The following is a 113515-nucleotide window of genomic DNA, read 5'->3' on the forward strand; positions in this document are numbered from 1 at the left end:
GAATTAACTAAAACCCCCAAACAGAGGACACGTTTGAAGTGGGAAGACCTACTTTTTTTTTGTAATATTTATTTATTTATTGTATATGAGTACACTGTAGCTGTCTTTAGACACACCGGAGGAGGGCATCAGATCTCATTACAGATGGTTGTGAGCCACCATGTGGTTGCTGGGATTTGAACTCAGGACCTCTGGAAGAGCAGTCAGTGCTCTTAGCCCTGAGCCATCTCTGCAGCCTGGGAAGACCTACTTCTAATCTCCATCTTTCAGGCGGGATCTTCCAGATCCTTTGAGCTGGAAGACCCCCCACCCCCCACTGATGTGGGATGCACCTTCTGCTGGAAGCCTCTGGAAAGTCAGGGAATAAGCAAGCTTTTGCTCTGGGCCTGCTTGCCCTCACTTTGCTAGCAAGTCCATTCTTTCATTGGCATTAGAGCCTACTTCTTCAGGATTCCCACACCTACTGAAGACCAGCTGAAACATCCACCTCGTGGATTTCCATTCACAGCCAGCCACTGTTGGATTAGCTGGACCGCAGCCTGTAAGTCCTGCAATAAGTCCTTTTTCTAGACACAGCCTCGTTCTGTAAGTTCTATTACTCTGGAGAACACTAATACAGGGGTTTGTTTTATTTACTCATTTTGTCTTATTATCTAGTCCTTGCTGCTTTGGAACTCACGATGCAGAACAGGCCATCTTTGTTCCTCTTGGTTTCTATTGCTATGATAAAACACCATAACCAAAGGCAACATGGGGAGGAAAGGGTTAGTTTCAATTACAACTCTTTTTTTTTTTTTTAAAGATTCATTTATTCATATATATGAGTACACTGTAGCTGTCCTCAGACACACCAGAAGAGGGCATCAGATATCATCTTACAGGTGGTTGTGAGCCACCACGTGGCCGCTGGGAATCGAACCCAGGACCTCTGGAAGAGCAGTCGGCGCTCCCAACCACTGAGCCATCTCTCCAGCCCTCAATTACAACTCTTAGTTCATACTCCATCATTGAAGGGGGTCAGTGCAGGAACCTGCAAACGAGTTGAAGCAGAGGCCATGGAGGTGTGCTTACTGACTTGTCCCCATGGCTTACTTGACCTGCTTTCTTGTACTGTCTAGGACCATCTGTCCAGGGGTACAACTACCTGAAATGGGCAAGGCTCTCCTACATCAATCATTAATAAAGAAAACTGCTCCAAGACATGCCTATGAGCCATCTTATATGCTTTCTCAAGATTCCCTCTTCCAAGACATGTTTAAATTTGTTGTCAAAAACAAACCAGCCCAAAGATCCACCTGTCTGTGCTGTACACCACCACGCCCTCTGCCTTTTTAAAGACACTTCAAACCTTCACAAGCCTACCAGACTTCTATCTAGGACAGGTCATATATGGTTTGGTCCACAAAGAAAGTACTTATCACTGTCTGGTTCCTAACCCTCCAATCCTAACAAACACCTACACTCAACAGGCAAGTAAACTGTTTCATATAATTTCTCATGTAGATTTATCTCAATTTTTTGATACTGATGGAGTCTTCTCCCAATATTTTATTTACAAAGCACACACAGCTTATCTAAAGGAATTCTCATGAATCACATTAGAAACATTTTTAAAAGATTTATTATGTACACAGTGTTCTGCCTGCATACATTCCTACACACACTATGATGATGCAAGCCTTTAAAAAAAAAACTTCAGTATGTTTCTCATAAACAGAAAATATTATTTACTAGTAACAGAAAAATACTTATTTTCCAGAAGGGAAAAGCACCAAGAAGCACAGGGCTAACTGCTGAGTGCCAGGACCACTGGTTTCAGGATTTCTGAGTTCCACATCACCTGAATCCAAAGTTTTCAGAAATCCCAAATCCAGGAAGTCCTGAGGACACACAGCAAGCATCCCCACTCCTGCTCTGGGACATACACACTCCTGTAGCTCATCAGCATAGACCCTCCCCTGCAACAGACTAAGATTAAATATACAATATGACATAAAGCAAGATTATTAATCTTGAAAGAGTAGAGCACATATGTTCTGCTGCGTAGCTGAATCAGTAATTCTTTGTTCAGACAGCTTCCTTCATTCATGAGAGAAACGTACGCACAGTCCCTTTAATTGTCCCCCTGCAGATGGGGCACTTTCTCAGGGAAGGGGCACATTCCCGGCAGACTACCAGATGACCACAAGGAATGAAAACGATAGAGACCTCTCTGTCCATACACACTTTACACGTTCTTTCTTCTTGTAATCTCCGCAGCTGTTCTTCCAATGACAAGCCTGAGAACAGAAGGACAATAGTGAGACTCAGCCTCTACAAACTAACAGGCACAATGTTGGAGTGCTAGCTCCATTTTACCTGAAACGTCTTCTGTGGGAATATACTTCATCGTCTTCTCCACTGAAGAAAGCAAGCATACAAAAAGCATCATTCTATCAATATGAAACTTTTTAACCTACTACTTTTACATAGTTTTTTTTGTTTGTTTGTTTTTTTTTTTTTGCTATATATTACAAAGAATACTGTCGGGGCTGGGGATTTAGCTCAGTGGTAGAGCGCTTGCCTAGGAAGCGCAAGGCCCTGGGTTTGGTCCCCAGCTCCGAAAAAAAGAACCAAAAAAAAAAAAAAAAAAAAAAAAAAAAAAATACTGTCCAGGCAATAAAATACATCACTTTTTAAAAAAATAGATAAAATGTAAAGATTACAGGTTTAAACTAGATTTATTCTGCTTTATCAATGGAGAGACAACTCAAACCCTATAGGTATCTAAATAATTTTTTCCAATAAACTCACCAAATAAGTGTTCATATAGCGTAGAGTCGACTTCCTTCAGAGAGTTTTTGAAGACGCTGGCTGCAGCATTTCCCTTGACTAAGATGGTGTCGATGAGCTCTCTTGCTTGTAAGGGTATCTGTGTTTTCTGTCTGATAATATCATGTTCCTCCTTTGTAAGTACACTGGCCTCAAGAAGATCATCCAGGATAGGAATGACACACGTCAACTGTTGGAAGAGGGCCATTCTATTCTTCCGAATCAATGACAAGTCACCTTCATTTAAAAACAAGCAAGAAAAAGTTCCATTAAATTTCAAACACCCCCAACTTACACCCAACCAACCCTATGTACAAATTAGGCACTAAGCTGAGCTTGAAGGACTTCTCAGAAATGACTTGATTGCACATCAATGCAATCAAGTGTCATGTTAATCTTACAGATTAAACTCCGATATATCACACAATTAAAAAAAAAATCCTTCAAATTGTTGTGAGCAAGCAGAAAATTTTAGAGAGTAGTAAACCATGTGTCCTCTCTTTTTTCTCTTTCCCCAGAATCCTAAACTAGTTGAGCTTTCTGGTTTGTTATTTATTGAGACAGGACCTCATGTACCTATGTTCCCCCAATCCTGACTCTACCTCCATTCCAAGAGCTAGGATTACAGACATGAACCCCTATGCCCGATTTACATAGTGCTGATAATGGAACTCAGGGTTTGTGAATGTCAGGCAAGGACTCTATCAATAAGCTACATCTTCAGCCTAGAGGCTGAGACTCCATGCCTTCTATACAACTACAATGCTCAAGAGCTTAAGCTACAAGACATGATGGACTATGCTTGGCTCCCAGGCAAGTCTAGCCACTTAATAGCCATGTGTCCTCCTGCTATATACACCTGATCTGAAATAGGAATAATATCATCTTCCTCAAAGAATTAAATAAAATGCACATAAACCACACTGCACAATACCTCACATGTAACACATAGCCAGCTTTATTTTATAAATCTAAATTTATAGTATAGTTTTTAAAAATGAATCTAGCTTATTCATAAGATTACTTTACTTCAGAGATGAGAAACCTTCAATTTAATTGAATGTACTACCTACTTACTAACCAAAAGGCCAGGATTGAAACATAAATCTATCTCAATCCAGAAGTTAGAATTTTAAACTTTTTGTGATATGGTCACATAATAAGGCTGTAGCCAACTAGACCTCTCTTTTTTAAAAAAAAAAAAAAAAAAATTTTTTTTCTTTCCTTAGTGTGTGTTGGGGGAGGCAGTCCTGCCACAGCACCTAACTTATAGGAATCAGTGTGTGTGTGTGTGTGTGTGTGTGTGTGTGTGTGTGTGTGTGTGTGTGTGTGAGAGAGAGAGAGAGAGAGAGAGAGAGAGAGAGAGAGAGAGAGAGGAAGCGTGTAGCAAGCACCTTTCCCCATTAAGCCATCTTGCAGGCTCCCGATGGCCCTCTAATCCTGTCTTTGCAACCACTATTCCCAGCTAGTCTACATACTCCTTGAAAATAATCAATACTTCACATTTATTTACTTCTACTATTTACATATTTAAATATATGCATATTTGTTGAAGATATAATTACCCAGAGGAAGATTTATTCAAGGAGATTAAGACTTAATAAAATCTACACAAATATCCAAGTCATTTGTCTACTATCCTTGGGTTGGGCAAAGGACCACAGCCTAGGATGTCATCTTAAAATCAAATTTTTGGTGTAAGGATCACCTACCAAGGATTATTAGGTAAAATGTCATATTAGAAACCAAATTTGAAGGAACTTTATTTAAAAAGTAGATTCTTGCTTTGGAATGTAGGCTGACCGTAAACTCAGTACCCGTCTTACTCTCCTGAATGCCACGATTGTAAGAATTAGGTATGTTCCATTACAACCAGCTTTGAACCAGTTTTTAGATCTTGCTTAAAAAACAAAAACAAAAAATTATGTGTATGTGCCTGAGTGTATGTTTGTGTACCAGGTACATGCAAAGGTCTTAAGAGGGGGTCAGATCCCCAGGAACTAGAGTTGTAGGCAGTTGTGAGACACTGGACTTTACTTAGACAATAGAAACCAAACTCAAGTCCTTTACAAGGGCTCTTTACCACTGAGCAATCCCTCAAGTCCCTTAAGTCATGCTTTTTTCAGTTTTAGTTATGTATACAGAAGAAATGCAATACAGCTCAAAAGAAGTTTATTGTAAATCTGTGTAATGTTACATATACATGTAACCTCAGCACTTTGGAGGTGGGGGCAGGAACCTCAGGGATGTTCAAGGACAGCACTAGCTATAGACCGAATATGAAGCTAGCCTGAGCTTGGCAAAGAGACAGTTTAGGTATGTCCAGAGGAGGAGAGTATCAGCAGCCATTTATGGGTGAGAGGTGAGGATGCTGCACGTAACAGGTAACTGAAAACCTGCAGCCACCAATGCTACCTGATGCCGTCTCTTCACTCTGTCTCTCCTTCTCCTCTTCTCTTCTCTCATCTTCAGCATTCAGAAGTGCTGAGACAATATCACTGACCGTCCTGTAGTTCTCACCAGTGGCCAGGATCTGTCGCTGAACCGTCTGTCTCACCAGGCTCCTACTGAAGCCCATATCCAAGGCTGCTTTAACCACAGGTGTGTTCATCATCACTGCATCTTCCCAATTCTCTCCAGGGCCCAGATGCACAACTGTTTGTAAACAAATTTGCTACTATTAAACTCCACAAATTTAAAACTATGGAAAATATAATGCCTGTGGCACCATTTTTATTCATGTCCTAATAAATGAGACATACCATGCGCAACAATTAAATTAATTTCAATACGATTTGAACTTTGAACAATTAGTGTACTATGCATCTTAAAAAAAAAAAATCACTTCATACAGTACCTACATCCTGCCGTAAACTTAAAACAAAAAAATCTCTTGGCAATTTGCTTAGGAATCTGTTGCTAAAAAAATTTGAAGTGTTGTTGGAATGGCTCAGTGGTAAAGACACTTGCTCCAAGCCTACGTTCAACTCACAGAATCCATAAGGGGGTAAGAAGAGAACTAATTCCCAAAGTTGTCCTCTTTTTTAAAAAATAGTTTATTTGCTTCTGTGGCACTAGTGTTTTACCTGCATGTGTAAGGTGTTGGGTCCCTGGAACTGGAGCTACAGACAGTTGTGAGATGCCTGCATGCAGGTGTTGGGCATTGAACTTAGGTCCTCTGGAAGAACACCCAGTATTTTTTTTTCTTTTTTCTTTTTATTGGTTGTTTTTTATTTACATTTCAAATGTTTCCCGTCATAAATCCCCTCTTATCCCCCCTCCCCTGTGTCTATGAAGGTGTTCCCCAACCCACCAACCCACCCCTTATACCCCTCAGTATTTATAACTACTGGGATCTTCTCCAGTGCCCAAAGATGTCCTCTTAACTTCCAGACACACTGCAGCATGTGTACCCACACATACACTGTAAACAGCTTTTCCTCAAAAATCAGGTAGGCAAGATGGTTCATGGGTAAGTGTTTGCTGTACAAGTCTACCCAAATTCAATTTCTGAAACTCACAGGAGAGACTGACTCCTGAAATAACTGTGTCTCCATATCTGTCTCTCTCTCACGTACCCACACATACAGATATGAAAAATTAATTTTAAAAGATCTCCCAAAATGATTCTAATACACATTCATTTTTTAAAAACCAATGTACCTCAAAAATATAGATATGCGAAATTACCTTCGAGCAAAAAAGTAGGGCAAATGTAAAGCTCATTATCACTGGACATGTGACAGCATAGACAAAGCCCTAGGTCCTTTCCTGACCCACATATAAGCAAGATTTAAGCAAAATACCACCCCAAAATAGATAGATGATAGATGGATGGATGGATGGATGGATGGATGGATGGATGGATGGATGGAGAAAAGGTTAAGATGTGGGTACACCTATGTTGTGGTAAAAGTAAATGCTTCTTTTATCCTGCACTAGATCCTACACTGTAGTGCCCCATGACATCTGTTAGATATTTCCATCTCATTCAGCAAAGCATCTCACCCACTTTGCTCTATCCCATATCACACTGCCGATCGATGGCTACTCTCTGAGCCTGGCAACAATATCTCGACCCACCTAGTTCCCAAGGCAGGTTGCCACCATGCCAGACATACACATCCCAATTTCATGGTGGGTCCAGTGTTTCCAGCCATCAAATACTCTCTTGAATCCAATTAAATCATCACATGAAAGCACACACAACACAACAACGTCTGAGAGAGGAGAGGTAGTAGCCAAGAGAACATGGAAGCGGTGTTAAGTTTCACATTTGTAGGTTGTTATGAATATTCTCAAGGCATGGATGTGTACAAGGCTTTGTATGTCTGGATGGATAGATGGAGCAAAGCAGGTGAGATGCTTTGCTGACTGAGATGACGATATCTAACATGACATAGGGCACTATGGTGACAGGATCTAATGTGGGTTAAAAGACAGCATTTTACCACAACACACCTAGAGGGCAGAAAGCTTACCTAGCACTTGTTTGCTAACACAGTAAAACAAAACATTGAATGAAGAAATGGGGTGTGGCCTGGGTGGAGGGCTTGTCTAGCATGCTTGAGGACTCCACTTCTGGCAAGCAGGCAGGCACCTACTCCCTCCCCAAAGAGAGACTACGTGTGGGTGTGGGGCCTCACAGCAATGAGTCCTTACCAAGCACACATGAAGCACTAGGGTTGGATTCACACCAACGGACATGTATCAGATTTGAATGATGAATAATGTCTAAACAGGTACATAAGTGATGCAGAAAAAACAAGGATGGGCAGCATAAAGATGCAATAAAAATAAGCAAAAGTTGCTATTCTGAACACAGAAATCGGGAGGCCATGGGACACTTAGGGAAGCATTTTCTGTTAACCTGGTCAGTGCAAGCTTCTGTGAGATTACAGCTGTACTTTTCCAAAACACTTTACTGCCGTCTACTGGAAACATACAATAAACACACAAAAGTGTGTAGAGAGCCACTGTGATCAAAAGTATGTCTGAAGAAATACTAAAGACAGCCTTGATCCTCAACACCTCATCCAGAAAGTAACATTTAAAAATAAATAAGACCCTAAAACTGAAATGACAAAGCAGCAACAGGAACGACTGAATGAGAACAGCAAGGCAAGCCTTAAGCAGCACAGAAGCTTAACACAGTCAAGAAGTAAAGATGGTGGCAGGCAGCAGGGATAGCGGCCATGGTAGACAGCTTTGTAAGGAGTGCCTTCCATCACCCTAAGCTTGCCACAATACTGCAGGAGGATCCTGAGCAGAGGGCTGTTCCAGAGGTGACTGGAGATGCTGCAGAGATGGACAGGGGATCAGGAAGAAGTACAGGACAGACCGACCGGGGTAGCATGGCCTACGGTTGGCAGTGGGTAGACTAAGTATCAGGACTCTGTGACGGCGGAACAGACTCCTCAGGAAGTAACGCAGCTGGGTGTCAGGAACTGAGATGAGGAAGGGCAGAGAAGAACATCTCAATGAAGCAGACACCTCACGCTTTGACACAGTCACCGAGAGAGCTCTTGTCACCAGAAATGGAAGCACCTCTTAAGACTTACACAGGTAATGAACATTCCAGCCTGGACTGCATCTGTCCTGAGCATAAAGTACACTGCATTTAGTAGTCTTTCACTTAGCAATATGAAAAAGGAGCCAACAGAGGAAACTGTTCAAAATCATCCTAGCAAACATGAACAAACCTCAAGGAGTGGCGTCAGGGGAGCCACCCAAAGCAGGTGTGTTGGGGACAGAAGTTCAGTGTGCTGCAGTGCTCATCATCCCAGCCCTGCGGGAATGACGACAGTAGCATCCCAAGTTCAGGGCCAGCTAAAAATGTGTCCGGAGATGTTGCAGAAAGTAACAACTGTGTCTGTCAAATGCCAGCTACCGGGTAAGAAAGATTTACTCCAGCAGTTTCCAGTGACCTTTGCCATTATCCAAACAACATTTACAGATTAGCAGGAGGGGACATAATCCAGTGGACAAAGCCAGGTGAGGTGGCATAAACCTGTAATACAGCACTCAGAGCCTAAGACCAGGAGATCCGAAGTTCAAAGCCAGCTACAGGCATAGTATGAGACCCTGTATCAAAAATGAAGAAAAGAAAGGGGGAAAACTAAGAAGAAAGGAGGACAGAGTAACAGAGACAACTGGTTCTAAGAGAAAGGCGTTCTCACCACTCTTCTACTTTCTCTGTGCCGCCGACATCACATGAATAGGGAAAGCTGTGGGAAGATGGCTCACACGGGAAAGCACTTCCTCAGGCAAGCCAGAACTTGATCCTCAAAACCCACATAAAAGAGAAAACCGATTCCTGAAGTTGTCATCTGATCTCTACATGTGTAAATATACACATACACTATACATACATGCATGTACACAATCTCTTATACATTCTTTTAAAAATAATTTTGGAAATTAAACAGCAATCAATGAAGAAAGAAAATGTGCAACAATCATTCTGAAGATGGGCAAAGTGGCTTTATAAGGAAAAGGAAAGCAAGTAATTTAAGAGGCCAGATGATGTACAGCGCAGCACAGCATGGATGGCGTACGAGTGCCAAGCACACACGAGGCTCTGGCTCTAGCTTACATAAACACTGAGTGAGAGAGCCACTACCTCACCCTGTCAGCTCCTTACACGGGCACTTACCACATACTCAGGTTCTCCTTCCTCTCACACATGACCCAGTGTCTTACCCACTGAGCACAGCTTCCATGACCAAGGCCCTATCTACTCTGCAGTGAAGGTTTCTATAACTTTTCTAGATCTTGGTCATCTTTCTCTGTACTGGCTGCAGAGCTGCCAACGCCTCTCTTCAAACGGTGAGCCAGAACCAGCTCTCCCCTTCTGAAATGATCAGCACTTAAAGTGACAGTTATTTAACCATAACACATGTAGATCGCACGCACGCACGCACGCACGCACCCGGAACTACTAAGATCTGGTTATATCCAGCTCTCATGCAGACCTTGCATTGCATCCTTATTCTATCTCCAGCCCCACCATCAATCACCTGCAGGCCAGCCTCTTCTAACACATTCTAGGCAAAGTGACTTTCTCTCTGGAGGTAAAGCTTTCATTTGGTACACCTCAAGCTTTTGTTTTCTGCATGTGTCTCATCACTTCATATGTCAGCTCTTTATATAATAATATATATTAAAGTCGTGAATCTCAGCAGAAACAATACATTTTCTAGTTAACGTCCCAAAATTTCCCCTATGACTTTAAAAGTACCACCACCCCTTTCTCTAATATACTTTCATTCTTAACGTTCTTACAAAAATTCACAGTTGTATTTAAACAATTTTCCTACTTACCTGGAGGGTCAGCATTTTCTTCTTCTGAGGTGTCTGAAGTGGACAACAGCTATGAGAGAAGAGAACACTCAGTAGGTAAACCAGAAATGTCACACCGTCTAGACAGCACTCGGGGATCTGCCTTGTAAGACAGGCCCTTAACTCTGCTGCTGAGCTTACCGACCACTCAGGGAAACCTTCCTGCCTCAGCTTTCCAAGTACCGGGATTACTGGAGTGAGCCACCGCAGCCCAGCAAACAGACATTTAAGCAAATGCACACATCCTTTTGGAAACTCCGGGTATGCTAGCATACTCCTGTAATTTCAGCACTTAGGAGTCTGAGACAAGATCAGGAGTTCAAGGCAGGCCTCAGCTACAAGAAACCCTGTCCCAAAACTCTAAAATAAATGCACACATATACTTTACTTTGTTTTGTACCACTGTGCTTACACTGTTATCTGCATCCAAGTGACAACCACAGTGTGGCTGCTATGTTAGAGAGCAGGAGAGCAGCAATGCCGCCTCCCTCCATCGGGAAAGTGACAGTTCGTTTGAGTAACTCTTCAAAGGTCTTAACTCCTAACAAGATTTTGATTTTGGATTTTTTTTTTTTTTTATGGAAGAGACTAAAGAGACATTGAAGTTACCTCTTTAACCCCAGTTTAAAAAAAAAACAAAAAAAACCAAAAAACAAAAAACCTCTGTACAGTGGCAGGATATAAGTTTTTTTAAAGGAAAAGGAAAAGACAACATTTATAAAGAAAGACCCCTGAACAGCAAGCTAACAACAAAACTGTCAAGGATGCCATTACTGTGGCCCATGCCAAGGGACTTGAACTCCAGCTCTTTTTCCTTAAGTACAGTGCCTAAAATGCTATAAAAAAATTGTAAACTCAATTTTGCCTCAAAATTATATAAATAAAATAAAAATAAACATCACTTCAAAGATTTCTGTAATTATTACTTCATAGTATAATTCAATGCTATACTTTATTTGTATGTGTAGAGAGTATATGAACCTGTTCATATGGGTATATGCACCTATGTGTGCAAACATGGGTAGACAAAGGTAGACACGAGTGTCTTTTTTAAGACAAGATCTGTCTCATTCAACCTGGAACTCACTGAGTTATCTGGCCAGATTACCTGCCAGTGACCTCCAAGGGCTCACCGGTTTCCAACACCCTTGGGTTACTGATATATGCTGGTACACCCAGCTTCGTATGTGCTGCTGGGATCTGAATTCAGGGCCTCATACAGCAGTAAGAACTTTCCTAAATGAGCCACCTTCCCAGCTCTCATGTAAATTTTAAAATCAGTTTACCTGCTCAAGAAGATGAGGATATCTAGCTTGAATCTCATCAACAAACTCCTGACCCTTCATCCGTATCAAGAACTCACACCTAAAATGTGAAACAAAAACTATTTTAAAAGTATTTCATATCAAAAATAAACGATTATTCTAGATGACTGGCTTTCTCTTCATTATACCCACCAAAAAAGCGTTTATATCACAACCCAGCAGACATGTTTCTACCAGAAACCAAACTCTCACACACACACTCCTAGCTGTTGGTGCATTCCACTGTTTTGCTGTCTCATCCCACTTATACAAAACAAAAGGGAGGGGACATTGTGCACTTAGAAAGGAGCAAAAGTTGTCATGTGAAACACAGTGTTATAAACATTGTCTTTTTCATGCTTAACAAGATTTCAAAACCTATTAGTCATTATCCATTAACATTTTCATTGTTCATAACATAGTAAAACCCAATCCTGCTCCAGAGTTCAATACCCCACACTCCATCCAGGAAACCAATAGTCAAGTTATTTCTCCACCTATGTGGCCATGTTTCTCACAGATTTCACCTACCAAGACTTCTTGGAGGAAGTTCATGTAACATCTACCTCCATTCTACTCACTTTAGAAAAAATGCTGAACAACTGGATGTCTACATGCAAATTTTCTTTTTAAAGCACAAACCCATGACTTATGCTACATGCAAAAATAAACTAAGGATGAACTTTATCCTGAAATGTAAGAAAAGACCTTTTGTCCTTCCTTACGTCAGAATGTTCATCTAGACAGGAAGGCTGGAGAGAGAGCTCAATGCTCAAGTTGCTCTTAACAGAGCACCAGAGATCAGTTCCTAGCTCAGGAAGCTCACAACCTCTGGACCTCTAGCTCCAGGGGACTCAGTGTTTCTGGCCTTCTTGGGCCTACACTCGTGTGCACATTCCCACATGCAGTCACACACTGTGACAGATAGTTTTGTCAACTTGACATAAGCTAAAATCATCTGAGAGGAAGGAACGTCAATTGAAAAATGCCTCCCTAAAATCCAGTTGTACAGCATTTTTTATAATTAGTGACTTAATATAATGTCCCCAGTCCACTGTGAGTGGGAACAGCCTTGGGCTGGTGGTCCTAAATGCTATAAGAAAGCAGGCTAAGCAAGCCATGGGAGCAAACCAGCTCAGCAGCACTCCTATGGCCTCTGCATCAGCTCCTGCGTCCATGTTCCAGCCTGCTTGAGTGCCTGCCCTGACTTTTATGGTGAACTGTGAAAATAAAATAAATAAATCCTTTATTTGCTTTGACCTAAGTTGCTTTGGCCATGTGTTTCATCATAGCAATAGTAGACCTAACTCAGACATGTATGTCAGTAAATACAGTAAAAATAAATCTAAAGCAAAGGAGCCTGGAGCTCAGATACAGAACCTCTGCTTAGCATTCTGAAGCACGGGGGTTAATATTCAAAAACAGAACTTTTATACAAGGACCAAAACCATAATCCATAAAAGATAAAACTGATAAAATGTCATCATCAAAATTAAAGGCATTTGCTCTTCAAAAGATTCTGTTGAAGAAATGAAAAGCTGCCCTGTGGAGACCGTTCCGTGGTTAAGCACCTGCTGCCGCCCTTCCAGGGAGCCTGAGCTGGTTTCCAGCATCTATGTGACGTAGCTCTCAACGGCTTGGAACACCAGCTCTAGGATTTTTTATGCGCTCCTCTGGTACCTGCACTCACATGGAAAACATTCAGACAGACACATACACATAAGTAAAGATTAAAACCTAAAGAAGTGAAAATACTTAATGGGCCAGCCTGACTCCATCTTAAGAATGGAAGCCATTTTGTTGTAAGGTCAGAACAAGTTCATTTCCTTTCGCTGAAAATTTCAAATTGACCTGCTTTAACCTGTTTCTGGAATTTAACATGTTCCCCATGCTATGGAATTTGAGTCACACATTGAATATACCCTGATAAGATGTTCTTCCAAACAATTTTAAAATGTTCTGCCAAGTTCCTACATAATCAGAACGCCTCTGGAAATTTCCCAACTCTTGAAAACCTCCTAGTTGTGTATGTTTGTTGTTGTTGTTTTGTCTATATAAACCGTACCTTCTCCTGTGTTCAATATTTTTTCAAATGCTACTTTAGAAAGTTATTCCAAATCCCACTTTAGGAGATAACACTGAGAAAATAAAGCTTGCTTAATTTGACAAAAGAATCTGGGTAATGGTCTTCACTGTCATTCGGTGGGATTAACAAATATAAACCACATATTAAAGGAGTTTGTAAGAAAGCTATCGACAATAGGGCAAACTAAAAGGTCCTTTAACCTCTGTGGCAAACCATGACTAAACAAACAGCCCAGGAAAGCCCAGAAAAGGCTCCTATTCACATAAAATAAAGAAAAAAATGTGGGGATCACACACACACACACACACACACACACACACACACACACACACACACACACACACACACATAGAAAAAGGGAGGAAGAGGAGTCACTGGGGAGGACAGGCTTACGGAGAAGGCTGGAAACATGTGGGCTCAAAGGAGGACCAGAGGGCTGGAGAGATGGCTCAGTGGTTAAGAGCACTGACTGCTTGCTCTTCCAGAGGTCCTGAGTTCAATTCCCAGCAACCACATGGTGGCTCACAACCATCTGTAAAGAGATCCGATGCCCTCTTCTGGTGTATCTGAAGACAGCTACAGTGTACTTATATATAATAAATGAATAAATCTTTAAAAAAAAAAAAAAAGGAGGACCAGAGTTTCTATCAACAGTTTGGTAGACACCACCATGGCTCTAAGGGCCTGCTTTGGTGAAAAACCCAGCCTTGAGATAATCACAGATCTCCTGAGGCCTCTCTAGTGTGCACTGGCACTGAACTCAGAACCTCCTCTGCACAGGTCAGCCAGTTCCCACAACTACACTGATAAGGAACTCTGGAAGCAGATGTTGCCATGCCTCTCCTTTAGAAAGGAACCACCTTACTCCCTAACAAGTGCTCCGTACCCCAGAGCTCACCTATAGCCATTCTGCTCCTATCCTCTTTAAGCCCCAGCCCTACGACTGATCTGTATACACCAGTGCTCCAGGATCCACTCCAGCGGCTCAATTGTCCTTATCTTAGACACTAGCAGTAGCACAGAATGGCAGTCAGTGAGAGCTCCCCTCCAACCCCCTCCACATAGACCAGTGCCACTGCCCCACCATCGTGAGAACATTCACAAGCCAAAATAGGAATCAACATAAGGTCCCCTGCCAGGATGTTTTCCACAAGAAAGAGATTTCAGCCTTGCCACAAAAGCTTTGTTGCTGCCTCCACACTGAGAAACTTCACTGACAATGACTTCAGATAATAGAGCTGCTGCAGCTCAGGACTTCCCATAGAGTCAGTCGGCCATACCCTAGGACAAGCCCAAACCCCTACACCCACCCATAGTTAAAGGTCTTACAAAATCTAAGCAGAGTTAGAAAGAACTTAGAAAACAAAGAAAAAAATCTAAACAATAAAGGAACAAAATAATTTCCCAAGATCCAAGAAGAAAGGTTCTGCTAGATAAGCAATTAATAATACTCATCTTCAGGGAGCTTGGTGAGTTTCAAGAGAACAAGACAGATAATGCAAGCTTACAATGAAGGAATACAATAAGGAACTCTCAAGAGCATAAGAGTAAAAATACACAGGTGAAGACAAATATGTAATCACCTTAAGACTGCTCTAGACTGTAAGGGCAGAATGTAAATCATTCAACTCTAACAACTCAAAGGTTAAAAGAAAACACTGCGGCCCAGATTCAATCTTTAGTTCTACCCCAGCACAGTGCAGAACTGTAGCTGTAACTATGGTTACAACTGTCCTAGTAAAGCAGCTATAGCTATAATGAAAAATAAACAACGGTTACAACCTTAAAAGATACAGGAACATCAAAGCCAGGACCTGTCAGGAAGGGAGGGAGGGAGGGAGGGAGGAAGGGAGGAAGGGAGGGAGGGAGGAAGGAAGGGAGGAAGGGAGGGAGGGAGGAAGGAAGGGAGGGAGGGAGGGAGGGAGGAAGGGAGAGAGGAAGGGAGGAAGGGAGGGAGGAAGGGAGGGAGGGAGGAAGGGAGGAAGGGAGGGAGGGAGGAAGGAAGGGAGGGAGGGAGGAAGGAAGGGAGGGAGGAAGGAAGGGAGGGAGGGAGGGAGGGAGGGAGGAAGGGAGAGAGGAAGGAAGGAAGGGAGGGAGGAAAGGAGGGAGGGAGGGAGGGAGGAGGGAAGGAAGGGAGGGAGGGAGGGAGGGAGGGAGGGAGGAAGGAGGGAGGGAGGGAGGGAGGGAGGAGGCAGAGTTTTTGTATGCAAATGAAATCATTAGCAGAGGAACAGACTGCTTTAAGAGCTGATGGAGGCAATTCAACTGAGGTTCCCTCTCCCAAGTGACCCCATTTTGGGTCAAGTTAACAAAAACTAAACCAGCAAGATAATAAAGACATATAGTACAGTAAGTCCTGATTACTCCACACTTGTTTCAGAACAGATTATAATCCCTGGCACGTAAAATATTACTTAGGAAGCACCAAAGTATTTGATAAATAGGTGAACTGTATATATTAAAATCTAGTGATGATCATCTGTTACATACAGTTCGTCTTTACCCAGATCAAAGATAGTCACAGCTAAAACCTGTTCAGAGCTGCACTGACAAAAAATATTAAGTTTCCCTTAGTTAACTATTTAAAACAAAGAGTGAAGAAATTTTTGTTTTACAAAGTATAACAATTCAAACAGAATTTAAAATGTGTTTGTATTTTAGCTGTAACAGTTAAACTTCAAATTATAACATGTAAGTCCCACCTAAATGATTAAGTCATTTCAAATTCTGACATTTCAATCCAAATTCAAGACATTAGCAACCTTGAACTTTTTCCAGGGTTCCAATGTCTGACATTTTAGTCTGAGAATTCCTGGATGCTACAAGGCCGACTGGAGGCAGTGTGCTTTCCTGTACTGTTTTTGTTCTCAACAATGAAGACTAAATTCATACTAGCACAATATTATGGAGAGCATGTTGATTGGTTTTCCAAACATGTTCTTAAAAACCAAATTCCAATGAGGCTTACAACATTCTGAAATCACTTGCCAAATTTGTTGCATTAACAGAAGACTTAAAATAAACAGCATCCTGATGTCCGGCATTCTACCCGCAGAACCCACACGGTGGAAGGAGAGCTGTTCTTTGACCTCCACTACCAATTGATCCGTTTTTTTCCTGCCCAATAATTTTTTTGCTTATTGCTTTTTCAGACAGTCTTGCCACCTGAGTTGGTCTGGGGTTCACAATGTGGCCCAAGTTAATGTTGACTGGACAACTGCTTCAGCCTCCAAACTGTGTGCCACCACATCTAGACAAAATTAACACTTTTAAGTAAATTAAATATATCAGTTTTCAGAACAACAAAAGAAAGGAATCAAAATCTATCTTTTTGTTTTGGTTTTTGAGACGGTTCTAAGTAATCCAAGTTGGTTTCAAAAGTTGTATCAGACTCCTGAATGTTAACACTACATTGGACCTGACATACAAAAATTTTGATCATAGTTCATGATAATTTTATTTTGGAGACAGGGTCTCACTATACTCTCCTAGCTGACCTGAACTTGCTAAGTAGAATGCATGCCTCTGCTCCCAGTGGCTGAGATTAAAGGCATGTGGACGTGGGTGCATTACCTGGCCCATCATATAACTATTTACTGTTTAACAATGTATTGATCCAATATAAATAATTAAATCAAAATTCCTGTTCATCATGGACCATACAGAAGTGAAAGGTCCCTGTAACTCCCTCAAAGAGTCCAACAATTCCTCATTACCATGGACGGCATGCAGGGGTCCAAGCTCTCTTTACTGTATACTCCCACTTATATACGTTGTGGATGTAGTACCTAGAGTAGGAAGGTTCAGATATAGCAGGCAGAAGGGTCGGTGCCGGGGGTGTGTGCAAGTGTAGAGGATGTTTCATCTGGAGAGGATGAGGGCTCTGGGGGTGACTCTAAAACAGTACTCGTGTCCTTTACACCACAGAAGAATACATTTCAGATGGCTAAATTAGTAAACTTTATGTGTATTTTAACATAACAAAAACACCTAACAGTCCATTCATTTTAAAAATGAGGTCCAACTGCACATAGCTGATCAGTGTCAAATACAAAAATTCCAATTTTATTTCACTAACAACTGTGCTCTTAAATTTATTCTAAGCAATAATAAAAATTAAGAGGTTAGGGATGTAAGCAAGAGAATTTGTCAACCAGATGTGAAGCCCTGGGTTCAATCCTCCATACCACAATAATAAACAAATTTTAAAAGTTTTTAAGAACCAATTACCAAGCCTGGCAGTGGTGGTACAGACCTTTAATCCCAGCACTCAGGAGGCAGAAGCAGGTAGATCTCTCTGAGTTCAAGTCCAGACTGGTCTGCAGAGTGAGTTCCAAAGCTACGCTGAGAAACCCAGTCTTGAAAACAAACAAAAAGAACCAATTACCTTGGAAACCATTTGGCATGTTCTATCCAGGGGTCATCTCCGGGTTCCCAACATCTCAAGCCACCATCACAACAAAAGCATTTGACATCATCATTGTGATCCACATAATAAAATCCAGCACTTGCAAGCTGCTCAGGCTGAACAAGAACACTCGATGGCCAGTACAGAAACGTACTCATCCGAGCAGAGTGTGTCTGCATACTGAGATTGGATACACTAAACCTCTGCGTTTCTGAAGTATTTTCCAGAAATGGACAGTGGGGAAAATGTCTCCTGTGCTCTGACAGAGGATCATCGTTCGGTTCCCAGTTGCTCAGTTTCCCACCACAGGCAAAACAGGCCACCCTGTCTCCAGGCCCTGTGTAGTAGAAGCCTGCTTTGGCCAGCTCTGCTGGGGACAGAAAACTTAATGGCCACATACTGTAAGAAAGAAACCTGGCCTCTTCTGTACTCATGGCATAGCTGCAGGGATTCATCCTCAACGAGAAGTCTTCCACTGCTCTAGAATTGAGAGGGTTTGAGGGCAGGCTGGAATGAATGCCACCTTGTTCCAGAGGTAGCGAGTGTGCAAATCTACTTTTCGCAGGAGACGTGTTCTTAGCTGCAGACTGCAGACCGCCTGAAAGCAAAGTCTGCACAAAGCTGCAGCTGGGATAGAACTGTCTGTGCTTCTCAGTGGGACTGTCCCCTTGTTTCCAGTTGTCCAGCATCAGGCCACAGCAGAAGCACTTGACCTTATCATTGACACCTGTGTAGTAAAAGCCAGCACGAGCCAGACTCCTCTCTGAGACAGGAACTCCCCTGGGAAAAGCTGAGTATGTGGACATTCTGTAGAGTTCACATGAAAAGTCATACTTCATTTTTTCTTTGTTTTCTTTTGTCCAATTTGACAAGACTGTGCTATTCTCCATTATACCGTTAGTTTACTGGGGTAAGGCACCCTGGACAAGTCTCTGGGAGAGTTCTGTGCAGGAATAGTAATAGTATTTCTGGCAGCTTAAACTTCCATATGAAGCTCCTCACTACTTCACACAAGATCTCTACCATAGACGGGAATGAGACAGCAGACAGCTAACTGGACACATTCACGGTCTTCTGACTGAACTGATGAGTTCACACTCACAGGACAAATCTGTCTCATATGACAAGACACTGCTCGGGACTCTCTGGGAAATCACATGAACTCTTCTGGGTAACCCGAGAGCTATAGACCCAAAACCTACTTCTCGTTATTAGTTATAGGGCAACTGCTGACTGTATATATGCGGGCTCTTTTCCCTTTAAGGACTTAAATCTGATGTCTGAACTACTTCTTTTCCTAGCAAAGGAAAGGACCTGAAGTCTGCATCCTGTATTTCCTCAGAACTAATGTCATACAGCTCATCATTATCACAGGACTCTCTAAAGTGGGTTACATCAACTGCATAACTTCCAGGGAAGTCAGCACAGCTCTACTAAGACTACAGGATTTGTTATAAATAAACAGTGCTTAAAGCATAAACTATTACTCTCTCATTGTTATATAAATCTCATATATCACCACCTTAATTCTGTGTCTATCATTTTAATACATCTGGTCAACAGACAGTATTTTGTACATAATCTTAGACTGCATTTTATAAAGTCTGCCAGTGTTTAAGGCCCAATTCACTATAAGTCTATTATAATTAAGAATGAGTCAATTGGAGACATGGCTTTCTTCTGTTATCACAAATACAAGAACCCTGTTTCACCACGGCTTTTCTGCTGCACAAATGTACCATACTCGTCTTCTTTTCGAAAACTCAGGATTTTATGTAACTATTCATTGTGTATGTGTACTCCAAGCAAACTGCATCTTCTTATAAAAATGTTCAGATCTTCATGTCTGGGCTTATTTCTATGGGAACATGGGAGAACATAAAGGCTCTTGAGGGCTATAAATCTGAAAGAAAAAAAGATATTTTTGAAAACTAATTGCACAGAATTGTCCTCCTCAATTTATTCAATAATGTCTAAAAACGGCCATTCTAGATAACACATCCAACTACAGCAGTTCCTCTCCCAAGTCTACTTAGAAAGGCTCCAAATCAAGGCACACACTGCGAAAGTACTCCTGAAGTACTAACTATGCCTGTCTTTAAAGTGCACAGCGCTGTATTGTTTAACAAGCAAAACTGAAAACAAATGCACATTTCCATTTGACAAAAATTGGTCCCTGATTTCAAGTTTGTTCATTTTATGTATTTTTTATTTACTATTAGACAAAAATGCACCATACTTAATGAACATTTTTTAAGGGACAGAGTCTTATTCAGCAGCCTAGGCTGGCTAGAAAGTCAATGTAACCCAAACTGGTTTTAAAACTTGGAATTCTCCTGCCTCAGCCTCCCAAGTAATAGGAACAGGCTACCAACAGGCTCCTTTTGATTTCTGATTTAAAGCTATTTTGATCTAGCACTTGACTGGAGACAAAAGGCACCTGTTAATAGTGAAAACATGGGTCTGAAGGACTGTTGCTATATTTGCCTTGCAGGTAAAGGACCCTAGGTTTAATCACAAGAAAAAAATTATATATTTTATATTATATTAAAACTATAAATTAAAATATAAATACAAATAATGTATTATAAAATATATTCATACACATAAATATGTGGATATAATACATAAATACAATATAAAATAAACAATATAATAGATATTTTATATTAAAATATAAGTATTTCCTGAGGATTCCCGAGGCATGCCTGCAATCTTAATCTCAACACTTGGAAGATGGAGGTAGGAAGAATGAGATGCTCCTGCTAGACAGAACAGTTGAACTAGCCAGGACTTAATTGGCCACAATAAAGGCACCGGGAAGAGCTCATTAACGGAATCCGTGAAGGACAACCATTCCCTAACAATTCCAAAGCAACTACCACAGACAGCGTCTCAAAACCAAAAGAGTACAAATGCCCATAACACAGAGGCCTGAAACAAGGCTACCACTGCACGCGTGGCTTAACTACAGTGGTGTTACAACTCCAGCAAGCACTCAATCGACCCTGCTGTATACCCACTGCAGGAGGGCGACAGTTAGATTGGAAAGACAAAAACACAGAAGACCTTTCCCAGTTAAACCAAACGTCTCACACGACTACTGGACGCAAGTAGTAACCGATGTGACAACTGTCATCCCCCGGCCGCACAACTGTCTTGGTTTAAAGGCATTAAAGAAATGCTTACAGCTTAAAACCCTGCAGAAAATCTTAAGTGACAGCCGAGGTGGTGCACCTAGGAGACTGAGGCAGGATAACTGCCGCAAGTTCGAGACCAGCCTGGGCTGATAAAAAAAAAATAAACCGAAAGGAAAAGAAAGCAAAACTGTAATACAAGTCCAAGACCAAGCAAGGACTGGGGCAGCGAGCGGGAGTCGGGCGGCCCTGAGAACACAGGAGTTCTTACAACGCCGGCCGAACTGCTTTCGGGGCCGAAGGAGGCTCGCTCGCCCACCCAGCGGTGGAGAGCCATGCTCGGCGACCTGCAGAAGGAAGCCGCACTCACCGCAGAGCCGGGCCTCCCGCGTCCGGAAAGCCGCAGCGCCTGACTGTTGACCCGCCGTCTTCCCAAAAACCCCCGCGGCCAGTAAGACGTTAAGGTGACGTGCGGTGACGTCAGCGGGCGCACGTCGCAATGATGGACGGAGGGGCGGGACTGTGCGCCTGCGCTCGCGCATGCGTACTCGGGATTTGGAGCTACGCCTTCCCAGGGCCGGGGACTAACAAGGCTAGGCCTTCGCGAGTGTCCCTCCCTCCCAGCCTGCCTGCCTCTGCTGGCTGTTCCGGGCTTTGATACCGTGTGTTTTAACCTGCAGTGCACCTTTAAGGGCGGCAACCGTGAGCCGCGGCTCGTAGGTTGGGAAATCCTGTAAAAGCCCGGTGGGCGTTTTCCCTCCAGGGTCCTAGAGACAGGCACTAAGGCAAACGTGGTCGCGTAGCTAAAGTGACTCAGGCTCGTGAACTGGCCTCAAAACGCCTGGGAAAACGGAATGCACTCGTGTACATGAACATTAAGTATAACTTGTGTTTTTGTAAGATGAGCTTTTAACATTTTTGACAGATGGGCTCCTCTGGCCGGCATGGTGGCGCTCACCTCGAATCCTTGAAGTTCACATCCAGCCGTGGCTACCACACCCAGGTTAACTAACAGACCCTTTGGGGCGGGGAGGCAGTTATGCATTTTAAAATTATTATTATTGAAAGAAGCTCTTGCAGGCGACCCAAATTAAGTCCAGCAGGCCATAAGCAAAAAGATAAGAAGCTGGGGACTAGTCTGGAGGAAGGCTTAGGAGGGTCAACAGTATAATGGGGGAGTGTACGGTTAAAGTGCACTATATATCTGTGATGAGATTTTTTTGAACTGGTAAAATAGAACCTCGACTCATATCTGTCTCCCCCCCCCCCCCCACCCTCCGCTGCCCTTCCCACACAGAAAGTGCTTCCAAACAGCGTGAAGGGAAGGACTTTCCGTACTTTTGCCCCCTAGCCCTCCCTGGCTTTTGTGCTTTGTTATGGTTAGTTGGGTGGGGGATGCTTTTGGCCGGTTTTTGTTTGTTTGTTTGTTTGTTTGTTTGTTTGTTTGTTTAAGAAAGGATTTTACTGTAGGACTGAAGCTAGCCAAGGATTTAGCATCCTACCTCAGCTTCCTGCGTGCTGATTGGAAATGTAGGCTTCTACCAGAGATTTCTACGGTTTAATTTACTTTGGACCTGACGGCCTTAACCAATGAAATAAGATCTTCTCTCCCGGGGGAACTCCAGAGGCAAACATTTTAAAAACTTAGAAATAACAGACCACTAAATTAAGCTGCCAGGGGAATTCCGGGACCCTGAACCGTTTCCCATTTCTTTCCCCGTCATTTCTGCCTGTAAGTCGGTCAGTCATAGAACAGGCGGTCTTCTGTTCTAAATGCTGATGGTTAAAAGAAAGTATTCTTAACAGTTTGTGATACAGAGAAAAGACGAGCCAAGGTTCCCAAGTGACTAAACTTCCAACATGGTCCCAATGCTTTGTTCAAGTCACTGCTTCTCGGAAAGTTACAGAAAACATTCCTAATGTGTGTGCAAGACCTGTGCACATTAAATTCAAGAATAAACTGACATCACTTTCAGTTCTTGTCCTGACCAATAGTCAATTGTATAGTCAGTATTTAGGAAATTTTCAATGCCCCAAACTCAGAAGTTTTGGAACTTATTACTACTTCTCTCTTAATATTGTATAAACTTGGCGTCCAGTTGTTTATTTTGTTGACCACTTATTCAACTAAAACTTTCCCTATTGCCCATGTAGAATTTAGTAATTTCGAAAAATGTATATTTAAGGTGGTTATCATGACATTTTCATCTTTTTTAATTATTTTTTTTTATTAACTTGAGTATTTCTTATTTACATTTCGGGTGTTATTCCCTTTCTCGGTTTCCGGGCCAACATCCCCCTAGCCCCTCCCCTCCCCTTCTTTAAGGGTGTTCCCCTCCCCATCCTCCCCCCATTGCTGCCCTCCCCCCAACAGTCTAGTTCACTGGGGGTTCAGTCTTAGCAGGACCCAGGGCTTCCCCTTCCACTGGTGCTCTTACTAGGATATTCATTGCTACCTATGAGGTCAGAGTCCAGGGTCAGTCCATGTATAGTCTTTAGGTAGTGGCTTAGTCCCTGGAAGCTCTGGTTGCTTGGCATTGTTGTACATATGGGGTCTCGAGCCCCTTCAACTCTTCCGGTTCTTTCTTTGATTCCTTCAATGGGGGTCCTGTTCTCAGTTCAGTGGTTTGCTGCTGGCATTCGCCTCTGTATTTGCTGTATTCTGGCTGTGTGTCTCTCAGGAGAGATCTACATCCGGCTCCTGTCGGCCTGCACTTCTTTGCTTCATCCATCTTGTCTAATTGGATGGCTGTGTAAGTATGGGCCACATGTGGGGCAGGCTCTGAATGCGTGTTCCTTCTGCCTCTGTTCTTAACTTTGCCTCCCTATTCCCTCCCAAGGGTATTCTTGTTCCCCTTTTAAAGAAGGAGTGGGGGTTGGGGATTTAGCTCAGTGGTAGAGCGCTTGCCTAGGAAGCGCAAGGCCCTGGGTTCAATCCCCAGCTCCGAAAAAAAGAACCAAAAAAAAAAAAAAAAAAAAGGAGTGAAGCATTCACATTTTGTTCATCTGTCTTGAGTTTCATGTGTTCTGTGCATCTAGGGTAATTTGACCATTTGGGCTAATAGCCACTTATCAATGAGTGTGTGTGTTTTTCTGTGATTGGGTTACCTCACTCAGGATGATATTTTCTAGTTCCATCCATTTGCCTATGAATTTCATAAAGTCATTGTTTTTGATAAATGAGTAATATTCCATTGCATTTTCATCTTTATATACAAAAAAAGTATACAGTTCAAGACAAATTTGAAGAAAAACACGATTGGAAAGACTTCTACAGCATAAATTGTATAATAAAACCAGGGGCTGGAGAGATCGTAGTTAAGAGCACTGGCTGCTCTTACAGAAGACGCTGGTTCAATTCCTAATATCTGCACCCTAGTTCACATTTGCAACTAAAGTTCCAAAGGATTTGGCATCCTCTCCTGGCCTCCATGGGCACCGCATGCAGGTTAATGCAGTGCATAATCACATTCAGGCAAAATACACATAAAATGTATAAATGAATGAAAAGTGTAAGTCTACAAGTCCTTAGTCATATGCCTTTCTCTGCTTGCTAAATCTCAGAGTCTGCTCAGCATTAGCACAAGGAGACAAATGTTAGTAGTTCTAGTGATATATAGCGTAGATACGGCATAATATAATCAATTTAAATATTTGACTTAAAAAGCAATAAAGAAGCAGGGTTAGTGACTTAGGTAAGAGGATTGCTGGCTTCTAGATAGAGGCCAGCCTAAAAGGTGGGGGGTGGGAGGGAAGTGTGCACAGTGAGAGAGAAAAGAAAGGAGGAAATCAAAGAGCCAAAATGTCTGTATTATATTCCCCATCTGGGGAAGGGAAGCCCAGTCCCTGGGCTGGAAAGTTCAAGGTTGTGGGCAGGGTAGGCCAGGTAAGGACTGTGGAATGCCTCAAGAACCTGGAGGCCAGGGCTGCTTTGATATGTAAAATATGTACCTCAGTCCCTCATCCCCAGGTCTGAAACCAAACATCTAGTTGTACAATAATCAATTGTTTTGTTTTGTTTTTGGGCATTGGGGATGGTCTCAGAGCTTTATGAACACCAGGGCATCATTCTATAACTAAGCCAAATCCCCAGTCCTTTTTAACTTTTTAATTTTATTTGGGGGGGTAGGTACATGCCATGTGGAAATCAAAAGACAACTTTTTTTTTTCCCCCGGAGCTGGGGAAAAGACAACTTCTTACAGGGGTCAGCTCTCTTCTGCTACCTGTGTTCAGTTGGTCACACTTGTGGCCAATGCTTTTACCCACCGAACTGTCTTACAGGCCAACAGAGAATATCTCAGTGAAGTTTTAAACAGATTGTTCTCTTCTGAATGAGAATAAGTGTTTCCTATGCACCAGCTATAAAAGTAATGTTTTGTATATTTTTAAGAATTAAGCAAATAGAAGGCTGGGTGTAATGGGACACATGTGTAATCCTACTAGCTGGGAGGTTGGTACAGGAGGACTTTGAGTCTTACACCAATCTGACCCTGTAGCAAGTTCCAGACAAGTCTAGGTGATGAATCTGTCTCAACATATTTTTTAAATTATGTAAAACAGGGCTAGTGAGATGGCTCAATGGTTAAGAGCACTGACTGCTCTTCCAGAGGTCCTGAGTTCAATTCCCAGCAACCACATGGTGGCTCACAACCGTCTGTAATGGGGTCTGATGCCCTCTTCTGGTGTGTCTGAAGACAGCATATTCATATACATAAAATAAATAAATCCTTTAAAATTTTATGTAAAACAAATAGAATGTTGTCTAGTACTGTTGTTGGGGGAAAAAGCCGCTCAGTAAGTCAGAAAGAAAATAAAGACAGTAGAGTGAGACCTCCACCTGGTGTTTCCAAGTTCTTGTCATAGGAAAAAAGAGTTCATAGACAAGACATACTAAGGAATTAGAATTTTATATGCTTACGGGATGAGTGTATGTGTGCTGAGTCATCTCTCTACCCTGAATGTGGCTTCTTTACAGAGCATAGAGACTTCAAGAGGAGGGCAGGAAGGACAAGGGTGCCCCAGCCAGCTGGGGTTCAGAGGAGACCTGGGAGGGGGCGAAAGAATGGGGGACAGGAGGTGCAAAAAAGGAGAATAAGTCTGTGTTCTGATCAAGCTCTCAAACTTTATTTTTTAAAAACAGCGGCTTATAAAGACAAGGAGGCAGGAAGGCTACTCAGGACCCAGGACTGATCAATCCATCACTGCCACCACCCTCCCTATAGCCCTAAACCATAAACTGCATAAATCTTATACACTGATAAGAACAGACAACTGGCTGGGTGTCCCAAGGCCAGAGGCTGTAACTAGCTTAATTTTCCTGGAAATAGGGGCCATACAATGAGCAGAGCATTCCTGAGAAGAATTCCTGAGACTGAGTGTGCTTGGCTTCCAGCACAAGGGAGGGTGGTAGAGAGGTAAAGGATTCAGAACAAAGTAGAGTACCATATGTGGATGAGAACAAAGGAACCCTCCTCTTGCCAAAAACTCCCTAACTGCCTGCAAATAGACTAGGACACCTTGTCCAAGGCTGTCGTGAAGATGGGTCTTCACTGTCAACTAAGTGAGGCTGTCTGTGCCTGGGATCCTAGAACTTAGAAGCTAAAAGCAGGGGAGGTGGTGGTCAAGGTCATCCTTGGCCACACAGAGTCTGAAGCCAGCATAAGACGTGAGACATTAACAAATTAAAGGGAAGACATAACGAAGCCCTGTAAAGGAGAAGAGACGGTGGCTTCAATCCCACAGACAGCAGAGGTGGCTGTGACTGTATGCTGCACACAGGGTTAGAGGATGAGAAGTACAGAAAGAATGCACGAAAGGAAGACGGCGGCAGACAGACTGCGGCTCCATCGTTGTCCATAAGTCTTGGATCTGTTCCCGGGAGTCAGGAGGGCACCGAGCAGTTGAGACTCTTCCTGAAATAAGTCAGACTTCTGCTAAACTAGGCAGGTGGGATATCTATCACGGGGCTGGGGGGTGTGGAGTATGAGGACCAGACTCCGTGAAGAAAGCTGAGGGAAGAGCCTGAGATTTAAGGAGATCAGGTGACAGTATGCCCCCAGATAACACGTGTTTCCCATATCTAAAAATATTCTAAGTTAAAAAAAAATCCAAACAGAATCCTAGACATAACAAATCTGCAAAATGTGGCTGCATCAGAATTCTTTACCCCAATTTTCATTTATTTTCCATACAATAATGACTATCTGAAAAAAAGAAAAAAACACATATTTATTAAACACATGTTGAAATTATTAAACCTTTTTTAAACCTTATTTAAAAATTATTTAAATTATTTAAATTTATTATTTAAATTAAATTTAATTTTTAAATTTTAATTTAATTTAAATTTTAACTAATATTTAAATTATTATTTAAACCTTAATTAAACATTATTAAACCTTTCTAGTGAGGGCCATGACTGGGTCCAAGGTCCTGCTGTGGTTGTGGGTCTGTGTTGATGTCCATGGCCCGTGTAGCCCCCTGAAACCAGGTCAATGACTGTGGGCTGTAGTACTGCTAGGGCCCACTCTGATTTGAGGGCCTGCCCTGGTGCCTGAGGCCATGGTAATATCTGTGGTCAGGGCAGCCTCCAAGAGCCTTCTGTGGGTCTGCGGCCTGTTGCAGCAGGAGGCTGTGTTGGTGGTCCTTGCAGACCTCCAGGATCCACACTGCTGCTGGCTATAAAGAGCAAGGCAGCTAGCTACACTGGCAGTGATACTGATGACAGTGGATGCACAGTTGAGCAAGAGGGACATGGGGGCTTCTGTGACAACCCCTACCCCCAGCCTAAACAGGAAGCCGTTGAGGAGAACTCTCTTTAAAAAGTGTGATAAAATGCTAAAGTGCAACTCCAAGCTGATGGCTTCTAGAGAAGGTTCGGGAGGGGAATGGCTCAGTTCTATTTAAAGGACAGGGCCACTGAGAATTTGACAAGTTCCAGTGAGTATATAGATAACACAAGTTGGAGGGTTTTGCGGGGAGTCACGTAGTGATGACTGGAGAGTGGGTGTGATCAGGTTGGATGATATGAAATTCCCAAAGAATCAATATAAATACTGTGTTGAAAAAAAAACTTTCTAGGACTAGAAATGCAACTCAATTAGTGGAGTATTTGCTTGGCTGTAAGTGACATGGCACTCATGAAGCACCGGACTCAGTGGGGTATAGCGTCAGGCAGAACACACATCGGAGGCCAGCCCTGCTGCGCTGTGAATTGGAGGTCCATCTTTTGTTACTTGACAGTGACTTTAGGCTGTGGTATTTATCTCAGCAACAGAAAATCAACCTAAAGCCACTGGGGCGGGGGATAGCTGGCTTCTAGGTTACAGTCCATCACAGAGAGACCAAAGCTGGAGCCCTGAGGCAGGAACTGAAGCAGAGACCACCAAGGAGTGTCACCAGCTTGCTCAACTACCTTTCTTTATATAGTCCAGGAACAGATACCACTGAGACTGTCCTCCCAGAGGACAAAGTTGACAAAGACAAAAAACAAAACATAAAAAACCCTAACCAGCGTAACTGCAGAAAGGGTTTTGTTTAGGTGTTTCTGTTATTTTGAGACATGGTGTCAAACTCTACCCCAGGCTTTCCTAGAACCAATTACAAAGTCTACACTACCTTCAAACCTCTGAGTGCTGAGAGGGCAAACAAGAACAGCATGGTAAACATAGTAAATGTTAATCATTTACTATGCATTAGAATCTTAGCAATTCTAATTTCAAAACTGAATTCAAAGCCTAGCTGCTAATTGTGCTGAGCCTTGTATGGAGGCTTCATAGGGCCGCATTTGTTCTATTCTGTACAGCCAGGTTGGGATCACTAGATTAAAACCTAACCTAAGCCAGACTTGACTTTTTCCACATCCCATTGCTCTGCTCAGATTACTGTCAACTTCTCAGCTGCCCTGGACCTGAGATCTGAGGACCTAAAAGAATTAGCCGAGACCATGGTCTGATGCTGTGGACAACCTTACTTCAGTTCCAGTGTACCTTTATACACAAAAGAACAGAGAAAGAAATTCTCCAAGGTGGTTTGAGTTCAGACAAACATGTAAATAACTGTCAGTAAGTGATACTAAATATTAACAGAGCATCCCTTTCCCAGAACTTTCTCAGAACTGACCAATTTAAGCACAATTGCTTGGCATGTACTAGAGATTATATCTGGGGAAACAAAGCAGGCCATGTGAAATTCATGATACATGCACAGACCAGTTGGGTTTAGCTGTGACCCAACAACCAACAAGAATAAACTTGTCTTATGAATTGAATATAAATATTTGTCACAGGAGGCACAGAGTCCTGTCCCAGAACAATCCAGGGAACAAAGTGCACCTGAGTAAAAGGCCCTCTGCCCTTTTTCCTGGAGCCTCTCTCACAGTTCTCCAAGGCACTGTTCGCCATCGGTCATTTGTTCTTTTGGCCTTGTTCTGACAGATTAGCGGTTTAGAGCCTTCCTGATGTTTAATACCTCGTGACTGCTGGGGCTCTAACGACCATCGTTGCCCTTCCTGAGGCGGACAAGCATAAAGATATCTTACCAACCCGGGGCTCCACTTGGCTTGAGCAGTACGTGTACTGTTACTGGAACAGAGTGTCTAGCAACCTGAGGCAAGCTCCGTGCTCACTCTTACATCAAGCCACACAGATACCTGCTCAAAACAACTGAAATGACTTAGTTCTCTTCACAGCCTCTTGATAATGTCCATTTCTATTCAACGATATCCCAAAATAGGAGAAATGGGCCAACTGGCCTGGGTTCATGCTTAGGAAGGGAACTTTTAAGGGAAATCCTTTATTTACTCTTATATTAGATGTGTATTTGATTAAAATCAGATGCATCATGGGAAGGGACATGCAGTGAGCGAAGGCTTACATAATCCAATCCTGTCAGTCAAAATAGGGAACCCTCACCATGGCCTTTGCAACCAAGTTCCTTCTTCTGTTGAAACCCACAAAAGCCCCAAACAATGGGGCCTTAAGTATTCACACTCACACTGTCCACTCTTACTCTTGACACGATTGCTTTCCGGCATACCCTCTTGCTTTGCTTTGAATAAATTATTCTAAATACTTTGCAATCCATTTCATTCTCAGTAAGATACTCAAAAATCTGCAGCCTCCCAACCCAGACCCAGATCACCAACACCACATTGAAGTTCCTCGGCCCAGCCCCTCCATCTTGCTGTTGTCCCGTGCACATAGAGAGGGAAGACCCAGGTCTGGTTTTCTTCTGAAACTTCTCCCATCATCTCCTGTCTGAACTGTGGCTCCATGCTGTTTCTAAAAGGGCTTCTCCTACAAAGGACTTCCTGTTTGGCGTGTTATCTGTGCAGTCTACCCCAAGTCTACCCAGAACTCCTTGAGTGCCCTGCCAAGGTCTACTTTGCTCTCTGTTGCTGTAATAAACAGCGACTAAAACTAATTTGGGGAAGAAAAGGTTTATCTTGCATACAGGTTACAGTTTATTATTTAGAGAAGCCAAAGCAGGAATGTGGAGACAGGAACTGAAGCAGAGGCCATCAAGGATACTTCCTTCCTGGCTTGCTTCCTAGGTTTGCTCAACCTGCTTGCTTATACCATCCAGACCATGTGGCTGGGCCACTCCTACATTAAGTGGCCACTGAGAAAATGCTTTACAGATATGCCCACAGGCCAATCTGATGGAGGCCACACTCCCACTGAGACTCAGTGTGCCCAGGTGTGTCGACTTGACAACTGAAGCTGTAACAGTCACGAGCACACACTTCCTTTGAGTGTAGCAGTCACGAGCACACACTTCCTTTGAGTGTAGCAGTCACGAGCACACACTTCCTTTGAGTGTAACAGTCACGAGCACACACTTCCTTTGAGTGTAACAGTCACGAGCACACACTTCCTTTGAGTGTAGCAGTCACGAGCACACACTTCCTTTGAGTGTAACAGTCACGAGCACACACTTCCTTTGAGTGTAACAGTCACGAGCACACACTTCCTTTGATTGTAGCAGTCACGAGCACACACTTCCTTTGAGTGTAGCAGTCACGAGCACACACTTCCTTTGAGTGTAACAGTCACGAGCACACACTTCCTTTGAGTGTAACAGTCACGAGCACACACTTCCTTTGAGTGTAACAGTCACGAGCACACACTTCCTTTGAGTGTAGCAGTCACGAGCACACACTTCCTTTGAGTGTAACAGTCACGAGCACACACTTCCTTTGAGTGTAACAGTCACGAGCACACACTTCCTTTGAGTGTAACAGTCACGAGCACACACTTCCTTTGAGTGTAACAGTCACGAGCACACACTTCCTTTGAGTGTAACAGTCACGAGCACACACTTCCTTTGAGTGTAACAGTCACGAGCACACACTTCCTTTGAGTGTAGCAGTCACGAGCACACACTTCCTTTGAGTGTAGCAGTCACGAGCACACACTTCCTTTGAGTATAACAGTCACGAGCACACACTTCCTTTGAGTGTAACAGTCACGAGCACACACTTCCTTTGAGTGTAGCAGTCACGAGCACACACTTCCTTTGAGTGTAACAGTCACGAGCACACACTTCCTTTGAGTGTAGCAGTCACGAGCACACACTTCCTTTGAGTGTAACAGTCACGAGCACACACTTCCTTTGAGTGTAGCAGTCACGAGCACACACTTCCTTTGAGTGTAACAGTCACGAGCACACACTTCCTTTGAGTGTAACAGTCACGAGCACACACTTCCTTTGAGTGTAGCAGTCACGAGCACACACTTCCTTTGAGTGTAACAGTCACGAGCACACACTTCCTTTGAGTGTAACAGTCACGAGCACACACTTCCTTTGATTGTAGCAGTCACGAGCACACACTTCCTTTGAGTGTAGCAGTCACGAGCACACACTTCCTTTGAGTGTAACAGTCACGAGCACACACTTCCTTTGAGTGTAACAGTCACGAGCACACACTTCCTTTGAGTGTAACAGTCACGAGCACACACTTCCTTTGAGTGTAGCAGTCACGAGCACACACTTCCTTTGAGTGTAACAGTCACGAGCACACACTTCCTTTGAGTGTAACAGTCACGAGCACACACTTCCTTTGAGTGTAGCAGTCACGAGCACACACTTCCTTTGAGTGTAACAGTCACGAGCACACACTTCCTTTGAGTGTAGCAGTCACGAGCACACACTTCCTTTGAGTGTAACAGTCACGAGCACACACTTCCTTTGAGTGTAGCAGTCACGAGCACACACTTCCTTTGAGTGTAGCAGTCACGAGCACACACTTCCTTTGAGTGTAACAGTCACGAGCACACACTTCCTTTGAGTGTAACAGTCACGAGCACACACTTCCTTTGAGTGTAGCAGTCACGAGCACACACTTCCTTTGAGTGTAACAGTCACGAGCACACACTTCCTTTGAGTGTAGCAGTCACGAGCACACACTTCCTTTGAGTGTAACAGTCACGAGCACACACTTCCTTTGAGTGTAGCAGTCACGAGCACACACTTCCTTTGAGTGTAACAGTCACGAGCACACACTTCCTTTGAGTGTAACAGTCACGAGCACACACTTCCTTTGAGTGTAGCAGTCACGAGCACACACTTCCTTTGAGTGTAGCAGTCACGAGCACACACTTCCTTTGAGTGTAACAGTCACGAGCACACACTTCCTTTGAGTGTAGCAGTCACGAGCACACACTTCCTTTGAGTGTAACAGTCACGAGCACACACTTCCTTTGAGTGTAACAGTCATGAGCACACACTTCCTTTGATTATAGCAGTCACGAGCACACACTTCCTTTGAGTGTAACAGTCACGAGCACACACTTCCTTTGAGTGTAGCAGTCACGAGCACACACTTCCTTTGATCAGCTCCCAAATCCTTGAACCTGAGGGTGGCCAGCCTTCAAGCAAGAGCTGCTCTGGCATTTCTCTGAGTAAACTGTCATCAAGATTTCAAGATTTCTTTATGTATGACAACAAGGAACACTGTGTCCCCTCCCACCATCCATGACAAATTCATGAATGGATGGAGAAACATCATTGCAAGAAATAACAGTGCCGGGACTGAAGAGATGGCTCAGTGGTTAGAGCACTGACTGCTCTTCTACAGGTCCTGAGTTCAATTCCCAGCAACCACATGGTGGCTCACAACCATTTGTAATGGGATCTGATGCCCTCTTCTGGTGTGTCTGAAGACAGCAACACTGTACTCACACACAGACACACACACACACACACACACACACACACTAAATCTTAAAAAAGAAAGAAAGAAAGGAAGGAAGGAAGGAAGGAAGGAAGGAAGGAAGGAAGGAAGAACAGAGAACAGTAGCAAGCAAAAGGCCAAAACCCAACTGCTGGCTCTGTATGCATTTCCAGTGCTGTAGAAGAAGCTGTAGTGGTTTGAATGGGAATGGCCGCACAGACGCTTTGTTTGAAAGCTGGGCCCTCGGGGAGTGACACTATTAGGAGGTGTGGCTTTGTTGGAGGAAATGTGTCACTGTGAGGGTGGAGCTTTGATAATGGACTGAACCTCTGAAACTGTAAGCCAGTTCCAATTAAGTGTTGTCCTTGGTCATGGTGTCTCTTCACAGCAATGGAACCCTGAGACCAAAGATTAAATCTCACTTCAACTCCTGACTTTTTATGGTGTCACTGGAGATTCAAACTCAGATCCTCATGACTTTGTGCCAAGCACATTCCTGATTCACCATCTCCTTAGCCCCAACATTTAAGAATTCCTAAAAAGATATTGTAGGAATCTGGGTGTGATTAACCTGATCAGCATCATTTTAAAAAAGTTTAATTTTATTGCTTTATTAATTTTTCCTCACGAATTCTTTATAAAAGTTCCATATCCCTAAAATGTCATCCAATAAATAACGGGAATTTCTATACATAAAACACATGGAAATCTGTGCTCCCAGTTCTTAAAGCAACTTGAGAAGATTCTAGTTTCTGAATCATAAATGCCAACATTGTAAATCTTCTCTGAGAATTTCAGGACTCCAGGTAATACCTGCGTTTCGGGAATAAGAATGAAACCCTCTCTCATGGCATCTGAATATACAAACAGACATGCTTTAGATGCAGATAGTATGAAAATACTTTACTGAAAACAGTTCTCTGAGTTGGGAATAAATAGCACTTTTAAGGAAACCAATTAAAATTATTATGTAAGTAATCCATTCTTTGAGTTTAGACAAAAGGTTTTTTTTCCCCATGTTTTTCATTTTTACACTATTTAGAGGCAGTGTCTCATGTCATCCAGGCCGGCCTCAAGTTCCTTATGGAGCTGGGAGTGACATTGAACTTCTGCTCCTCCTGGCTGGGGTCACAACCGTGGACCATCAGTCCAGTCCTGTTCAGGAGAGAAATGTGCGCACTGTGCCCTTGATAGTCCCTCTGCAGATGGGACACTTCCTCAGAGAGGGGGCACATTCTTTGCACACGACCAGATGGCCACAGGGAATGAACACGAGGGACACCTCTCGGTCCATACACACTTTACACGTTCTCTCTTCCTGGAGTTTCCGCAACTGTTCTTCCATCGGTAGAGCTGTGAAGAGGGAGATATTATTTTGTTTTAAACATAGCCTGACTTCAAACTCTGATCCTCCCACCTCCAGTTTCCAAATGCTGGTCACACAGCATATGATGCCATGTAAGGGAAGAGAAAAGGATTTTTTGTTTGTTTGTGCACTGCTGGGATTGAACCCAGTACTTTGCTGAGGTTAAATAAGCACTCTACCACCAAGCCATCCTAGTTGGGGCAAGAAAAGGATTTTTTAAGCAATCCTTAAGCAATCTGCTTGTCCTCTAGTAAAATCCAGAGAAAATGAAAACAATGATTTCTGCAGATTTAAAGTCTTAGCGCCATTACCTGCAATGTCATCTGTGGGAAGACTCCTAATGTTCTGTCGCACTAGGGAAGGAAAGGGGATAAGCGTCAGTATGGAATCAGAGTTGCTATTTACATTCTACAGATTCTATTTATCTAGTATTGATGTTTATTTGAGACACAGAATTATTTTGTAACCCAAGCTGGCATCAAAATCACTATCCTCCTGCTTTGGCCTCCTGGATGCTATGATTGCAGGTATATTTATTTATTTGTTTATTTATTTATTTATTTGTGTGTGTGTGTGTGTGTGTGTGTGTGTGAGAGAGAGAGAGAGAGAGAGAGAGAGAGAGAGAGAAAGACAGAGAGAGAGAGAGAAAGAGCGAGCGCGAGTGCACATGGGGCAAGTGAGCAGTTCTGGGATCAAACTCAGGTCATAGCTTACAGGACAAGCACTTTTACCTGCTGAGTGATCTCACCAGCTCACCTGAACACACACTACCACACACAGCAGATTTCAAACACTTTACACTTGGAGCAAAAATTCAACAAAAGCCCTTAATCTTGTGGAATTCCAATATATACATTGGACTGACTCCTTTTCAAGAATCTCCAATTATTAATAAGAGCCTGTTTGCAATTGACCTAGAAAGTTCCCCCAAATAATTTCCTAGCACTCACCAAATATATCTCTGTACAACCCAGGGTCGATTTCCTGCAGGGAGTTTCTGAATGAGGTCGCTGCGGTGTTTCCTTTCGCTAATACAGTATCGATCAGTGTCCTTGCCTGCAAGGTGTGTGGTTTCTGTTTTACGGCATCGTACTCCTGTTCGGTAATGACCCTGGCACTTAGGAGGCAATCCAGGATTGGTGTCACAGGCGTCAAATGTTGAAGAAGCACCATTTTGTTCTTCCGGATTAATGTTAGATCATCTTTATGAAGAGAGAGAGAAACACGCTCAAAGTCTGCTCACAACTGCCTTCCATACCTGCATCATGCATGAAGGAGATCATGTGTATTTGTCTGAAGATCTCATGTAACTCAGCTTGGCCACCAATTCACTGTGACATTAAACTTCTGATTTTTCTGCTGCTACCCTCAGAGTGCCAGCTTTCTAGACAGATGGCTCCAGCCCACCTTAGGGGGCGCTAGGGAGTAAACCCAGGGCTTTGTGGCTGCTAGGCAGGCACTCTACAAATGATTGATCTCCATTTTAGCACCCTACTCTCTACTATATCCATAAAATGCTGAATACTAATAAAGGCAGTCTGAAAATTATCTTAGGAGAGACAGTTAGATTTTAGATCATTGACCTTGTCACTAGGACACTGACATAGAACCACATTGCGGGCAGAAGAAATTGTGCTCAGTTAAAGAATCAGTCATACATGAGCATTTTGTTTTCTGTTTGGTTTTGTCTTTTAATGTAGCTTCCTTCTCACCGCAATGCTGAGGATGTCCTTGGATTTCTGCTGCCACTGCAAAGATGTGAGGACTATAGTAGGCAGGCCCTCCACACCGGGGTTATACACAGGCGTGGCACGTGCCTGGCAAGCACTCTGTCGATTAAGTTGCACTGACAGCCTTGCTGGGTTTTGAGTCTCATTCTGCTCTAACAGACCAGGCTAGTCTGGAACTCACTAGACAGACCAGACTCAGCAGGCTGAAGCAGAAAGGTTATGAACTCAAGACCGGTCTGAGCTACACAGTAAGATTCTGTCTCAAAAGTCTGCTTTCTGGTCTGCTGAGGCTCTGGTCCACATTCGGGAAAGAGACCAGGCTCTTATCTAGGTCAGAGTGTGGATAACAATCAGAACAAGGACAGGGCTGCACACGCCCAGAGGAAGGTGGCTCTGAGCACAGAATGGAGAACAGAGTAGCAAACACTGAGGATGGAGAACCTGCCTGGAGGAATGGGAAGCAGAACCCAAGGACTCCATTGGGGTTGTGAGGGAAGATGGCACTTGTGTGGGCAGGTAGGTTGAGCTTAAACGTGAGTCTGTGCCTAAGCCAGGCGTGGTGGCCCATGTCTGTCAGCACGGCCCTTGGGAGGTAGAGGAAGGAAAATCAGCATTCAACTACATAGCAAGTTTTTTATATCAAGAGTGTGCTTGGGTCAGTGAGATGGCTCAGTGCAGAAATCACGCAATGTTAAAGGCTAATGTCGTGACTCTGATACTTAGTGGAATCCAAAAGATGTGGAAGCAAAGTTCTCACTCTAATAAGATGTCCTCTGACCTCTGTCCTGTCATTGCAACCTGCCCCCACACACACGCACATATACCTGTTCAACAATTAAGAACTGATTTGGTAATTACTATGTTGAAATCATACTCATGAGGGTAAAATTTGTGCTTTAAAGGGAAAACATAAAGGCTTATTAATTGAGAAGATCTGTATACACATGCATAAAATAAAAATCACACAGATAGTATGATTGTTTTGGACTTTTAAAGGCTATAAGAACCAGGGGTTTTTGTTTGTTTCATATTTTTAAGTCCCATGAGTAATTATATGCAAAGCTAACAACTCATCCTAAGAATTTAAATTAAAAAAATAAAAGTTTGCAGGCTTAGAGAGAAGACTCAGTAGTTAAGAGCAGTGACTGCTCTTCCAGAGGACCTGGGTTCAATTCCCAGCACCCACTTGGTGACTGACCACTGTCTGCAACACTAGTTCCAGGGGATCCACCGCCCTCTTCTGGCCTCCATAGTCATTACACAGACACATGCAGGCAAGATGCCTATATACACAAAATAAAAATAAATAAATCTAAAATATGTTAACATTTGCCCAACATATACATTTTTTAATTTAATGAGTAATTCTGGTATATTTTTAATTGTGTGTGTGTGTGTGTGTGTGTGTGTGTGTGTGTGTGTGTGTGTGTGCGCGCGTGCGTGCCAGAGCATGCAGTAGAGGCCAGGAAAACCTGTGTGAGTAAAGTCAGTTCTCCCTTCTTCCATCAATTGGGTTTTGGCTCTCAAGCTATGGTGGTTAGGTTCAGCAGGAAACGCCCTTACCTGCTGAACTGTCTCCCTAGTCCTCCACAATGCACTTTATTGTGAGGAATCTATTTGCAGAATATGAGTCTAGAATATGAAACATAAGAAAGGCTGGGCTGGGTGGAAAGGCATCTTTTATGAACTTGCAGAGGTGACAGCACATCTCTCGGGAGAAAGGCCATGTAAATCTGTACCTGACTCCTCCTCCTCGGCCTCCTGCTCCGTCTGCTCCTCTCTCATCTCATCTTCTGCATCCAGTAGGCCTATCACGAGGTCACTGACCGTCCTGTAGTTCTCACCAGTGGCCAGGATCTGTCGCTGAACCGTCTGTCTCACCAGGCTCCTACTGAAGCCCATGTCCAAGGCTGCTTTAACCACAGGTGTGTTCATCATCACTGCATCTTCCCAATTCTCTCCAGGGCCCAGATGCACAACTGTACGGAAAGGGGGATTTAACAGATATCAGCAGGCCCACACACCTTTCTGTTGTGGTTGTCCTTCTAGGCCAGTCCAGCCTCAAGCTTATGTAACCCGGGCTAATCTCAATTCATGCCAATTCTCCTGCCTCAGCCACCAAGCGCTACGCACAAACCAACATGCCTGGCTTTATAACTAGAAGGTTACAGCAATATCAAAACCATAAAGAACAAAAAACATACACTGCACAGTATGCTCTTTGCTAACTTTAAAATGACATATGTTCAGTCATTAAAGTCAGAATATAAAATACTATTGTGATTAGCGCTACTCGGGAGGAGAGAGAACCAAACGTCAGGGATCGATCAGTCCACCAGAATCAGGGGCTTCATTCTCTATATTCAATAAACTAATGGGCTTTCTATAGCAAATATTAATTTCTACATATTTGTTTCTTTTGTTAGCACTTATTAGCTGTCTACAATGTTTTCATTGTGATATATTCATATATCACATACCTTGAAATCTCTAGTTCCCCGCAAATGGCATGGTTTCACACTGTAATTTATGGCTGAGTCATTTTCTTTCTTTTTGTTTGTGGGGCACAGAGTCTCAGCATAAAGACAAGGATCTTGCCTCAGCTTCCCAAATGCTGGCTGTGCACAACGTATATCTACCCATCTGCCGTGAGCACCTTGGCTCAATCCATAACTTCACTACTGTGCTTTCGCACTTCTAAAGAAAACCACTGTTGCCCCTCAGCCCAGCTACCCCAGTGTCCCAGAGTACTGCCCACTCCCTTTCAGTCAAGAGTACAATCCAATGACTTAAATGCAAACCCGGGTCATACTCCTCGAATCTAACTGGGGCTTAAACACTGTGACCCGGCACTCTGCCCACCTCTTCCTACTCTCAGGCCACAAGCATTCTGCACTGAAACTCAGTTTCAGTTTGTTTGTAGATACTTATTTTATTTATATAAATACAGGAGCCCTTTACAGATGGTTGTGAGCTACCATGTGGTTGCTGGGAATTGAACTCAGGACCTCTGGAAGAATACTCACTCGTGCTCTTGACCCCTGAGCCATCTCTCCAGCCCCAAATGATGGACAGCTCTTGAGGCAGATAAATTCTGCCTTCAATGCTGCTGATTCATCGCGCTGGCCTCACATGGTTATCTGTCTGCCTGCAGCTCCCTCTTCTGGCTAGACAAAATCCTTGCTCTGTTCTTTGAATATCCTTATTCCATGTTGCTTAGCCTCTGTTGTCTTTGCCCAGAGGGTGCTCTTGTCAGTTAACTGATTCCTTTTCTTCTTGAGCTCTCTGCTAAGACAAGTGTTTCCTCCAGAGAGCCTTTTCTTTCATTTTTTTAGTTTGCTTTATGTTCTGTTTGTTTGTTTGTAGAATGTGTGTGTACCACAGCATGTAGGTGGCCAGCAGACAACTTTCAGGAGTCAGTTTTCGCCTTCCATCATGTGAGTCCAGGGGCTACAACTTGGGCTGAGCCATCTGCCAGTCCTGTTTTGTTCTTCTAAGACAAGGTCTCAGTAGGTTACCCAGGCTGGCCCGGAACTCACTGTATAACCCGGGCTGGCTGGGAATGTATGATCCTTAACCTCCTTAGTGCAGAGATTGCAGACCCTGCCCCAGACAGATGCTACATCTGGCTTCCAGGAAGCCTTTTCTATCTCCCAGACTTAGACATTTGTCTCCTCGATTTCTTCTGCAGATCCTGTCCTATTATCTGAGCATTCATCTGGCCCCCAATGTCATTAGCTCACGAGGGCAGAGTCACATGTTTATCTTGTTTTCCATTCTTTCCTTTGAACAACATCAACAGCAAAACTCCACAATAAAAATGCTATTGCACTGAAGTTGAAGAGATGACTCCATGGTCAAGAGCACTGACTGCTCTTCCAGAGGACCCAGGTTTAATTCCCAGCATTTAATGGCAGCTCACAAGGACCTGACACCTCACCCAAACATACTTGCAGACAAAACACCAATGCATATAAATGAAAGTAAACAAATGATTAAAATGTATTGCACTGAACACTAAAACGTAGGGTCAAGGCCCCTGTTCAGATGATTGTTCCGCCCTCTCAGGTCCATTGACAATCTGAGCCTAGGGGCCCAGTGAAAGGAGGGGAGCTCTGTGCCCCCTCTCTGCGAACAGGAAGAGCATGCCAGCAGCAGGAGGCACAGGACGTTCATTCCCACAACTGCTCACTGTCAGGAGGCAAGATGAATGTAGTTTGTTTAACCTGTAGGTGCTTGCTGCTGTGGGGTGGAGCTGGGGAAAGAGGTTATGATTGGCATCCTCAGGTCATAGGTTCAATCCCCGGGACCATTAAAAACAACTATGCATAGAGACCCAAGATCCATACTTACACACGCTGATTCCATCGATGAGTTCTGAAGCATGAACTAAACACTTGCAATCTGTTGCACACTGAAGTTTGATAGACAGTAACAGGATGTCTTAATCATACATCACATTTTCAATTAGAAGTTAGAAATCCACATGAAAGTTCATTTCCTATGATAACCTTTCAACTGTTCTTATTTCTAGGACAGGCTCTCACATAATTCAGTAGGGCACAGAGCACATGGTCCTTCCACTTCCGCTCTCCAAACACTGGACTCCAGCTGCACCCAGCTTCCCCTTCACCTTAATACAGAACGGATCGCTTTAACACAGGAATTATATACACGTACTTGCTGCCTCTCCAGTCTCATCCTCTGGGGAGTCTGACGTAGATAATAGCTACAAGAAAAAGTACACATGTTAAAATACACACAGCATCCTAGCACTGCACTGAAAATGAGCGACAGACCTGCTCCATTTAACCTACTGCCACCTGACTTGGTCACCAGCAGGGCATTTTCTCAGTCAGAAGCAATACCTCATTTACACTGAATAGAAAAGTGAGGCTCTACACTAACAGCTTCCTATGGAGAGTGTGCCCCAGTGAGGAACCTCTGTCCTCACTGGGCAGGCAGACTGGGTTTCCTGGGGGCACAATGCTGGCCCTGAGTCCACAAAGCTCATGTTCTCTAGTCACCTGCTGGGACAGAGTCCATGCCAGTCAGACCCGCTGGCCATCGCAAACACGTTTTCTGGACCTCAGACACTGAAATAAGATCACATTAGCTTTTCTAAGGAGCAGTTAACAAATGCCTTCTCAAATCATTTAAGAAAAAATTATACAGTGAAGTTGTTTTCCTTAAATTTTTATTTAATTTATTAATTTCAGAGTTTAACTTATTGTTAGTTGATTAGACGATAGCTTAAAGAGCTAATAGTTACAGATCTGTTTTTCTCAAAAGAGAAGTACCTTGCACACTTCTGTTGAGGGTTGTGAGAAGAAAGGAGGGTGTGTTTTAAAACAACTTTCCCTTTTCCACCGAAATATTATTCCAATTGATTTTTACAAATAAAATTTTAAAAATAATTTTGCAAACTAATAATTTTAAAAAGTAAAAAATTAAATAATTAAACAATAAAGGGAGGCCTCCTACCTGCTCAAGTAGATGAGGGTAACCAGCTTGAACTTGGCCAACGAACTCTTGGCCTTTGATTCTGATCAAGTACTCACACCTAAAACATAAATGTCAGGAATCACTTAATAAGACAACATTGCTCATCAGCTTCACAATGTATAGTTCATATTTGATGATCAAAAATTAATTTTAATTTTAAAAAGTGAAATGAAACTTAATTACAAAGCCGTGTCCGGATGTTCCTCTCGTGGGAAAGCTGTGAAAGCGCCCAGTGAGGGACTGCTGGACGTCAGATTCTTAATACTGGAGGAAGAAATAAGCCCAGCGCAGCACACACTGACTCTGTGCACATTGTTTTCCATTTGAGGTTTTTTTTGAAGATCCGATTTTGGCTTATGAACATTTCTGTGTCTGTGTGGGTTTGTGTGTGAGTGCCCCGGGACTCACAGAAGCAAGCAGCAAGCAGTTGGACCTTCAGCAACCGAAAGTGTTCTCGGCTGTGAGCGCCTGACACGGGTGCTGGGTACCAAGCCATCTCCCAGAGCTCCTCACTGCTCTCCACCCTTCTAAGGTTCCTAAAAATACCTTTAAGCAAAAATGGAAACAAGGAGTCCCCTCAATAAGCCATCTGATTGTCTCCAACCCCTGGGTAATGCAGACACATTACTAAATTTAACTCCAAAGTGAATCACAGTAGCATCAAAGCAGGCTCACGGTTCTTGTGTATTCACAGTGGGGACTGGCGAGATGGCTCAGCTACCAAAAGTGTTTTCCACCATGCCTGAGTTCAACCCCAAGGGTAAAAGGTGAGAACCGGCCCTCAAAAGTCATCCTCTGTCCTCCATACCACATACACGTAAAACAAATAAATGTAAAAGACAAAAAAGTTTTTAACTAACACAATGCAAAGCACTTAAAAAAAGTCAATGTGGAAATTCTTTATAACCTTCACGATGTTTAAAATCTGAAGTAATGGAGCTTGAGAGAAGACTCAGCAAGTACGAGCACGGACTGTTCTTTCAGAGAACCCAGGTTTAATCCCCGGCCCCCACACATTGACCACAGCCCTCTAGGATGCTAGTTACAGAGGCTCCAATGCCCTCAGCAGGTACTGTACACAAATGGTACACACGTATATGCAGGTAAAACACTCATAGTCATAAAAATAAAACAAAACCTGCAGAACTTGAGAGGCATATTTACTATAAAGGAAGATAATGTATCTCACAAAACCCACAACAGATGCAATAATTTCAAAGCAGTTACCTTGGAAACCACTTGGCGTGTTCCACCCAGGGGTCGTCTCCAGATTCCCAGCATCTTAGCCCACCATCACAGCAAAAGCACTTGACGTCATCACTGTGTCCTAAAATTTATTGTGAACCAAAAACTTATATAAAATTTGCCCAATCGCGTGTATAATGCATGATAGATCTTTATAAGTGCTTATAATTGTTTCTTACCCGTGTAATAAAAGCCCGCACTTGCAAGTTCCTGAGGATGAACGAGAGCGCTAGAAGGCCAGGTAGAGAACGTTCTAACACGTGCTGCGTGGGTCTGCATGCTCAGGTTAGAGACAGTGTATTGTGAAGTGAACTGACCCACATCTTTTAAGAATGGGCAGCTGGGGAAATGTCTCCTGTGCTCTGACAGAGGATCATCCTTACGATCCCAGTTGCTCAGTTTCCCACCACACGCAAAGCAGGCCACTCTATCTCCAGGCCCTGTGTAGTAGAATCCTGCTTTGGCCAGCTCTGCTGGGGACAGAAAAGACAACGGCCACGTTTGATAGGTGAGTAATCTGGCCTTCTCCGTGTTCATTGCAAAGTGGTAGGGACTTGTGCTGAAAGCAGGGCAGTCTTGATTTGCGCGGAAGTTCACAGGGTCTGAGGGAAAGCTTGAGTAGGAGCCACTGAAGTAGCCAGTGCTCTCGGAAGCTGCAAAGCCGGAGGGCATGGTGCTTGTCGCTGTGGAAGGAAGAGGAGGCTGAGGGCTAGCTTCCAGACTGTTGGCTGGATTCAGGGTCTGCACAAAGCTGCAGCTGGGATACAGCTTTCTGTGCTTCTCGATGGGACTGTCCCCTTGTTTCCAGTTGTCCAGCATCAGGCCACAGCAGAAGCACTTGACCTTGTCATTGACACCTGTGTAGTAAAAGCCAGCACGAGCCAGACTCCTCTCTGAGACAGGGACTCCAGCAGGGAAAGTTGAATATGTGGACAAGCGGTACAGCTCACATGAAAAGTCGTACTTCAACTCAAAGGTGTCGGCACTCTTCATCAGCTTGGCCAGGAAGGCGCTGCCTTGAACCATGTTCATGGTGAGACGACAGGGAGGGGAAGGAAGCAGCCTTTCTCCGGGGAGGTAGTTTTGTTCATGACTTTTGGTCAGTTTTACCACTAGGCTGATACCTGAAATAGGAGCAAGCTTGTTTGTTTTCTTTTATATACCTCGGGTTTCGTAGGATGAAGTTCTAAATCCTACGCTCAGACATTTCAAGGCACAATGACACACAGTCATACCTTCGTATAATCTTCACGCCTATAGTAAACACTAGATTCTACCTAATAGCAAATGAATGATTAAGGTTAATCCCATTCTGAGGTGCGGTGCTTGGGCCCCTCTGTGCCGGGCATCCTCAGGGATAAGTCTGCTTCCTTTTGCCACTGGAATGCATTAGTACGAGTTACCCATGCTGCACTAAAAATTGTGCTTTATGTAGAATGCAAGCATGATTTAGACAGTTTTAAAACAACAAATCTCTTCAAAACTTTTGGTTTAGTTTTTGTTTCCTTTCAAAGGACCAAAATCAGATTTATTAATTAATCCTCTACTCAAAACACCTATGCTGCTTATTGTTATCAGGAACTGCTTTTGCTTCTAGCAGTGACTGTCACCTGGTCACCTGTGTATATGTTGCCCTGGCAATGGCCATACATTCCCAGCATACCTTTGGCTCAGCTCTCAGCTTCACCTGGGAGCAGTTACATCACATATCAAATAAAAAGCAGACCTTTCCTGCCCCCTTCCTCTTCTCTCTTTCTCTTCTCCCTCTCTTACCACCCCCCTCCCTTGTCTCCACCATCCCAATAAACCAATTCCACGTGAGACTGTGTGGCCTGGTGTGTTTCGTCAGGACGTGAGCCACAATTTTCATCCTTTTGCACCTGTAGCATACCTGTCAAAAAAAACTAGATCTAACCGTTCAGGAATGGGCACCTTGTATCGGTACCTTAGCAGCTGCTGAACTCCGTACTGGAGAGTCAGAAAAAGTAACCTTTGGGTTGCCTATAACTGTCTTCTCTTAGAACCTGTCACAGGTCTCTTCAGGTAGCACTAATAGGAGACTCCATACTCACCTTCCAGTCATGCCCACCTCTTAATATTTCCAATCTCCTTCCTCGACCAAATACTAACCACTCCCTATCTCACTCCTGCACTGAAACCTTAGAGGAACTATTACCTCAGCCCTCACACATATGGGAGGGCACATTGCCTCAGGCCATTTATACCTGGTGTGCAGACAGAAGCTCCTTTCTACATGAAGGGGCCAGAAGAGCTGGCTGTGCCATAGTGTCAGACACTGAGGTGGTGGAGGCGCAGGCCCTCCCTGCTCATACTACCAATCAGCAGGCTGAACTAATAGCCCTTATCTGTGCCTTTCAACTGGCACAGGACAACCCCTCAACATCTGCACAGATTCCAAATACAATTTCCATATCTTCCTGTCCCACGCAGCTATCTGGAGGGAGCACGGGTTACTTACAACTAAAGGAGGATCAGTAACCAATGCGAACCCCAAATTATGTCCATGCTAAAGGCCTCCCATCTCCCCACAGCTATTGAGATTGTCCACTACAGATCCCACCAGACTCTGCTGTCTCCAAGGTAAACAACCGAGCCGATGAGGCAACTAGAGCTGCGGCCCTTAGGGGCCTTGACTCCTCTCACCCTCCACAGGACATCCTTACACTGCAGCCCACATCCCCACCTTCACCCTCTGAAACTCACCAAACTCTGTCCTGTCTTCACCAACTCATCATCCTAACAGCCAAGCATTGCCTTATTTTGTTAAGACCCACCTACCGCCTACTCCTGAGGACTTAAGTTTCTTACAGACTATCACTGTCTCTTGCAATATCTGTCAGATGTCAGAGCCCAACTGGAGGTACCACAGCACCCCCTTTCCCTGTGCATCAGACTAGAGGTCCCCTTCCCAGAACCAACTGGCAACTCCACTTTACCTACATGTCCACTGTCAAATGTGCCAAGTACCTCCTGGTCTTCGTAGGCACCTTCTCAGGGTGGGTAGAGGCATTTCCCACAACTAATAAAAGGGCTCAGACACTCTCTGAGCTCCTCCTCCGAGAGATCATCCCTGAATTGATGTCCCAGCCTCTCTCCAGTCAGACAAAGATCCTGAATTTACCTCTCAAATCTCCTAAATTCTAAGCCCCTAGACATCCCCTTGCATTTTATATTCTCTACCACCCTCAATGGTCAGGAAAGGTAGAAGAAACCAACCGCTCCCTAAAAGCCACTCTTGTCAAGATGTCACAGAAACTTTGCCTTGATTGGATAAAACTCCTACCTCTGGCTCTCTTCAGACTACGAGCTCTTCCTAAGGGACCTCTCCAAGTCCCACCTTTTGAATTCATGTATGGATGCCCAGTCCTAACCCCCGTCTTTCACCTCAAAGCTCTCCCCTCCCAGACCACGTACTCACCCCATTGCTTTGCCATCTTCGTTCTCTCCTACGGAACTTTGCTGACCACCTTCTACCTCGGCCGCTCACTGTCCTTGTCCATTGCCTATCAACATTGGAGACCAAGTTCTTCTATCCCCTCCAGATCATTGGCCCTCATCCCTCTCTCCTAAGTGGCAGGGCCCTTTTAAGGTGACTCTCGTGACACCTACAACTGCTAAACTCAAGGGACTCTCACTGGGCCCACCTGTCCCACCTCAAATCTTTTACCCCTTCACCTAAACATTCTTCATACATGTCAACCCTAATAGGACCATGTTAAGCTCTGAAAACATTGAGACCACCCATCTTGTCCCCAATTCCAGAAAATGAGACTCCACTCCATGTGCTATTCTCAACCCCACTGGATTAGACACGGGCTTCTCATCCTCCCCCTGCTGTTTGTTTTCATCCAGGGTAGCCCTTACATCTGGAGACTCAACATTCAAGAAACCCCTACAAGACAACAAACAGTTTTTCCAAATAGGATCTGGAAACTGCTCCATGGCTGGATGCCAGGAACTGATCCACACTGCTGTCATCCCTGTATCGGTTATCCCATCTAAGTACTATCATCTCTTTACTTGCTTTCTCTTTGACCAGACAAAAGATGAGTATAAAAAATGGCCAAACAAATATGGGGGCTGTCCCTATCGGTCTTGTCAGATACATATGCTAGGATCACGGACCAATCACTTCTTCTACACAAGACACTCTTTTTCTACATACAAGACCCATAGAATCCCAGATTGGAGACAAAAATTGTTGGTAAACTCTACCATAAAAGCCAATAAGTACCGTATTCAGAGAACATATGTCTCAACTGCCCAACCTCTAGATACCAGAAAAGTAGGGGGAATAATCAAACACTCCTCTGAGGTCCTGCCATCATAAACAGCACTAACTTGTCATTTCACCTTTTGCTTCAGATCCTGACTTTGGCGTACCAACTCCTTAATGTCACCCAACATAGCCGATTTAAAGACTGCTGGCTATGTGTACCCAGGAACTAACTCACAGCTGCCACTTACAGTCTCTCCAGTGATACTGCCCAATAACCTCACCTCACCTTTTGTCAGCTGCCCTGACTATGATGTTGCCATGACTCCATACCTTTTCTCTATCCCGCTTTTTGGCATGGCAAACTGTGTTAAGACATCCGGGACATGTTCTATAGAAACGCTAGTCTCCCTACATTGCAATAGAACCACAACTCTTGATACCTCATCTGTGCCACAGTGCTCTGAAGTCCAAAACACATCAATTCTCTGTGGCACTCAGGCATATCATCGCCTACCTGCCAGCTGTCAGGAGTTTGCACGCTGGTGCTCCTTTTCCCTGAACGAGGAGAGATCCAGGGAGACAAGCCCTGCCAGTCCCAGCTGTAGATATGACAGCTGCCCAACACAAGAGGGCAGTTCAGGTCGTGCCACTCTTGGTCACTACCGGAATAGCCATAGGTGCTGGCACTGGGGTTGCAGGGATAACGACTTTCATGATGCAATATAATGAGTTCACTTACAAGATTAACAATGGTTTTCAAATAATGTCTGAAACCAAGCTTACTATCCAGAAACAGATCAATTCTTTGGCAGCTGTGGTGCTTCAGAACCGACGGAGGCTGGATGTCTTGATAGCTAAAGAAGGTGGTGTTTGCCTGTTCCTCCATGAAGAATGCTGTTTCTGTGTCAACCAATCGGGGATAGTGAGAAATAAAATCCAGGGGCTTCAATCAGACATGCAGAATTTCAAGGAACGCGAGGCCTTCCTGGATTTTCAAAAACCCTATATGGAAATGGATACTCCCTTTCATAATGCCTTTCCTAGTCATCTTTCTGGCGTTACTATTCGCTCCCTGTCTCAATAACCTTGACTCTACATTCCTTCAATGATAGATACAGAAAATTTCTAACCAAACTATTAATCAGTTCCTGTTATAGGATTACCAGTCGCTGTCCACCGAGGAGCCTGATACAAATGTTTACCAAATGGACCCTGATGGTGAAAGTCAGCTATACCCGAAACTGACAACACCCCAAGACAGCAGCTTAAGAGACAGGGCACCCCTATTCCCCTTTTACCATCGGCTTCCCCCTCCCCTTTTCCTTCTTTTTATAAGAAAAAGGCAGATATGTTGGTATCAGGAACTGCTTTTGCCTCCAGCAGTGACATCATCTGTTGCCCTGGCAACAGCCATACATTCCCAGCATACCTTTGGTTCCTCCCAGTTTCACCTGGGAGCAGTTATATCACATTTCAAATAAAAGGCAAATCTTTTCTGTCCCCTTTTCTCTCTCTCTCTCTCTCTCTCTCTCTCTCTCTCTCTCTCTCTCTCTCTCTCTCTCTCTCTCCTCCCTCTTACCTCCCCTTGTCTCTGCCATCCCAATAAACCTCCTCCAACATGAGACCGTGTTGGCCTGGTGTGATTTGTCCAGACAGGAACCACGATTTCCATCCCAGCACTGCTCATCTGGGTAGCATTAGGGACTGAGCCCAGGGCCTTGGGTACACAAAGCTTGTGCCTTAACACTGAGTTATCCTGCAAGACTCAAATTCCTTTATTTGAAGGTGGTGGTCAACAGGGTTTCTCTGTGTAGCCCTGCCTGTCTTAGAACCCACTCTGTGGGCCAGGCTGGCATTGAACTCAAAGATCCCCTGCCTCTGCCTCTAGAGTGCTCCAATTAAAGTCGTGCTCAGCATTGTCAGCTTGAAACTCAAACGTTTACTTTTGGTCAGAAATTATCTCAAATTCCTTGTGTCCATATTTATCAAGACAAAAGAAAAAGAAAAGCCCATTACCATCTAAATAGCAAAGACCTTCAGAACTAAGAATTTCTCATGCAAGATTTATTAACCATTAGTAAATCAGTTCTATGTCAAGGCACCAGAGTTTGCTGCCACTCGCTAGTGTGACTTCCTGCTATGCCTTGATGTAGCAGATTTGCTACCACATCATCTCTAGGTAGCAGGAGAAACAGCACACCAAGAATCCCTCCTTCAGGAAGCATCCATCACTGTATCTAACCTCACTGCCCCTTCCTGTACAGGTCCGTGAATTGCCGAAAAATAACACCCCAGACTCAGGTAGTATGTAAAAGCAATGAGTGTTTATTCTGTAGAAATCCAGCATGCAGGAGTCTACCATTCATCAAAATAGCAACCCTGAGGTGAGTTTGCAAGCTCCATTTAAAGCTGATTAGGGAAATTCAAGGGAGAGGTAGGTGAACTTTATCCTGATTGGTCGGCTCTATCTCTAGGGGTATGGGTGTCTCTAGGATTGGCTAGGGTTTGGGGGAACTTTCCAGAACTGTTGAGGACTATTTTTTTTCCCTCAGGGCAGATGGTAGGGGAGCTCCTGATTGGCTGGCCACAGGCTATGGTTTTTTCATGGAACTGGTTTGTTCAGTTCTGGAAACCAAAAACTTAGGCCTACTCCCCCTGAACTGGCATCTCACAGCCTGTCATGGGGTCAGTGTAGCTCAGTCCTCTCATTTCCCCCTTGAGTAATGGCCTATCTTGAATCCTTGAAATGTCTCCATACCATGGGCTGTTATTATTGCTTGAGCATCATCAGTTGGACAGTGGAAATTCATTCCTTGACAAACCTGACTAAAGCATTAGTTATATGTGTTCCACAAGTTAAGGCTAATAATAAAAGGATGATAAATCCAGTCAAGGCTGAAACAAGAGTGGTTAACAAAGGGGACCAGTTAAAGAGGAGCTCACACCAACCTTCAGACTATTCTCTTTCCATTTTCCTGTCCTGCAATCTCTTTCTCAGTAAGGCCATTGATTCTTCAATGACCCCAGAATGATTGCTATAAAAACAGTATTGTTCCCTAAGGCCAGACAGAGACCTACTTGCTGAAGGAACAATAAGTCCAAGCCTCTTCTATTCTGTAGGGCTCCTTTGCCAGGGAAGAGAAGGACTCTTTTAGGGCAGTCAGGGATTTTTCTGTCTCTTCCAGATCAGCATCTCTGGCCATTCGCAGGGCCTGGTCGCAGCAACTTTTTTTACAGGGTCCATTGGAGGAGCCAACTGGTTTACTATATCCTCTCCCATATAAGCCACCTGAGGGACAAGTTGTATCAGACCAAAACCCTCAGGTACATTAAAAAGTAAGGCATGAATGCATGGGGTGAGGCACAAGTCCACCAAGCACCATCTGGGGGCAGCAGATATCCTGCAGTGGTAACAGGTACACAAGTGGGAATAGTCAGAGGGTACCCGATTTCCAACACAAAGTCCTTGTCCTGTTACTGATGTCAGGGTTGGCTTTCCTCATTGCCTGACTGTTGTCATCTACATCAGTCACCATCTGTGGTCTGTGAATACTCTCCAGGGACTGCTATTCCTCCATAATAAGGGTGCTAAGTGTCCAAGGATAACCAACACTCCTGAGTGAGAGGAGTTAAAAACCTGGAAAGTGGGGGTGGAGAGATGGCTCAGTGGTTAAGAACACTGACTGCTCTTCCAGAGGTCCTGAGTTCAATTCCCAGCAACCACATGGTGGCTCACAATCATCTGTAATGGAATCCGATGCCCTCTTCTGGTGTGTCTGAAGTCAGCTATAGTGTACTCATTTAAATAAATAAATTTTAAACAACAACAACAAAAAAGAACCTGGAAAGTGACTTTTAGTAACTGCAAGGGTCCTGACTCAGGTGACAGGGTGGGACCTCACTGGGTGAGAGTGGTGAGCTGGTTTTACTAACACCTTGTTGGTACTCAAAGGGACACCTGAGAGGCTATGTTGAAGCAGTTGGATGGTGAATCGAGTCCTGGATCATAGCTAGAGATATAAAGTCTTAATCCCCAAGTTGTACCCTCAGTCCAATTTCCTTTCTTACCAGCATCTGTAAACTTAATAAGGTTGTGGCATTGCCCCCCACCCCATCCAGATAGTAAGGGAGTTCAAAGCAGTGCCCAAAAGTCTCTCTTTTAGGGGGCTGGGTATCGTTTCATATGCAGGACCTGGGTCCGAGTATCCCTAAACCGGGTCACAGAGATGAGATAGTCTGTAACAGGAGGCTTCCAGTTTATCCATCCAGTAAATTCACATCCTCATACTGCAAAGAAAGGACTCTGGACCACATTTGGCCTGATGGTTCTAGTCTAAGAATGTCTGGGGCAGACATAAAAGGCCTGAGTCCATGTGTGCTTTCTGGTCCCAGGCGAGTCACAACTATAACCAGGGAAGGGTTGCTGATCTGAGGGGTCCTATCCCTCATCCACTAGTGCCCCAGGGAGCTGAGTGGGTGTTAGAGTCGGCAATCTTGCCTGCTGCAGAATTAATGGCCTGCCAGGTTAGCCTCAGAGTGTGGTAGGAATTAGTGGTTGATACGGCAAGCCATAAGCAGTAGACAAGCAGGAGTATGGAAGTTGACGCCTTAGTGGCTTGGAGGGATGTGGGGTTGCTTTCCATTGCTTTTAAGGTGGGTTGTCTGGAAGTCTCTCCCAGTGGGCCCTCAACCGCCGAGTTGTCTCTCTACTGGCAGGCTTAACATGGAAGTGGTATACTCATGTTTGGATCCCATCCACCTTCATAACCGTTGACATGGTCCCGATCACAGTGTGAGACCCTTCCCATTGAGGTTTCAGGGTCTTATGGTTTTCTCTTAATACAGACTTTGTCACCTGATTCAAAGCAAAGAGGGTGAAGGGCAGAGCAGGCTCATAAACCTGACAGATTGCAGGCCAAAGTTGTCTCTGGATTCTGTGGAGGGTCTCAAAGACTCCAAGAACTTAAGTTGGTCATATTCTGCTAGAATATCATTCTAGAGGTTAGGAAACATGTAAGGGGGACTCCCATATAGGATCTCAAAGTGGGTGAGACTCAAGGCATAATAAGGTAAGAGAGACACCCATCACCACCAGTTTCAAGGATTTATTTGGTCAAGGCCTCCTTTGGGGTCTGACTCATGCTCTCTACCTGTCCTGAGCTCTGAGATCTGTATGCACAATGCAGCATACAATTGGTCCTCAGAACCTAGGCTAGGGATTGAGTTGCCTGAGAAATGAATGCTGGTCCACTGTCAGACCCAAGCAGGGTGGGCAGACTGTACCTGGGTATGATATCTTCTAGAATCTTCTTTGTCACTACATTGGCAGTTTCCTTCTTTGTAGAGTAGAAAAAGTATCTATAAAAACCCATCCTGAAAAAGTATCTATAAAAACTAGCAGGTATTTATTTCCATATGCTCCTGCTTTACTTCTGTATAATCTATTTCCCAATTGCCCTCTGGTTGTTGGCCTCGGATTCTGGTTTCCAGAGTTCCTTGATTGAAGCCCGAGGGGTTCACAGCCTAGCAGGTGGGGTGACCAAGTGTTCCAAGTCAAATAATTTGTATTTTGCCCCTTGCAACAATTCCTTTAACTTTTGGTGACCCAGATGCAAGGCCTGATGAATTTGATGGGTGAGTTGTTCAACAAACTCCTTACGAGATGGCATCTTTCTCTTCTGTAGATTTCCTGGCATCTGGCCTGATCTTGTTTGTCCTCAGAAGTATATTTGAAGACAGCTGAGAGTGCAAGGACTGACAAGGTAACCAGGATGTGAGCAATGGAAGTCTGAGTAGCCTCCCTTTTGGCTTTATTAGTGAGCCTGTTTCCTCAGGCTATTTCTGATGTCCCAATTTGATGTCCAGGGCAATGAATTATGGACACCTTAACAGGAAGTCATAATGCCTCCAGTAAAGCAAGTATTTTTTTTATTTTTGATGTTTTTCCTTTAGCAGTCAGCAGTCCCCTCTCTTGGTATATGGGCCCATACACATGACCTGTGGCAAAGGGACATCTATTGTCAAGCGTAAATGTTAGCTATGCCTCTTCAACAGCTTTAAAGCTTGGGTTAGATCCTTTACTTCAGCTTTCTGGGCCAAAGTTCCTGGCAGCAAAGCAGTTGCCCAAATACCCCACCCCCACCCCTGGTTCTGTCCTGGATGAAGCTGTTCCCATCTGTGAGGTAGATGTGCTGAGCACCCAGCCAGGGTATATCAGCTGGGTCTGACCTAATGTTTTGAACATGCCCCAGAACAATAGAGCAATCATGCTGTATGTCTAAGGACAGGTCGAGTAGCAGGGTGGCTGGGTTTAGGGTAATGGATTAGATCTTATACAGGGGGGTTCAAAAGCAGTGTTTGGAAGTGTACCAGTCTACCACTGGACAGCCACCAGCGGGGTGGATTCCTGAAAATCCCCTCAATAGAGTGGAGGATGGGGATAACAAGTTCCTGCCCTGTGGTTATCTTGTCAGCATCCTTGACCAGCAGGGCGGTGTCAGCTATGATCTAGAGACAGGCTGGCCATCCCTGAGACACTAAATCCAGTTTCTTAAATAAATAAACCACAGGTCTTTTCCATGGGCCCAAAGTTTGGATGAACACCCCCTTTGCTAACCCTTTTCTTTCATCTGCATACAGGTGGAAAGGTTTGTGAATGTCCAGGTGGGTCAGGGCCTCCAGTAAGGCTTTTCTTTAAGGTCTTAAAAGGCATGTCCATCTCAGGAGTCCATTCTATCTTATCTTCCTGACCCCTGGTGGCCTCACATAATGGCTTTGCTATCTCATTGGCACCCAGAGTCTACAAAATCTAGTGGACCCCCAAAATTCCCTTGTTCTCCTTCTGTTGCTGGAACTAGGATGCTAAGGGTGGTTTGCTTACAGGCATCTGACTGCATGCCTTGCCCCCACCCCTTGATGTATGTACCCCAGATAAGTGACATCAAGTTGACAAAGCTGGGCCTTCTTAGCAAACACTCAGTAGCCCAGGTGACTCAGCTCCTGTGGTAGGCCTGGTGTGGCCTCTTGGCACTGTCCAGATCAAAGGCACAATGAGGCATCTGCTTACTGGAGTAAGGTTGCTTGAGGGTAGCCCCTGGCACTCGACAGGTCCTGGTGCAGTGTCTCATCAAAGGCAGCGGGTGAGTTCTTCAATCCTCCAGGCACATCTGTCCAAGTCAGTTGTCCATTAAAGCCTCTTTCCAAATCTTGCAAATTGCGGCTGGCTTTTGGGTGCCAGAGGCAAGACGAAGGCATCATTCCAGTCATACGTTTTTCAGGAGGGTTTGAAACTGGGGGATGGATGTCTTCTATATGCTTGTTTACCTCCCTCAGATCCTGCACAGGTCCATAGTCACAGGAAGGAGGCTGCTTGACTGGGAAGAGAGGAGAGTTCCAGGGTGATAGGCAAGGAATCAGAATCCTTCACAGAACTGGTTGATGTGCAGGCTGATGCCTGCTCTGGCTTCTCTGGGCTTTGAGTATTGCCTGATTCAGGCTGGGCAGCCCCAGCCTTTAGCTGGACTAGAACTGGGGCCCCATGTCCAGTGAGTCCCATTGGGTTTGTTTTTTAATTTTGCCCAGACCTTGGGGACTTCTGATAGAAACCTCTGGAGTAATGGGCTTGGAGAAGGGGCTAGTTGAGGGAATAGTTTGTATTCCTCTTCTGGGGCCAATGTCAGAACATGAATGGGGCCATTCTTAACCAGTATTTCCACTCTCTCTGGACCAACATGGATTTGAGCTCCCATTTTGATAAGGAGGTCTCTTCCCAGCAGGGGGGTTGGACATCCAGGGAGGACCATAAATGAGTGGGTTGTCTGTCCCACTTCCAAGTCCACCTTCCTTTGGGTATTCCATGGATAGGGCTTGGTGCCTGTTGCCCCTTGTACTCATGTCCCCATGTCCACCAGAAAGTCTACGGGCTTCCCCTCTACTTTAAGAAAAGAAGAGAGTTGAGCCCCCACCCTCAGTCCTAGTTCCTCCAACTCCAACTTGTGCCTTCTCTTGGGTTTTTTTAAGAGCATTCATTTTTCCAATGGCCTTCCTCTTTTCAATAGACACATTGGTCCTCTGTAATGGACGTTGGGTTTCTCCTTCAGTGGGGACTGCCTTACCTCTGCCCCTTCCACAGGCCAGGATTTCGGCTCTCTCTCACTGGGGCAGCACTTTCACCAGCCCTTCGTCTGTCGAGCCTCAGGGGTCACTTGATTGTTGAAAACCTTCTCAGCTACAGCCACGGATTCAGTTAGTTGCTTACCCACAAAGCTGTCCAGGTGCTGAAGTTTCCAGCAGATGTTAGAGGCAGCTTGGTTGACTGAAGGCCATGTTTATGGTGGATTGGTTCTCTCTGGCCTCCGGATCGGATGGAGTGTAGATCCTGTAGGCCTCCATCAATCTTTCCAGGAAGTTTCTGGGACTCATCTTTTCCCTGCATTACCTCACTTACTTTGGACAAATTTGTAGGCCATCTAGCAGCCTCTTGGAGGCCCCCATTAGAGACTGGCAGTAGACTGTGAGTCTCTCCTTACCTGTATCAGTGTCAGAGCCAAGTCAGAGGAAAGGCCAATAGGCATTGGCCTGGATCCACGTGGCAGCCTATTTGCTTCTGGAACCAACATATGGGCAGCTCCCACAATCTTTTTTCTCTCTTTGTGTGAAGAGGACCTGGAGCAGCCATTCCAGGGCAGTTGGTGACTCAAAGAGCTCTATCAAAGCAGATGCTTTTCTGAGACTTTAGGGTTCTGCAGCTTCCAATTGTAAAGATCGTTAGCAGCAAAGGGAATAAGGGAAGGTATGTCATAAACTGTCTTTTCCCCTGATCAGGTGGCGATTTGGGCCCAACTGTGGGACTGATTCCATGTGGAGGTAAGATTTTCCTCTCCCTCTGCCTGCATCAACTGAGCAGAGACAGCAACAGGGATGTCAGGGAGGAAAAAAGGGAGAATAGAGATCCTCCTCAGAGGCGAAAGGAGAAAGGAAAGCAGATAACTCAGGCCAAACGGCGGGAAGCTCCGGACTGACCCCCCCCCCCCACAGGCTGTAGCTTTTCTTGGATCTGGTTTGTTCAGTTCTGGGAAATAGAAATTTAGGTCTAGTCCCCTGAACTGGCATCTCAAAGCCCGTCATGGAGTCAGTTTAGCTCGACCCTCTCACTCCACAGGTTTATGAAAACTTGGTCACTCTATGAATTTTTTTCTGAATAAGCTGGCTCACTTATCAAAATAATGTAGCCACTGCCATTTTAATCCTTTAAGTTTGTTGAAAAGACCTCCAGTGGCCCTGTGGGTAAACAGTTGTCAACTCTCATATCTAAATTTGTTACGCCTATCAGAACATCGTGTTCCTTTTTGTCCTCTATGATTGGTAAAGGCTTGCAACATGACAGCAACCTCCTCAGCCAACTTCTGTAGTCCTGTAACTTCTGGATAAGCAACACTCATTTGAGATCTTTCTTGAACACAGGCATTTTTTTTAAGATAGATTTATTTATTTATTTATTTATTTATTTATTTATTTATTTATTTATTTAATGTATATGAGCTCCATCTGCAAGTACAGCAGCATGCCAGAAGAGGGCATCAGATTCCATTATACATGATTATGAGCCACCATGTGGTTGCTGGGAATTGAACTCAGGACCTCTGGAAGAGCAGCCAGTGCTCTTAACCATTGAGCCATCTCTCTAGCACCCCAGACATTTTTTTAAACTGGCAGCCAATGGGAGGTTGCCAGGCAACTTTCTGAAGGGCACTCCAAAACTTTCCCCCAGCCACAGAACCCCTTTCCCTTCCAGAAGTCAAATTGACAACCAAGTCATAATAACCACACGTCAGAGAACGAGACTACAGGCTTTGAATTAGCATTTTTAGACAGTTGTCTGTCCATGCACAAAACCACCTCCCAAGATCAGACTAAGTCCCTTTTAAGGGTTTTTAGGTCTCCATGTTGCAATGTTTTGGTTTACAGAAGCAACTGAGAAGAAAGTTAGTAGTAGTGGAAAGGTTTGTGTCCTTCTCTTATTTGTTTAAAATAGAGAAATTAAAGTCAAATACCTCAGGGCTATAACACAACGCTCTTCTTCTTTTCCTCCCCCCCCCCCCCGTCCCTGTTTTGGAACTAGGAGTTCCCTTTGTAATTGAATACAGCCTCAAACTCATAATCTCAGAGCCCAAATGCTAGGATCACACGCAAGCATCATCAGGACCTTTTCCTTAAGATGTTGTCTCCAAAATAGAGACTGGTATACATCAAGAAGTTATGCAAGTTTGCATTGAAGTTGGGTTCAGTGGTTGGGGCACATGGTGGCACACCCAAGGCCCAGCTACAGTCGCCAGCACGAGAGAATAATGCTGCACTGGGTACCATCGCCAAGAGAAGCCATGAGTGGCAGACCAGATGGCAGGTGCTCTTAACCACTGGGCCGACTCTCCAGCCCCATTTTCTGAAGAAATCTTTCAGTAATTTCTCAACAGTCCCAGTGCTTTAGTTATCCTACTCATGTGCCTCTTTACGTTTTTTGCTTGCTTTGAGTTTGAGACAGATACTTACGTTAGAGCACGGACTGGCTTGGTAACTCACTCTGTAACCCAGGTTGGCCTCAAACTCACAGTACCATAAGTTATTGAGTTCTGAGGTTACAGGCATAAGCCAGTAACTCAGCTTCTAATCACTTTCATTAGAATAATGAATGCATAGTGATTATAAACAAATTAGTGGTTTTTCCTGTAAAACACACACACACACACACACACATATATATATATATATATATATATATATATATATATATATATATATATATTTGTGCTTTGACCTTTCTTCAACCCTCTCCTGCCCCTCCCACCTCCCCATTGGTTTTTAACTGTCCCTTTTTAGAGAAATGAAGGCAGGCTTGTCTTTGTACCTCTGCCTTTTTCTGTTTAACATGATTTCCTGTTTCATCCATTTCTTCAAATGATACCATTTAGTTTTCTTTATAACTGAATAGTATTTCAATGTGTGCGCACATGCGCGCGCGCACACACACACACACACACACACACACACGCACACACACTTTTTCTTTGTCCTGTTAACAGGCATCCAATTTGTCCCATAGTGAATAGTGACACAATAAACAGAAGGAGAACGGCCCTCATAAACCCACACATCTAAATGTCTAATCCGAAGTTGGTGGGCTGTTTAAGAAGGAATAGGACGTATGTCCTTGTTGGAGGAGGTATGTGGCTGAGGGTGGGCTTTGAGGTTTCAAAAGCCCGAACTTTAGGCCTAGTCTCCTCTCCCTTTTGCTCCCTTCCTCCCTCCACTCTCACTCCCTCCTCTTCCTTCTTTTCTCCTGCCAACCCCCTATAGGTCATATAGCCTATAGGTCAGGATGTAGCTCTCAGCTACTGTGTTACAGTTTGCACGTACTTGGCCCAGTGAGTGGCACAATTAGAAGGTGTGTCCTCATTGGAGTAGGTGTGTCACTGTGGGCAAAGGCTTTAATACCCTAGTCCTAGCTGCCTGGAAGCCAGAATTCTGCTAGCAGACTTCAGATGGAGATGTAAAACTCTCAGCTCCTCCTGCACCATGCCTGCCTGGATGCCGCCATGCTCCCACCTTGATGATCCTGGACTGAACCTCTGAACCTGTAAGCCAGCCCCAGTTAAATGTTGTCTGAGAGTTGCCTTGGTCACGGTGTATGTCCACAGCAGTAAACCCTAGCCGAGATGGTCTGGTCTACCACCATGCCTCCATGTGTGCTGCCATGCACGGTGCTCCAGATCACAGGGATTAGGGACTGTTGCCTGAAACTGTAAGCCTTGATAAGCTGTATTGGCCATGGTGTCTTCTCACAGCCAACAGTGCAGTGATTAAGTCACAGGGTACTCAGGCACACTCCTCCACGTACCTAATGAGGAACGGTAGAGCTGAGTCCTATGGCAGTTCTGTTTTTTGAGGGACTGTCCCACTGATTTCTGTAGAGGCTAGACTACGTCCCCAGCCACAGAAGCATTTGTTTCCTCCACATCCTGAGCAGCCTTTGTAGAAACACCCCTCAGTCCCTCCCCCAGGTTCACTGTTTCACTCAGCTGACTCCAACCCTCACTAGGTGAGGCCCTCAGCCTGCCTTCCTCTGCCTGTCCTCCGTTCACAAGGATACTGGCCATCTCAGAGAACAATAGCCCCTTCGTGGACCTACTCTCTCCCACTGAAGGACTCCTCTTCACATTCCCCAAACCCTGCAGGACCCGCATCCCTCCACACAGTAATCATGCTGAAGCCTCTCCGCTCCAAATGCACATACTTCAAAACCCTCTTTCTACTCCAGCCACTCCTGAGTCTAGCTCTCCCTCACTCCACAGCCAAGCCAGGAGAACACTTGTTTATGAACCACACATCTCCACACAGACACAGTCAGCAACCTTCACTCTCCATATTCATAAAGTCAAATGTGCTGAGAGCGTTAACCTAACTTCTGCCACTGGGCACACTTCCTCTCAGGCATGCCCCACTCCTGCCATTGTCCACATCAGTGTGTAGGAGCCCTCTGTCTTTCCAGTGGTTCCTTATAGGCGACCTTGACACCCCAGTTTCTCCTCTGCTTATTCTACCATGTCCAGTAGGCCCAGGGATATTTGGTGTCCCCACCTTCTGGGGCAGTGCACTGTGCCACCTCCTGGACACTGCGGGGTAAATGTGTCTTTCTCTCCTCCCTGGACCATATCTCCTTCAGAATATGCCTTAACTTCTGTAGTAGCCACAGTCACAGCCACAGTGCCTAGCTGCTGTTGTATGAGACACAATGTCCAGGCTGGCCTTGGACACCTGACCCTTCAGCCTCCACCTCCCAAGCGCTATGATTACAGGCCTGCACTACTAACCCCAGCAAAAGTTATCATTGAAGAATTTCTTAGCACAGTTGGCGGAGCCCAGCATGTTCATAGCACCTTCGTTTATTAATTTCCCCTGTGACTGTTAACTTGGCCTCGTGCAATTTACTCCCAGGCTCTAGAGTTACACATCACAGGATTTCAAGTCAGTCCCTTTTCCAACAAGAGCGTGATGCTGGGCAAGAAAGCCACCAAGTGGCCAGATATACCCCTAATCCCACTACTCCGGAGGCAGACTTGGGTAGATCAAAGCCAGCCTGTTCTCCTTACCCAGTTCCAGCCCAGCCAGTGCTACATAGTGAGACTCAGAAAAACCACATGTGCCTCAGTTTCCCCGGTGCAAATGGAGATAGTAATGGCACCTGCTTTTACAGCTGATGATTAAATGTAAAAAATACACCCTTATTAAGCCAGGGCCGAACCTGGCACGTGGTAAACAGAAACAGAAACAGAGATGTACCAACTAGATTAAGAAGAGCACTGCTGAGAAACTGAGTACAGTGACTCAGACCCGGCATTCAAGAGGTTAAGGCAGGAGGATTTTCCGGAGTTCCAAGCCAGTCTCAGCTATAGTGTGAGATGGTCTTTGATACACCCATCACTCCCCCAGAAGAAAAATCAATGAGCTTATCACTAAGAAAACAACTGCGAGCTTCCCCCAAACTATCTTCAGATGCCAGTGTTCTCACTGTGTCAAGTCTCCCAGATGCCTCCCACAGCAGCCAAATTAAAATGAATTAAAATGCCAACTCCTCACAGCCAAATTAAAATGAATTAAAATGCCAACTCCTCGGTACTGACACCTCACTCAGAAAGTTAGATACCTCGAGCTCCAGCAAGGGGGAGGGGAAGATTAGGCAGCCAGGGTCAGCGTGGCCAGCCTGCATGTCGCCCTCCCGCAGGACCACGGCTGCCCAGAACCCAGCTTTGCCGGTCCTCTCTCGGATCTAGCCACCCTGGTGATCTTCGAGCCTCCACGGGGACCCTGGCCCGCTCCCCACGCGCGCGTACTCACCGCAGCCCTCTCCCTAGGCTCTGAGGCACGCCAGCACTGACCTCTGATCTCCGAGGTGGCACCCTCGCCCGGCCTGTGGGGTGTGGCTGAGTGTCGCGACGCCTCTGAGTCGTCCCAAGCTTGGCCCTGGCCACTGCTCCAGCCCCGCCCCGCCCAGGGCTGCTCCGGCCTGTGGTGCTTTTCCTCCAGGGTTCGGGGAACTCCAGGGTGAAAACCACACGCACTTCCTCGTCACCCCTGGTGACCACCGCGGCCGGGGATTTCCGTGGCCTTTCGGTGCGTGACTTCCTGGACCCAACTCCTCCTCGGGGCATTTACTGAAAGTTTTTACTTCAAGGCTACCGGCTCTTACAAAACATTGAAAACAGATGTGCAGCCTATGGGTCGCGCCTGGAGAGCCTTCCAAAGCCCCACCCCCACATGCTCCCTCCTGCAGCCTCCAAACCCTACATAGTGAAAAGAGCCACACTGTCCAGGATACGACTGCTAAGTTTAAAATGTAAATTTGACGTTAAGGGGGAAAAATACCGGGTAACTCTGTAAAAGTCTCTCTGGTTTCACTTTTTGTTTTGGGTCAAGAAAGAAAGAGCTGAAAAGAATGTTGTAAAAAACCATATGGATCTCGTTTTCAGGTTATTTTTATTGTCTCAAAGATCAGAACTGCAGCTACAGGTAGCAGCAAATGCCTTTAATTCCAGCACTCAGAGCTGAGTCGGAAGAATCTCTGTGAGTTCCAGACCAGACTGGGCTACATAGTGAGACTTTGTTTTTTTAAAGACGCGAGAACTACACCAATTCTCGTATTTGAAAGGTCTCATCGAGGGCTGGAGAGACAGCAAAGCAGTCAAGAGTACTGTGCTCTTGTAGAGGACCAGGGTTCTGTTCCCAGCATCCACAAAATGGCTCACAGACACCTCCAGTTTCAGGAGATCGATCCATCACCATCTCCTGGCCTCCTCAGGCACTGCACCTGCATGTACACAGGCATGAGGCAAAATACCCACACTCATAGTAAATGCCTAAATATAAATACTTGTAAAAAAAAATAGTTTAAAAGCCTGGATTTTTTTTCCCATGACCTGTTTAAGTGATTTTTTTATCCTTGTATTTTTGTTTTGTTTTTCCTTGTTGTACTTTGTTTTATAAACAGGATGAATCCACAAAAACAAAATTTCTTCTTTTAGCTTTCTTCTTTCAAGGGAAGGTGCTAAGCTATATCAATGCTCTCATAAAAACTTGACTCTAGCCAGGCAGTGGTGACGTGTGCCTTTAATCCCAGCACTCGGGACAGTGGTAGGTGGATATCTGTGAGTTCAAGGCTAGCCTGATCTACAGAGTGAGTGACTTGATCTCAGTACCATCACTTGAGAGGCAGAGGCAGAGGCAGATGGATCTCTGGGAGGTTGAGGCCAGCCTAGTCTACATAGCAAGCTCTGGGTCAGCCAGAGGTACATAATGAGTCTCAAAATTAAATAAATAGATAAATACAACTGGATCAGTTTTTAACAAACTCATCATGAAGATCCAACTGAGTGAAGATGCATTGTTTAATATCAGCCAATTCTGTAATGATGAAACTTGCCAGTAATACATTGCAGCTTACTGTAATTTATCTTGATGATATTATAATGAAATAAGATTTATCTGGCATCAAAGCACACAATTTTAAAATTTTATATTATATTTTTATTATGTATGTATGTGGATGTGTGCACATATCACAGCATATACATGTAGAACTCAGAGGATAGCTTGTGGGGGGTTTGTATTAAGAATTGGTTCTAATGCTTTGTCTTAATTCAGTCCCCAAATCCGGTGTCTGCGTGTCCAAACACTAAATGTCCCTGCCCCCAGGAAGGAAAGTGGCTGCCAGAAGGGTCACTCATAAGTATAGTAGGCAGCAAAGATAGGGGGCTGCCCAGAGGAGCCAAGGCAACAAAGATAAAATAAGATTTTAGAGTTGAGGGATTCCAGAGCATTTTGTTACCTTGGAGAGCTGTGTGGGGTGCCACAATGTGGACAGCCTGAGGTCTCTCCAGTGCAATCCACTGAAGGATCTAAAAAATTGTACAGAATTTTAAGGTGAGATAGTTCTGAAGTGATTCCAATTTTTGAAGAGATGTTTGCAAGCATATTCACACAAGATGACAATACCAGGAATACTTGAAACGCCCTCCTGAATCACCTCCAATTGTTGAGGAATGGAATAGCAGAGCTGGTGGTAACCAAAGAAATAGAGGCAACCGGCTGCAAGATAACAGACAGTTTAGAGGTGGAGAAAACAGATGAAGATGGCCAAGTGACAATCGGTCAAATCAGTGGCATGGACAGTCATGGGGTAACAACAACCACCCACAGCAAAGACCAGAGCCCTACTGTCAACAACAGTGCACACAGTATGGCCACAAACAGTGGCTTCCATATGGTTACTACCGTCAGATGTCACCAGCTTTTAACAAAGACCTTTTATTTTGACCACGTGTTAAATGCGTGTGTGTCTTCTTTTTTTTTAAATTAATTTTTTTTAATTTATACGAGTACATTGTAGCTGTCTTCAGACACGCCAGAAGAGGGCACCAGATCTCATTACAGATGGTTGTGAGCCACCATGTGGTTGCTGGGAATTGAACTCAGGACCTCTGGAAGAGCAGCCAGTGCTCTTAACCTCAGAGCCATCCCTCCAGCCCAGCGTGTGTGTCTTCTGTTGGTCATAGCTTTCCATTCTATTTTAAAGAATGGGTTATTAACTGTTTAGAACTTGAGACTTAAAAAATCTTACTAGAAATGTGATAATTGATGGGAATAAACTTACCAAGTGTGGATTATATTATTTGACTTTGTCTTACATACTGTTTTGTTTTATGATTTAATAGTGTTTTGAGTTTGATCTGTTTTCTTTATTTGGACTGTAAGAATTCTGTCTGTATCACAGAAATAAATTTTTTAATTAAAAAATATATAGATTTTAAAAGATATTAACTCAGGAATACCAGAGGGAGGTGTTTGTTAGCCTTGGGAAGGATTAGAAATGCCCAACCACTGAGTTAGTCAGGGCATTCTCGAGCGTGTTTGTGTGTGTGTGTGTGTGTGTGTGTGTGTGTGTGTGTGTGTGTGTGAGAGAGAGAGAGAGAGAGAGAGACAGACAGACAGACAGACAGAGACAGAGGAGACAGAGACACAGAGAGACAGAGAGACAGAGACAGAGAGACAAAGAGACAGAGAGAGAGAGAGAGTGTGTGTGTCCTTCATTCCAGAATCCAGAGGGCACTGATGGGTGGCTGGAAGAGTGACCTGCCAGGAGTCAAAGCAGTTTAACTAATTCACTGTTACAGGGTTGGTTCTTTCCTTCTACCATGCTGGTGCCAGGGAATTGAACTCAGATCCTCAGGTTTGACAGCTAGTGCCTTACCCCTGAGCCACCTCCCTGATCTTTAAGTATACAGCTCCATGGATGTATGTATGTATGTATGTATGTATGTATGTATGTATGTATGTATTTCAGATAAGGTTTTATGTAGCCCAGACTAGCTTTATCCCTCTGATCCTTCTATCTGCACCTCTTGAGTTCTGGAACTATATGCACACCACCATGCCTGCTTTCTGTGCAGTGGAGATGAGACCCCAGGATCTCTGCATGCTAGGCAAGTACTCTACCCACTTAGCTACACCGTCATCCCAGATAACGGATTGCTTTGTTTTTTGAGAGAGTTTCACTCTGTAGCCTGGGTTGGCCTGGAACTTACAATGTAGCTAAGGTTGGCCTTAAATGTATGGCGATGTTCCTGCCTCAGCCTCCCAAGTGTTGGAATTATAGGCCTGAGCCACCATACCTGGCCAGCTTTGTGGATCTTGACAAATGAGTGCGTTCAGATAACCAACAGCCAGATTAAGAACAAGACATTTCTATAAACCCAGAATCCCTTGGTCGGTACCACACGGCCATCAGTCTTCCCGCCGTGTGCTTCTCCGTTCAGTATCAATAGACGGTCAGCCTTCTATAAGTCACAGATTTTGTTTGTTTTTTTGGTTGGTTGGTTTTGTTTTGTTTTAATTAACTTGAGAAAATCTTGCTTTTTCTAAGCCAGCACTCTGTAAGGACTAAGCCATGTTCAGCTCAAGCGCCAAGATTGTGAAGCCCAGTGGCAAGAAGCCGGACGAGTTTGAGTCTGGCGTCTCTCAGGCGCTGCTCGAGCTGGAGATGAACTCGTATCTGAAGACACAGCTGCTGGAACTCAACGTCACTGAGGCCAAGGAAATCGAAGTCGATGCTGATCTCAAAGCTTTCATCAGTTCCTCAGCTGAAATCTTACCAGAAAATCCAAGTCCGGCTAGTTCATGAACTGGAGAAAAAGTTCAGTGGGAAGTGTGTAGTCTTCATTGCTCAGAGGAGGATTCTGCCTGAGCCAACCCAGAAAAGCCATAGGGAAAATAAGTAAAAATGCCCTAGAAGCTGCACCCCGAAAGCAGTGCCTGACGCCATCCTTGAGGACTTGGCGAAGTTGTGAGTAAGAGAATCCATGTGAAACTGGAGGGCAGCCAGCTCATAAAAGTTCATTTAGACAAAACACAGTAGCACATGGATCACAAGGTCGAAACTTTTTCTGGTGTGTACAAGAAGCTCACAAGCAAGGATTTTAATTTTGAACTCCCAGAGTTTTAGTTGTAACGAAAATGACTGAATAAAGTGTCATTCATAGAGAAAAAAGAAAGAAAAGGAAGGAAGAAAGAAAGAAGATCTCTGAGTTCAAGAAGGGAATTGAATCCCAGGAGAAAAGGAGGAGGGTCACAAAGGAACCCATAGGAAGGGTTAGGCAGCTGAGAGAACTGTGTAGCCCTAAGGGACAAGAGCAACAAGCAGGACCTCCACCTGCAAGATTAGAGGATTCCAAGAGGGCATAGAGAAACTGTAGGACTTAGCAGGCAGCTCCTGGGGGAAGCAAGATAATTTGCAATATACTGGCAGGGGTAGGGGTTGGGGGTGGGGAAAGTGGGAAGGTAGGGGGTGGGGGGAGTGAGGAGAGATAGAGCAGACAGGCAGATAGTTCCAAGAGAAATGGGACAAGAAAAGAGCTCCAGACCCAAGAGCATGTAAGCAGCTCCTAGGGAGAGACGAGCAAGGTCTAGGAAGGAGCCGAGAGGAGCTGTGAGGGAATAGAGGAGACAAGACTTTTAACATCATTAATTTTCTCTCCACTGTGCGCAGAAGCAAAGAGTAAGCCAGAATAGGTATCAATAGACACATGGACAAACCATAATTTCCCAAAGGAAGGAATATGGGTGACATCCATTTGCCCAATATCATTAGGCTGTAACCCTCTTGGGTTAACTCCCAATTGGGAGAGGAAATAAATGGGGCACACTGGGGACATTGACTATTTGGGCTGCTTGTCTTTATAACTAAAGACAACTTACTCCATTGTGAAACCTCAAAGAATTAACATTAAGATGAAATTTTCTATGCATCTGTAAAGCTTTATCATAGGCAGTATTACTCATTAACACATAACAACATGGAGACCATGTATAAGAATCAGTCAACTCATTGCTTATGCTAAGGGGTCGGGTAACATGGAATATCCTCTTACATGGCCCACAGAAATAGGTTCCCAATGCTGCCATAGCAAAGCCTGTACTTGTAAAACAGACACAAATGGATGAGACAGGAGCAACCAAGGCAGCAGTCTCAAGGAGCAAAACAGTCTGAGACACATGCACACTATCTGGATATGTTACAAGGTTCACTGGGAAAAATAACCACAGCTAGTTGTAAAGCTTTCAATTCTGCTAGCTATGAGGAACAATTAGGAATTTTTATAGCCTCTACCTTCCCTTCAGACACTACCGCAGCACATCCCTGGAGGAATCATCAGTAAATACTAAACAAGCCTTTTGCTAAGGGGAATTAACAATAATTCGTGGAAAAATTACTGGATGTATTTTTAAAAAACTGACAAATCTTACTATCAGGATAATGGTTATCAAACTGACTAATAATAGTCCACATTAAAATAGCCCAATCTGGGGCTGGAGAGATGGCTCAGCGGTTAAGAGCAGTGACTGCTCTTCCAGAGGTCCTGAGTTCAAATCCCAGCAACCACGTGGTGGCTCACAACCATCTGTAATGGGATCTGGTGTGTCTGAAGAAAGCTACAGTGTACTCGTATACATAAAATAAATAAATCTTTAAAAAAATTAAAATAGCCCAATCTGTAAATCCCTGGGCCAAACATTGTAGCTGTTCCTCGGTATAGGGAATGATAATAAGATCTGGTTCCTTGCCAAAGGTCTGTAAGCTAATTTTTTGAGCTTGAACAGTAATTGGGCAATGGCCTGAGGATAAGCCATCACTGTTTTTGCAGGTGAAGCTTGTAAGTAAACCCACATTAAAGGGCCATCCTGTCAAAAAAGCCCAGTAAATACAAAAATAAAAAATGAGAGAGACTTAGAATAATCAATATAATTGAGGTGAGCCTCTTCCAAAGACTGTTGTGCTAAATTTAAGCATTCATGTGCTTCTGGAGTTAATTGTCTGGTGAATTTTGAGAGGAATCACCTTTTCAAACATCAAATAATAGCTTCAACTGTCCTATGGTTAATTTTAATGTTGGTCGAAGCCAATTTATATCACCTAATAATTTTTTAAAGTCATTTAAGGTCTTTAGTGTATCTAATCTAATTTTAAGTTTTTGTGGGCAAATTCCTTTTTGTAATAATGCATGACCTAGATATTGATACAGGAAAAATTTTTTTAACCTTTTCAGGGGCAAGCATTAACCCTGCAGTGCCCAAATCTTCTTGTAAATCAGCATATGCTGTCAGCAATTCTTTTTCATCATTTGACCTGCCATCAAAATGTCATCCATGGAATGGACAATATAAATCTGCGGCTACTTCCACCTCAAAGGCTTTAGGGCAGAGGCTACTTGTACCCGACACATAGTAGGACTATTGGCCATCTCCTGAGGTAGCACAACCCAATGATAGTGAGGAGAAGGCTCCTGAAAATTTATGGAAAGAATGCTAAAAGCAAATCTCTCACAATCTTTTTTTTTTCTTTTTTCTTTTTTTTTTTTTTTCGGAGCTGGGGACCGAACCCAGGGCCTTGTGCTTGCTAGGCAAGCGCTCTACCACTGAGCTAAATCCCCAACCCCTCTCACAATCTTTAGGATCTAGTGGAATAGTAATCCTCTAAATCAATAACTATCATATGCCAATTTTTAGGTATAGCTACAGGAGAAGGGAGACCAGGCTGAGTAGTTCCCATAGGTATCATAATTTTATTAATTTCCCTTAAATCTTGTAATAATCTTCACTTCCCAGACTTTTTCTTAATCACAAAAATGGGTGTATTCCAAGGGGAAGTGTGGAAGGAACAATATGACTAGCTCGTAATTGTTCCTGTGCTAATTGATGAGCTGCCTCCAATTTTTCCTTGGACAGGGGCCACTGTCGAATCCACACCTGGTCATTTGATGTCCAGGTGATGGGCAAAGGTTTAATGTAAGGAGGCTTATTGACAGTGATCCTTAGGATAAATTTCCCAAGCCTGTTTTAGCACTAACTATTCTTAGCTCTTTGCTTACACTATAAGGTTTGCCTTGTAAATTTTTGCCCAATCCTCCCCCTGGTACTTGTTTCCTCATCACGTTTCGTACAGGCTGAGCAGTCAGCACAGCCCCCATATCATTGAGCACATCTCGTCCCTACGAGTTGGTAGGTATTTGTTCTAAGACAAAAGGCTGAAACCATCCCTCGTGTCCTTCCTCGTCTCTCTAAGAATCTTGCTGCTTTTTTGAGGAGCAGTAGCTGTTCCCACTCCTTGTAAGGTGAAGTGAAATATCTCTAAGGGCCAGGCCTTCGGCCAGAAGGCTTTAGCTATCACAGTGGTATCAGTTCTGGTATCTAGGAGTCCATGCAGAGGTTTTCCTTCAACCCATAGAGTGAGTGTGGGACATTTCTCTAAAGAGGGCACCCAAAATGCTCCAGGCCCAGTGGCCCTGAAACCTTGATTTCTATGGGTGGATTTAAACACGGGATTGTTACTTTAAACCTGGGGCAAAAAAATCAATTGAGCTGGGCTGGAGATGGCTCATCAGTTAAGAGCACTGACTGTTCTTCCAGAGGTCCTAAGTTCATATTCACAGCAACCACATGGTGGCTCACAACCATCTGTAATGGGATCCGATGCCCTCTTCTGGTGTGTCTGAAGACAGCTACAGTGTACTTATTATAATAAATAAATAAATATTTTTTTAAAAAAATAATCAATTGAGCTATCCTGTGCTCTTGAGGAATAACTACAACTCCTCTTTCTATAGAGACCATAATTTTAATTTCTCCTGTGAAATCAAAGTCAATTACTCCAGGGAGAATTCTTATTCCTTTCATCAAGGCACTGCTGCTGCCTAGTAAAAGGCCTATACTCCCAGAGGGCAGGGGCCCATGTATCCCAGTGCCAAGTGCCTGGGGGCCCATTTGAGGTGTTAATACTGCTCTGGTGGAAGAGCAGAGGTACAGTCCTGTGTTTCCTGCGTTACCTCTGACAAGGTCTTTGACATGAAGGGATTGGTTTGAGGGACAAATTGTGTTGGGATAGATTCTCCCATTTCCCAGAAAGTTTAAAGGCTGTCCCTCCGACATCTTACTTAGATCTGCACTCATTTCCCCAGTGATAGACTTTATGGCACCAAGGGCATAATCCAGGGCCTCCTATCTTTTTGTTCTGAGGGCACTCTCTTTTAAAATGTCCAGGTTGTCCACACCCAAAACATGTCCTGGTCCCTCCATTTCCCTTCTGCATGGCCTCCGCTAAGACTTGTCCCATCACACAATTCCATCTATTTCTTTGCACAATTTAACATAATCATTTAAACTTTTATTCTTATGAGGTCTAATAGCTTCCTTGCACCATTTATTAGAATTCTCATATTGCACAATTTAACATAATCATTTAAACTTTTATTCTTATGAGGTCTAATAGCTTCCTTGCACCATTTATTAGAATTCTCATATGCCAATTGTTTTACTATGGGCATAGTGGTATCAACATCTCCAAGCAACTTCCCAGCCAACTGTAATAATCTATCCACAAATTCCTGAAAAGGCTCTGAGGGTTCGTGTGTCATCTTGGATAATTGTTCTCCAGCTGTCTTACTAGGCAGGGCCTTCTAAGCTCTAACTGCCGCTGGAGAAATTTGAGCCTAAACGGCAGGAACACATTGAATCTGGGCTGGAAGGGCCCCATATTGTCCTGCTCCTGACAGCATTTCTAGATTTTTTTGGGGGGAAACCTGCTTGTGCATTAAGTCTAGCTAGTTTCACACATTGTTCTTGATATTCTCCCCTCCATAATAGATAATCCCCCCACACACACACTCAACACTGCCATACATAATTGTTGCCAATCTTCAGGAGTCAGATTGGACGTAACATAAGATTCAAAAGTAGCAGAAGTAAAGGGAACAAGGGGACCATAAGCAGAGACTGCTTCTTTCAGGTTTTTCAACTCCTTAAAACTCAGAGGAACATGCTGTCTGATAGACTGACTTGCATTGTTGGGGTCTGGGACCTCAACAACAGGATATGCCACTCCCTGTCCAGGGGGAGACTCAGGAAAAACTACCCCTCTCCTTGGAGCCTTGTCTCCATAATACCACTCCAAGGAAGGATAGGGTTCATAGGCGGGAGGAGCAGTAGCTCCCTCTTCTTTAAAGAAAGGATTTTTCACTAGGAGGATGAGATTCTGATTTTTTTTAGCAACCCTGCACTTATTAATCTTCCTTTTAAGCACCTCTATTACTTCTTCTGATGTCTCTTCATTCTCCTCTGAGCTTGAATCCTGATCTGAATCAGAGGTTTGTAAAGACTTACGAGAGGCATCATCCTGTGCCGCTCCAAATGTTCTTTCTATTTCTGACATTGGTCCCTTTATATTAGTGTTAGTACTAAAGAGAGCATCCTTGACCAATCTCCACAGGGAGAACATGGAGACAGGAATGCTCTCAGGGCCATCTCTCTGTAGTTTTCTTTGCAAATCTGTCTTAACCTGTTCCCAATCAGGAATATTAAGTCCTCCTGAATGAACAAAGCAGGGACTAGTCTTTTCTAAAGTTTTAATAAATTCTTTAGCTATTTTTACCTTTACCCCTATTCCCTGCTGTTTGAGTAAGCAACTATCTGATCTGTTAGCTATAAAGTAGAACTCAAGGTTTCCATGGTGCAAAATTTTTTTCGCTGTGTATTCACCCAATACCTCCCTCTTTCTTTGCCGGCCAGCTTCCTGGGACGACCTCGTCAGGGGCTTCCTCTCTACAGGTTCTCGGTGGGACCTCCACTTGACAATGCCTGCACCATCCCTATACTGAGAACTGGGCATAGGCCTTCGAGGTTTAAGAAAAAAACACACAGACTCAGGTCCCTCATGTTGAGAAAATGAATGCTGAAGCTTTTACTAGGTTCACAGGATATATATAGCCCAACCAACCAGTGTAAGCACCAAGGAGAAATGAGTTTACATTCTCAGCAGGGAAACAGAAACTGAAACTGAAGTTGAACTCAAAGATCTAACTGTTCAGGTGTTGCCTACCCCCTACGGCCAGCCGGGAAGTTCCTTCAAGAGAACAAAGGCTTTCATATGCATCAGCAAAGCTCAGCAGGGGGCAAACACTGTCAGGGCCTCGGAAGGTCCCACAGAGTCCTAGACTCTATGGGAAGAGAAAAGGAGGCAGCCAGCTAAGTACTACCATCCTTTCTCTCTTTCCTGAATGTGAACACCATGCCATTCCATCTATGATAGATTATATTCCATCAAACCATGACCAAGATTAACCCTCTCTCCCTCACGTTGCTTCTTAGGTACTTAGTCACAGCAATGAAAAGAGTAACTAAATAACGCACTGTCCTTTTTATTACAACACAGCATTCCCCTTCCTTGTATACCACAGACAATTTATGCATTCTCCTGCATAGGCAATTTGAGTCTCCCTTAGTTCAATTGATAAGAAATGAGAGATACTGGGCTGGAGCGATGGCTCAGTGGTTAAGAGCACCCGACTGCTCTTCCAGAGGACCTGAGTTTAATTCTCAGCAACCACATGGTGGCTCACAACCATCTGAAATGGGATCTGGTGCCCTCTTCTGATGTGTCTGAAGACAGCCACAGTGTACTCACATACATACATATAATAAATAAATAAAATCTTTTTAAAAAAATCTTAAAAGAAAGAAATGAGAGATTCCCTGCCCCCCCCCCAAAAAAAAACCTTGGGAATGGAAAAGTTTGGGTTTCCCAAGGAAGGAGATTGGGCTAGTGACAATGGGTTGTCATTATTGATGGCTCTGACAACTGGAGGATAAGATCAGAGCTGAGTCATTTCCTGAAATTTTCTCAAGGCATCAACAAACGTAGTAAAACTAACACAGCAGTCAATCAGAAACCAACCCATGTAACTTCCTCAATGAAGTTTTAGATTACCTAACCTTTGCTAAAATTCCCGTAGTTTCCTATCAAAGACTTGATCCTGTTTGTCTGGGTTCACCATTTTTTTTAAGTGGCTGACCCTGCCTGCAGGATTCTTGCTTTTGTTAAATAAAAACACTCTTGCCTGCATATGTGAGTAGTGGTCTCCGAGCAGTGCTCTTGTACCTAACAGAAAATAGGATGCTATCTCAAAAGAAAAAGAAGCAAGACAACTGCCCAGTGACTTCGTTTATACTCTTTTAAATTCCCACCTGCAAGTTACTAGAAGGATTTCTGTGGCTACATGAACTTCCCAAACCTACCATCCTTGGCACTTCCAGTTTCAGCACAGCAGATAAAGAGGGGCTGCCTCCTGCTTTGGTCTTAGTCTCTGGTGTTAGTGATGTTAAGAACATAGCCGTGTGTCCTCTGGTGATTTAGGTTTCTTCTGTGACTGTTTACATTTCAAAGCTACCCTTTGGGGCTGGAGAGATGGCTCAGCGGTTAAGAGCACTGACTGTTCTTCCAGAGGTCCTGAGTTCAATTCCCAGCAACCACATGGTGGCTCACAACCATCTGTAATGGGATCAGATGCCCTCTTCTGGTGTGTCTGCAGACAGCAACAGTGTTCTCATACATAAAATAAATAAAATTTTTTAAAAAAGCTACCCTTTGGTGTTGGTTTGTTTGTTTGCTTGGTTTTTGTACTTTTTGAGAGTCTTATGTAATACAGCTGGCCTTGTACCCCCAATCCAGCTGGCCATGAACCCCCAATTCCCACAAGTGGCACTATGTCCAGTTATTCCTTTTCAGTATGTGCTCCTTGTGTTTCTTTTTCTTTCTTTACCACACTAGTTAGAGCCTCAAGAATAACAAATGGATGAGGTCCGAGTTACATCTTTGATAAACTCTAACTTGGGGGACAGTTGTGCTAACTACAGTTTCTCTTAGATATTCAAATTGAAGGTGAGGTTTGGGGGAGGGTTGAGACATGATCTCATATCTCATATATCTTAGGGTGGTCTTGAAAGAGCGTACCCCTAAACGGGGAGCCGCGACTCTCGCTCCGATCGCGGGGTGGGGTGCCCCCAGGAATCACGAGTAGCCAGTCTTGATGTAACAGCAGGAGGTAGCTTTATTAACGAGATTCCGGGTCTTAGCGGGATCCCGGGTCGACACGTATCTCACACAGGAGACAGAGGAATCGACCCCGAGCTTCCAAACTCGGGGGTTTATATAGGGGCATTCTCGAGGTTACACATGATTGGTCAATTCAAATGGTGCACAGTTACTTTCAGCTCGAAATTACATCAGCAAGGTGTACGTGCTCTCTAGCAGCTCGGCAGGCAGGTAGGGTGGCTCATCTCACTCAGGGGGGTGAAGGAAGGGGAGGGGGTGGCTACAGATGGTCAATGTCCTTGGGGCTGATAGCTGGTTTGGCAAGTCCTATCTCTGGCTCTCCCTCAGGCACGTCCAGCCCTGCACATCCGGACTCTGGCAATGAGTAACCTTTTTAAAACTCTAGTTCTACAGTCTCAGACTGGCTAAGTAACAGAGGGTGGCCTTTAATTTCTGATCCTCCTGCCTCCACTTCCCCGAATGCTGGGATTACAGAGGTGTATCACCATGCTCAATGTATGCAGTGTGGGGATTGAGCCCAGGACTTGTGAGTCCTACTACATGCTGTACTGTCAATGAAGGACTCTAGGGGCTTTGGCCAGCCTTACACTCACCGCCTCGTGTCAAGACTAGACCAAGTACCAGCTTCCTGCCTCAGGTCAAGGCTAGGCCAAGTTGCATTCTCCACCCACAGTTCCCAGGAGGAGCAGGAACATTCTTGAAAAACTGCAGAATGTACTGACTGATAGTCATCTGACCCTCTGGTCCCAGATAGAGTACAAATGCATGTCATGTGCTTGCTAGCCAATAAATTCAAAGGTCAATATGCTTAGCCATTAAATTTAAACTGTAGCCTTGCTGATGTAACCTGTACCCATAAAAAGTATAAAAACTGCTTGTTATAGCTATTTGGGGTCACCTTCTAATCACCCGCCATGAGGGGCTGATCGAGGGTTGACCCTGATGTGCCAGAAAAAATAAACCTCTTGCATTTGCATCAAACTCCGTTCTTGTGTCTCACTTGAGGAGTCTCCTGGTAGTTAAGAGTCACTTTGAGCCTTACAGTTGCATGTTGGACCTGTCAACATCTTGTCATGAGATAGGCAGAGACTCATAGGCCTTGCCCTTTCCTGAGGATCAGGGCAGTTCATGATTGCTAGGGAGAAGGAGACAGGAGAGACAGTTTCTTTAGCAGGGAGCCACTGCAGGTGCCATGCTCCTGTAAGCAACCCCTCACTTGTGCTCCTGTAGCACCCTAATGAAACTCACGTGGTCTCTCACACGCTTGTGACCAGTCATAGTTAAGGAGAGGACAAGAGAGGGTAATGAAGAGTGCTCAAAATGATCAAGTTACATTAAACATATACACATGTATGACAACAAAATAAATACGATGGAATAGAAGTAAAAATGTTAATGAACTGGTTTTGTGTGGACATCAGAGGACAACTTTCAGGGGTCTTTTCTCTCCCTGAACTCTGTTGGCCACACTGTGAGCCTGATAATAAAGGGTTTAAGACCAGCTTTCTTACAAAGGAAGAACGTTTCTTCTCTAGAGGCCAGAAATGAAATGTCGGCGCCTGCACCAACAACGGTACCGAGAATCGGGTGAAAGCCTGTGGGATTAAAGAAACACACACACACACACACACACACACACACACACACACACACACACACAGGTTATCGTGTCAAGCCAGGAGAGGAAGAGAGGGAGAGAGAGAGAGAGAGAGAGAGAGAGAGAGAGAGAGGAAGAGCGGAAGAGAGTCAGAGAGAGAGAGGAAGGAGGAAGAGTCTCCTGTAGCTTTATTTACCACTTATATACCCAAGTTCTACAGGTAGAAAATATCTGGGAAGCACAGTGGGAAACCCTGGCTCGTGACTACCTGGCTGGTGACTTCGGTGACAAAAGACCGACTATGAGACCTGAATTAATTAAGGAGAAATCCGAGAAGACCAGCCTAAATCTCAAGGATAAAGGCTGAGGAAGCAAAAGGCAGAAGTAAATTGACCACCACCCAGGTGTGGTCCAGGTGTGTCAGTTCCACATGCATCAGCCGGGCTCAGCAGAGGTCATGCAGTGGAGACGCCGGGTGTTTACTACTTGGTCTTTTCTTCCTGTGCTGTAAATACATGGGAGAGGCCTCTGTCCAACAATCCCATGACTTTATGGCAGTAATCTTAACTGTGGCCACACAGTTACAAAGTGGCCAGGCCCAAATACGGCTCCCTACAATGAAAGCTGACCGAGAGAGACTACAGTCCCTCTGCAGCACCTCCCAGTGCTGAATCAGAGGCCTCTGGGCTCTGCTGGCCACCATGAACCCTCTCTATCTGATAACATGTATAAGCACAGCCTATATCCCTGATGCTTTCTTCCTTGGCGTGTGCTACTCAGTATATGTAATATGTAGTCTAGTCTGGTGTGGTCTGGTGTGGTCTGCTGTGGTCTGGTGTGCCCTGGGTAGGGCGTAACTTTTGTCCCTCTTGTCTTCACACTTATTAGAAGACAGATAAGGTGTGTGTGTGTGTGGATAAGGTGTGTGTGTGTGTGTGTGTGTGTGTGTGTGTGTGTGTGTGGATAAGGTGTGTGTGTGTGTGTTGGGGGGTAATACAGAACCCAGACATAGTCTTTGTTAGATGAATGTACAAATATAATTTTTTTCTTTTTTTTTAAACAGATTTATTTATTTATTCTATATAAGTACACTGTAGCTGTCTTCAGACACACCAGAAGAGGGTGTAGGATCCCATTACAGATGGTTGTGAGCCACCATGTGGTTGCTGGGAATTGAACTCAGGACCTCTGGAAGAGCAGTCAGTGCTCTTAACCACTGAGCCATCTCTCCAGCCCATAATTTTTTTCTTAAGGAATAATTTTATTTCAAAAATTAAGGCACAGTCAGGTAGGGCCTGCCCATATAAGCACTCAAGAAGTGGAAGCAGAAGAATAAGAAATTCAAGGCCAGACTCTGTTACTTACTGACTTCAGCTTGAGCCCAGGGAGAGCTTATCTAGGAAAAACAAAGTCCTCTAACAATTGACCAGTGTTTGCCTGGCAAACATTCAAGGCCCAGGGTTTTGTCCCCAGCACCCAACCAGGGAAAATGTCAAACTGGCTAAGTATATAATCTTCTTACAAAAAACCCAAATACCAGGCCCAGGCAGTTTTACAAATTATCCCTAAGAAATATTCAATGAGGTTTAGTAAAAATGATCCGAGAATTCACACAGAACCAAAAAAAGACCAGGAACAGCCAAAGCAATGACAGTAAAACCCAGCTGGAGATGTCACAATGTCTGCCCTCGAAGCAAGTCTGTACTGAGGGAAAAACGAAAACAGTGGAGGGCCAAGAGTAAAACAGCAGAACTATGGCCACTTAATTTGTGATAAAGAAGGCAAAAACTGGGGCTGGAGAGATGGCTCAGCGGTTAAGAGCACCCGACTGCTCTTCCAGAGGTCATGAGTTCAATTCCCAGCAACCACATGGTGGCTCACAACCATCTGTAAAGAGATCCGATGCCCTCTTCTGGTGTGTGTGAAGACAGCTACAGTGTACTTATATAAAATAAATGAATAAATCTTTAAAAAAAAAAAAAGAAGGCAAAAACTGGGAAAAGCTATCTTTTCAACAAATGGTAAGACTGCCTTCCTACCTGGGAAGAATACAATTAGATTCTCATCTCTTGCCTTGTACAGAAGATAAATCAGTTCAAAATGGATTGAAGACATTAATTTAAAACTGGAAACACCCAGCACATGGGAGTCAGAGGGTTTGAGGCCAGCCTGGCTTATGGCGAGACTTACAGGACAGGCAAGGCTACACAGAGAAACCCTGTCTTGAAAAACCAAACCAAATTCAAACCAGAAACACTAAAACTTAAAGAAAAGAATATAGGGAATACCCTCTGAGAGATGAAGGTAGGCAAGAGCTTTCTGAACGGAACACCCATGGAACTGACAGCTGGTATTGAAAGATGACACTGCATGAAATGACCTTTTCTGTTCAATGAAAGCAGCTACCAGCAGAGTGGACAGATTGGGAGAAAACCTTAGCTCGTTACTCTTCAGACAGGGGGTTGGTACCCACGATTTACAAAGAATTACAGAAATTAGATACCGAGGAAATGACACTGCCAATCAACTAATGGTGCAAGTGAATCGAACAGTTTTCAAAAACAAGAAAAGCAACAAACAAATCGCCAATAACTATTTTCAAAAGTTCAGTTTCCCTAATCACCAGTGAAGTGCAAATTAAAATTCCTTTGCTCCACCAGTGACAAGAAGGCTGAAGGGAGTGTGGGGAAGGGGCCCTTACTCACTCTTGGTGGGGTGCACATCAACAGAGCTGATAAGAAAATCAGTTTCAGATTTATAAAAAGGTAAAACCAGAGCTACCATAACATTTAGCTGGCATACTCCCAGAGAACCCCATGCCCTACCGCAGAGCTGCTTGCACCCCACAAATACTGTTGCTTGGTTTGATATTGCAAAGAATTGAAATCACTCTCATCTTCCACCGACAAATGAATGAAAATGAGAATTTGGTTAATATTGTGTGGACTTTGGGGGTCCACTTGGGGCTTACTAATAAAGACTCAGAGAAATCTGTATGGTATAAGGCTGCTGGCCTGTTTGCTGGGGCAGCCAAGCTTCCGTCCCTCTGCATTTCTCTTTAGGTCCTTCTGCACCACCACCACCACCACCACCACCACTACCACCACCACCACCACCACCACCACCACCCCATCCATCCTTCAACCACCAGATCTTTATTATGCAAAGCTACACTCCTTACCCTTTCATTTGACCTTGGAGGTTACATGACCTTCCCCAAGGCAGCCTTGCCTTTTTTTTTTTTTTTTTTTTTTGAGGTAGGCAAGGAAGTGACAAACATTTAAATCTCCTGCTCACCTGGTGCTATAAACCCAGCAATTAACAAATGAGAATACAGGGACACACCTTACAACATGTGTGGGTGGGTTATCCCAACAGGTTCATTTAGAAGCTGCTATGCTATTCATCTCTCAAGAAAAATGAAATCACATTTTCAGGAAAATAAGTAGATTTAGAACATCAAACATTAAATTAACATGCTCTGACTTTTATAAACTCATCCACGCATGTGGCCTTTTGGGTCTGATGATGTTTTATTTATATGCCCAATATTTATAATAAGGTTTTAATGGATAAAAACGGGGAAAGGACAATTATAACTGACATCTAACACTCAGAAGACAGACATTTGGGATATTTTTATGACATAGAATATTCTGCATTATTTCCATGGGTTAAAGCTCTTTAAAGCTGATGTGAGAAGAACCATTGCCCTGATTTTGTTGATAAACATTTGCAGGTCAGACAACTAAATGTAATCATAATTCTAATACTTTCAACCTTTTATTTAATTCTTTAACTTTAATTCTTAAACTGTTAACTGCAGTTTTAACATGGACTGTATAACATAAAGATAATGACCTTATCAGTCATTGCTTGATCATCCTTGTGACATCACAGTGCATATCTTGAGAAGCGTTGCCACAGAGTTCAAGAGTATATATCACATGACCTTAAAATATTTGACACTAGCAGATGCTTTCTGTTGTTGATGCTGGTGTTTTCTTAAGCTTCCTTTGCTTCTTTTTTTAAATGTATTTGGTGTTTTCCCTTATTAGTAAAGTGGCCAGGATGGAGCTAGAAAGATGGTTCATCAATTAAGATGCTCATAGTGGGCAACTCACAGTTGCCTACAACTCTTGTTGTAGTAGATCCAGTGCCATTTAACTGGCATTCATATGATACTTATACATACATACAAAGATACATACATACATAATTACATACATACATACATTTTAATTTTATAGAGAATGTTTAAAGTTGAAAAGACTGTAATTTTTTAAAGATTTTTTTTTATTATATGTACATACACTGTCACTCTCTTCAGACACACCAGAAGAGGGCATCAGATCCCATTACAGATGGTTGTGAGCCACCATGCGGTTGCTAGGACTTGAACTCAGGACCTCTGGAAGAGCAGTCAGTGCTCTTAACCTCTGAGTCATCTCTCCAGGCCAAGACTATAATTTTTAACTAAGATAGTTTGAAATCACTTCAGAGCACAATCTTATCATAAATTTTATCCAGAACAACCCTGAGTCAGACACTCCCTCTAATCTCAGGAGGGATTAAAGAAGGATCTCTCTGAATTCAAGGCTAGCTTGGTCTACATAGTGAATTCCAGGCCAGCCTAGACTACAATGTGAGTTCCAAGACAGCCAGGTTTACATAGGGAGACCTGACTCAAAAAACAAAAACAAAAATCCAAAGAATCATAGTATTTCAGATGGCTCAGTAGGTAAAGACATTTGCTACCAAGCCTGATGGCCTGAGTTTGATCCCCGTGGTTCCACACGATAAGAAAAGGGAAATGATCCCCTTAGGTTGTCCTCTGATCCCATGTGACATATGAAGCAAGACACAGTAAATTAATACATGACTATTAACAAGTTAAAGATCCTTCAGAGAATGTGGAAATGTGAACTCCTCCTAATCCGTCAGCTTTATCAAATCAATACCCACATGGACTCCCTTTCATTACTTTCTGTCCAGCACAGCATCACACTAAGCAACAAACCCACATGCTTGATAGAAGAGGAAAGAGGAAGTATGTGCCTGGGAAGCACTGAGTTACATCCCCCTGCTACTTCTACTGTGTTCCCTGCAGCAGAGCATGCCTGCAGCAGAGCATACGGGAGAGCTCTGTCCTTATTACAAGGCTTGAAATTAGGAGGCTGGCACATGCCCACGACCCAGGCATTTGGGAGACATACAGAGAAGGATCAGTGGTTTGACACCAGGTTGAGCTACATTGTAAGCTCCAGGCTAGCCTGGGCTACTGAGAATGAAATAGGCAGGGGTAGGGAAAGCTTCAGAAGCTGGGTTGCATAGGCTACGTGCACACCCATTTCCTAACAGTTCATCTGGCAACCTGGGTCCCTCAGCCACACTAAGTGCCACAGGTATGCCACTTTAAGCAATGGTGGCACTCCTGCCTGACTAACAGAGCACAGAGTCCCATTTCCCTTCTAAGATGTCAATCATACCTCAAAACATACCCAGGAATGGAAGATGGGGTCTGTCATACCTAAACATCTTCAGATGCATGTATTTAAAGGCAAAGTGTATCCTCTGTGTGAGCTTTTAGGGGGAAAATCGATATTCACTACCTAATGCCTAAGGATGATTAGATGTTCTGTTTACTAAATTCAGATGCATCATGGGAAAAGACCTGAGCAGAAAAGCTTACATAATCTAGGCCTGTCAATGAAATCAGAAAACACAGCCGCAAAGAATGCTCAGTGGGTAGAACTTTCTGTATGACCACACTGACTTGAGCCCTGTTTCCTGGACACACACAAGAAAAAACAGATTCCAAAAACTATCCTCTGACCTTCACATAAGTACAGTGGCTCACACAGGGGAGGGGACGGGGAGGGAGGAAGAGAGGAGGGGGAAGGGAGAGAGAAAAAGTCTGAATTTTCATACTAGTTGGGGCAAGGACTCGTACTCTTATTTTAGAGATAATTTTTTTTGCTCTAATGATCTTGTAATGCTCCAAGTGAGTGTTAACTACTGGGATACCCCTCAAGTGAGACACAAGAACAGAGTTCGATGCAAACGCAAGAGGTTTATTTTCCAGCACATCAGGGTTGACCCTCAATCAGCTCCTCATGGTAACTAGAAGGTGACTCCAAATAGCTAAAACAAGCAGTTTTTATACTTTTTAGGGGTACAGGTTACCTCAGCAAGGTTACAGTTTAAACTTATTGGCTAAGCATATTGACCTTTGACTCTATTGGCTAGCAGGCATATGACATGCACTCAAACTCTATCTGGGACCAGAGGGTCAGGTGACTATGTCAGTACATTTTGCAGATTTTCAAGAATGTCCCTGAGAACATTCTCCTGAGAACTGTGGGTGGAGAATGGAACTTGGCCTAACCTTGACCCTGGGCCAGAAGCTGGTACTTGGCCTAATGTTGACCTGAGGCAATGGGTATAAAACTGGCAAAAACCCTTAGGATCCTCATAACCTTCCTACTTTCTACCAGGCCAAGCCTCTTACTAGCTCTTACACTTCAGTAAGAACTAGGGTCCTTCAAGAGTCGTTGGGGTGCACCAAGCTAGAGCTTAAATAAAGGGGCCCTAATGCGATTACATCTGAATCGCCTCCTTGGTGGCCTTTTGAAATTCTCGAACATTTCCTGGCACAAGAGCTGCTTATTATAGTTTTGTTTGATTTTTGGTATGTGCAGTCCAGAGAATAAACCCAGGATCCATTCATTCTTTAGGACCCACCCTTCTTGGGTTTTTTGGAGACAGGATAGGTTGTCTGGCCAGCAAAACTCTGCCTATCTTTGCCTCAATGCAGGATTACAAGCACACTCACACACACACACACACACACACACACACACACACACACCGCCAACCCTCCTGAAGAACACAGCTCTTTTATAGGTGCCTGAAGGTTGGACTGAAAGACCCCCTCCCAGAAAGGGAATTGTACAAGCCCAAGGCCCTCAACTATAGAAGTAAAAAGTAAGTTTTTAGATATGTGGGACAAGCTGACCCATCATTTAGACGAAACAGACCAGAAAAGAAAACAAAATGCAGAAACCAGACTAAATTATGGGCACTGCTCCATGGGCCACCTGACAGGAAAAAGAAACAGTCCCTGACCCCCCAGAAGCCCTGACCACCATATACTTTTTGCTAACTCACTGTTATGATTATAGCCAAAATAGGTAACATACACGTATGCCTCATTTACTCCACCAATCACATCCCTGTAACCATACATCTGCTTCTGTAAGCCTGCTTCTGCTCCCCAATGCCCTATAAAAACCTGCCCCTGGTTCTGTTAGGCGCGCCAGTCTTCCAAATTGACTAGGACACCCACAGATACCTGTGTATCCTGATCAATAAAAATCCTCTTGGAGAGAGAGACCCAACCGCCTGGTCAGGTGGGCACTCCTGAGGCTGCAGAGCTGAAGAGACCACCAACACTGCTCACCCCTGCCCACATCCCTGGCCCAAGAGGAAACTGTATAAGGCCTCTGGGCTCCCGTGGGGGAGGGCCCAGGAGCGGCAGGACCCCTGCCAGAGACACCGCCGGACCCTGAAGGAAACAGACCGGATAAACAGTTCTCTGCACCCAAATCCCGTGGGAGGGAGAGCTAAACCTTCAGAGAGGCAGACAAGCCTGGGAAACCAGAAGAGACTGCTCCCTGCACACACATCTCGGACGCCAGAGGAAAAAGCCAAAGACCATCTGGAACCCTGGTGCACTGAAGCTCCCGGAAGGGGCGGCACAGGTCTTCCTGGTTGCTGCCGCTGCAGAGAGCCCCTGGGCAGCACCCCACGAGCAAACCTGAGCCTCGGGACCACAGGTAAGACCAAATTTTCTGCTGCAAGAAAGCTGCCTGGTGAACTCAAGACACAGGCCCACAGGAACAACTGAAGACCTGTAGAGAGGAAAAACTACACGCCCGAAAGCAGAACACTCTGTCCCCATAACTGACTGAAAGAGAGGAAAACAGGTCTACAGCACTCCTGACACACAGGCTTATAGGACAGTCTAGCCACTGTCGGAAATAGCAGAACAAAGTAACACTAGAGATAATCTGATGGCGAGAGGCAAGCGCAGGAACCCAAGCAACAGAAACCAAGACTACATGCCATCATCGGAGCCCAATTCTCCCACCAAAACAAACATGGAATATCCAAACACACCAGAAAAGCAAGATCTAGTTTCAAAATCATATTTGATCATGATGCTGGAGGACTTCAAGAAAGACATGAACACACTTAGGGAAGCACAGGAAAACATTAATAAACAAGTAAAAGCCTACAGAGAGGAATTGCAAAAATCCCTGAAAGAATTCCAGGAAAACACAATCAAACAGTTGAAGGAATTAAAAATGGAAATAGAAGCAATCAAGAAAGAACACATGGAAACAACCCTGGATATAGAAAACCAAAAGAAGAGACAAGGAGCTGTAGATACAAGCTTCACCAACAGAATACAAGAGATGGAAGAGAGAATCTCAGGAGCAGAAGATTCCATAGAAATCATTGACTCAACTGTCAAAGATAATGTAAAGCGGAAAAAGCTACTGGTCCAAAACATACAGGAAATCCAGGACTCAATGAGAAGATCAAACCTAAGGATAATAGGTATAGAAGAGAGTGAAGACTCCCAGCTCAAAGGACCAGTAAATATCTTCAACAAAATCATAGAAGAAAACTTCCCTAACCTAAAAAAAGAGATACCCATAGACATACAAGAAGCCTACAGAACTCCAAATACATTGGACCAGAAAAGAAACACCTCCCGTCACATAATTGTCAAAACACCAAACGCACAAAATAAAGAAAGAATATTAAAAGCAGTAAGGGAAAAAGGTCAAGTAACATATAAAGGGAGACCTATCAGAATCACACCAGACTTCTCGCCAGAAACTATGAAGGCCAGAAGATCCTGGACTGATGTTATACAGACCCTAAGAGAACACAAATGCCAGCCCAGGTTACTGTATCCAGCAAAACTCTCAATTAACATTGATGGAGAAACCAAGATAATCCATGACAAAACCAAATTTACACAATATGTTTCTACAAATCCAGCACTACAAAGGATAATAAATGGTAAAGCCCAACATAAGGAGGCAAGCTATACCCTAGAAGAAGCAAGAAACTAATCGTCTTGGCAACAAAACAAAGAGAATGAAAGCACACAAACATAACCTCACATCCAAATATGAATATAACGGGAAGCAATAATCACTATTCCTTAATATCTCTCAATATCAATGGCCTCAACTCCCCAATAAAAAGACATAGATTAACAAACTGGATACGCAACGAGGACCCTGCATTCTGCTGCCTACAGGAAACACACCTCAGAGACAAAGACAGACACTACCTCAGAGTGAAAGGCTGGAAAACAACTTTCCAAGCAAATGGTCAGAAGAAGCAAGCTGGAGTAGCCATTCTAATATCAAATAAAATCAATTTCCAACTAAAAGTCATCAAAAAAGATAAGGAAGGACACTTCATATTCATCAAAGGAAAAATCAACCAAGATGAACTCTCAATCCTAAATATCTATGCCCCAAATACAAGGGCACCTACATACGTAAAAGAAACCTTACTAAAGCTCAAAACACACATTGCACCTCACACAATAATAGTGGGAGATTTCAACACCCCACTCTCATCAATGGACAGATCATGGAAACAGAAATTAAACAGTGATGTAGACAGACTAAGAGAAGTCATGAGCCAAATGGACTTAACGGATATTTATAGAACATTCTATCCTAAAGCAAAAGGATATACCTTCTTCTCAGCTCCTCATGGTACTTTCTCCAAAATTGACCATATAATTGGTCAAAAAACGGGCCTCAACAGGTACAGAAAGATAGAAATAATCCCATGCGTGCTATCGGACCACCACGGCCTAAAACTGGTCTTCAATAACAATAAGGGAAGAATGCCCACATATACGTGGAAATTGAACAATGCTCTACTCAATGATAACCTGGTCAAGGAAGAAATAAAGAAAGAAATTAAAAACTTTTTAGAATTTAATGAAAATGAAGATACAACATACCCAAACTTATGGGACACAATGAAAACTGTGCTAAGAGGAAAACTCATAGCGCTGAGTGCCTGCAGAAAGAAACAGGAAAGAGCATATGTCAGCAGCTTGACAGCACACCTAAAAGCTCTAGAACAAAAAGAAGCAAATACACCCAAGAGGAGTAGAAGGCAGGAAATAATCAAACTCAGAGCTGAAATCAACCAAGTAGAAACAAAAAGGACCATAGAAAGAATCAACAGAACCAAAAGTTGGTTCTTTGAGAAAATCAACAAGATAGATAAACCCTTAGCCAGACTAACGAGAGGACACAGAGAGTGCGTCCAAATTAACAAAATCAGAAATGAAAAGGGAGACATAACAACAGATTCAGAAGAAATTCAAAAAATCATCAGATCTTACTATAAAAACCTATATTCAACAAAACTTGAAAATCTTCAGGAAATGGACAATTTCCTAGACAGATACCAGGTACCGAAGTTAAATCAGGAACAGATAAACCAGTTAAACAACCCCATAACTCCTAAGGAAATAGAAGCAGTCATTCAAGGTCTCCCAACCAAAAAGAGCCCAGGTCCAGACGGGTTTAGTGCAGAATTCTATCAAACCTTCATAGAAGACCTCATACCAATATTATCCAAACTATTCCACAAAATTGAAACAGATGGAGCCCTACCGAATTCCTTCTACGAAGCCACAATTACTCTTATACCTAAACCACACAAAGACACAACAAAGAAAGAGAACTTCAGACCAATTTCCCTTATGAATATCGACGCAAAAATACTCAATAAAATTCTGGCAAACCGAATTCAAGAGCACATCAAAACAATCATCCACCATGATCAAGTAGGCTTCATCCCAGGCATGCAGGGATGGTTTAATATACGGAAAACCATCAACGTGATCCATTATATAAACAAACTGAAAGAACAGAACCACATGATCATTTCATTAGATGCTGAGAAAGCATTTGACAAAATTCAACACCCCTTCATGATAAAAGTCCTGGAAAGAATAGGAATTCAAGGCCCATCCCTAAACATAGTAAAAGCCATATACAGCAAACCAGTTGCTAACATTAAACTAAATGGAGAGAAACTTGAAGCAATCCCACTAAAATCAGGGACTAGACAAGGCTGCCCACTCTCTCCCTACTTATTCAATATAGTTCTTGAAGTTCTAGCCAGAGCAATCAGACAACAAAAGGAGATCAAAGGGATACAGATCGGAAAAGAAGAGGTCAAAATATCACTATTTGCAGATGACATGATAGTATATTTAAGTGATCCCAAAAGTTCCACCAGAGAACTACTAAAGCTGATAAACAACTTCAGCAAAGTGGCTGGGTATAAAATTAACTCAAATAAATCAGTTGCCTTCCTCTATACAAAAGAGAAACAAGCCGAGAAAGAAATTAGGGAAACGACACCCTTCATAATAGACCCAAATAATATAAAGTACCTCGGTGTGACTTTAACCAAGCAAGTAAAAGATCTGTACAATAAGAACTTCAAGACACTGAGGAAAGAAATTGAAGAAGACCTCAGAAGATGGAAAGATCTCCCATGCTCATGGATTGGCAGGATTAATATAGTAAAAATGGCCATTTTACCAAAAGCAATCTACAGATTCAATGCAATCCCCATCAAAATACCAATCCAATTCTTCAAAGAGTTAGACAGAACAATTTGCAAATTCATCTGGAATAACAAAAAACCCAGGATAGCTAAAGCTATCCTCAACAATAAAAGGACTTCAGGGGGAATCACTATCCCTGAACTCAAGCAGTATTACAGAGCAATAGTGATAAAAACTGCATGGTATTGGTACAGAGACAGACAGATAGACCAATGGAATAGAATTGAAGACCCAGAAATGAACCCACACACCTATGGTCACTTGATTTTTGACAAAGGAGCCAAAACCATCCAATGGAAAAAAGATAGCATTTTCAGCAAATGGTGCTGGTTCAACTGGAGGGCAACATGTAGAAGAATGCAGATCGATCCATGCTTATCACCCTGTACAAAGCTTAAGTCCAAGTGGATCAAGGACCTCCACATCAAACCAGACACACTCAAACTAATAGAAGAAAAACTAGGGAAGCATCTGGAACACATGGGCACTGGAAAAAATTTCCTGAACAAAACACCAATGGCTTATGCTCTAAGATCAAGAATCGACAAATGGGATCTCATAAAACTGCAAAGCTTCTGTAAGGCAAAGGACACTGTGGTTAGGACAAAACGGCAACCAACAGATTGGGAAAAGATCTTTACCAATCCTACAACAGATAGAGGCCTTATATCCAAAATATACAAAGAACTCAAGAAGTTAGACCGCAGGGAAACAAATAACCCTATTAAAAAATGGGGTTCAGAGCTAAACAAAGAATTCACAGCTGAGGAATGCCGAATGGCTGAGAAACACCTAAAGAAATGTTCAACATCTTTAGTCATAAGGGAAATGCAAATCAAAACAACCCTGAGATTTCACCTCACACCAGTGCGATTGGCTAAGATCAAAAACTCAGGTGACAGCAGATGCTGGCGAGGATGTGGAGAAAGAGGAACACTCCTCCATTGTTGGTGGGATTGCAGACTGGTAAAACCATTCTGGAAATCAGTCTGGAGGTTCCTCAGAAAATTGGACATTGAACTGCCTGAGGATCCAGCTATACCTCTCTTGGGCATATACCCAAAAGATGCCTCAACATATAAAAGAGACACGTGCTCCACTATGTTCATCGCAGCCTTATTTATAATAGCCAGAAAATGGAAAGAACCCAGATGCCCTTCAACAGAGGAATGGATACAGAAAATGTGGTACATCTACACAATGGAATATTACTCAGCTATCAAAAACAACGAGTTTATGAAATTCGTAGGCAAATGGTTGGAACTGGAAAATATCATCCTGAGTGAGCTAACCCAATCACAGAAAGACATACATGGTATGCACTCATTGATAAGTGGCTATTAGCCCAAATGCTTGAATTACCCTAGATCCCTAGAACAAACGAAACTCAAGACGGATGATCAAAATGTGAATGCTTCACTCCTTCTTTAAATGAGGAAAAAGAATACCCTTGGCAGGGAAGGGAGAGGCAAAGATTAAAACAGAGACTGAACGAACACCCATTCAGAGCCTGCCCCACATGTGGCCCATACATATACAGCCACCCAATTAGACAAGATGGATGAAGCAAAGAAGTGCAGACCGACAGGAGCCGGATGTAGATCGCTCCTGAGAGACACAGCCAGAATACAGCAAATATAGAGGCGAATGCCAGCAGCAAACCACTGAACTGAGAATAGGTCCCCTATTGAAGGAATCAGAGAAAGAACTGGAAGAGCTTGAAGGGGCTCGAGACCCCAAAAGTACAACAATGCCAAGCAACCAGAGCTTCCAGGGACTAAGCCACTACCTAAATACTATACATGGACTGACCCTGGACCCTGACCCCATAGGTAGCAATGAATATCCTAGTAAGAGCACCAGTGGAAGGGGAAGCCCTGGGTCCTGCTATGACTGAACCCCCAGTGAACTAGTCTATGGGGGGAGGGCGGCAATGGGGGGAGGGTTGGGAGGGGAACACCCATAAGGAAGGGGAGGGGGGAGGGGGATGTTTGCCCGGAAACCGGGAAAGGGAATAACACTCGAAATGTATATAAGAAATACTCAAGTTAATAAAAAAAAAAATGTAAAAAAAAAAAAATCCTCTTCTAGATTGCAGCCTGTGGACTCAGACTGGTCATTGGCCTCGAGGATCTCCCTCCTAAGGGAAGATTCTCTCTGAGAGTCTTACAGGACCACATGCATGCCTTTGTATACACAACGTAAAGTACTTTACCAACTGAAGCGCTTCCCAAGCTCAATAGAAGCTGGATTTTATTTGTTTTTTCCTGATTGCACATCTACTTTTGACAGTGAAATGCTTTGTTGGTTCTTGTAAACAAACACAGCCCTGGTGACAGCCAACTGGTTGTATCAGTCTCTGTAAAAGTACATTTGAGTAACACAACTGAAGTGTGGTGATGTGACTAACCAGGAATCAGCTATGAAGGCTCATATACTGAGGCCAGAACTCCATGAAACAGAAGCCACTGTGCTAAAGAGACAATTCTGGTATTTGCAGTTAGAACCTCTTCCATTCAAAAATCCTGTCGCTTACTGTCTTAGTTAGGGTTTTGTTGCTGTGAAGAGACACCATTACAAGGCAACTCTTTTTTTTTTCTTCTTTTTTCTTTTTTTCGGAGCTGGGGACCGAACCCAGGGCCTTGCGGTTGCTAGGCAAGCGCTCTACCAGTGAGCTAAATCCCCAACCCCACAAGGCAACTCTTAAAAAGGAAAACACTTAATTGGGGCTGGCTTACAGTTTCTGAGATTCAGTCCATTATCATCATGGTGGAAAACACAGCAGCACACAGGCAGACATGATGCTGGATGGAGAAAGAACTGAGACTTCTACATCTTGATCTGCAAGCAGCAGAAGTAGACTATTGAAGGAAGGAGGTATTCCTATTCAAACCACCACACTTACCAGGAGGAGAGAGAAAACAGGCTGGTTTAAAGGTCAAATGCAAAGCCAGTAGAACTGCAGCAAGCAAGGGAATCTCAAAGATTCTCCAGGAATAAAAAGTGTCAGGCCAGTGCAGGTGTGGTGTGTTTGCCTGTAACCCAGCACTTGGAAGCTGGAGATCAGACATTCAAGGTCAGTCTTGTCTATAGGACTACAGAGTGAGATCCAGGCTAGTTTGGGATATGTCTAAAAGTAAGGCCTAAAGGGAACTAGAAATTTAACTCAGTGGTTGAAGGTTGAATGCTTGCCTAGGAAGTAAGATGATGATAATGAACTGAATCTCAGAAACTGTTCTATTGTAGCATGACAAAAAGAACAGAAAAATGTAATGTTATGGTTGGACCCCCAGATTATCTGCAGCATACCAGGGAATTGGATTGAATGCTATGACTGGATCCCACATGTGTACAAGGAGGGGGCATCAAATCCATGAAGGATATTTTCCTTTCAGTCTGTGCATCTTTAATGTACAGATATCTCAGCACATCATATTTATTTTTTGGACCATGAGTTTGAGACAGGTGAACTAAACCAGCTCTTGAGAGTTATTCTACCATCGTGAGCCTTGAGGTTTACGTGTCTCCTGTTTTCTTGGCTTGAAGTTGAAATATAAAAGATGACATCTAAAACTATTTCCAGGGGTGGGGGTGAGGTCTATTTACTCTCAATACCATGGAGAACTGGCTAGAGATGAAGGGGAAATCATAAGGGAGGTTCAGGTATGCTGGGCACACAAAACCCTGAGATGGGGCATTACCTCCTCCAACCTTTGGATCTTGGAAAACAACATCATTTACAAAAGTGCACACACTGTACCAACTAGTTTTGTCACTTTTCACAAACTACAGTTATCACAGTAAAAGGAGCCTCAGTTGAGGAAATGCCTCCATGAGATATATGGCATTTTCTCAATGAGTGACCAAATGTGGGAGGGCCCAGCCCATCGTGGGTGGTGCCATCCCTGGGTTGGTAGTTCCGAATTCTATAAGAAAGCAGGATGAGCAAGTCAGGGGGAGCAAGCCAGTAAGCAGTGCCCTCGCCATGGCCTCTATACCAGTTCCTGCCTCCAGGTTTCAACACTACTTGAGTTCCTGCCCTGATTTCCTCCAATGAGGGACTATAGGAAGTATAAACTAAATAATTCCTTTCCTCCCCAACTTGCTTTTTGGTATGGTGTTTTGTCACAGCAATAAAAAACCCTAACACTCATTGTCTTAGTTAGGATTTTACTGCTGTGAAGAGGCACCATGACCAAGGCAACTCTTATAAGGACAACATTTAATTGGGACTGGCTTACAGGTTCAGAGGTTCAGTCCATTATCATCAAGGCAGGAACATGGCAGCATCCAGGCAGGCATGGTGCAGGCAGAGCTGAGAGTTTCACATCTTCATCCGAAAGCTGCTAGCAGAAGACTGGCTTCCAGGTAGCTAGGAAGAAGGTCTTAAAGCCCACACCCACGGTGACACACCTACTCCAACAGGGTCACACCTTCTAATCATGCCATTGCCTGAGCCAAGCATATACAAACCATAGCACTCACACTTCAGAACTGTGCAAACAGATTACAAAAATGTTGGCCGGTGGCAGTATAACCCAGGCTTGCCTCAAACTCACTAGATAGTCAAAAGTCTGATCACCGGCCACCACCTCCAGACTGTTGAGATTACAGTTTGTATGACCGCACCTGTATATGCAGGGTTGGGGCACTGACCCAATGCTTTTCACAAACTCCGCATGCACCCTACCAATTCAGCTACATCTAACCTCTCCCAAGGTTTAGGGAGCTTGTGCTGGGCTAAGACAAGAGTGGACCCAGATGCACAAGTCCAAGTGAGCATTGCCATCTAGTGGCGACCTCTTTGAACTTCAGCCATTCGTCCGTCCGTTCTAATCCATTCACTCAGGTACTGTCCTGTCAGGACTGTTTAAAGCAAACAATGAATCACAGACATCTCATCGCCACAGCAACAGAGCACAAGACTCACAATGATCCCACCCTTCAACAGCTGTCCCAGTTCAAGTGCTTCAAATTTGAAAGGCAAAAATAAAAATAACATGCTTACCTGTGGTTTGTTCCTGCTTGTTTGTTTGCTCGTTAAGAAAGTATCTCATGGGGTTGGGGATTTGGCTCAGTGGTAGACCCTGGGTTCGGTCCCCAGCTCCAAAAAAAAGAATAGAAAAAGAAAGAAAGAAAGTATCTCATTGTGCATCCCAGAATAGCCTAGAACCCGGGTAATCATCCGACCTCAGCCTCCAACTGTGGTAATTAAAGGCATGAACTGGACTAATTACGACCGACACCTTGAAGGCCCCTCCAAGCACTGTTATCTGTGCCATCTCAACACGCTCCTCCCAGCTTCCTAAACACGCTCATGGGCTTTCCTGTTGCCATCGAATACAAAGAAAAATAAAATAAACTGCAATGGAAATATTTTAGAAGGGTTTTATTCAAGAAACAAAAACTTCAGAAACTTTCTTCTGAAGGTTTAATAATTGACTATGACGTCACCTAATGAGAAAGTTTACGCTTAGCGAGTGTGCCCAGCATACTGTATGCCCAGAGCCTAGACTTACACCCTGATTTACTCATTCTCCCCAGCCCGCCTCACTCCCCACCCAAAACAAAAGCCTACGTTGAATCTACTAAAATAAATTAGCAGTAGACATGCAGGACAAAAGAGATTTATTAACATACGTGCAGGCACGGAAGCATGAGGAAGAAGGAAAGGCGATGTGCTCTCCCGTAGGCGTTGAGCCTCTCAGATAACGTAGATTAGAACTCGTGGCATCAGGACAGTCCCCAGACATGGTGTAGATACTCTCTAGACCTCAGTAAGGCAGATTCAGGACTTAGGGAAAGCCTGTTTGCACTTGGTCTCCACTGAGGCAAATGTCCTCTAAGGTATGGGTCTCACCCACAGAATTGCAGCTTTTCAAAACAACTCCAGGTCTACACTCATCTTGAAGCATTCTAGAGAAGCACAAATTGTGGTTGCTATTCTGACCCTCCTCACATTCCTTTGCAATTACTTTTTGGTAGAAAAATGGAGTGCGGAATGAAGGGTGGAGAATTGGCTTGGTTCTCAAGAGCACTGGCTGCTCTTGCAAAAGACCCCAGTTGAGTTCCTAGCCCCAAACATGGCAGCTCCCAGGGGATCCAACAGCCTCTTCCGGCCTCCATGGGCACTTGCATGAACACAGTGCATGTACACATGTCTTTTTGAAGAACAAAACCATTAGGAAAACTTAGGCATATATTTCTCTAAGATTGATTTTCATTTTAATTTAAAAATTAATTGCTCTTTGTTGAAAACCCCCCCTCTCCATCCTCCCTACCCGCCTCCACATGCTCATGGCCAGCCTCTACTTCTCTACTCAGTCTCTCTGCCTTTCTCCTATCCTCTTAACCCTCCACATGGGCAGCAGAGGCACCCCCGGCGCCTGACTGCACATCCACCAAACATATTCCTTCTCTCTCCTTTATTTTTATGAAACACAACAGTGTAGTTGTGGTTTGGTTTGCTGTTTTGTTTTGTTATTGTTATTGTTATTGTTGTTGTTGTTGTTGGTAGTGGTGGTGGTGGTGGTGTGTGTGTGTGCGCGCGTGTGTGTGTGTGTGTGTGTGTGTGTGTGCGTGTGTGTGTGTGTGTGTGTGTGTGTGTGTGTGTGTGTGTGTGTTTGAGACAGGGTTCTGATGGGCCTGGCCTGCCTTCCGTCATCCAGCTTTTACTCTTTCAAAAGCAACCCTTTCTCTTCCCCCTCCCCTGCCAAGACCTCTGGACTCTCGTGTTCCTTATGTTCAGAATAAACAGGGTCTCATTCTAGCTATGGTGGGAATGATACCAAGCAGGGAGTTCTGTACAGCTGTGTGGTGTTGATTTTCATTTGAACAAAAAATAATGAAACCCTGGGCCTGTAATCCTCGCTCTGAGGGAGGAGGCTTGCTGTGAGTTTAAGTACAGCCAGGTCTATCTGGTAAGACCCTGTTTCAAAAAAAAAAAAAAAAAGAATCTTCTTTAAATGAAGTTTTATCTGAGACGCAGGAAGCAGCAGATGGCTAAAGCATTTCTTTCTAAAGTTTCTTGTAAACTTTCAGTCCAGAAAGAAACGCCCCCACAGGAAGTCACCTCCTTCTTGTGAGAGGAAAAACAGGCTCCTGTCCCCAGGTAGAGAAAGGTCTCAGCTTGTCTGTGGTGGAATTCAGAGCTCTCAGCCAGAAACTCCAGCCGAACCTGTTCTCTACCCCAGTTCGGGCAGGTTGAGACAGATAGTGTTCTCTACGAAGAGTGAAATAAACCAAGATTCTCTGCACCTTGGGAATACCCAGTCCTGCAGTCTGTGGTGAAAAAACAGCACCTACACAGAGCACCTAGACGGAAGGTTACAAACCGAGTTTTCCAGATTCCCATTCTTTGGTTTTTTAGAAACGGGCTCATGATTTAGCTTGGGATGGCCTGGAACTCTAACCTCCTGCTTTAGCCTCCGGAATGCTGGCCTTATAAGTACATGCCAACATGTCCTGGCTTGAGCCCCACTATAGAAGGCAGAAAGGCCGAAGTGCTTGACCCAGAGGTAACAAGTCTACGGAAATCTCTTAGCTCTAGAACACAAACTATCAGGTTCACCAGGAAACAATTCTCATCAAGACGGGAATATGCAATGTAAAATATTTCTTTCTCTCTTTTTTAGAATGTTCATTGGTGTTTTGCTTCCATGTATGTCTGTGTGAGGATGTCAGAGCCCTGGAACTGTAGTTACAGACGTGAGCTATCATGTAGATGCTGGGAATTGAACGCAGCCCTCTGGAAGAGGACCACTTAACCACCGAGCTATGTTTCCAGTTCAAGTGAAAAATTCTTATCCAAGGACAACTCGAAGTGTTACTTATGTTCAGAATAAATAGGGTCTCACTTACAAAATGTTTCTTAGCACACGCAACCAAAAAGGCAGAGTCAGTTCTAGAGAGATTGCCCAGTGGTTAGAACACCAGCTTCTCTTGTAAAGAGCTGGGGTGCAGTCCTCAACATCCACAGGTGACTCATAGCACCAGATACCCACGTGACATGCACCAATACACAAAGGCAAATATTTGCACACACAAAATAAAAATAAAACTAATTAAGTCTTTTAAAATCAGGGGTAATCGCCCATTTTCTCCATTTGTGTTTCATTCACTGCCCACTAGGGGGGCTACATGATTTGAAATTGTGGTACTCTGGTGTGTAGGGCGGGCAGTGAGAGCTGACCCAGAGACCTGACCTCTGGGTCGGCTTCTCGTGTTACATCACACTTCCCAGTCTTTTGAAGTTAGCACAGCCCTCTGCTGCCTACTTGGGAAGTGTTAAAGCTTACATCTGTGAAGCCCTGGGCTCCCTCTTCCACTCAGTCACCTTTCACCTACTTTAAAAGAAACCACTCATTGTCTGAGATCCAGTTTGTTCTTTCAAAAATCACCTATGATTCAGTGCTGCCAGGGTGCTCGAAATGAACTAATTAGTCACCTGGGCTTGGGGAATCATTTGTCAGGCATCAGTGTTTAGGGCTGTATTTGGGGAGTGTTGGTACATTGTCTTGTGAATCTCCATTTGTCTCTGTATTTAAATAATGGCAGAAAATGTACAAAGATATAAGAAGTTGCCTGTAGCTTTTTTTTTTTAACAGACTTGGCTTTCAGGCTTATTGGATATTTCCCGGACTTCCTTGATCGAAGAAGATAAGAACTATTTTAAATATCTTGTTAGGGTTCAGTGAGACAGCACTCGTCTATCACACACAAGGACCAGAGCTTGATTACCTCAGCACCACAAAAAATGGATAGCAAAGTATTTAAAATGTAAGACAGAACGCCTGTTTCCTGCCAGTCATGGAAGCCTTGGGTGACAGGAGTAACACAGAGATCAATTTGTTTTGCTTGAAGTAGAGTCTTCTGGGAGACAGGCTAGTCTTCAATTTCCTGTCTTGAATAATCCCCTACCTCCATCACTGAAGTCTGAGAGTTGTGGGCATGTGACACCAGGCTGGATCTCTGTACAACATGAAGTGGAAATCTCATACGTAGTGATATGGCTGAAGTTCGAAGTGTTTGAGCAGTCAGTCTCCACGGGATGCTGCTATTTTGTGAGGCTCTGGATCCTCCAGGAGTCAGAACCATGTTGGATCAAGTGGATCTCTGGGCTCCCGGCTTTGATGTTTATAGCTTAGTCCCACTTCCTGCTCCGTCTCGACCTGCCCGGATGTGAGCAAGTGGTCTTATCCCCTACATATCCCAGCTTCTTCCAACACTGCCTTCCTGGGGGTGACAGCCTGTGTGGCCAAACTGAGCCCAGACACGCCCTTCCCCCCCCCCCTCCCTTATCTCCTTCCTTCCTTAAGCTGCTCCTTGGCTTCTCTGCTGGACACACTTTCTGTAGCTGTACTATGCACACCTCACCCTGGAGCCCCTGCCGCTGAGGTTTTGCTCTCTACCTGCAATGCTTCTCCCCCTTAGAACATTCTACGTGGTTCCTGCTGCCCCTCATGAGTGAACTCAAATACCAACTCCTCATTTATTACTTCCAGGTCTCCTAGTTAAGTCAGCTGAACTACTCCCTTGTCCTTGGGACCGCAGACCCCTAAACATACCTACGGAAGGGTCCCTCACAATTCTCTCTAATTATCAATTTCCGTTTCCGTCTAGACTCTAGAGTGAGCTGCAGAGAAGAGGAGAGGGAACTGTGGTTGTTAGTATTTTAAGAGAGGGTCTCACATATCCAGGCAGGTTTTTAATTCACTGTGTAGCTGAGGATTAACTGGAACCTCAGTTCTTCCAGCTTCCACCTCCCAAATGCTAGTGTAATGGCCACCAGACAGGACAGGGTGCGAGTTTCTCATATCGATAATCCCATGGATTAGTCAGCACTCCCAGCCATGATGAATGTGCTTAGGAAGCTGAGGGACAAGTCTCTCTTCTCTTCTCTTCTCTTCTCTTCTCTTCTCTTCTCTTCTCTTCTCTTCTCTTCTCTTCTCTTCTCTTCTCTTCTTCCTCTCTCTCTCTCTCTCTCTCTCTCTCTCTCTCTCTCTCTCTCTCTCTCTCTCTCTCTCTCTCTCTCTCTCTGTAGGAAGACTTCCAAAGCAGTTCAGTTCACATTTGGCTTTGATCATGAATCTCTCAGGAAATGCCTCTTAAAGAAAATACTACATGAAAGTATTTGAGTGAGTACAAAAACGAACCAGGTCTTTTTTTTTTTTTTAAGATTTATTTTATTTTATTTATATGAGTACATTGTAGCTGTCTTCAGACACGCCAGAAGAGGGCATCAGATCTCATTACAGATGGTTGTGAGCCACCATGTGGTTGCTGAGATTTGAACTCAGGACCCCTGGAAGAGCAGTCAGTGCTCTTAACCTCTGAGCCATGTCTCCAGCCAGAGAACCAGGTCTTAAAAGTGAGTTGTGGGTCAGTGAGAGAGTCAGAGAATGCTTGCTACCCGGCTGGACGACCAGAGCTCAGTCCTTGGAAGGAACCCACATGGTGGAAGGAAAGAACTGACTTCCTCAAGTTGTCCTCTGACCTCCACATGCATGCCATGACATATGTGCCCCTACACAGACATGTGCACAAAATGAAAAGATACAATGTAATAAAAATAAAACCTTTAAGGAAAAAAAAACATAAAACTTGGATCACAGCCAAAACTGAGCTCCTAGCCATCAGAGTAGAGGACAATTTAAAGATTAACAAAAGGATGGAGAGACAACAGATTAAGATCATCACACCAGTCTCAGGAAGAATGCTATCTTAAAATTTGTGGTTCCTAGATCATATGCTGTCACATAAAATCATACATACATGTGTAGGTTTGAGAGCAGACATGAAATCATACATAAAATCATACATACACATAAAATCATACATACATGTGTAGGTTTGAGAGCAGACATGATGTCATCAGCAGGGAAGTATGGTGCCTCGGCCTGCTGGAGTTCAGAGGAGACGTGGGGGGGGGAAGGGATGGGGGACAGGAGGCAAGAAGGAGCAAGTCTATGGTCTGATCAAGCTCTCAAATTTTATTTTGATACAGTGGTTTATAAAGACAAGCAGGCGGGAAGGCCACGCAGGGCCCAGGGTCAATTTCACTACCGTCACCACCCTCCCTAAAGCCCTAAACCATACATTGCAGGTATATTGATAAGAACAGATAACTGGGTAGGTGTCTCAGAGGGCGTAAGAGGGCTTGACATTCCTGAAACATTCTTGAGACAGAGGGTGTGTACGTGGGCTTGGCTCCCGGCATGTGGCACAAAGAACTGATGGAGTTGGGGAAGACATGTTTGATGTGTATATCTCCTACAAGAAAGCAGACAGAAATGTTTAAAAAAAATACAGGAAGATGTGGGGGTTAAAACCAAATTTGTTGGCTACAGAGTTCTTGGGTAGGGTTTCATATTAAGCTGTATGGTGAGGATTCTGTTAGGTGTCACTGGCAGATAAGATTAAGGTACAGGAAGGAGACAGACGGCATGCCAAACAGTCCTACTGTCAGACAGATGTCAGGCATGTCCCCGTGCTGGAGGCACTTAGGGGAGGAGGGCATAATTGCTTCTATGGAAACACTGTGCAGGGCTCTCAGGCGATTTTCAATTACATTTTAGGAGCATTGCCCACCCACCTGTGCTTTTGGACAGGCTGTTTTGGGAGCTGGAGCCTGTCAATGCCAGTTTTAGTGACTTCACTGTGAGGACAAGCATATTATTATTATTATTATTATTATTATTATTATTATTATTATTACCATTATTACCATTATTTTATGTGTATGTGTGTTTTGCCTGCATGTATGTCTGTGCACTACATGCATGCCTGGTGCTCAGGGAAATCAGAAGAGGGCATCATGGCCTTTGCAATTGGATTACAGATAGTTGTGAGCCACTACATGGGTGCTGGTAATCAAACCTAGGCTCTCTGGAAGAGCACATTACATATCTGAAGGAACCATCACTTTCCTGGGTCAAATCTGCTGTGTGCTGCTACCAATTTGCTGCTCAGTAGGAATGGAGATCAACTCTAACACTTTCTTCACTGGGCTTGAGCCCCAACACTGAATAAATTGGGCCTGGTGTCACACACCTGTAAGTTTAATATTACAACAGAGGACGAGCAGATGTCTAAGGTCATCCTTGCTTGGATAGCTAAAGCTTGACTGAGGATATGTCAGTTGGTAGAGTATTTGTGTAGCACAAAGCACCAGTGAGGTAGCATAAACCAGGCCTGGTGGTTCATGCTTAAAGGCCAGAACTAAAGAAGTCGAGGCAGGGGTTGGGGATTTAGTTTAGTGGTAGAGCACCTGCCTAGCAAGCGCAAGGCCCTCAGTTCGATCCCCAGCTCCAAAAAAAAAAAGAAAAAGAAAAAAAAAAGTCGAGGCAGGAGGATTACATATTTGATGATATACTGGTGTGCTGGTTTGACTAGGTATGCCCCACACCCCATAAACTCATGAGGAATAGTAAGTACTCTTCAGAGGTGTGGCCTTGTTGGAGAACATATCTCACTGTGTCACTGTGTCACTGTGTCACTGTGTCACTGTAGGGGCAGGCTTTGGGTCTCCTATGCTCAAGCTATGCCTAATGTGGTCCACAGTCTTCTTTCTGCTGCCTGTGGGTCAAAATGTAGAACTCTTAGCAATACATTTCTGTTGAGCTCTAAATTCTGTTAGCATTTTGTCTAAGCTCTGCCCTACAGTTACCTGACAACAGCCAGGTGTGCCTGACTCATTATAAAAGGGGCTGTTGCCCCCTTGGCTCTCTCTCTTGCTCTTGCTTTCCTGCTCCTGCTCTGTTCTCTCGCCCCGTCCCACCCCCCCTCCCCATTCCCTTTCCCCAACTCTATGTGCTCCTAGCTGGCCCCTACTCCTGTCTCCCCCACCACCACCTTTCTTTGTCTCTCCTACTCCCTAGAATCCCCTCCCCATGCCCTGAATAAACTCTATTCTATACTATACCATCATGTGGCTGGTCCCTCAGGGGGAAGGAATGGTTCATGCCCTCAGAGGCACCCCCTCCCCCATACCTGTCTACACATCCACCAAACATATTCCTTCTCTCCTTATCTTTTAATAAATACAGCACCTTCACCATGTCTGTCTGCAGGCTGCCATGCTTCCTACCATGACGACAATGGACTGAACCTCTGAAACTATAAACCAGCCCCCATTAAATATTTTCCTTTATAAAAGTTGCCTTGGTCATGGTGTCTCTTTACAGCAATAAAACCCAAACTAAGACAACTGGGCTACATGAGACTGTATTATAAATATCAAGTAGATGATAAGTCACAGGGTTCTTGTATTTTTGGTCATGAGCCTTGCTTTTAAGGGCTGAGCCATCTCTAGTCCAATCACAGCATTCTTAAGGCTCAAGCAAGTAGAAGAGGATAGGGAAAATGGCAATCAGGTATAAACAGGTAAAAACCGGAAGGAAATGGATTTCACTGCCTTTGGGCTTAAAAAATGTTATCTATCATTGCACAGTTTCAGGAGGAATATAATTATGTCCGGTGCTTACAGTCAAAAGCTTCTATGTTCTCTGGAAGCTAGATTTTGGCTTAAGCTGCTTAACCTTAAAGTAATTTGCACTTAAGAGGCTTTATCTACTGCCCTGTCCCAGGATCAGTCCCTACAGAAGCATCTGACCCCAAGGCTAATGACAGTGTTAAGTTACAGTATAACCTAGACGGGCTCACACTGGCTTTGATAAGGAAATGAATGGCTGCAAAACTGCGGCCAGGGCAGCGTGCTGGCAGGAGACAGGAGACAACTGGAACAGAAGACAGAAATGAGAAGTTAGCTCATTAACCCGGAGCAAAATAAAGGGCTCAATGACTTGAAAACATAGCCAGGAGGTGTGGCAGATACCACTCAAGTGGTTAAGAAAAAAAAGAGTAGGGACTCATGTTACACTCTTTACACGAAGTCAACCTTGTTGGAAAAAGCACTTGTTTGTGTTGACCTCTTCATGCTCCAGTAGTGCCACAGTTTGGGATTTGGCCTTCAACATGTGGGCCATTCGGGGGCGTTCAAGAGCCAGAGCGTGGCAGAGCAGAGCAAGGCACACTGAGGTGAGGCAGAAGGCAGTAGAAGCGTAGAAAAGCGGACTCTAATGAGGGTGCTAGAGAGAATATGCTGCCAAGGTTGACTGGGACGCCATGTCCAGGAAGAGTGTTACCAATGGCACACAATTTACCAAAGCTATGGAAGAAACGCATTGGTGAGAGGAGACCAGCCTCATGCCTATGGTTTGACTATGTCCCCTCCCAAGTCAGGTGTTACCAATGTGACAGCAAAAGAAGTGGGACCTTTAAAGTCATGAGACCATTACAGCTTTCTCCTTGTGTGTGTGACTACAGAAAGGGTTTCATGCCATTTTCAACTAGTTTGCCCTTTATCTTTCCCACAAGCAGGCCACACCTTGATTCCCTTAAGGAGGATCACAAAACTGGACTGGCCTGCACTGCCTTGAGTTTCTTCTCCACAGCTGCGAGAATCAGCGTCTGCTGTCGTCGGGACTATGTGTCAGCTATTTTGCTGTGGAAACAGCACGGAAAAGCCCCAGGGAATTCAGGGATGGCTCTGGTGCAGAGATTCCACCACAGAACAAGGGATCTTTAAGATCTGGGGAGGTTAGACCCTGAAGCAACAGGAAGGCCTGCCTGGTGAGAATCAGAACTATGCTGTTATCATAATGATTGACAAGATCAGAAGGAGCAGCCAGGGACACCCAAGCTGAGGAGTGATGGAAATGCTTAACAGAACACAGTCTCCCCAGGGGCAAAATACACTGACAGGCGACAAGGGTAAACCCTGGCCCTGCAGTCCAAAGACTCTAGGTGAGCAGGAAGGAAGTTGAAGATGGTCATGGTGAAAGTCCTAACTCCTTTCTAAAGTTTTGGATGTCAGTTTTTTGTTTTTTTTTTTTTGTTTTGTTTTGTTTTGTTTTGTTTGTTTTTCTTTTTTCTTTTTTTCGGAGCTGGGGACCGAACCCAGGGCCTTGTGCTTGCTAGGCAAGCGCTCTACCACTGAGCTAAATCCCCAACCCCTGGATGTCAGTTTTTAATCTGTCTGTCTGTCTGTCTGTCTGTCTGTCTGTCTGTCTGTCTGTCTTTCTTCCTTAAAGATTTATTTATTTATTTATTTATTCATTTATTTTCTGTATGTGGTTACACTGTAGCTGTCTTCAGACACACCAGAAGAGGGCATCAGATCCCATTACAGATGGTTGTGAGCCACCATGTGGTGGCTGGGAATTGAACTCAGGACCTCTGGAAGAGCAGTCAGTGCTCTTAACCCCTGAGCCATCTCTCCAGCTCATTTTTCTTTTTTTTAAAATGCTGTTTTGTCTGTATACCTGTAAACCTGTATACCGCATAAGGGCATCAGCCCCCCTAGAACTGGAGTTACAGATAGTTATGAGCCATCATGGGGTGATGGGAATCAAACCTGGGTCTAGTATCCAGTGCTCTTAACCGCTGAGCCATATCCCCAGCCCCTGCATCAGTTTTTCAACTTGGAGAACCCTGACTGACAGAGAGGATGAGTCCTCAAGAGGACTGACCTTGACTGATACACATCAATGGCAGAGTGCTTGCCTTCATAGTAAGTTCTAGGCTGGCCTGGGCTACATGGAATTTTGTCTCAAAAGGGGTAAGGAGAAGGGAGATGAGGTGACATGGGTGAGAGAGGGGACGTTGACAGTGGCTGAGAGTACAAGGTGTCAGCACACGGTGGAAGTGTTGGCCTCCAGAGTGTAAACAATTCATGATACAATCCCCCAGGGACAAATGCAGGCCTTAGGTGCTCTTGCTGTCAAGAGATTCTGTACTTTCTCTTCTGGTGACCTCTATTTATTAGTGAAGAGGGAATAAAAGTGATTGGCTAAGCACTCTTCGTTTTATGTTCTGAGGGTTACAGCACCCCCGAGGAACAGAGCCATAACATACGGCCCAGAGACCAAGACTGAAGGTAGCGATGGAGGTGAGAGAGTTGGAATGTGGGACACTGGACCTTGCCAGGAAACTTGGTAAGGTCAAGCAGGTCTGAGTCCCCGGCACCCTGGCACCCTCCTGAGACAGCAGGGAGCTCCCTGCCAGATCCCTGGCCTGGAACATGTGCCATGCTCCCCATGTTGGTCATATAGTCCAAAGCAGAAGTCTCCATGCTAACAAGGTCCCTAGAGGCCCTGAGGGTTTAGCCAATAAGCTTCCCTTCCCAGACATTCCTCTCTGCAAAAGGTATTTAATCTCTTGTCCACCTCAAGAAGCTGGCATCCATTTTCCACAGTGAACAGTCAACAAACGGTATAGATGGACATGGTCTGCTTCTTTCATCCAGAAGCACAGTTGGGAGCATGGAGAAGGTCTTCACCTAACAGAGCCACAACCTAAGTCTCCAGTAGAAGGCTTCTCTGCACTTCCAGCCAACTGCCACCAAGCTAAGGACAATCACCAATGAGCTAAACTGGAACTCCCATCCTCCTCCCCCCTACCTCCCCACTCTCCAACACCCCAACTCCCACACCCTGGGCTAGATACTGTCTTCAGCCTACCAACCCTCGCCCCTCCAACTCAGGCAACTCAAGGATGCCTGGATATCCAGGAGTTTAGGAACTCCCAGTCCTCACCTCATTGAGGGCCCATGACTCCCCCTCCCAAACACACACTTCATTCCCAACTTTTCTGTGCAATTTTCTAGCAGTGACTAGATGACTGCGGGTCAGGGAAGCCCAGCTTCAGCCCTCCCACATACCACACTGTGCCTTCCCACCCCCAGAGTGGTGCTTGGTGCTTCCCTGAAGCCCAACACCCAGCAGCAGTGGCTGGGATAAACACAGTCAAGCTCCCAGCATTTTGCCTCTCCAGCAGCTGTGCCTAGCACCTCAGCAGTGGGAGGGCATTATGGGATGGGGGAGGGGATGGGGTCCCACATTGGTATAGTTCAGATCGGAATGAACTATCTTCGAAATGTCAACAGGATAGTAAGAAGTGGAGAGACCACCATATAAAAGAGGGAGAAGGTGTACAAAATATATGTCATATATGAATGTATATTATTATTAGATATGATGAGCAAAGTACTAAAGATAAGAATCTTAGATAACTTCAGTGTTTGAGCTTGGTAAGTAGCATTGAGGAATAGTAGCAGAAGCCAGCAAGATGGCTTGGTGGGTAAGGGGCTTGCTGCTGACCTACCAACCTCAGTTCAATCTTCTGGGCCCACATCACATCATGGAAGGAGAGAACCAACTCAGTTCCTGCAATCTGTCCTCTGAGCATCACACACGCACACACACTATACACCACACACACACTCACACACACCATACACCACACACACCCGCTCACATACACTCACATTCACACACACAGTTTTGTTTTGTTCTCGAGACAGGTCTCTCTATGTAGCCCTACTCTCACTATGTAGACCAGGCTGTTCTTGAACTCACAGAGATCCACCTGCCTCCCAACTGCTGGGGATTAAAGGTTTGCACCTCCACACCCAGCAACACAGTTAAAACAACATTACATTTACTGATTTTATGTATGCATGAGTGTTTCTCCTGCTTGTGTGTACATGACCGGCAAGGTTGGTGCCCAGAGTGGTTCTCATCCCCTAGAACTGGGGATATAGATGCTGTTAGACATTATGTGGATACTGGATCGAACCTGAGTCTCTATAAAAGGAAAAGGTGTTCTTAACCACTGAGCCATCTCTCTAGCCCCCCACAAAACATTTAATGTGATTTAAAACATAAAAAGGAGAAATGGTGTATATAGGCATCACAGCAAATTCTAAAAGTATTTTAGGCACCTTGAAATTGGAAACAGAAGAACTCGGAATTCCTGAGTCCCGCCCAGCAGGCCGGCATCCCTCATCCTACTGGAGAAGCTGTCCCTAGAACTCCAGTCTCTGCTGTCTATAGCATATACTTCTTAGATGAGAGCTAAGCCCATCACTAGATGATATGATAATTAATGCCTAGCATGGTGAGTATAATGTGTTCTAGGCACTGATATTGATGTAGCAACCTATGGAGTTCTCCAGGGAGGAAAAAACTTTTCTTTTGCAAGTGAAAAACAGTCCCTAGAGGCCTGGGAATTAATTAGCAAGATGTGATTTAAGTTTGCAGTAAGTCAAGCTGTTAAACTTCCTTTTGCTACCTGTGAACGACTTTAACTTATCTCCAAAATTAACTAAATTCAGCTCACCTCTAAAGCATTATCTTCTGTTAAGTAATTACCATCAAATTGTAGCCTGTCCCCAAACCATTTTTCTTATCTCATATAGGGATGGCCTAGCGGTTCCTGAAGTTATTCAGATACAGGCAGTATCTGGACCAGGGTCATACGAAAGCTTGCCCTGATGGGAGGATCTGCTTCCAAACCATCCTACTTTTAACCTGCCATGTCGGTGCTCAAAGCTAGCAAGAGACTCCCATTCCCGGCCACCCAGAACTCAGCATTGGAACAGCTTTAAGCACTCACATAGTACAGCAATGGAGGGTGGGACAGAAGTCACATTCTCTGCCTCCAGGGAGCCACGTCAGTTCTGAAGTATCGCATGGGTCACATAGGTCAGTCCTGTTTAGTGTATAGAAAGGCACAGACACGGACACTGGAGGTGAGACTCCATTGGAGGAGGTCAGTCTGCAACTACCTCATTCTGAAACTACTCTGTCTCCCTCCATGTCTGTTTCAGAGTAGTCCTTAAATCTACTCAGTTCTGAGACTGGAGCAGTGAGTCAGCCACTAGAAGTGCCTGCTGCTCTTGCGGAGGACCTTGTCTGATTCGAAATCCCCACACCATGAGGTAGTGTTTGTATCTGGAGTTCCAGAGGGTCAAGCTTGCACACGGTGCGTGTATGTATACAATCTTATTTATTCATTTATTATATATAAGTACACTGTAGCTGTCCTCAGATACACCAGAAGAGGGCATCAGATCTCTTTACAGATGGTTGTGAGCCACCATGTGGTTGCTGGGAATTGAACTCATGACCTCTGGAAGAGCAGTCGGGTGCTCTTAACCGCTGAGCCATCTCTCCAGCGTATGTATACAATCTTAAAGACAACTTTCTCCACAATTTACACGTATCTTTGAATCTGAATGGCATTATGAAGTTCATATGTGATTCTCAGTCTCCATATCTTGGGAGTCAATGCCATAGTTTGAATCTGAATTGTCCCCAAGGGATCTCATGTGTTGGACTCTTGGTGCCTGATCCAGCAATGCTCAGGGTGGTGATTTGGTCATGAGGACTCTAACCTCATCAATGGATGAACTCATTGTTAAGCTGATTCATTTGTGTCCTAATTGGAAGATAATGGAGACTTTGGAAGGGCAGGTACACCTTCTTAAATCATATCTTCACATAAAAATTTCTTTAAAAGGAAGATTGCAAGCTGTGTGGTATCCATGAGCAAAACAGAGGGCTGATCTTATCCAGGGCGTGGGCAAGTGTGAACAATGCTTAGTTTGCTGACTTTCATGGTGGGAATCTAGAGCGGCTGCTGGTCTTTCCTGTCTATCAAGTCTTTATCAAGACCAGCCAAGGGCTAAGAGCACTGACTGCTCTTCCTGAGGTCCCGAGTTCAATTCCCAGCAATCACATGGTGGTTCACAACCATCTGTAATGGGATCTGATGCTCTCTTCTAGTGTGTCTGAGGACAGCGATTGTGTACTCACGTATATTAAGTAAATAAGTCTTAAAAAAAAAAAAAAAAGACTTAGCCAAGTGATTTCCAAAAGTGTTAGACGGTTGCCAAGTTCTTGCCTTTGACAACTGGGCTAAGGTTAAAACTGATTCTGGCCACTACCCCACTCTTTGAAAAACATTCATTTCAATGCCTGGCACATCGGCTGCATATTCAGTTAGCATAAGTGAGCTTATGAAAACTTTATCGTTTATGAGAATAAATTAGCAAAATTATTATATTTTCCCCACTCATTCCACAGCAAAAGGTGCTGAGAAACCCAGCAAAGTATGCCAGGAAGATGGCTTAGGCACAACAGCATGAGCACATGAGTCAAAAAGTTAGGCTTAATGGCATGTATCTAAAACTCCAGCGCTGAGGGGGCGGGGACACAGGCGGATCCCAGTGCTCATTGGTCAGCTAGTTTAGCCAAATCTGAGTTTCAGTTTCAGTGTGCACACCTGCAATCATTGATCAGTGGATTTAAACGGGAACGAGAGTATTAGTTATTAGCTAATCCTGCAAACTGCTGTTTCAAAAGCATTGTGTTGGGGACATCGTTGAAATAAGAGCATGGGGGCTGGAGAGATGGCTCGGGGGTTAAGAGCACTGACTACTGCTCTTCCAGAGGTCTTGAGTTCAATTCTCAGCAACCACATGGTGACTCACAACCCTCTGTAATGAGATCTGATGCCCTCTCCTGGTGTCTGAAGACAGCTACAGTGCACTCTCACACATACAATAAATAAATCTTTTTTAAAGATTTAAAAAAAGAAAAGAAAGAAGAGCATGCTTAACTCACCACCTAACAGAATGCCACAGAGAGAGAGAGAGTCGTGACCCTACTAGTGCACTTAGGGCTTTTAATCCCCCAAGCCAACCTGCAAGCCCAGGCCTGCAGTGGCTTCCTTCTGCAAATCTGATGACACTTTCCACCGTTTCCGAGCTTCCTGAGCCTAGGAACAGGACAAGCTGAAGTGAGCAAGAAACAATTCTACAAGTGGGGCAGTTGAAAGAAGAAAGCATAAAGATTTTTGTTTATGCTGACACTAAGGTTTGCTTTTGGATTTAACATCTTAAATTTATAGAGAAGCCATTAAAGCCGAACTCAGTCCTTGATATAGGGAAAAACTGACTATCTCCTTAGTATCTGAGAATTTAGAACTATATAGTTTCACCTCAAACTTTTCTGAGTGGATGGGGACACATTTTTGAGATGCTAGAGGAAGTCATGTGACCCTTAGGTGGTATGATAATTGATGTGTTTATAAAAAGGTAAAGAGAGGGTGCCAGGTAACTGTGGGGGTGGAGCTTAGACAGAATGCCAACACTAATGGCTCACAGTTTTATTTAGTATGGGGGAAAATATCATATTACTTTAAAAATACCAGATTCCTGTCATGTTTTTGTGATTTTATAAAGTAGGTAGTATTCAATTGGATCAGACCTTGCATATCGATATGACATCTAACCAGGGAGATCTTCCTAAAAGCCTTCCTTAAAATCAGACCCTCTAAGATCCTCAGTACCCTCTTTCTGCTTCAGGTAGAGTGCTTGCCATGCTCATGTGCAAGGAGACCCAAACACACACACACACACACACACACACACACACACACACACACACACACACACACACACACACACACACTGGTCAGGCAGGGTGGGTGGCTGCTGTTCGCAGTCCCAGCATTTGAGTTGGGATTGTCATGCGTCTGATACAACGCAAGAGACACTGTCTTAACGAAACCCAGCAAGCAAACCAAGATAAACCTCCACTGTCCACGCTAGCATTTAGGTAGGCATCGCTCACACTCAGGCCTTTTCCAACTTCACAGACTCCCTGATCCTTCATGGAAGGGCTTCTGTGCCAATCTGAGAGTGGATTAAGCACAGTTTGGGGCACTCCCAGAGTTCCCCCGACCCCAGCAATCCTGCCATTACTGTACTTCTTCTAGGCGCTTGTCTACCTCCTCACAGACAGTCTGCCAGCGCAGTTATCTGGACATTCGATCCGCATTTTTGGGAACAAGTGGACTCTTTGAGCTAGTTGTTGATTCTGGCAGTACATGGAGAGAAAAGAAACTAGCACTAATAAGTGCCTGAACGAGGCTAAGCATAAAGACAAACTAATTTTTTCAGTCATCAAATAGCTGCATAAGGTAGGGATCAAATTAACCTCATTCTATTCCTGGGAAACGCAGTCCTTTGCGCAAGGGACACAAAAGCAGGATTACGGAAGTCTCGGTCATTACTGTGCCCTTCCCACAGCTAGGAGGAGCTGTATCCCGAGGGCTCCGCCGCTGGACTCTCCATACAAGCAAGGCCTTGCGCGTGCGTAGTGCGCTGGACCCCTCCCCCAGCGCTTCAGGATGCCCCACCCATTCAGCGCAGGGCAGGGTGGGAGAGCAGAGCCTCCAGCAGGAAAGATTGACACACAAGTCTTGCCTAGGCATACCGGAAATGCTAGGGAAAACCAGGAAACTAGTCTCAGTAGCCAGGAGGCGTGGCAAAAAGTCGCCCTTAAATATGAGTCTCACTGTTTCCTCCCTACAGATGTCAAGCTGGCAGGCGTAGGTCCTGGAAGCGTCTTGAACTCTGGCTTCTTATGTTTGGCAGAAGATGATTGTGAAACTCCAACCTTCCACAGCGAGATTTTTTTTTCTGGAATATTTCAGTCCCACAAGGCTCTACACAGTGGTTCTGCCTTAGAAGGTGCAGTGGGATAAAAAGATGGCCACATCCCAGCTTTTGTAGCTCTTCAGTTCACTTCACCGTAATCCTAACTGCATGTTCTCCATAAGTATTCAGGAATCCGGTGCTATCACCAGGGAATGCTTTCCTCCTGTGGAAGTTGATTTCCACTTGCCTTCTTCGCTTTTTCCATGGTTGGGCATGGACTAGTTAGTGTCTAGGGTCGGAAAGTGCCCATTCTGTAGAGCAACCCCACAGCTTGCTAGAACTAGACCGTCCACCATTCTGGATCCCAGGCCCTGGATATTACCTGCTCTGACAAGAGACGCTGTACCTCCACCTCGGATAAACAGCTCACCACAGGTCAACATACTTTTACACCATAAACGCCCCCTCCCCCATCCCCACTTCTAAGTTTGTAATATACAGCTCATGCTAAAAACAAAAAAGTATATATTAAACAGTCACACAATCTACAAGTGTCAAGTGTCGGCTTGTCACACAGAAAGAATCACTGTATAGACAAGCTTACAAGCTTAATGAATATCGTTATACAACAACGAGGCTGCTGGGTCTTTTGTCAAAGGGCAGTATGGGACGAGAGAGTTGGCTCTGCGGTTAAGAGCACTTGCTGCTTTCGCAGAGGCCTTTGGTCCCTTTCAGTCCCAGCACTCACAGGCTCACAAACATCTGTAACCGAAGTTCTATGGGATCTGACCCCTGCTGCCACCAGGAATATAAGTGGTACACCTTCACACATAGAGGCAAAGCACTTTTATACATAGGTAAATTTTTAGATTATGAATGGGTTATAAAAAACAGTATATTCACATATATTAACAATGGGCCTCTTGGACCTTTGTTTTTAGTTGAGCTAAACTGACCTTAAAATAAAGGAGGAGAAATGTAACACTTCCTCAATTTATCTGTTGTCCACTCTAAACAGAGGCTTCTTGAACTTTCTTACCTCCAACCCCATTTGACTGTGAAATTTTACCAAATCCAGATATATGGTATATAGACCAGTTATGTAAAGTAGACATTCGCCAATAATAAATCATAAAGATATTTACTTCCAGCAGTGCTGTGGTATACATAGACTTTTGCCACTAATTAGAGACAAAACCAGTAGGCTCCCTTATAATGTGTTTGCTTACTTTTCCATAAGGAATTGAATCAAAGCTGAGTATTTTTTTTTTTTGTTCTTTTTTTCGGAGCTGGGGCCTTGCGCTTCCTAGGCAAGCGCTCTACCACTGAGCTAAATCCCCAACCCAAAGTTGAGTATTTCATATTCCACCTATACAGCACTGTCAACATTTCTCTAAGTTGATCATATTTTAATTCTGTAGCTGTTGATCCTGAGAATGTTGCCTTGCAACAATGCACAGTACAAAATGATAGCAATGAGTTTCGGCCTATTGCAGAAATTGTTGGAAAATATGTCCTAGTCTCAAACAACAATTCATGAATGGATTTAAGGCACTCATGTCAGCAGCTCAAGCAGAAGCTTTTAAGATCAAATATTTAGACACTATAAAAGTCAAAGGTACAATAATGTGCTGATTACATCCTGAGAAGTGACTGCAGTCTGTAGGAAACGGTAATGCTTCCATAGAAGCAGATAGCTTGGTATTCACAGGAGAAATACTGCAGTTCAATCCATAGCCCCTGCTCATCTCCAGTCTAAGCCTTCGTGTTTCAGGCAGACCACTGGCATCCAGGGATGTCTCTGCTTCCCACAGTGCAAAGCACACAGCTTGCACACATGCAAACATGACCACAGATGTAGCACAGGCGAACACTGCCAGAAACACCTTGGGTCCATTACACATTTGATCTTGAATCTTTGGACCAAGAGAGTCCAGTAAACTCTTGGGTCCTCCTGACTTCCAGTTATGCAGGAAGCCTGCATTTTAAGACTTGTGTTTCTTTGATGCTCTGCTCCCTGGGTAGACAGTCCCTTCCTTCGCCAGCCAGCCAGCCAGCCAGCCAGCCAGGTATGTGAAGAAGCTTCACTTTGGGGCAGTAGCTGATAGCAGGGAAACTACTTTCCCATGATGGGGTCGGCTCGTGGACCACGGAGAAGCACTCTAGAGTGCACCAGCGAAGCCAGTGTGAGAAGGTGGCACTTTCTTCGTCTGGTTTTCAGTGTGACCGTTCCACTGCGTCGTACATCTACCGTGCCTTCCCTCACTCTCTTCCACATCTATGTAAATATAACTGATTCAGAAGGTAATCTGGTTCACTGCTTACATTCAAGATTGAGGAGGGCATGAGACTGCAGCTCAACCTAGGCTACAGAGCAGGGCCCTATCTCAAAACCAAACAAAAGGAAGAGGAAGAGGGAGCTGAGGAGGAGGCTCAAGGTTAAGAGGCCTTGGTGCTCTTGCCCAGCACCTAAATAGTGGACTACAACTATCTGCAACTCCAGTTTCAGAGGTTCCAGTGGCCACCTCTGTCCTCCTGGGGAACCAGGCAGGCAAGTAGTATACAGGCATATATGCAGACCTCTCCCTCTCCCTCCTTACCTCTCTCTCTCTCTCCTTCCCTCTCTCTATCCAGAGAGAAAGATATTGATCGTATATTTATCAACTCTCTTTGTGTGTTTTCTAAGTAAATGACCTTAGGAACAATTTTAACAGTCTGTTTTAAGTGCTGTATTTGTTCTTTGGGAAAACTGTTCGTGTTTATCTCCATTTCTGACACCAGTGCTTTAACATTTTAACTTAAATACTCAAATGAGCTGGGCGTGATGATGCGTGTCTTTAATTGCAGCACTTGGGAGGCAGAGGTAGGAGGATCTCTTTGAGTTTTAGGACATCCTGGTTTACATAGAGTTCCAGGTCAGCCAGGGCTACATAATTAGACCCTGTCCCTTCCTTGTTAGAAAGAAAGAAAGAAAGAAAGAAAGAAAGAAAGAAAGAAAGAAAGAAAGAAAGAAAGGAAGGAAGGAAGGAAGGAAGAAAGAAAGAAAGGAAGGAAGAAAGAGAGAGAAAGAAAACCCTCAGATACATGCTGTCTTATTTCTCCAAATATGTTATGACATACCTGTTGGTTCTCAGGCAGTCCATATACCCAGCAATGAGCTCAAACTGGCTAGAGCAGAATTTCTGTTCAATAGAAGCCAGTGTTTCTCAGAGATTTGTGAAACTGGTTCCCATCTGCCAAAAGACCTCCTTTCCTTTACTGCCGACAGAAGGGACATTTGGCTACCTGTGGTTGCACAGAAAAGCCCTTGCTGACCTCCAGGCTCCCTACACTCTGTCACACACCTTTCCCAGCCTGGTACACAGAGTTATGCTCAGGACTCCCTCACTCTTCCTCTCCAGCTGCTTTTCCTTTCACAGACAGCCTGGGCCACGTTGGGTCCACTTCTTCCCCTCTCTGCTCTGGACTCTTCTAGACACCTCTGAATATTTTCTTCCTTTTAACTACAGTAAAAACCCTTCCCTTAACCACACTACGGAGCTCTGGTTTGGGCAGTTTCTTTCCTGCATCCTCTGGAGTACAGTATCAGCTCACTGGAAAGGACAATTCTCATTGCACCCGTAAAAGCCCGGAAATCATCAAGTGAGGAGGATAGCCAAACAACCAAACTAGCGACTCACTCCACCGCCCTAGGCTTTTCAAGTTTACAATTAATGCTCCTTGAACATGAGCAAAACTTTTTTTTTCCTGAAACAAAACCATCATGGTTTGTTGACCTATCTTAGCTTAAGGAAACATAGTATCTGTTAGCAGCCACCCTCCGCCTGACCAGGATTTTGACTGAGCAGTGACTTGGTGGAGCTGAGCTTCTCCCTCAGAAACTGGTGGCCTCCCTCCAGTGGCCTCTTTCAGGTAAAGTTTTGGGCTATACTCCCCGTGATTGGTCGGCTCACTGAAATATTTGGCTAAATGACAGACACACGTGACTGAAAGTCAGATCCGGGATTTGGAATGAGCTAGGGCCCTTCAGCTGCTCAAATGGATACTACAGCACTTTGACAGGTTCCCACAGCCAGAGACTGCAAAACTGGGGACCAAATG

The 113515-nt window shown here is 44.2% G+C and overlaps 2 protein-coding genes and 2 pseudogenes across 16 annotated transcripts; 2 read left to right on the plus strand and 2 right to left on the minus strand.

Annotated features, from left to right (window-relative positions):
- Positions 1 to 784: 784 nt before the first annotated feature.
- Birc2 (baculoviral IAP repeat-containing 2) lies at positions 785 to 21521 on the minus strand. Of its 6 annotated transcripts, none has more exon segments than NM_021752.5 (8): positions 785 to 2279; positions 2359 to 2400; positions 2794 to 3048; positions 5227 to 5466; positions 10135 to 10183; positions 11439 to 11517; positions 17930 to 19853; positions 21458 to 21498. In NM_021752.5, coding segments are annotated over 7 exon segments (1770 nt in total). In that variant the 5' UTR covers positions 18841 to 19853; positions 21458 to 21498; the 3' UTR covers positions 785 to 2085.
- A 12323-nt stretch (positions 21522 to 33844) lies between these two features.
- On the minus strand, positions 33845 to 91491 carry Birc3 (baculoviral IAP repeat-containing 3). Of its 10 annotated transcripts, XM_087563888.1 has the most exons (11): positions 48648 to 48733; positions 48133 to 48249; positions 46549 to 46633; positions 43289 to 44233; positions 43092 to 43191; positions 41844 to 41922; positions 41040 to 41088; positions 38099 to 38338; positions 35580 to 35831; positions 34941 to 34982; positions 33845 to 34616 (listed from the first exon to the last, which is right to left on the minus strand). In XM_087563888.1, the coding sequence occupies exons 3-11, from the start codon at positions 46562 to 46564 to the stop codon at positions 34423 to 34425; spliced, it is 1917 nt and encodes a 638-aa protein (XP_087420014.1). In that variant the 5' UTR covers positions 46565 to 46633; positions 48133 to 48249; positions 48648 to 48733; the 3' UTR covers positions 33845 to 34422.
- Ramac-ps1 (RNA guanine-7 methyltransferase activating subunit, pseudogene 1) lies at positions 61660 to 63715 on the plus strand (annotated as a pseudogene).
- Rps7-ps8 (ribosomal protein S7, pseudogene 8) lies at positions 65245 to 65953 on the plus strand (annotated as a pseudogene).
- Positions 91492 to 113515: the final 22024 nt, after the last annotated feature.

This window comes from Rattus norvegicus, chromosome 8, assembly GCF_021556685.1.
Source record: "Rattus norvegicus strain SHRSP/BbbUtx chromosome 8, alternate assembly SHRSP_T2T, whole genome shotgun sequence".
NCBI lineage: Eukaryota > Metazoa > Chordata > Mammalia > Rodentia > Muridae > Rattus > Rattus norvegicus.

What these genes read in the sequence shown, in the direction of transcription:
- Birc2 (XM_087563546.1), bottom strand. Translation starts at nt 11,498, where the DNA reads ATGAAGGGTCAGGAGTTTGTTGATGAGATTCAAGCTAGATATCCTCAT. An exon ending in ATCCTCATCTTCTTGAGCAG is followed by an intron (nt 10,184 to 11,438) that starts GTAAACTGATTT and finishes CTTCTCTCATAG; the next exon opens with CTGTTGTCCACTTCAGACAC. An exon ending in GCTATATGAACACTTATTTG is followed by an intron (nt 2,401 to 2,793) that starts GTGAGTTTATTG and finishes TGCTTTCTTCAG; the next exon opens with TGGAGAAGACGATGAAGTAT.
- Birc3 (XM_087563889.1), bottom strand. An exon ending in TGAGACTGGAGAGGCAGCAA is followed by an intron (nt 38,339 to 41,039) that starts GTACGTGTATAT and finishes CTTTCCGTACAG; the next exon opens with TTGTGCATCTGGGCCCTGGA. An exon ending in GTTGTACAGAGATATATTTG is followed by an intron (nt 34,983 to 35,579) that starts GTGAGTGCTAGG and finishes TTCCTTCCCTAG; the next exon opens with TGCGACAGAACATTAGGAGT.